The 128149-nt window shown below is 45.6% G+C and overlaps 3 protein-coding genes across 12 annotated transcripts; 2 read left to right on the top strand and 1 right to left on the bottom strand.

The window, feature by feature from the left end:
• Positions 1–14755: 14755 nt before the first annotated feature.
• On the top strand, positions 14756–82544 carry MIDEAS (mitotic deacetylase associated SANT domain protein). Of its 9 annotated transcripts, XM_082383863.1 has the most exons (14): positions 37600–37714; positions 38264–38305; positions 59550–61219; positions 62398–62697; positions 68300–68645; positions 70602–70668; positions 71174–71316; positions 71445–71548; positions 72018–72093; positions 72812–72900; positions 75347–75496; positions 76716–76928; positions 78439–78635; positions 79013–82544. In XM_082383863.1, exons 3-14 carry the CDS (start codon positions 59786–59788, stop codon positions 79188–79190), a joined length of 3297 nt encoding a protein of 1098 aa, XP_082239989.1. In that variant the 5' UTR covers positions 37600–37714; positions 38264–38305; positions 59550–59785; the 3' UTR covers positions 79191–82544. The 9 variants fall into 9 exon arrangements, with proteins under 9 accessions (XP_082239991.1, XP_082239989.1, XP_082239990.1 ...); XM_082383865.1 differs by lacking the exons at positions 37600–37714; positions 38264–38305 and adding an exon at positions 14756–15470; XM_082383864.1 differs by lacking the exon at positions 38264–38305.
• A 546-nt stretch (positions 82545–83090) lies between these two features.
• On the top strand, positions 83091–85853 carry PNMA1 (PNMA family member 1). The gene has a single exon (XM_082383976.1). The coding sequence runs from the start codon at positions 84004–84006 to the stop codon at positions 85063–85065; it is 1062 nt and encodes a 353-aa protein (XP_082240102.1). The 5' UTR covers positions 83091–84003; the 3' UTR covers positions 85066–85853.
• Positions 85854–88813: 2960 nt separating this feature from the next.
• Positions 88814–127933, bottom strand: DNAL1 (dynein axonemal light chain 1). 2 transcript variants are annotated; one of them, XM_082383983.1, is made up of 8 exons: positions 127825–127933; positions 120816–120854; positions 116751–116860; positions 113643–113698; positions 108047–108102; positions 98923–99049; positions 97906–98046; positions 88814–95035 (listed from the first exon to the last, which is right to left on the bottom strand). In XM_082383983.1, exons 1-8 carry the CDS (start codon positions 127825–127827, stop codon positions 94995–94997), a joined length of 573 nt encoding a protein of 190 aa, XP_082240109.1. In that variant the 5' UTR covers positions 127828–127933; the 3' UTR covers positions 88814–94994. The 2 variants fall into 2 exon arrangements, with proteins under 2 accessions (XP_082240109.1, XP_082240110.1); XM_082383984.1 differs by lacking the exon at positions 127825–127933 and adding an exon at positions 127768–127789.
• Between the last annotated feature and the right edge of the window lie 216 nt (positions 127934–128149).

Raw genomic sequence — 128149 nt, forward strand, 5'->3', positions numbered from 1 at the left:
CCTATTTCAGTTGTTCAGGTGATTGATGATGGCAGCTTAGACTAGCAAGGTGCCCGTGGAGATGGGGAGAAAAAGTGGGGAGTAGACTAGGTATATTGTCTTGGAGGTAGAACTGACTGAACATAGTGATGGCTTGGATGTGGGGGATGAGGGAAAAGGAGGAATGAAAGGTGGCTTCTAGAATCTTGGCCTGAGCAAAAGGATGGATAAAGATGCTAAAGAGGTGAGAGGGGAGAGATGAGGGGGAGAGTTCAAGATTGAAGAGAATCAAGGGCTCCATCTGGGAAATATATGATTTGAGGTGTCTATTAGACAGCCAGGTAGAGATGTAAAGGAGGCAGTTGAGTCTGGGTTCAAGGATGGAGGTGTAAGATCAGGAGTCGTCAGTATTCGGGTGGTATTTAGAGCTCTGGGACCTAATGAGATCATCTTGAGAGCTTTAGAAAGAGACTAGAAGCTGTTTTAGGACCAATCCCTGAGATACCCCAACACGGAGCAACCAGAAGGAGGAGGAGCCTGCTAAGGAGACTGAGAAGAGGAAGTTAAAGAAATAGAAGGAAAACCAGGAGAGAGTATCACCATTAAAACCAAGAAAGAAGAGTGCTTCAAGGAGGAGGAAGTGGTCACCTGTGTCAGATGCTCCTGATAGGTCAAGTTTGATGAGGACAGAGTTAGACTCATTGGGTTTTACAACATAGAAGTTGCTGGTGACCTTGACAAGAGAGGTTTCAGTAGTAGAGTAGGAGCGGGTGAGTGAACAGGAAGTGAAGACTTGAACCATGGAGAACAGATGACTAGTTCAGGAAGCTTTGTGGTGAAAGGGAGAAATGGGAGCAGTAGCTAGAGGGAGATGAGGAGGCAAGGAAAGATATATCCAAGATGGGAGATGCTGTATATAATAGTGGAGATGACGCATGTAGCAGGAGATTCTAACGACACAGGACTGCAAAGCAACTGTAGGAGACTGTTCGTGTAAGCCAGTCAAGAAATAAGACAGACCTGAACCCAGACAGGGAAATAGAGCTGACTGAACTTATGAAGCAAGTGAACCTAGAGATCTCCCAATTTCAGACCACAGGCAAATGCCAGGGTGCATAATTTCTCAGGATCCAAACCTACCTGCTAACAGCCTTTGCCCTCTTCACCATCACCCCAAACAAACACACATACCGAAACATCACACCCTTTCCAAAAGCAGAGAAAGCAGGGTGCATATTGGGATCCTGGACAAATGCCCACTGCCCCCAGGATGGCCTGATTTGGGTTCAAAGCCAAGAAAGCACACAGAGTTTCCTTGTCCCCCCACTGGATTTAAGGGAGTTTTTAAAGTGCTCTTCTCTGGCTACCCAAGGATTAGCCATGTGTTTCAACAAGTGATTTAAAATCATTACTCGTCTCTTGGTTGAACCTCAAACGTTTGAAATGTACACAGCTTGGCAGGCTGGCCAGGGCAGCTGAGCTTCAAGAGGACATGTCCCGGCCATCTGTTGCCCCGCTTCATACCAGCCTTCTGCCCTTCCCGCTGCCGAGAAGCACTGGGCTTGTCAGGCAAATTCAGGACAAAGACAACTGCAGCCTTGGCTTCAAACAGTTGCTCACACAGTGTCTTGGGTGGAGCTGGGGGGATGGGAAGTTACTGCGTTGTTTTGAAATGCTTTGCCTGGAGGTATGGAGTTTTCCCTCAATCTCAGAGATCCAGAGGGTTTTAGGGACAGGGACAAAGGACATTACTTGTGATTTCCCCTCCATCAGAGCAAACTGTGCGCAGCTACTCTGAGGAGATTAAGGGATGCAATGTGAAGATGTGAATTTCATTCTAAAAGTATTGAAGTATTTCAAAAACTGCTATTATAAAGTGTTTAGTCTATAATAACGTGAATGCATTAAATAGACAATTTTGGCACACCAAGACTTCAATTGTATAAGCTGCATCATCAGGTAAGCTAACTTTTTTGAGGGGAGGGCAGTCAATTCTATGATTCTTTTAAAACAGTAGACTTTTAAAATAAAAATTTTAGATTTACAAAGAAATTGAGCAGATAGTACAGAATTCTCATCTTACCCTCCCCCTCCCCAGCTCTCACTTTCCCCTGTTAATAACATTTTACATTGGTATGGTATATTTGTCACAATTGATGAATTGATATTGAGACATTATTATTAAGTATAGTCCATTGTTGATTCAGATTTCCTTAGTTTTTACCTAATGGCCATTTTCTGTTTCAGGATCCCATCTAGGAAACCACATTACATTAAGGAGTCATGTCTTAGGCTCCTCTTGGCTGTAACAGTTCCTCAGACTTTCCTTGTTTTTCATGACCTTGTGAATACTAGTTAAGTTTTTTATCCTACTTGCAATCCCTCTATTGGGATTAGTCTGATGTTTTTCTCATGAGTTATGGCTTTTGGGGAGGATGCTCACAGAGGTAAAGTACAATTTTCATCATATCGTATCAAAGGTACAAGCTATCATCATGATTTATGACTGGTGATGTTGACCTTGATCACCTGCCTGAAGTAGTGTTTGTCAGATTTCCCCACTGTAGAGTTTTCTTTTTATTTATTTTTTCTTTTTATTCTTTGGCTGTGCCACGCAGCTTACAGGATCTCAGTTCCCTGACCAGGGATTGAACCAGGCCACGGCAATAAAAGCCCAGAATGCTAACCACTAGGCCATCAGGGAACTCCCTAAAGTTTTGTTTTTAAAAAATTGTATGTACGTACGGACTCATGGATATTTATTTTATATTTTGGATTATAATTTGACGCTACTTAATTTTGTTCCTCAAATTGTTCCAGCTTTGGCCATTGGGAGCTCTTTCGTTTGACTCTTGTGCCCTGTGACATACCTCCATCAATGTGATATTTTTTTAGTAAACTCAGTTTTGTGTGGACTTTGGCACAAGCTCCTCCTGCCGTCTCTGAGCACAGCCTGGCCCTGATAGTGGGTGTGCCTTGCGCCAGCCTGGGCACGTCTGCTTACAAAGTCAGAGCAATGAAGAACTGAGTACTTCCTGCACTGGATCCACGAGGCTCCATAAACCACCAGGCTTGTAACAGTGAATACAGAGTGATAAAACTGCCTTGTTTGTTCAGTACGTGCTGTAAGTTTTAGTTGTTTATTGCCTGACTTTTATGTTTACAATGAGGATGAAGAGCAGTTGTTGGATATTTTGACAGTTACTCATTCAACTTTGAAACAAAACTTTTCACTTCTCTTCCTAGCTAAATTGGTTTAATTGAAGACTTTTCTAATCTCAAAAGACAAACTGAAAAAACACTGTTAGCAGGAGTTAAGCGCACAAACCCTGGTGCAGGACTGCCTTGATTTAAAACCTTGACCTTGGGCCAATTACTCCACTCCTTGGTACCTCAGTTTCTCATCTGTAAAAGGGGAAATTTAATTTTAACAGACCCACCTCGAAGATCTGTTAAGTGAGTTAATATATGTTAAAATGATTAGAATAGGGCCTGGCATATGGTGGGTGCTATGTAATGGTGTTTATTGCTATTATTTATAACCATCTGCTACGGTCTGAATGTTTGTTTGCCCACAAAATTCATATGTTGAAATCTTAATTCCCAAGGTGATGGTATTAGGAGATGGGGCCTTTGGGAGTGATTAGGTCATGAGGGTAAAGCCCTAATGATTGAGATCTGTGCCCTTATAAAAGAGGCCCCACAGATCTCACTAGCTTCTTCTGCCAGCCTGCAGCTCAGAAGAGGGTCCTCACCCAACCATGCTGGCACTCCGATCTTGGACTTCCAGTCTCCAGAGACATTAATTTCTGTTGTTTGTAAGCCACCCAGTCTATGGTATTTTGTTATAGCAGCCTGAATGGACTAAGACATCATCCACCTGTATGATCAGAATTTTCTCAGAACTGTGTGACCGAAGCAAAATACAAAAGTAAGTTGGATGCCTAGACTGACATATGACTGTGAATTGGCCAGGGCTGTGACTTTAAAATGCAACAGGAACTGACTCTGGATGAGTTAAGCAGAAGAGGAATTCATGGGAAGGATGTTGAGTAGCCCACGGAATCTGGGAAGGCGAGAGAGGCAGGCTCACGGCATGAATGAGACCAAGGATGCTGGGAAACAGCCAGGAGCATGGCCAAAATGGTGGCACAGAAGCTATCCAGAGAGTCCTGCCCTGGCCTCAGAACCCTGGTAAGCTTGTGCCACGACCATGGTCAGAGCCTGAGTGATGACCCTGCTGCTGCTGATGCCCTGGGATCTGGACATGGCTGCCACAGCTGCTGCCACCCCACTGCAACAAGGTTATCTGAGGGGCTCGCTCTGTGGTCTCTTATTCAGAGTCCAGGGCACTGCACCTGATTGGCTGAGTCCAGGTCACATGTCTAAGCCCTGCCTATAAAAGAGGCTGGGAAGCAAGTGTCTGGCGTTTTCAGCCTCTGTAGTGAGAGGTGAGCAGTGGGTTCTAACTTCCACTAAGACTTAAGATGGAGTCTTCTACACACCTGGGGAGGGATTCTGAAGCTGGGCAGCCAAAAAGTGACAAATGTCACCCATCACCTGTGCTTTCAATTTTTGTTCCACCATGTTAGCATCATTGATGGACTTTATAATAAGTAAAAGTTTGAAAAACACTTGCCCAGTGCTGTGGTGTCCCTCACATTTTTCAAGTCAGAGGTATAGGTGACTAACTTCTATGAGTCTTAAGGAAGATGAAAGCTCTGCTGGTGGGTTTGGGTAGAAGCTTTTCATGAAAGATGCGACTCTGGGCCTTTAAGGATATTGCACCCCTAATTTTTGTAAATGACAGCAGATGCTCTTGTGATTGATAAAATGCAAATTCCTTTAAAAGATATAAAAGTGATTGTTTTTATTATTTTGCATTTTCTTTTGATCAGCAGATACCAAAATGATCACTGCCATCCCGTGGAGTCTTTGAAATTTTTTGCTTTGAAAAAGAAGTCTTTAGATTTGATGGTTGGAAATCCTTAACATTGTCCCAACCTTCCTTTTCTAAGTGGAGAAATGGAGGCCCAAGAGATAGAGTGACTTATGCAAGGCCACACAGCTGCTTTAGAGCAGGCTCCAGGCCTCATGCCCTAGTCCTCAGTATTCTCACATTGCCATGCTTCCAGCAGCTAGCCCAGGAGCAGGCCCGACCATCCAACCCCACAGCTGCTGCCTTCCTGAGGCACGTCTTGACAGGAGACCCAAAGCTGCTTTTGAATATAGGCCTGTAGCTGCTGCTGCTCCTTTATTCACCCTTACTTTTGGAGTGAGAAATCTTGAGTGGCTTTCTCTTTGTCTTCAGCCTCCTTCCTGGAGAGAAGAAGAAAACAATAGAGAACAAGCAGATAAAAGCCTCCATGCTGGTGCTAGGCTTCACCTGCTGGACTCCGACCTTTGCTGGTCTCAACTCTGCCTCTTCTCAGTGTGGCTAACCTGCTGCCCTAATTTGACTTGCTCCAAATCCTAGGAACCAGATTTCCCGGTCCTGCATTCATGCCCTGGCTCCCAGTCATGCGGCTAGGTTAGATCCTGACGTCTGCTGAGTGCACCCTGCGATAGAACTGCCCATCTCCTTGTCTGGCCAGCTAGATCTGGACCCGGCCACCCCTCAGGAAGCTCCTGAAGGCAGGGCTCATACCCTACCACCTCCCCCCCGCCCCTCCGTATCCTCAGCACCCAATAGGGTGTGGCCCAGCAAACCCTCATTGAAGGCATGAAGGCATGTCCTGCTCTGTTTGGGTGCTGCCCACACCTCATCATGACAAACTAGAGCAAAGGGAGGTGGAGGTGCTGAGAGGACAAACAGTGTGAGAGAGTTTCCTTCTACCCTACCTGGGGGTATTTCTAACTTGATTGACACCACTTATTTAGAGCTGCCATAGGCAGATTCGGGCTGTGGCCTGCCCAGGCCAGAGCAGGGACAACTGGTCTTGGGAATCCAAAGAGAACATCAGGTTCAGGCAAAGTTGACTTAGCTAAACCAGGGAGCAAGACATTCATTCATTCATTCATTCATTTGTTCAGTAAATACGTACTGAGTACCATATGTGTCAGGTTCTATGCTGGGTACCCAAAGATTTAATGGTGAATGAGACACACTCTCACACACTCTCTGCCCTCAAGATGCTTAGAGTGAGGAAGACAAAACAGGGGACTGGTCTTTACAATAGATTATGGAGTGTGCTGAAATAACAATAACTAATATTTATTGAATGTTCACTATGTGCCGGACCCTGCACTAAGCCATTGGCCATGCATTGTTTCATGTAATCCTCACAGGAACCCTACTAGTAGGTACTATTACTATCTCCATCTTACAGATGAGGAAATGGAAACACAGAGAGGTTGAGTGACTTGCCCAAGGTCACACAGCTCAGGTAAGTGGCATACCTAGCATTTCAATCCAGATAGCTTGACTCCAAGGCCTATGCTCCTAGCTCCTCCACTAGAATAGTTCTGCCTCATTACAATAGTAGATGATGCAGGATACTATTGAAGCATGTAAAGGTGCACCAACTGTGTGCCAAGGACATCCAGAAGCATTCAGAGACTGCAACTAGTGTTAACATGACTGGCTCATAGGGAGCGAAGACTGCAGAGAGAATAGGCTGAAGGGTTCAGTAGGTACCAGTTCACAAAGGTCTTTAAAGCCAGGCTAAGGGGTCAAGATTTTATCCAAAGGACAGTGGAGAAATGCTGAAGGATAAGCAGGAGAGTTTCACAATCGGGTGGCACTTCAGAAAGCTCTAACTGTACTTTGGAGAAGGAATGGAGTCAAGCAAGACTGGAGTGTGTTCCAGTTGTTCAGTCAAGAGCCGATGGTGGCCTGAAGCATGGATTGGCAGCGGCCCGAGAGAGAAGCAGCCTAAGTGCTGCCCACACACCTACTCATGACAAACTAGAGCAAAGGGAAGTGGAGGCGCTGAGAGGACAAACTGTGTGAGAGAAATTACTTTGTTGTAGGGAAGTCACCATCGAGCCAGAAGACTGGTGGAGACCAAGACACCTAGGTGAGCCCCAGAGGGTCAAGGGTCAGCACTGGTCCAATGTCAGGCAATTGTCCAAAGTCTAAACAGGCAAGAGGGTGGTAGAAGAAAAAGCCAGCAGAAGGTGGTGGGGACCCAGCAACAGAAATAAGAGGCCAATGAAAGGACTCCAGTCCCTGAATGAAGAAGAGAATTTTCCCCTGGGCAAGTGGGGACAGGGGAGACACTGGGAAAACAGGACCAGGAACCAGGGTCCCTGAGGCTGTCCCAGACTGGCAGTGAGACCGAGGATGCTCACCAGCAAGACAGGGATTCAGGGTTCCTTCTGTGTCCCCCTCTCCCCACCTCCAGCCAGGTGGTTCCTATGTAATCAGGTCTGGCTTCAAAGTTGGTGGGAGGGGCGATGTGGTGAAGGGGAAAGAGAGCTTTGACGTCAGAGAGATCGGGGTTTGAATCTCACCTGGAGCCACTGGTTCTAAGACTCCAGACAAGTTACTTAACCTCTCTGAGCCTCAGCTCACTCATCTGTAACATGAGGAGAACAATATCTACATCGTGGGGTTACTGAGTGGGAATAACAGCGCCTACTGCACAGGGTTATTGTGAGGATGTGGGAGTTAACATGTGAATGGCCAGGGCTGCAGCGGGGTGGGTGCTGAGTCAAGTTGTCAACCTTTCTCCTTTATCAGAAGTCATCTACCAGCTGGGCCCTGGGCCAAGGGTTTCGGGTGCTATGTTACTTCCTTCTTAACAAACCGAAGGAAATATTACTCTTCCCGCTTCGTGGGTCAGGGAAAAGTGCTGTCTGTGAAGTGTCTGAGTTTGAGACCTCTCTCATTGCAAAAAGGGAGACTAGCGCATATTAATGAGCTGTTAAAGACACACTAGCGGTAAACTGAGACCCTCTCTTTGGCATAATCAGAAAAACAAAAAGGGAATTGAGGGCTTCCCTGGTGGCGCAATGGTTAAGAATCTGCCTGCCAGTGCAGGGGTTCAAGCCCTGGTCCAGGAAGATCCCACATGCCACAGGGCAACTAAGCCTGTGCGCCCCAACTACTGAGCCTGTGCTCTAGAGCCCGTGAGCCACAACTACTGAGCCCGCGCGCCTAGAACCCGTGCTACACAACCAGAGAAGCCACTGCAATGAGAAGCCCACGTACCGCAACAAAGAGTAGCCCCCGCTCTCCGCAACTAGAGAAAGCCAGGTACAGCAACAAAGAACCAAAGTAGCCAAAAATAAATAAATAAATTTATTTTAAAAAAGAGAATTGAAAAGAAAATTACTTTTTCACTGTGTGATTTCATGCACATCCTTGACCTAAAATCATCTTGCTTCCTCAAGCTAAGCTAAGTGACTTGTCCAATGTCATATAGCTGGGTAGCTACAGCCTGGGCCTGGAATTCAGGCTTCTTTCTTTCTTTCTTTCTTTTTTTCAACAGCGAATAACTTTATTAGTAGAAAGAAGTGTTTTCACTGAAACCCAAACCTGAGACAATGTAACCCATGTTTTATCTAGATCTTTTATTTAATTTATTTTTTTTGGCTGCATTGGGTCATGAATGTCTAGTGACTTCTTGGCCTGAGAACTCAAATGACACCTCCCACGTCAGTGTTAAGACCGATGTCCCAGGACCAATATTTATTACTGGCAGAGGATTGTGACAAGACTTCCTCCCAATGTGCAGCAAGCTTAACCTTTGAGCTATGCACAGGAAAAAGCAACCTGCACAGAGTGATTAAACCTCAGCATGCTGGCTGACCCAGATCCCATGAATGCTGTGTAGATTGCCTTGACTCTTGGGTTTGTGTTTTTCTCTTCATTGTGAAAAGATTCATTTACAAAGGCTGGGTGGTTATACAACCTTGCTGGGGAAGTGTGGTCATCAAATGCACAGAGAATTTCCACAGCAGCTTTTGACAGCTGACTCTGGTTTACTTTTGTTAAGCATTTCCATGTTTGGCCTCCACATTTTGGCCTGCTAGCACCAACAGTTACCAAGTCTGAGAAGAAGCTCCAAGAAACAGTGTGCGTATTGGAATTCATCCCTAAGCCAGGGGACTGTATACAACTGTGCTTTCAAAGTACTGTCTCAGAGTTTCTAGCGGCCTGTTATTCTGGAAACCTCCCCGTGTGCTGGCATTCTGGGATTGTGCCTGGCCCACCCAGCCAGATTTCCTGCTCAAATTGTAATCTGAAAACCGGGGCTTCTCATACACATGGTAACACATGTAACTAATACATGATGCAAATACTTCCCAGAAAATACTACATTTAGAAAATGCTCCTGCATGAGTTTTCTATGGCTACTGTAACACATTACCACTAAATTGGTAGCTTAAAGCAACACAGATTTTTATCTAATGGGCTAAAATCAGGGTGTTAGTAGGGCTGCATTCCTTTCTGGAGTCTCTATGAGAGAATCCGTTTCCTTGTCTTTTTGAGTTTCCAGAAGCCACCTACATTTCTTGGCTCATGACCCCTTTTCTCTGTCTTCAAAGCCAGCAACCTTGTATCTCTCTGATCATTCTTCCATAGTCACATCTCCCTCTGACTGATTCCTCTTCTACCTCCCTCTTCTACTTTTAAGGATCCTTGTGATTACATTGGCCCACCCTGACAATCCAGAATAATCTTATTTTAAGATTAGCTAATTAGCAACCTTAATTCCCCTTTGTCATGAACCTAATATATTCATAGGTTCTAGGGATTTGGACATGGACATTTTGGGGAGGACTGTTATTCTGTCAACCATAGTCCCAACTGCTCAGGGACTTCCCTGGTGGTCCAGTGGTTAAGAATCCACCTTCAAATGCAGGGGACGCTGGTTCGATCCCTGGTCTGGGAACTAAGATCTCACATGCCTGGGGGCAACTAAGCCCGCGTGCCACAACTAGAGAGAAGCCGGAGCACTGCAACGAAGAGCCCACCACAACAAAAGATCCCGCGTGCCGCAACTAAGACCTAATGCAGCCAATAAATAAATAAATATTGGAAAAAAAAAAAAGAGCTGCTCAATGTCTATCTTCCAAGCCGGAATGTGTAGAGGAGCTAAACATTTTAACTTACACCATATCTTAAATGTACAGTCTATAGCTGATCCAACTTTCCCCATGATCTGATGGTTGGGGAGATTTTTACTAAAAGTCCAATTTGGAGGTCTTGGAGTTGTATGATATCCATATAGAATCCTTTTGGTTGGTGAGTGATTTCCTGATTTAACTGACACTTAAGGAACACATATATAAGAGCTTTACAAACTAGTTTAATTCTTATAACAACCTTATCAAGTATATACAATTATCCTCATTTTACAGACAAGGAAACTGGGGGAAAAAAAGGCTAAGTAACTTGTCCAAGGTCACACAGGTAGTATGTGGTAGAGATGGGACTTGAAGCCAGGCAGTGTGTGGGCAGCCCAGAATCCTTGTTCCTAACCACCATACCAAGCTGCCTCATCCTCTCGTTTTCTGCTGGCTGTGCAGGCCCCTGCTGGTACCGGTTATGGCACATGAACTTGTGGATTCTTCAGCAGAGCCACCCCCTACCTCCCAGCACTGGCTTCCCCCCTTTGCAACTTGGTGCTCATTTCCCCCTGTGTTCTCACTAGTGCAGACCCCTGACTCCCCTGAGCTTGCTGCAGGGTCACCTTGCCCCACCAGGGCAGTGCTACAGCAGGCTGCTGGCTCTAAATGTGATAGTCATGCCATGTGGAAACCATGGGGACTCAGGCGCGCTAAGCCTCAGGGACTCGCTCTGCCTACCCAGCTTGACCACCAGGTTCACTTTGATGCAGTTGCCCTCTTTTTGGTATAAAACCACTTTGGAGGCAGCTTCATCCCAGAATTCCAGTGGGGAACTGGGTGAGAACTGCACCTCCACCTCGTGTTTGCAGTGCACTCATTAGGTAATGCGCCTTTCCTGCTTCCATCCGAGACCTGGAGCGGAGGAAAAAGCATGATGCATTTCTGACCCTCTTCTCTCTCTTCTTTCCCCTCCCACCATCCGGCAGGCCAGAAAGGGGGTGGCTACTCTTTCACTGCCTTAAAGCTGGCCTATCTGGCCTGGGTGGAAGGCCTCTGCTCTGTTCAGAGAGGATTCAAGAAGCCGGTCCTTTAGGCTTGGCCTTGATTTACTAAAGAAGGAGAATTCAGAAGGATCTGGAAACTGTCTTAAGTCATGGCTTGTCTCTTCAACTCTCCAGTGGGACACCTTGAGGCCTGGCCCATCCTAGGCCATCAGTGTATGGTAGTTAGTTATTACTCTCTAAACCCAGAACTTTCACACTTCTTTGCCTGCATGTAGGAAATATGTTTTACACTATGACCCCATACAAATATACACATATATTATACACAACTGAAACAAAAGCTACACAAAACAATACTTTTTATTACTTAATGCAATGCATCTGATAATTTTTAATTTTTTTTTAAAGAAAAACACTGGTGGTGACCCATAACGCCCCTCTCCCGACAGACCTACTTGCTTCCTTCTCTGGAAGCTCATAGTGCCTGAGGCAAAACTCGATTATAATACTTCTCATGTTGCATTGTAATTTATGTGTCTTTCTCTCCACTAGGGACAGACTTTGTCCTTTTCATCTTTGCATCCCTAGCACACCCACTAGTAGACATTCAGTAAGTGTTAATTGAAGGGCTGAATGAAAAATGCCTGCTTGCATGCACCACAGAAGAGGACAGTGGTTTCTCTTACCGTGGCACACATCACCTAGTTCTGGTGTTCCAGAGCTCAGACTTGTCAGTGAGCAGCCTGGGCTCAGCACAGGATTTCTACAGAAGTTAGGACAGACATCTCCTGCAGAAAGGGCCTCAATGTGTAGAGAATGAAGACCAGAGACTTTGACTATTTCCCTTCCCTTAATTTTTTCCCCTGAGCTAATCTCTTTGCACACCCCTGCTAGAATGTCTTATGTCCCCCATAGTAATTTAATAATGTAAAACTGTGCAGACTCAAAATTCAGGGCATTTAGCATTTTTGCAAAGCCAGACTCTAGGAAACGTTCCCATTGCCGAACACACTGGATGTGGTTTAGGTAGCAAAGCAAATGACCTAACAAGGAATATATGTGCTGAGCCCAGTTCCTGTTAAATTAATAGATTCACGTTCTGGCATATCCACAACCTCATAAGTCATAGCAACCAGATGACAGCATGGCAACACAGCAGCTGCAGCCACTGTACATGAGAAAAATCAGAGCCTAGCGTCTCTGGAGGGAAAACAGAAATGGGCTCTACAGTTGCCAGCTTCTATGGGATTGGCTGAGGGGAGGTGGACATGGCGGGCAGCCATAAGTAGATGCCTGCCCTGGTAAGGGATGAAGGAGTATAATATCTTTCCTGCTTCCTAAAACTTTGTTTTGTGTTTTAAAGTAAATAATTAGCTCCAGTCAGAGAGGAAATGATGCTGAGAGAAAGATAACCACCACGTGGACAGAATGTTCTTTGTAGCCCTGCAAGCAGTGTGGAGGTGATTCTTATCAGAGATAGTTCACGGCTTGCTCTTCGATTGTAGGACCACAAGCTTACATTTGGACCCTCACTGAAGTCCCCTATCCCTTCTGGCTGCCAGGGTTGAAGTCCTGTCTTTCAAGCTCCCCTTCCAGGACTAGGGCCTGACTCCACAGTCACTGGTTGTGCCAGAGCCTTGGGGATCAGGGCAGATGTCCTGAGGAGGAGGAAGAGGGTACCTGGACAGATGTCAATCCTTGCGACATAAAGACATCTGCACCTACTATCAGGTTGATGGCATCCAATACCAGGGCTGCCAGGGACCGAGCAGCAACACACACCCTCTGACCTAGTTTAAATTCAAGGATGACACTTATTCTGCGGAAGGGGTAAGGGCTGGGTCTTCTGTTCTTAGGATTTACATGTTACTCTTAGATCTGGTCCAGGACCCTGCCTCTTTCTCCATGTTCTGCTTTCCAGGTGAGGGAGCAGGAAGTCTGTGTGGGGTTGTCATCGGGTCCACATGACTTCCTTCTCTTTTTCCTGTGCATTAGTTATCGATGCCTGTGTAACAAATTACTCCGAAACATAGCAGCTTGAGACAACAAATATTTATCATCTTACATTTTCTTTGGGTCAGGAATCCAGGCAGCTTAGCTGGATGCCTCTGCTACCAGGGCTCTCATGAGGCAGCTGTTGGCTGGGGTTGGCGGTCTCATCTGAAGCCTTGATTGGCATGGGGGAAGGGGGAGGTATGCCTTTCCAAGCTAACTCATGTGGTTGTTGGCAGGTCTCGATTCCGGTCTACAGGGCTGCCTTAGGACATGGCAGGTAGCTTCCCCTACAGTGAGTGATCCAAGAAAGAGAAAGAAAGAAATAGAGCACCCAAGATGGAAGCCACAGTAGGTTTTTTATAACCTAATCTCAGCAGTGACATCACATGACTTCTGCCATATGCTATTTGTTAGAATTGAGTCAATTAGTCCAGCCCACACTCAAGAAGAGGCAATTATATAGGGCATGAATACCAGGAGGAAGGGGATCACTATTAGCTGGGGGCTGTCTTCAAGTGTGCCTACCACAGGTTCTACACTTTGTGGAACTCCAGCAAATGCCACCCTACACAGAGAAAAAGCAATGTGTGTCTGTGCGTACATAAATATCAGGCCTTCAAACATTTACATCGTCTGCTAATTATTCCTGGGCATGCAGAAATACTGAATATTCATGAAATTGTGACTGAGAATTCAGAATCACAATTGTGAACAAAGAAATATTCTGCTCTTGTCCTAGCAAATATGGAGTATCACATGATTGTTTTTAGAAGCATATTCTCTCTACTCCTCTTGATTATGGCATTGCTTGCCTTAAGCTGAATGCATTAAGGAATTACTTCTATCTATTTCAAAATTGAAATGGACAATCCCTCCACCACCAGCCCACAATGTGTGATGTCATAAAAACTGCAGAGAATTATAATTATTGAGAGTATAATAATGCACTTATTTCTCAAAACAATGTTATTTTTCTTACATGATACATTTTGTATTTATAATGTGCCATTAATAATGTCTCAGTAGAAATCATAATTGTGCATAAAGGGCTGCAATGTGGGGGATTTCATGTTGCTAGGAGAGCTTCTATCTTCATACTCCTGGAGAAGTCTGCGTTTGTGGCTTCCCATTAGGTATTAACACAGACCTGGGGATCATTTCTCAGATGTTACTTTCTATCAATTTTACATCCACCTTTCTGGACAAAACCTTCACTCAACCCTGTGGTTTCCTGTGCTTTAGTAAAAAGATGAAGCATTAGAACGGGAGATTCTGTGATCTGGCCAATGTGCTTGTAGAAGCAGTATTTGGGGAAAAAGGGAAAATTGTTGAACCCTAACTGATGCTTTTGAGCCACCTTTGAAAAGGTCCCTGTTTTCACAAGCTACCATGAAGCTAACGTTTCTGTTACGAAAGCCCTCCACTGCAGTTTCAAATGTCTGCTTTTTTTTTTTTTTTTTCCTCAACCACAGCAAAGGCTAACCCGTTTTCTTTCCAGCTTTACCGGATCAGGAATTCTTCCCGAAAGACTGCTGTTTAACTACTTTGTTGCTATTTATCAGAAACCAAAAAGATGGCTTTTTGTTTTTGTAGTTCTGAATACGGTGAGCAAATTTATTTCGGGCAACGATAAATTTCAGAATTACTACTGCCTGAAGCTCCTTTTGTCAGGACTCCACCCTACCCTCCAAGTCACTTTTGGTCCGTGACGAAATACGGAATGCATCAGGCCCCAAAGAGACCTGTGAGTTGCCTGTAAAGGAGGAGGTGGAAATCGCGGGGGAGGATTAGAACAGAAACTATTTTTCAGCCCCAACTTGGGCGCTGAAATAGCCCCCTTAAGTCATAAACGCTGAACGTCCTGTGCCCTTATAATCAGTGGAAATGACGAAGGACAAGTGTGCAGATCTTTTGAGGGAATGTGGGAAGAGGAGACCCGCGTTTTAAGGCCCAGCTTAGGCATTATTTGGTGGGAAAAAAACCAAAAATAAAGCAAAAACAAACACAGAGCACTGTGCTTTCCAAGAGGACCTTCTAGCTGCAACACCAAACTGAAAAACTTTCTCCTTCCCCATCCTTTGTTTTTCCCGGAACCCCAGCTCTGGGTCCCTGAACCCCAACACCATCTTCCAGATCCAGCCTGAGAGCAGCCTCGACCGCACTTCTTCGGCGCGGAAACCACCCTGCTGGAGCGAGCCTCCCCCAGAGGGCTGCAGGCTCGGCGGACTGCAGCCCGCTTCCCCCCGCAGCCGAGGGCGCGCAGAGCCGGGGGCGCGGGCGGCTGCAGGGCCCGGCGCGCCACCGCGCGAGCTGCTGGGTCACGGCCCGGGCCGCGCCACCCGCTCAGCGAGGAAGTGACGACTGCGCCGTCCCGAGAGCAACAAAGTTTGAGTCTGCGGGCCGTGCTCGCCTGCGCCCCGCGCTCGCCTGCGCCCCGCGCCCCTCCGAGCGGCCCCGGGATCCAGCGCGCAGGTGAGCCGCGGAGCTCGGCGGCCCCTCCGCAGCCGGGGCGCCGACGCGGTGCCCGGAAACGTTCGGGGCAGGGGCTTGGCCGCGCGGGCGGGGATGTGGCGGGACGGGTAGGGCAGGCTGCGCTGGGCTTGCGTGCGGGGGGCGCTGCAGGGAGGGAGCTCGGCGGCCGGGATCCGGGCCCTGGGCTGTGCCCCTGTAGTCGCCGGTTTGCCGCGGGACTTAAACCAGCCAGGGCTGCAGCCGGGCCGCTCCGGGCGCCGTTGGCTAGCGGAGGGGTTCAGGGAAGGGGCTTCCCGTGTCCTGCGTCCGAGGCTAGTCCTCCGCTCGGCGCGCCCCATCGCGACAGGCTGGGCGCAGCGGTCCCCCAGTTCCCACCCGGTGCTTCCCAAGGAAGCGTGCTCTTCCTCTTTGTAGCCCTCGCTGAGGTCGCAGGAAGGAAGTTAAAGGAACTTTCCCCCCATTTTTCTTAGCTTGGCCCGACAATGACGAAGAGCAGAGCAACTCGGAAGTTTGGGAAAACAACCCTACGCATTTCCAAAATGCAAAACCAGAATTGCCCCTAAGCGCCCTTTGAACAAATCCCTCTGACTCCCCCACCCTTTCTCCTCCCACAGCACGTCCCGAGCCTGACAGTAATCACTAAGGCCTAACACTTTGCAATTTAGCCATAAAAGCTGTCAGCGCACCCACCTACATATGTGAGTGTTTTCTATATAAAACTCCAAAACCCGCTTCCAGTGGACTCTTTGAGGCATCTCGCTCTTCTCTGTTTTCGAAAACTGCTAGGGCTGCAGGAATGTGCTTGGGAACTTTGATGGTGGTTCCCGCCGCCCTCGGTAGCCTCGTGGAAAAGGCTTTTTTTTTTTTTTTTTTTTTTTAAGAACAGCTGAGAAGTTTATGACATCCCTGCAAAGTAACTTGGGACTGGCGGGCCGGGCGGGTGGCGCTCTAGCTCCCTGGCTTGGAGTCTTCAACTGTAGCAGCAGCGGCGGTGGCGGCGGGGACGCGTTGGTGTGTGCAGGAATGTACGTCCGTGCCGTGGAGACTCCTTTGACATGGGATGTCTAGAAGTTGAATGGTGCAGTTCCTAGCAGCAGCTTCCTGGCGGCCTGTAATTACAGCGTGATTGCACAGTCAGGCATTGTTGGCGTGGATGTTTATACACAGGCTATTGTGCAAGACCTCGGGGCAGAGAACAAAATGCAGATTTGCATTGCAGATGCCCAGAACAGATCTGGGTCTGAGCTGCAGTCACCAAGTTCTTTTTGGCCTTTCACCTTAGCTAGGTGATTTATTTCCTCGTTTCTCCCTAAAACTCGGACAGTTTGCCAAACACCAGAGAAGTGAAGTGGACCCGGGAGTGCAGGATCCTTTCACTTCCACCTCAGGCAGCCTGAAAACTATCCCAGGAACTGTACCCTTATTTGTGCCTGTAGAAAATGTGGGATGATGTCAGCAGGAAAAGGAGATGGGAGATGGCTATCAACATCCCTAAACGGGAAAGCAGTTTGAATTAGCAAAATTGCATGGCAACTGGATTGGGGCCTGGTTGCAAAGAGGACACGTCAGACGTGTGACTGTGCTGGTGAGCTAGACTTTGAGCCTTGAAGTGTCAGCTGCAGAAACTTAGTAGGTGGGTCCTAATTCCTTCTTTGTGTTCTGGGCAAAGGGAAGAGTGCTGGGGCTTTAGGCTGTGTGTCTGTGCCAGTGTCGGGGCGAGGGTCCGACGGGGCCGGTGGCGGTGGGGGGGGGTGGCGGAGGCAGAGGAGTGACTCATGTTCATTTTCTCCAGAGGAACTCCCCCACCCCCTTCCTGAGCAAGGCCTGCTGCACAGACCAGGGTGGGTGTCCTCACACCTCCTGAACTGCTGTGCTGCAGGAACGGAGCGAAGCCTTCAAGTGTGGAAAGAAGGCAAACAGGTTCTCCTTGAGGGCCTCAGAGGTGGCTAACTGTAGTAGAGGGATTTAAAACACAGTCAAAAACATGTACAGGATGCATGCTGGGTCCTTCTTCTCACATGCCAAATCTCAGCCCCCTCTCTCCCTGCCCTAGGTCGAGACTCTGCCAGGGTAGCACTCAGCCCTGCTAAGGGGACTGTGTGACTCGGCAGCAGGTACCGATAGCCTGGCACACCAGACCTTCCCCATGCCTGGCCTTCTCCCCAGCCTAGTAACTGAGTTTCACCTGGTGGGAAAATGCTGTTTTGCAACCTCATGCCAGCTGCGTGTCACGGGCACAGTGACCATTTGTCAAACCAAAACATTAGGGCATAATCCCTGGCAGACACCTATGCGCTTCCAGAGACTCAAGGAAAAGCATGTGAAATCAGGACGTTTCTGGAAAGTCTGGGACTTCAGACACAGTTGCCACAGGGGAATGAGGGTTAGAGCAAAAACACCACAGAAGTAGGAGTTCCCATGAGTTGCACAACCCCTTGTTTTGGGTACATTTGGGTTTTCACTGAACTTGACTGTCAAGGTCCTGGTCAGCTGTATCACCTGACCATGGCTGCTTTAGTAAGAGCCTGCTGGTACCCAGAACTAGTCTGGAGGGGCGGGGAGGGGAGCATTCCCTTCTGACTCCAGCAGAAAGACAGCTTTGAGTTTGCAATGCTTTGTGTTCATGTAGACCGTGCAGAGACTAAAAGTGCCCAAAGGCCCCAGGGAGTGTGGGCAGGAGAGCAGGGGAGAGGGACCCCTAGCAAAGGCCAAGGAAGGAAGGACTCAGACCCCTCCCCCCGCCCCCCGGAATTGTGGAGCCACCTGGAGCAGTTTCCCGTCCATGTCATCAGTTCAGCCTGGCTGATTCTTGTGCATAACTCATGCATGCCCTTCCCCTGGCTTGCTCAGCTTTGCCTCTGTATTCACAGAACTTGCCCTGCAGTTGTACCCAGCCCAGTTTAAGACCGGAAATTTAATCCTGACTTCCTCTTCCACCTTACATAAATGCTGATTTATGGCCTAAAGTTACTGCCCAGTTCATGGCCCCAGAGCAGCCCTGCCTACTGCCTCACTATGCACAAGTAGGAACAATATTGAAAAAGCTCTGAATCAAAACGTGACAGATTATAAAAAATCATTTTATTGTTTTAAGAGGAAAAACTATTTGGGTAGTTAGGAAGCTTCCAGCAACTTTGACAAAAACTCCGAGGCTCCACTGAGAGAGGCAGATGGCAAAGTCCTCTGCAAGAGGATGGTCTTAGTATGGAGGCCTTTTATGTTCTCCGGGCCCAGTATTTATATTTCTGTTCATCTGCCTCCTCCCAGCTGCCTCCCTACACCGCAATTCCATGTTTTGACATCACAACTAACCTCCAAAAAAGGAGGCAGAATACCTCCAGCCAAAAGAGGGCATTCCAGACTCTGAAGAAAGTGCTGCAGTTTTCCAGATGCCCGGCAGTTCTGTCCTGCAAATTTGTTTCCTTCTTTAAAATGAGCCCCCCTTCATTTCTCATTCTCACTGAAGCATCTCTTTGTGAGACCCTTAAACCTTTTTTTTCTTTGTCTACATGACACAGGGCAATGCTTTACGACTTTCTCTCTCAAGTGCCACTTGAAATACACACAGGTTCTTTGAAAAAGCCTGGGATAAAGGGCTCCTCTGTAATCTCACTTAAAACGCCTGTTTGCAAGGGTCAGCCTCCTGCTCAGCAACCTTCAGTGGCTCCCCATTGTCTGCACAGTAAGGATCGAACTTCTAGGATGGCAGTCAGGGCCTCCCACGCAGGGGTCTGGCCTCCACTGCTCTCCTGCCCTAGCCCTTTGCTCTGACCTGGTGACCCACTCTGTGTGTTTGTCCAAACTGCTTGTGGCAAGCATTCCTACCTTTCATGGTTCCCCGGAAGTCTGGAATGCCTCCTCTTTCCTCTCTCCCACTTGGCTCAGTCTTGCTCTCCTTTTTAGCCCTATTCATGTTCCCCTCCTTAAGAATGTCCCCTGTTCCACTCTGTGGGCCTCTCCCTGGAACTCCAGTAACATCCACTGGGGGCCCCTGATGAAGAAACGTTGAAACTTGGTCTAAAGGATTTTCAACTTCTCCTTTGGACCATAGCTCCGATCATACCCTTCACTTACCTTCTTAAATGTGCTTTTGGGTGGATCAGTGTTATCACTTTTCAACTAAACTGGAAGTCCTTGTTTTATATATCTTTGTATTCCCAGCCCTGGGGTTCCTGGTGAATATTGGATGATGAGGATGACGGTGATGATGGTGAGGATGCAGCAGATGCAGTGGCTTTCAGATATTGTTGGCTGTGCATAGGCACATACCCAAGCCAAGCACCAAGGACCATGGTTCCCAGTCTTTTTTTTTTGGCGGGGGCGGGGGGGTTATTTATTTATTTATTTATTAACATCTTTATTGGAGTATAATTGCTTTACAATGGTGTGTCAGTTTCTGCTGTCTCACAAAGTGAGTCAGCTATACCTATACATATATACCAGTTGGTTCCCAGTCTTTATTCTGAACACTTACCCAGCCCTGCCTCCTTCTGTCTGTTGGCCTCTCTCTGGTGCCTCCTAGCTTTGTACCTCTTGTTCAGCTTCTTTTCCAGCACCTCTTCCCCCTGGTTGCTAGACAGTGTCTGCCCAGCTTCAGCACTGGCTCCTCCTTGTCTTGATTTGGGCCTAGTTGATCTGCCCCAGGGTGTCCTAAGCCTGAGCACTGGCTCTGTGGGGAGAGCATCCATTACCTGGGTTGGCCTGGTCCTCCAACGGAACCAGACTGATAGAAGGAGGTAGGGCCAACTCTCAGACACACTTGTGAGGAAGGCAAAGAGATGCTTCCTGGTTGACCATAGCTTTGCTTTGCCCAAATAGGTACTGACTTATAAAACTAGGCTAAACTATAAAACTGAGTCTTGGGGAGATCCTTGCTAAACCCTAACATCAGGTTTAACTAGGAGGATTCTGTTGTCTCCACCCAGTTCTTATGCTGTTAATCTCAACCTTGCCATATAAGCTAGGTTCTTTCTTTTTTAATTGAGATATAATTCACATGCTGTAAAATGCACCCTATACACTAGATTCCTTAAAAAAGTTTTTTTAAAATAAAATCTGGTAGATTCTTTTTTCCCCAGTTTTCTTCTCAAAAAGGTAATATACAACCCAAAGGCCCATCAACAAATGAATGGATAAAGACGTGGTATATACATACAATGGAATATTACTCAGCCATAAAAAAGAATGTAATTCTGCCATTTGCAGCAACATGGATGGACCTAGAGAATATTTTGCCAGTGAAATAACTCTGGCAGAGAAAAACAAATACTGTATGATACCACTTATATATGGAATATGAAAAATAATACAAATGAAGGTATATGCAAAACAAAAACAGACTCACAGATATAGAAAACAAACTAGTGGTTACCAAAGGGGAGAGGAAAGTGAGGGGGACAAGTTAGGGGTATGGGATTAACAGATACAAACCACTATGTATAAAGTAGATAAGCAACAAGGATATATTGTATAGCACAGGGAACTATAGCTGTTATCTTGTAATAACTTAATGGAGTATAATCTGTAAAAATACTGAATCAGTATGCTATACACCTGAAATTAATATAATACTGTAAATCAACTATACTTCAATTTTTAAAAAACAGGTAATACATACCTGTAGTTCAAAATTCAAAAGAGGTAAGTTATACAGTGTAAAGTAAGTCTCAAAAATAATTTCAATATAGACAATAGATTACTATACAGATAAATACATACGTATAAAAATGCAATGGAATTAGAAAAATAAATGTGTATTTTAACCTTGAGGGAAGGAAGACCTTCTTAAGAAAGAGACAAAACAGAACTCATAAGAAAATACTGATAAATTTGATAACATAATCCTTTGAAAAAATAAATTTTCCATCCTCTATTGTTCCCCATTTCTTCATTCTGTCAGTGTCCCTGTCTTAGGCAACTACAATTTGTCATTTTTCAGCTATGCTTCCAGATGTAGCTTTTGCACATAGAAGAAAGTATGAATCTATAAACAAATGCTGGCATACTCTGCACAGCATTCTGCCTTCTGTGTTTTTCATTTTTAATGTGTCTTGGAAGTGATTCTGTATCAGTGCTCATAGAGCCACTCATTTTTTCCATTGGCTAAATTGTATTCCACTGTATGAAAATGCCATCATTTATTTAACTAGTCTACTACTGAAGAACGTTTGGGTTGTTCCCAGTCTTTTGCTGTTACATACAATGTTGCAGTCAATATGTTGAATTCACTTTTAATTGAAAATTCTTGATGAACATAAAAGGGGTGAAACTGGAATTTACCTAGAAAACTATTTCTGAAAAATTATGCATAAACTGCACTTAATAAACCAATATTGTCTAGAATCTGCTGTTTCACAAAATAATCAATTTTTAGAACTGTAGAACATTCTATAACTTTTAGGACCTTAGGGACTGCTATCATCCCGCCTCTCTTTTTGTTTTTTGTTGGATTTTTTTGGCTGCGTTGGGTTTTTGTTGCTGCACGGGTTTTTTCTAGTTGCGGTGAGCGGGGGCTACTCTTCCTTGTGGTGCGCGGGCTTCTCACTGCAGTGACCTCTCTTGTTGAGGAGCACGGGCTCTCGGCACACGGGCTCAGTAGTTGTGGTGCATGGCCTTAGTTGCTTCGCGGCATGTGGGATCTTCCTGGACTAGGGATCGAACTCGTGTTCCCTGCATTGGCAGGCGGATTCTTAACCACTGTGCCACCAGGGAAGTCCCCCGCCTCTGTTTTATAGTAACTGCAGTAACGGCATCTCAGAGAATTTAAATCTGGGAAGGGAACGTACAGTAACTCACTTTTAACTAAGGGTCAGAGACGATAATTGACTTCTCTAAGGTCGCACAGCTGCAGAATGGAAGAGTCAGGCACAAACCCCACATTCCATTTCTTTTCACCATCTTGCATTGATCATCTTAGTCATCATAATCATCAGTTCCAGCCTATTTGTGAACCAAGGATTTTGTTTACAATTCCATCTCTTTAGTTTCCTTAAGGCAGTACACAAAGATTTAAAAAGAAGAAACTTGACAAAAAACGAAACCAAAAACCAGGGTTGGAGTGAGGTCCTTAAAAAGAGGGATGCTAGAAGGCCCAGGAACACAGACTCAGCACCCCTTGGGCAGCCGGTTAACGCAAGGCTGACTGTCCTCACTGGGCATTTACAGAACAGCTGCAGTGCTCTCAACACTGCATGTGGCACAACAAGGGGTGCAAAGCAGGGTCCCACTTGCCCCTTCTCTCCAGGAGGCTGACAGTCAGCTTCTGAGATAGGTTGTAGCCAGAGGGAAAAACAGACTCAGTGTGGATCGGTCACTTAAGAACGGAATTTGGTGGAGTTGCATTTTCTGGAGGTCAGGTTCTAAAGTCAGTGTGTAAAGTGAAAAATAAGAATATAATCAAGATTAACCTTGAAAGTCCCTTAGGAGGGCACCAGGTAGGCGGCAGACGTACTGGCTCTTGATACTTAAATTCATCGTAGGCTGTTCCTCTAGTTCTGGAAGAAGTTGCAGTTTCCAAGGTCAAGCAGCAGATGAAGTGGCTTGAATTTGGGGGCTCTGTAGTATGAAATATGTGTGTGTTCAAATACTGCAGTCTCACTCAGCATGCCGAGATACTTATACTGTGATATCCCGCAGGCAGCAGGCAGCAGGCTCAGGGCTCTTAGCCCATGCTCACCCCTGAATAGACGGCAGGTTTATAAGTTAGGAAATAACCATAGGAGGTTAAGCAAAAAAGGCTCTTCGAACAGGTGAGCAGGGTGTAAAGGAGAGATCCATGGAGTGGGTTTTAACTGCAGGATTGCAGAGGAAGGACTTATGCTTGGGGTGACCTGTCATTGCTGTGGGGCTGGGCGAGGACAGTGCCATGTGGAGCAGACACTTTTCTCTGCTCTAAGGCCCTAGCCCTCCACATCCGCTCTCCTCTCCCCTTCCCCTGCCTCCCTTCCCCAGCCTCCCTATTGCAGGCCATTGTAAGGGGCCTGCAAGGAATCTACCTCATGAGTCTGTGTCTACTTCCTCTGTGGCTTCCCAATAGCATGTGCTTTGGGGCAACTTAGGAGCCAAATCCACTCCCCGATCCCCACTTCCACTTGCACTAGAGGTGGGGAAAGGCTCAAGATTTCCTCCAAGGAGGCTGTGCTGACCTACCCAGCTGGCATTTAGGATCTGAATTCCCAGTTATGGAGAAAAAAAAACCTGGCCACAGCAGTAGCAGTGGAACCCTGCCCATCCTTGTTTATAGAGTGCTTTCCCCCACATTCTTCCTTCTTTTACTCACTCATGCTGTATGCATTTATTGAGTCCCTACTGTGTGCTTAGCTCTGTGCTAGGTACTGGGGATGCCTCCCCCTTCACGGTGTTCACGGTCTGTGAGGGAGACAGACACACATAAAAGCCAAGAGCCATTAGTGCCACGGATGTCAATGTGAAACTATCCAGGGGTCTGCAGGGCTCAGAGGAGGGACAGGTCGCTTCTGCCAGGCCGGAGGAGAGAGAACCGTTAGCAAAAGTCTAGGACGGCCCCAGTGCCTTGCATGGTCCCTGTGCTCAGGGAAGCCTGGGGAATTAATGAATAAGAGGCTTTCTGGAGAAGGTGGTGTTTGAGCCGAGTCCTGAGAAACGAGTAGGCGTCCACCAGGTGGCAAAGGGGGTCAGGGCATTCTAGGCACAGGGAGCAGCTCAGGCAGGGCCTGGAGTGGAGGCGTGACACGACAGGGTCTTCTCCGGCAACTGCAAGCAGCGGTTGTGATGGAGCACTTGTACGAGGGGGGTGCAGAAAGGGACAGGCAGGGGCCACGTCACGGGCCAGCCATTTGTGTCAGCGGAGAGATTTAGAGCTTACTCTGAGGGCAGTGGGGAGCCACTGAGGACTGATTGTGTTTGTGTGTGTGTGTGTGTGTGCGTGTGTGTGTGTGTGTGAGGGAGAGAGAGGATCAGATTTTCTTTTTAAAAGGTCACTCACTGTGATGTGGAGGATTGACTGAAGCTGGGGGAAAATGGGCAGTAAAGAGACCAGTGAGGAGGTCATTGAGGGAGGTCACAGTGGTCCCTGCGGCGAGATGGAGGAGTCTGAGCCAGAGCAGTGGGGGAGGGAGAAGCTGGATTAGGAAGGTGTCGAGGGAGTTGGGTTGACAGGCCTTGAGGACCAACCAAATGAGTAGAGCAAGGGAGAAGTTGAAGTGTTTCCTTAGGTTTCTGCTTGAAACAAAGAAGGAGGAGCAGCTTTTAGGGAAGAGAAAATGAGTCTAATTTTGTACATGTTGAGTTGGAGGTGCCTCCGGGACATCCAAGAAAGCAGTTCTAGTGGGCAGTTGGACATATGGGTCTGGGGCAGGAGATTCCCCCAAGGGATGGCAATGGGCGGCATTGCCCCCTCCACGAACTCTAACCAAGCTACCCCAAATAAACATCATTTAAGTAAAAATGATTACTTACTGTGCAGCTACAGCTTCAAGACAAGTTCCAGACAAACCCAATTACCTCCCAGTAGCCCCCTCTGTCTGTCAGACACTCTGGAACAGACACTTGGGAATCACTAGAACACAGAAGGTGGTTGGAGGTAAGGGAGCTGATGGCATCACCCATGGAGAGCATGCAGTAGGAGGCAAGGGGATCACCGTTTAAGGGGTATGGTATATAAGGCAAGTCAGCAACGGAGACCAGGAAGGAACCAATGGTGAGGAAGGAAGAAAACCAGGAGAGCATGATGTCATAGATGTCAAAGGAGGAGGGAGCTTTGCATTTTATAACAGGGACCATGGTTTTGTGCACCTAGTATAGCACATGGCACATGGAAAGTTTTCCATAAGTCTTTATTAAACTGAGTTGAAATTGATCAACTGTTAATCACTGGGGACGTCAAGAAAGAGAGGACTGAAAAGAATGATTGACTTAGGAATTAGAAGGTTCCTGGGTCTTTGCCATGGGTGGGGACTTCTCATTTGATTTAATCTCCCTGAGAAATAGATGGTGCAGGTATCACCAGGTGCCCCAGGGTTGGAGTGACATGTGCAAGTTCTAGAACGCAGGTTTCTTGACTCCAAGTCCACCTTTCCCTGAACTGATGGGGAAATAGGGAAGAGTCCAAGGGAGTGATAATGCTTTTAACTTCTGATATTAATGCTCCAAATGGGGACATCTGGTTAGAACCAGGGGCAGGATGAATTGTTATATTCAGCATTTACGTCATTTGTTCATATTTGCGATTATTAGGTGGCTGTGATCCTCTCAGGTGTGTGAGTATTTAGATGAGACTCTTTTCCCGGAGGGAAAGATAGAAGCTTGAGCCTAGGTGTTGTCTTGGGGGGGTGGGGGGGGCAGTGCAGAGGAGTCAGTGTAGAGGTAGAAGGACATGCTGGGGTAGTCTAGGTCTTTGGTCTGCAAACAGCAGAAGCTGGCTCTGGCTAAATTAATGAGAAAAGGAATGTACTGGAAGGATATCTGGTGACTCACTGAATGTCCTGGAAATCTGGAGACTGAGGCTCAGAAATCAATCAGGACCTGCGGGAAGTTGGGTAGCTGAAACCAAAGACAAGGTGATGATGCCACTGGCCTGGCATCACTGCTGCCTGCTAACCTGACTGCTGCCACCACCTCCAGTATGAATTTTGAACTCTCCCTGATTCTTTGTGTCACTCAATCCACAGGCAGAGCCCAGGCTGAGCATCTGGTTGACCAGCTTAGGTCACATGCTCATGTTCTCACAGGTTCTGGAGGTTACAGCTTCCCCAGTTGCAGGTGGAACTCTCCCTCCCACAAGGACTCACAATGCCAGGTTCCTCAAACCTGCGGACAGGTATGCATGCCAGGTGGACAAGTGTCCACCATAGAAGCCAGAGCCCGTTCTAGCCCTCAGACTGGGATGACTGGGCAGTGCTGGACATGAGGTGGAGATGGGGCATCCCCCATAGGCCACTGAAAATATCCACGTTTTGATCTTAATCTTTTTGGACATCTTTCTGAATCCTTTAGCCTCCAGCTAAACTTTAGGATTCTTTTTTTTAAAATAAATTTATTTATTTATTTATGGCTGTGTTGGGTCTTCGCTGCTGCGCGTAGGCTTTCTCTCATTGCGGCGAGCGGGGGCTACTCTTCGTTGCGGTGCGCGGGCTTCTCATTGCAGTGGCTTCTCTTGTTGCGGAGCACGGGCTCTAGGCATGTGGGCTTCAGTAGTTGCAGCACGTGGGCTCAGTAGTTGTGGCCCGCGGGCTCTAGAGTGCAGGCTTAGTAGTTGTGGCGCACGGGCTTAGTTGCTCCACGGCATTGGGATCTTCCCGGACCAGGGCTCGAACCCGTGTCCCTTGCATTGGCAGGCGGATTCTTAGCCACTGAGCCACCAGGGAAGTCCTAGGATTCTTATATGCTCTGGAGATCTGAGCATTTCATTAGCAGTTGGATTTTTCCTCTGGAATTTGAAGGATTCCAGTGGAAAAGAGAGCTCATCCCAGCATCTGGATCCTCCCTGCACATTTGATTCCACTTGGAAAACTTCAGCGCTGCCTTGTAAGGCCAGAGGCCAGAGCTTGGCTCTCTCTGGCTAAAAGGCAGCTACAATGCAAATTCTGTTTCTCCTCTGGGGTTGGGCGAGACCCACAGGGCCGTGAGGTGTTTGGGAGGTGCTACCTTGCTTTTGACTGGGGTTTGGCTTCAGGCTTGCTGCCGAAGTTGTCCAAAGTGACAGGAGTAGGCTCTTCTCACCTTCCAAAGATGTCAACCTGCTGGAGATGTCCTATCCAATATCCTGCCTGAGAGAGAGCTAAAGGAGGTAGGGCTTCATCTGCCTGGGGCTGTCAGCATTGCCAGTCGCATCCCTGCCCAGTTTCCTCATCCAAACAAGAGGGTGTTTGTTCGGTGAGCACCAGCTCCCTTCTTGCCCTCAGATCCTCTGGTTATAGCTCTTTGACATCAGGGCACCCTGACTGAAATCTTGGCCGTTCAGTTCCAATAACCTTAGACGAAGGGATTAATTTGCTTTAAAGAGAAAAATGCGGTTTTGAACTTCTGGACTCATGGCTGTGGTGGCTACCAGCATTTCAAGGGTCTTTTCCACTGGTGCCTGTTAGTGGGGAGCTGCTGCCTCCACGAAGCTGGGTGTGTCAAGGGCTGGGTTCTTGCACCCCGGACTGGAGGTGATTCCTGAGGCTGAGGCCTGCTCACCAATGTGGGGTCAGGGTGACCCCCGGGAAGGACGGAGCAGGAGTGTTCCTAGCCAGTATTGGCTCTGGCACAGTTTGCACTGATTTGCCCATTTTTGTCCAGATGACACAGAATCGTGTTGAGAACAACACAGAAGCAGAAAAGAAGTCTTGGAAGGATCTGAGTTATTTTTACTAAAACACAGCTTTGATCACGTCACCCCTCTTAAAAACCTTTGAGGGCTGCCCAAGTCCTGCAGGAGGAACCTCACATTCCTCAGAAAGGCACCCAAGGCCCTGAGAGCCCCAGCCCACCTCTCCACCTCCTCTCCTGCCACTCCCCCTTCCCTAGCGCCGCCCTCTATGTTCTCTCTGCTCCTCCGCACTCCTCCAGGCCTCTGTGCCTTGTGCATTGTTGTTCCCCCTGCCTGGAGCCGTCCTCCCTGCCCTTTTCCTGGCAGAAGCCCACAGAACCGGCCAGAAGTCACCTGCTTCCTTGCTGCCTTCCTGAGCTGCCAGCTTAGCGTTTCTGCAATCGAGCTTCCCCACAGGAGGACGCTGGCATCAGCTGCAGGTGTGCCTGGCTCCTCCCTGGCCTAGCACTGTGCCTGGCACGCAGTAGGTGTCCCGTGATGGGACCGGAAGGGCGGCCTGAGGGGATGTGAGGGCGTAGGGGCAGGCCCAGGACCTGGCCTCGGTCAGGGGGCACGCGTGGTTGGTGAGCTGACAGCCTCCCATTGCACCTGCTAGTGGAGCTGCTGCCTTGGTGGCTTTGCTGTTTCTCTGAACCTGAGGGAGACCCTGGTGAGGGTGGGAAGGGGGTTTAGGGCCACAAAGCCCAGCACCTGGGTCCCCCGCACCCTGAGGATGACTCTGAGGAGGCATCTGTGGTGAGGAGCTGGTTTAAAGGCTGCAGAGACTTTCCACCCCATCAGCCCAACCCCTGAAGAAGGCTAAACACCAGCTGCCCTTGGAGGACCCCTTAGTGTCCATGCCTGGCACTGTCTGCTGGCTTTGCACGGAGAAGGAACTAGGGAGAACGAGTCAGCACACCATGAGAGGACGCACTGAGGCTCTAAAATGGAAAGCGCTGTTCAGCCGAGTGACCGTCAGGACAGGCTGTGGCTCTTTCTGTTGGAGGAAGAGGAGCACCCACCTGACAATGACTGCAGGATGCAGCAGGAGCCCCAGAGCAGGCACTTGGGGTCTCAGTTTGTCTATACAATGAGACACTTACACCACATGTGGTTCTTTCCTGCTCAGAAATTCCCCAAGCCTGTGAACGGAGACTGGCAGACGGTGTCTTTATGGTGCCTCACAGTGGGACCTGTGTTACCTCACAAGAGCCTTCCTGGTGTGGAATAGTTATCCGCGGTCTGCATGCCACCTAGAGAGAGCCGTGGAGGAGCATATTTCCCACCATACCTGATGAGGTGGACTTTCTTTCTTAAGAGATTTTCTTTGTCAAAGTTGAACCCACACATGCACGGGCCTGCTTGACTGCTGGTGAGTGCATGGCCTCTGTTGTTTGCAAAATATGTTTCCATACCTGGAATCACATCGTATTTCTAAGATCTCTTTTAGGAACCCCTTGAAGTGTGTCTTTGTTCTTGGCCCTTGGAAGATCAACTCAGAGGAAACTTGAGTGGTGGGGTGGGTTTGATGTCCTAGGGAGGTGTTGGCCCGTTTTGGGAGGGATCTGCCTTTGTTTCTGCCTCCAGGGGGCCTGCTGCCTCCTCCTGTCCAACTCAGTCCTCCACCTTCCTACTCCCATCTCTGTCCTCCTTCCTCATCCCTCCCCAGCAAATCAATGGAGCTACCTCTGAGCCATCCTACCTTGCTTGGTAGGATTGGGAGGTGTCAGGAAAACTACTTTGGAAAAAGATAGTCCAGGTAACTCACATAGAACAATATATATATATATATTTTTAATAAATTTATTTATTCATTTATTTAATTTTTGGCTGCATTGGGTTTTCGCTGCTGCACGCGGGCTTTCTCTAGTTGCAGTGAGCGGGGGCTACTCTTTGTTGCGGGGCGCAGGCTTCTCATTGTGGTGGCTTCTCTTGTTGCAGAGCACAGGCTCTAGGTGCACGGGCTTCAGTAGTTGTGGCACACGGGCTTCAGTAGTTGTGGCTCGCGGGCTCTGGAGCGCAGGCTCAGTAGTTGTGGCTCACGGGCTTAGTTGCTCCGCGGCATGTGGGATCTTCCCGGACCAGGGCTCGAACCCATGTCCCCTGCAATGGCAGGCGGATTCTTAACCACTGTGCCACCAGGGAAGCCCCAATATTATTATTATTATTATTATTTTTTTAATGGCTGTGTTGGGTCTTCGTTTCTGTGCGAGGGCTTTCTCTAGTTGCGGCAAGTGGGGGCCACTCTTCATCGCGGTGCGCGGGCCTCTCATTATCGCAGCCTCTCTTGTTGCGGAGCACAGGCTCCAGACGCGCAGGCTCAGTAACTGTGGCTCACGGGCCTAGTTGCTCCGCGGCATGTGGGATCTTCCCAGACCAGGGCTCGAACCCGTGTCCCCTGCACTGGCAGGCAGATTCTCAACCACTGCGCCACCAGGGAAGCCCCCCAATATATTTTTTTAAATGTAGAACTTGAAGCTATAAAAAATGTTAATTTCCTTTTACGTACTAGTATTACTCTTGGGAATTTATTCTAAGGAAATAATTCTAGAAAGGAAAAGAGCTATACGCACAAAGATATTTATAGCAACGTTGTTTAAAATAGCAAAAAACTGTAAACAGCCTGAGTGTTCCACATGGCTATATAATTGGTGATACCTAGACTCAGTGGAATATTGTGCCACTGTTAAATTAATATGAAGATGATATTAATTCATGCGAAAGTGCCGAAGAATTTTGGTGAAAAAGTGGCTTCTGTTTTAACAGGCAAATTGCACATACACTTGGTGAGTGCATACAAACTGATTACATTGGCTATGGTATAAATTGGCATAAGGTAAATACAAGATTTAGGTGAAGTGGTTATGAGTGGAGTATTTGTGTGTTTGAAATTGCTTTATATATATACTTTTATATAATACTTTAATATATATTATATATATATTAATATACTTGAATATATTATACCTTTATAACATTTCTATTATATATTAGTATACTTTAATATATACTATACTTATATAATAAATACATGTATATACTTACATATTATATAATTTTAAAAAAAAAGGACCTTAACTTATCAACATCTTTGGATCTGGGTGGGAAGGAGGCCAGGGGGAGGAATTCCAAGCCTCCCATCTGTTACCACCTGAAAGAAGGAACTGCTGTGTCTTATCAGCCCCCTGCACTGCAGGGGCTGGAGAGTTCAGATTGGCTGAGCCTGACTTCATAGGCTGGCTAACTACATAACTTCAGGGCTCCCAGTGGACTCGGCCTGGTGCAGGCGACCCCCAAGTGGCCTCAGAGCCCCAGATGATTGTTTGCACCTGGGTTTCTGGGGAACCAACCCAGTGAGTACATGTGGCCCTGAGGCTCTGGCTCTAAGCCGCCCACTCACCTCGAGGCTGCCCGGTCCTGCTGGCCCAGCCGCAGCGGGAGGCAGATTCTCTCTTCTGCAGTTCACACAGGCAGGGGAGAGGGTGTGCTTTGCAAAATGACCTCCTGCACAGTGTTGCACAGATTCATTATAGTATTGAAACTTAGAGTTGCCCTTTAGCCAGCCTCATGAAGCCCTCCACATTCATCCAGCCTACCTCTGGCTTGGCCTGCAGGGCCCTCTGACCCCTCCCATCTTGCCATGAGCTCTGCTGGGACTTGCAGCTGCAGGTGTGGCCTGTGGCTGAGCAGCTGACTGTCTTCTGACCGCCTTCTGACCACCTTGTATCTCTGGCATCTCAGAACCTTGGGACACCTAGTACACGGCCGTCTCACCCATCACTCCCCCTTTGGGTTGCCTCCCTGTGTGTAGCCTTTTCTTCTTAGTGGGGAACTTTCTTGTCACGTGGAGTGTCTGTTGGAGGGCCCATGATCATTCTTTCCCTGTGACTAGCACAGTCCAAGGCAGGAAATGGAGACTCCTTGTGTTGCTTGGCGTCCTGAAGTGGGTGGAGCTGGAGAGCCCTGGGCAGACCTCTAGCGGGCAGGTTGGAGCCTGCTAACGCAGAAGCCACCGCAACAGAACGTGTGGGGAGATGGGTTATCGCAAGCACATATCCGCTAAAGCCAAATTCCAGAACTGTCAAAGATTTGGAGTTTGCTGTTCCACGATCAGACTGAAATAGGGCCTTGTGGCTGGCGGTTTGCCAGAGTCAGAGAGAAACTGGAGAGCGTGTTGGGCACAGGGCTTGCTTGGATACTCATGAAGGGTACTCAGGCCGGTTTCATGTCTTCCATGACACGCAGGCTTGTGCGTGGGTTTGGAGGCAGGGGTGGGGAATATCCATGTGCTTCCCTAGAATATCGTGTCCATTCCTAGATGCCGTGGTCCCATCCCCACCCTCTACAGTGACCGCCAGCCAGCTCCAACGGGATCATTGCTGGTGGTGTATTAACTGACACAGAGTCTAAGTAACATGCTGTCTTCCCGAGCCCAGGACCCAGCAATAACTGCTCGTCTCAGTTCCCTAATTTATAGACCATGTGCGTGCCCCAGGGTTGTCAGCAGCTCAGTTTCTTGAAGCTTGAAACACATTTCCATAGAAACAATGCTATAAATGGTAGTTGGGTTCCTAGGCTAGCCCACAAAGAGCCCTAGTGTCACCTACGAAGTTGCTGAAATAAGGTATTAGTAAAATTGAGAGCGCAAATGCAGCAGTAAGAGTTAGCACCCAGGACTTTGGAGGTTAAATGGTGTGGGTTTGTGTAATAAATACAAATGGTATTTGTATTTATTACAAATAAATAAATGGTGTGGGTTTATTTGTGTAACTTTGTTTCTTTTGGTGGAGGTGTCTTTCAGAGCCCTTCTGACAAGGGAAGCTCTGGGGCCCTCCCCCTACCTACAGTCATAACCCCTCCTCTCCCAGTTTACATTCCTTCTTCCTTCCTCATCAAGCCAGGGCCCTGGGCCTACCTGCGCCCGGGACCAGGGCTGGGGTGTTTTTATTATGAGGAAATCCTGTTCAAAGGCCTTTACATCGTCTGTATCATCATCATCATCATCATCATCATCATCATTATTTAAACCATCTTGATCAACTTAACATAATAAACATTACACCTTAGCAATTTGCATTGTTCAGAATTCTCTCCTGATTGCTGCTAATGTTCCTATGGAAGTTTTAACATAGCTGATAAGTCCACCTCTACTACTATTTTTTGTACCGATTTTGTCCCTTAACATGAGTTCATCAAATGGTTTCATCAGATTGTTTCCATGTGTCAGTCCTTTCCTATTTCATTCTGTTAACATACCATTCTGTAATCTGAATGGAGTTCCATTTGGGGGGGTGTCTATATATATAGGTGCTATGAGCATCTTTTATAAAAACTCCTTGGTGGTGCTATTTTAAGTTGTTTTCATGGGATCTGGTTCCCTGACCATAATTACCTGATCGAGTCTTAAACTCTTGCAACACAATGCAAATCACATTCTAGAAAGATTTGAGCAGTTTATGTATGTGCAGCTGTTTCCTGATGACCCTGCCGACAGCTTTCTTGTTTAATTTCTTATTTTCATGTTGACTCTGGCCATAATGGGCCCTTAATGGTGTTCTAATCTGCATATCTTAAATTGCTGCTGAGACTGTACCTTTTTCCTCCTGATGATTTACTGCTTGTCCTTCCTTATGTGTCAAACGGTGCTCATCTTCTGTGACTGCGGAGCCTCCCCACGTACATGTATCTCCTTGAACCACTTTCCTGTTGGGAAGTACAAAGTCCTGCCTTCCTCCCACCCTCCCTGGGTGGGGCCCCGCCCCTTGAGCTGGGCTAGCGCTTCTCCACACCGGCCTGGTTCACCACCTCAGCCATTCCCTCCACCGCCTGCAGCCCTGGGAACTGGCTGGGACTGATGCTCTGGGTGGGGCCGGCTGGGGCTGGGAGGGACCAACAGTGGGGGCCCTGTGATGGAGGCAAAGGTGCCAGGCAGGGGCTTGCCTGAGTGGTTCTGAAATAGGTTCATGAAGTGACCTCCTTGGAGGGAGGCCACGCTGGGAGATTCTGGGAGGAGCCACAGGCTGTGAGGGCTGGAGAGGGCACAGGAGTTCATCTGGTCTAAGGGTCACCCACTCAAAGGCCTGTAGGGAACAGGGGGGATCTCAATAACAGAGGCTGGCTGGGTGCAAGAAAACAGCACAAATGAGATGATAAACAATAGTGACCCGTGGCCTAGGAAGGGGTGGAATCTGTGGAAAGTTGGAATGTGTGCGTCCCATCACAGTGCCATTCCCCCCTGACGCCACTCCCCTTGTGCTGCTACTTAGCTCCACCTGTGAGAAGGAGGGCCCAATGTGGCCAGTGTTCCAATTTTTTTCATGACAAACCAGAAATCCCGATTTTTAGCTTAAACCTCCTGATTTAAATAAATGTTGAAAATCAATTTAATTCAATTAAAATAAAATACATGAGATGGGTCAGATACAGTGTATCTGGGAATGAGAATGGCTTGTGAGCCTCCAATCTGTGACGCCTCATTATTTGACGTTTTTTCTGGGAAAATACAGGCCCAGGGAGGTATCCTCATATAGCCGAGAGAAGGACTCAGAGAGCCCAGCGGTCAAATACCATCTGTCTGACCTTGGAAGAGCTGTTTAACCTTTCTGAACCTCAGCTTCCTTATCTATAAAATGAGGATAATGGCTTCCTCTCAGGGCTCTGGGTGGACCCACTGGGCTTGCATCATGTCAAGCATTTAGTAGGTGCTCAGTAAATGTGTTGATAGGTCCCGCGTGGGGTCATCCAGAAAATTAGAGGAAGAACTAGGCTTAGAACGTTGCTTTCCTGACTCCCAGTCCAGAGCTTGTTCCACATCACATTGGCCTGCTTTCATGGGAATTTCCAGAGGTGTTTGGACACAGGGGTCCTTCTAGTCCCTGGGCAAATGCAGGTCACTTTATGAGAGCTTGCCTGACAGCTACTGAGCTCAGGTAATGGGGACTTAGCTCTGTGGACTTTGCCTTGCAGTCCGCAGAATCCAGGAGATCCAGTCTCAGTAGTAGTAGTAGTAGTAGTAGTAGTAGTAGTAGTAGTAGTAGTACCATACAGGGAATTCCCTGGCGGTCCAGTGGTTAGGACCCAGTGCTTTCACTGCCGGGGCCTTGGTTCGATCCCTGGTCGGGGAACTAAGATCCTACAAGCTGTGTGGCATGGCCAAAAATAATAATAATACCATACACCACTGAACCTAAGAAGCCAGTGATTATAAAAGACCATTATTTTATTTACAACTATGAAAAAGAAAATGCTGCTAATTAAACCTTGATGTGCTATCAATTATAAGATGCATCCTTTAATATTCAGAGATATTAAAATGGGGGGTAATGTGCATCTTAGAATGGAAGAAACAGAATAGTAATAAAAGTAGTGATAATAATACTTACATTTTATTGCCTACCTCAGAATTCCACAAATGTTATTTGTGCATTTATCAACAAGCACTTACTAAGCACCCAGCATGTGCAGGCACTGCATAGGCACCAGGGATACAAGGTGACTAAGATCTAGGCTGTGCCCTTCAGAAGCTCTGAACCTAGTAGGGAGATGGTGCAGGAAGCAGCTGTAGAGCAAGGTGTAGGGGATGGAGTCAAGATAAACAGACCGTGCCATGGGAGTTAGGAGAGAGAGTGGCTGGTCTGATCCTTAGGGACAGATACCAAGACAGTTCAGGGTGCCTGGGATTGATTTAAGTTCTCCCAGGAGGCAGGAAGTGAGGGAAGCAGATTTGGGCTGGGGAAGAAGCTAAGCAAGGAGGGACGTGTTGCAGCTGGAGCTAGCTTCAGCCAGATACCACAGGGAGCCCTGCAATAGGAACTGCATCACCACAGATTTGATCCCACCTTTCTTTTGGACCCACTCCTCTCCCCCCCTCCCCCCCTTGTCAATCATTGGCTGCAGTGCTCTCTCCTAGCAAAGGCTCCCTTTGAGAAGGGGGCAGCTGTGAGCCCTTAGCAGTCAACACTCACAGTAGCTGGGAGTCAATACTCGCAGTAGCTGCACTCACAGTGCACCAACCTGATTAAGGGGCTCTGGGAGGACTCCAGCAGTGTACACTGCAGTGGCCGTGCTCTGCTTGGAGGAGTCAAGGAAGGCTTCCTGGAAGAGCTGCCATTAAGCTTAAGTCAGGACCAGGGTATGGCGGGTTTACCTATGGATGAAAGTGGGGGGAGGAGGAGCACGTGTGAGAAAGCAGGCATCTTGGGGAACTTCAGGTTGTTAGGCTATGTGGGCCTGGGGCTGGGAAGTAGGGCAGAGCCAGATCATTCCAGAACTGCAAGTGCCTAACAGTCTGGCTAACAGTCTCAACTTTTTGCAGTAGATGATGGGAGGTCTTGAAAAGGGATGTGATCACTCTGATGGCAGTGTGGGTGATAGGTGTGCAAGACTAGAAGATCAGTTAGGAGATGAGAAAAAATGGGAGTCAATACTTAGGAAGACTTAATGTACGCCAGGCACTGTTTTAAGCTCTTATCATCCCCATCTTGCACATGAGAAAACCAGGTGGTTAAGAAACTTGCTCAAGGTCATCAAGCTAGTGTGAGCCAAGAATTGGACTCAGGTCTCAGCTTGTGCTCTTAACCTGGACATTCCCATGAATATGAATTTTGGCTTCTAGTCCAAGGCGCATCATTTGTATTTGTTTTTGTTTAAAAATAATGCCTTAAAGCATGCCCAGTGCACACCCTGGATCTCGGAGGGCCTGTTCCTCCTGGCCCACAAACACAAGGTAGGGAGCCTGGGCTCCAGGAATCAGATCGTGAAGGAGTCTGTTCTGGGGCTGGTTCTGCAGGGGACGTGGGACGGTGCTGAAACGAGGCCTTTGGGAAGCTGGCAGCTCTGGTTCTGTGAAGAAAGGGTGTTTCTGTCCCCGTGGCCCTGCTGGCCCACCCTCCGTAGTGGCCACACCTGTTTTGTCCTTCTCCCTATCCCCAGCCAGACGTCTCTCCTAGAGTGACAGCAGCAACTGGGGACATCTGCAGAAGTTCCCTCTCAGGCTTGACAAAGGCACTCACTCAGAACCTGGCCCAGGCCTGCGAGAGAGGGAGGTGGAGGCGGGGGTAGGAGGGCCACGGGATGAGGACAGCTGGAGGCTGCTGCGGCAGGCACGCACGGCCCTGCCCCGGAACAGGTGAGGTAACCGTGAACTCAGGCGGAGGGCCCCCTGGGTTTTCACGGGTAAAAGAGAAGACAGTGCAGGGACTTCTCAGCACACGGTGGCTTAACTTCACAGCTGGGGTTTTGAGCTCCCTGCTCCCTCAGAAAGGACGTGGCAAAAAAGGGGTGAAGAGAAGGCACAGGCATCAAAGGAGTGTCCCTATTCGGGCTGGGTGGGCGCACAGTGGAAAAGCTTGGAGGGAAGGACACAAAGAGCAGGGACTGGGCAGAAGCCTTGGAGAGACACCTGGATGGGACATTGAGTCAGTGTTGGAAAGAGTCTCTCTGGGCAGAGCCCAGCATAGGGTCACCCTAAGGCTGATGGGGGTGGACCTGGGGTCATTTCAGAGGAAAAAGAATCTTGACTGGACTAGGTTTTTGAAAGGGAGAAGCTAGTTTTGGGAGAAGGGGATATAGGGTAAAACATTAAAAAAAAAAAATGGTAACCTCTTATAGGTACATAGCATGATAAAGCAGTTTTCTTGTCCTTGTGATTCTCCAAAGTCCCTAGAAAGCAGGCATTCTTTTATTGTTTGTGTAGCAAATACTTACAGTACATCTAGGGATCCAAAATGCAAGACTTGGAGAAGGTAAGTGTCAACTTTCCTAAGATCACACAGTGGGTTGGCTTTAGTTAGGCAGGACCCAAACTCAGTCCTGGTTCCCTGTTCTTTCTACAACCTTGTCTCTCTTCTGTTTTAACTGTAGGTAATGAGGTCCTAGAAGTAGTACCTTTATTCTGAAAAGGGAAATGACAACAGGGACACAAGGAACATAAGGGACATAAGGAACCCAGCATTGTGGACTTGGGATTTCCTCAAAGGTATTTGTACCCCCTATTCCCCACATTCCTGTAAAGGTTGGTTATTCACTTAAACACACCATGTGTGCTGGCCTCGATGGAAAGTCCTGACAGAGAAAGGACAATGGAAAAAGGACAGGAAAGCAGGCATGGGGTTTGGGGTGAAGAAAACTCCTCTTTTAAATCGTGAATGATGGAAGCAGAAAGTTAGAGGCAGGTGGATGGGTGGTGAGAACCTGGCTTCCTTGGAAGCTTTGTTTTTTTTTTTCTTAAGAACAGCTTTATTGGGATATAATTCACATACCACAAAATTCACCCTTGGAAGCTTCTTAATGGTCTCAAGTTGTCCCAGAAGTGGATGCTGATGATGACCACTCAGGGCAGTGAGGGATCACTCTGAGCGGAGTCCAGAGAGCTGATGCCATTCTAGGAAGCGTCTCTAATGCCATATTCTACTGTCACTGGGACCCAGAGTTTGAAATCCTGTCTAGGATGCTTTGCTTCCTGGAGTGTTTCTCAGCAGATGCACTCCCTGGGAACTGGAGCTCTGTACCTCTCTCTTTTCTGCAGTTTGTAAAGAAGCTTGCTGGTGGAGAAAAGTCCGCTGTATGGGTAAGGTCCCTGGAACACCTTTATTTTTTTCTTACCCAAAGGGCACCCTTCTTAGCTGCCTCTGTAGGAAGGGCTGGAGCTTCTAAAACCAAAACTTTCACTTCACATGTCAGTGATTCTGCACTGTCATATCTGCAGCAAAACTGACCTCCAGGGCTTTCCTGGAAGAGCTGCAGCTTTCTTTATACATCCTCAGCTGCCTGCCTTTGGGAGGGAGACTTCTCCTGCCAGGCAGGGGCCATCTGGGACAGTCTTGGGCCCTCCTCCCCTACACACGCACATGCCGTTTCTCCTCCCTCTCTTCCTTTGTGAGCATGAGCTGCTCCAAGATGAGCAGGGCTGTTCCAGGTCACTGACTTCTGTTTCTCATGCATCCTGCCACCTACCTCTGCTCCCTGTGCTGCTTCCTGGGCCTGGCCCAGCATCCCGGCGTAGGACAGAGAGGAAGTCCTGGCGGGACAAGGCTGAGGAGTGCCCTTTGGAGCGGCTCCCACTTGTTCCCTGGAGGCTAGGCTCTGGCTTCATGGTGGCAGGCTCTTCTAGAAATGTGCTCCCCAGCCAGGGTTCTGCTTGGTGGGGAACATCCCTGGGCTTGTCTACACTGGCTATCGGGGGACTTGCTCTGGACTGGCTCGAGGCCAGCTCTGGGGGCCAGGCCCAAGGGGGAGGTCGGGATGGCTGCAGGTTTGCAGAGGAGTGAGCACTGCAGACCAGGCAGCTTTGCTTTTGCTTCCCTCACTTGGATGAGGTGTCAGTGGGGAGGAAAAAAATCAGACAAATGGAAAAAACAAAAAGGTTTTACACAGAACCTCTGCCAGGAGTCCTGAGAGTCCAGCCTCTACTTGGGGGCCAGCATGCCTGAGCGTCCCAGTCCCCCAATTGCTCACTGCCTTCCTCTAGGGGAGATGGGAAGAGGAACAGAGAGATGACAGACTACTGGCTTGCTTTGTGATCTTGTGCAAGTCACTCAACCTTTCTGAACCTCAATGTTTGCATCCATAAAATGAGCGGGATGAAACTCTCTCACACACAGGGTTGTTCAGTAGGCTGTGTGTGGGGACATCCTTTGAGAATTGTCAGGAACAATACTGTCAGAGCAGATGCTAAATCCGAGAGCCTGGGCTTTTCTTTGTTGGAGGTCGTTTCCCTGGCTCCTCCATTCATTTTTTACAATCACAGAATCGTGGATTTTAAACTGGAAGGAATTTTAAAAGGTCATCCGGTCCAGTCCCCTGGCATAATTATCTTTATTTTGCAGATGAGACTAAGTTGTCATGACTGTGACATGTCTGTCATACCATGGTGCAGATAAGCCCTTTTCCTCCTGGGTAAGGTGTGAGCGTCAGATGCACACAGGTGCTCCCGCCAGTGAAGGGATGGAAGAGGACAGGAAGGTCATGCCCCTTAGAAGCAAGTGTGGGGTTCTGAAGGTTTCTAGGCAGAAGGTACCAGTGTCATCTCTGTCATCCACTGGGGGCAGAGGGAGGGGCGTGGTGGGGAAGGTCCTTGCCCTGCAGGTTCAGAGGGACGTGAGAATCTGCTGCCCCTCCCCTTCCCCCTGAGAAAGCAAGGGATGCACCTGCTTCTCACGACTGGCCACAGGGGAAAAGCAGCTGCCAGGACACAGTGTATTCTTCAGTGGTTTTTCCTTCAGAGAAAAATCTCCTTCTGACCCATCTCCTTGGGGAAAAGAAAAAACAAAAACAAATGAAAGGAACTAGGAAAAAAGGGCTCCCTCCCCAGGACTTTCTCCTGGCCCTGGAGCCTCATTGTATGTGGGGGCCAGCAAGAACCTCCTGAGTAGCAGAAAGGTTTCCCATCTTCCCGCCAGTTAAGGAGGCATCAGGGGATGGTAGGGAAGGTAGGTGAAATATAGGCATGCAGTCAAAAGCTGCCTAACTTGGGCCTCAGCTGCTAGAATTAAACCAAGGAGCTTTTCACACCCAAGTAATCAAGACATGGGTCTTTCATAGGGGCTGGGAGCAGTTTCTCAATAACCTTACCACCACTAGGATGCTGATAAGCCAAAAAGTGAAGCTTGGGGAGACTGTTAATGAAGTGCCTTGGAGAGGATTAAGCATGCTTTACCGTATCCAAAACGAGAGTTTTCTTTGTGGAAGAAAGCGACTTGTGTCCTCCCCAACATCACACACATACTTTCCTGGCAGGCCCGCTGGGTTTCCAAACATTTCTTCACCGTCTCGTCCTGACCTTGGTGTGAAAGGAACGAGCCGCGTGGCCTGTTGGTTCCAGCAAAGCCATCGGGGGCGCTGGCCTGGGATGGGGGAGGGTGGCGACTGACTTGGGAGTGGAGGTGAGGTCTGCTGGAAATCCCCAGCCTGGGCAGCCGCCGGAGGTTTAAAGACGCCTTCTCCGGCCTTATTTGGTCGCAGGAAGTGGGCGGCGCCGGGCCTGCTGGCTGAGAGGCAGACCCGAGACAGTTGTGCTGATGAAGTGGTAGAGCTGGTTCCTGCTCGCCGCCGTGCCGCGCGCGCCGGCCCGCCGCTGGGCGCTCCGCGCTCCCAGCCCCGAGTTGTGCAATCCTTTGTAGCACGCCAGAGAGTCCTCCTCCTTCGCTGTTGCCTCTCGCCCTCTCTCTCTCTCTCTTTTTTTTCAAGCTGTGAGCTCAACCGATGAGTCAGAGCAGTGCAATCCTGACACTGCATCGCAGGACTGGGGGGTGACACGAAGGGAGGGAGAGCGACCGCGAGGCGGACACCACGGGCGCGGGTTGCGCCGAGGCTCCTGTGCCGGGAGCGAGGGGTGACAGCCCGCGCGTCCCGCCCGGGCCCTGCCAGCAAACTTCCCGGCCTCGGGAGGCGCGAGCTGGCGGAAATTCTGCGAGCGCCGCGGGGAGGCGGCGGCGCCTGTTTGTTTTTAAAATCGGGAGTGCGTGCAGGCGGCTGGAGCCTGGGAGGCGACCGAAGGCGGCGGCCCGCGGCGGAAAGGGGACAGCCGATGCCGGAGCTCGGGTAGGAGCAGGGTAAGTGGGGCTGTTGGGCCGGCGGCCGAGGCCTGCACGCGGCTCGGCGCAAAGCCCGCCCTGGCTGCGGCGGCCAAGGGACCCCGGGCTGCGCGCAAGCAGTGGCGGCTGGGCGCGCGGGCTGCAGCTCTGCAGGCGCGGCCCAGAGCGGGGGCGCGGAGCAACGGGGGGCGCGGCGCGGCAACTTCTGCTGCCGGAGCGGCCGGGGGTGGGGGCGCGCGCTTGTGTACGTGCGTTTGCCGCCCCGCCGCCCGCCCCCTCGGCGGCCCGCACCCCCCCCCCCGCCCGCAAGTGCCTATGCAGCGCCAACCCGCCGTGTTTGTGCAGCTACGCAGCTCGCGCGCGGCCCCCGCCCACCCGGGCGCGGCCCCGGCAGGAAAACCCTCCCGAGCCTCCGGGCCCGCGGCGGTAGCGGCGGCTCCTCCTCCGCCTGAGCGAAACGTGGTGTCCGCCAGAACCGGCTTGCGTGACCGAGCCTGGGTCTGGGAGGTACGGGAGGATCTCGCGAGCTGCGGGAACTTGGTGCGGGAGCCCTTTCCCCTTCCCGTGTGCACCCGAGAGCGGACGTGGAAACTGCACGCGCGCCCGGAGTTTGGGGGACAGAGGTGCAGGGGTGGCAGGGAACCGGGGCCAGTGCAGCTGAGGCCTAAGCTGGAGCGTTTAGGGCGGGCGGACCGGCCTCACCCCGCGCACCCCGGTGCTGCCGGCTGCTGGCGCACCTCAGACCTGTCATCCTTCGCCCAACCCCTCACGCCCCGTGCAGCTGCGGCCTGCGGAGCTTTCCCGCCGCCTCATCTTGTGCTGCGTTTGGTGGTGCCTGTGCGGAACTCGGGAGCCCGGGTTTTTTTTTCTGGAGCCTGCGTAAGGCCGGCTTGGTGGCGGTAGTCATACCCCCCTTACAACTCACACATCCAGGAGCGTGTCCACCAAGTTGCACCTCTAGGGCCCCCACCAGACTTCTGGATAAGGGCCTGACGCTTTCAAGCCTAAGCCCCAAGGAAGCCTCAGGAAGGCAGACCTAGAGGAGATACCTGCCACTCTAAAGTGGGAGCCCCTGGGTATTGCAGCCCAGCCTCCAGAGTGAGCTGCTGCAAGCATGAAAGGGGAAGTTACTCTCCCCCGTTTAAAACTTTGTTGGTCACAACTTTAGTGTCTACTTCCTGCTTCCACCGTCCCACCTGGGACCTGTGTGCCAGCCTGTGCAGCCTCGCTCAGGGGACGGTGGGATGGGGGAGAGCTGGCAGGCCTTGGGTGACTCTGGAGGCCGCCTAGGCACGTGTGTGCAGGGGATCCCTGTTGGCAGCTGTGGCTGGAGGGAGGGAAGGTCTGGCCTGCTCCAACAGGGGGAGCCTGGCCTGGTGGCAGCCGGGAGGTCTGGCCCCTCCTTGGCCTTGCAGCTTCAGGATTGAGACTGGAGGCCTGATGAAGGTAGAAGAAATGCAGCTCTGAGGAGAAGCCTCTTCTCCCTTGTGGGGCCCCGGCTAAGGGAAGGAAACCACTTGTCTTGCTCCAGAACCTCCTAGGGATGGTGTGCATGTGCCGCTTTAACATCAGAGAAATGCACCCTTTTCACAGGCTGTTAGATGGCTTCAGGATGAAGGGGAAAGGAGAAACCATCCCTGGTTGGGAATTTGTGGATCCTCTTTTTCCTACGGCTCTGGACAGTGAATAATAGGGGTGTAAACGCTCAGTTACTGTGATAAACCATCTCATTGTATGGCTCTGGCCCAGTCTCCACTCTAATTGGATTGGCCTCTGGCAGGTTACTCTGGTCTGAGTAGCTCCCAGAGGCCAGGCGGGGTGAAGAACCTGGAGGGTTCCTCCCCCCCCTCCCCAACCATGCAGCTTGCTCTGGGACAACCTGACCACTGCCAGTGTGGTCTCTCCAAGCATCGGGAAGAACCCACACTCCTCCTGGCTCTGTCAGCCCCTCACCCCACCCTAGGAAAGAGTGCCCTGGAGTGCCCATGGGGATGAGAGTTCAACTTTTAAATGTGGGATTTAAAAATAGCTTGAGTGTTTAGCCCTGTGGGCTGCTGCTTTTAATAAATGGAGAAACAAAAAGGCAATATGCAGTTACAGATTTCAGCTGAAGGCCTCCTGTGGCTGCAGAACTCAGGGAAGGGGTGCCCAGTGGAGCCAAGGCCTCTGGGCCCCTGAGTGGGAGAAGGATTGGCAGGGGGGTGCGCATGGAGCAGAGTATCCTGGAAGGGGAGTGGGTCCAGTCCAGGAATCTTTGGCATTGATAGCCCCTCTCCTGCAGTTGGGTCTCCCAGAAGGAAACCTTGCTCCTGGTGGAATGGGGATGGCCACAAGTAGCTGGCAGATTCCTGCGTATCCTTCTAATCCTGTTTCAAATGTCACTTCTTTGGAGAAGCCTCAGCCTTCTTCTGCATACTCATTTCCACCTTATATAGTCATTTGTGTACGTACTGTAATGTGGTGGTCAAAACATAAACTGGGAGCTAGAGTTCCTATACCTTCAAAGAGTCGAGGTGAAGATTTTGCAAGTTAGTACATATACATCAAATGTTGAAAGCACATTTCAGTATTATCATAGCTCTGCTCTAGCATATGCTCTATATTGTTACCACAGTGTCCGGCATCTAGTAGGTGATTAGTATATGTTAGCTGAACAAATGAATGAAAGATCTCCATCCAGAAAACGTGGACTTAGCATGTGGTGGGCCCAGTGAGTCCTGCTGCGGGATTCATACTGTGCCATTGCTTTCAAAAGGGTTGGTCCATGTGTGAATCTGCTGCTGGTGAACCCAGTCTCCTGGCACTGCCCTATGGCTGGCCTTCTGGAGAGTGTGTCCCAGTAATCCTGACCCCAGTGGGACCTCAGGGTGAAAGAGTGTTGGAGCCTCCTGCCTGGGAATCTGCTAACCTGGGCATTTCCTTTGGCCAGGCCAATTGGCACCCTTCCTGTGTGTGCTCGAATTAGTATAGAAGCAGCCTGGGGGCTCCATTCTTCCCTGACACACCACAGGCTGCAGGAAATGCAGCCAGGGGTCGTGTTCCATCGGAAGAGTTGCTTCTGCACAGGCAGGATCGCTTTGGCTGTGTGGGGCTGAACTAAAGAAACTCCTTGAGCTGGGCTGGAGCTGGGTGGAGTGTGCTGAAATTACCATTTCTTATTTGTGGGATCTGCATTTGCATTCGAAGCAACATTCAGGATATCGTGAGACTGTGAGCTCATTTTATGAATCAGAAGCGTTACAGCATAACTTCGGTGTTGGAAACTGCTCTTTGGAATCCAGATCACCCTCCCTCCACCCCCAACACACGCACACTTACAGGGGCTCTCACAGTCACACACTTGGGGACAATAACAGTTAGTGGGACATCAATTCAGATTCCAGAGCCATCAGGCAAAACTTGTGCACACCTACTTCCGTCCCCGCACTCAGAACACCATTCCTGGATGGTTTGTGGACGATAACCTGGGCAGTGACTCTGAAGGAAGCCTGGCAGGGGCATAGGAATGAGGCCTGGGCAGAGGTTCGTTCTTCAGCTTCCCCACTTGCTGTGTGGTTTTGAGCATTGCTTAACTTCCTGAGCCTCAGTTTCCCTACCTATAAAATGGGGATGATAATAATTACTCAGGGTTGCTGCAAAGGTTAAACAGGATTGTGCATGCAACGTGACTGGCACACAGTAGGTACTCAACAGATGATGGCTAGCATTTCACCAGTTCCTACCAAGCCCAGCTCCTGTTTGCCTTTTGCTCCTTCCAGGGAAAAGGAAATGAAGGGTGTCCTGCTTGTGGTAGGAGGGTACCCTTCCAGGCCACTGGGCTTATGTAAATGAAGCTCATTTTCGAACTCCCTAGGCCCTGGGCAAAACTGTGTGATGCACTCCAGCCTGGACCAGCCCAGACCCTGCTGCCTGTGTACTTTTGCAAGGGATTCTGTCCCTGCAGCGGAGGGTTAAGGGCTCAGCTTCCCAGAGAACAGATTGTGCTCTCGGGAACCTACCCGCCCAGGCCTCAGGCTGAACTGCTCACGTGGGTGGGAGGAAGGCTGCTTTCTAAGCCAAGGAAAAAAATCCCCTTCTCTTCGGTTCACCTGAAGCCTCTCAGTGTGACCTCAATGGAGTTCGGGTGGAGCCTGCGGTGGGAGTTGCTCCTAAAAGCACTTTGGCTGTTTCACCAAGTAGCAAGGGTGGAGTGGGAGGGTGGGGGGAACACCAAGATATTATATAAGAAGAAAGTTAACACATGTCTGAAGAGAGCTGGGGTTTTGCAGGGGTGAGGGTCGGGGGCTCCCTGCGGGACTCAACTTACTGGTTGTGGTTTTCGGGGACTGGTGGGGAGGAGAGGGGCTGGAGGCCTGAGCCGTCCCAGGCAGTGGGTCTTGATCTTGCTCTTCCTGGAACGGATCCTGGTGCTATGGCCACCCGGGGAAGGTGCTCCCTGTTCCCTCTGCCTTTCTCTCCAGCCACAGGGAGCTTGTGGTGAGTGTTATTTTTTCCAGGCAATGCTTCTTCCTCTAGGAGTCTCAGGAAGGGAGGAGGGGAACAGCCAGGGCAGGTTTGTCCTGGCCGAAGCTTGGAGAGAGGCAAGTACAACAGGCTTGCAGCCAGAAGGGGGTTCCCTCTGAGGCCACCCATCTTCTCTGGGGAAATGGGGTCCAGAGAGGAAGGAAAATAGTGAGGGATTTCGATTCCCAGCTTTTTCCCAGCAGCTGGGCAGACAGAGACCCCAAGCCAGCCTGCTGTTGCCAGAATTTGCCAGTTCCTGGGAGGGGAAGGCCCTGGAACTCAGAAGAGATCTCAGAAACGGCTTGAGTGATAACTCAAAATCCTGCAAGTTCAAGTAGTCTGGCCTTTCTCCCCCTTCCTCCTCCTCCTCCCCCCAGCCTGCCGGCAGCTCTTGGGGCGCATCTGGCTGGCCTCAGATCCTCCATCCCACCTGACCTGGCTTTGTCTGACCTCTTCAGCTGGCCCTGGGTCCTAGTTCTGGGCTCTCCAGCTCCCAGGAGTTACCCAGAGCTGGAAGACACTTTGGGACATCTAGTCCTTCACTTTCAAATGGGGAAGCTGAGAGGCAGCGAGTTCCTTGAGGTTCCATAGACTGTCCCCACTTTCGCTTCACAGAGGAAAGGCTCCTCTGTCCTGCCCCTGGTCCCTGCCCCTCCCAGTTTCGAAACGGGGGAAGGGCCGCTTCAGTGCAGGAAGAGCCCAGAGGAATACTGTCTCAGCTCCTGGGTGTGGCCCAGTCTTCAGCTGGCTCCATAGTTATTTGTCTGTTTGTGTGTGTGTGTGAGTGAGTTTTGTGGTTAGGAGACTGGATCTGACTGAAAGCAGAAGTACCCATGCTCTGTGGGCTGTGCAGCGTGCAGATTGGGCTGTACAGGGACAGTCGGGAGAGGAAGACAGGGGGCAGAGGCCCCTCTGCATGGTGGCTGCTGGTGCTCTTTTTGTCCTTGCACAGTGCTTGCACACTTGCGTGTAAACAGCCCTTCCAGGTTGCTAGCAGCTGCCTTTCCTTGCTGGCTTTGGGCAGAAGAGGTACCAAAAATAACCAGGCGGGCACTTCTACTTGTGGGACTTTCACTGTGGTGGCCTCGGGGCGGGCTTACTTGCTCCCTGCAGGCCCCGGTGCCTCTGGCATCCCTGTTCAGACTTTCTGTGACCACCCTCTCCCCAGCCTCCCTCAGGTGATGGCACTTTCCCTTTTATTGCTCTTAGAGGGAGCCCAGGAGGGTGGAGGCTCCACTATGGGCTTGGAAGCTCTGCCAGGTTTTATCTGGGGACTCTTGTCCCGCCATGTCCCTGCAGGCCCTGCTGGCGCAGCTGAGTTCTGGGGAGGCCTGTGCTGAGTGTGCTTCTCGTGGGTCCCTAGGCCAGATGCCTGCAGAGCCCAGCACTGTTGCTGGGATTCCTAGTCCCCTTGTCCTGTTCCTGTCTGGTCAGCCCTGCTCTCAGCCGGCTGTGGAACTGGAAGAGGCCATTTCATTCCCTTCCAGGTGTTGAAGACTAATAATGAATGATTTGCCCCTGGCCAGCAAGGGGGAAATGAAATCACATTTATCGAGCTCTTACTTTGTGCCAGGCACTCCATACATAATATATATATATATATAAAACCCTCATTTAATCCCACAATAACTATGAGATGAAGATATTGTGCCCATTTACTGGTAGGGAAACTGAGGCCCACAGAGAGGCAGGTGATTGGAGAAGCCAGGATACATCCTGTTTGATCCCAAAGCCCTGTCTTTTCCCCAGGCAGCTCCCACACTTCTCCTATTTTCATGTGCACAGGGAACAATACTTTGACCCTCGGAATGAAGTGTTGATGGTAGGAATTCAGGCACCATTAGCTGGCTGATAGGGGAGATATTTTGGGCTGGGAAAGGTGGGGAAGACCCCTCTGAGGCCTCCCTCTCCAAACACTTTACAGGGTAGCGAGAAGCCCAGCCTGAGCCACGGGGCCCTGCTGTGCAGGGCAATGGGCACTTGGGGGTCCACTGTGTTTGTGTGTTGGGGGGGATTGCTGGGGAGTCACTCGTGCATGGGAGGAGTGGAAAGGTTTAGTTTAGCCCTCCCAGAAACCTTGCAAGCGTCTCCATCTCCCCAAATATCCCAGCCTCCGTAGTCTGAGAACAGCTCTAGGACCATAGGCTGGGAGTGGGTGGGATCTTGGGCCTCCCTTCCTGGCTGCTGGGTCTGACCCCGGGGCCCATCAGGCCGGCTGGCTTGGCCCAGGTCCCAGAGAGCCTGGTTGGTGTGTACTCGGGGTTTGGGCTGGATGCTCTGCTGGTGCCCGGTGCCAAAGGCCTCTGGGTGTATTTCAGGAACAATAAAGAATAAATCAACACAGGAGAAGAGGGCCTGCAGCAGCTGCTCAGAGACTGGAGAAACGCAAGGAATGTGTGAGCATTTGGCCGAAGCCCTGGATCTTGACCGGGACCTGAGAAAGGCCGTGACACTGACTGGATGGCTGGACGAGGCGGGCAGGTGGCTGGCTCTCTGTGCCCGCTCTGCAGCCCGTCTAGGAGGCCCCAGGCAGCCATGTTGAGAGCTGCCCCACCTCTGCTGGCAGCAAGGTTTTGTTCTTCTTGGTCACTAGCAAGTATTGGGGAGCCATATTATCCCCATTCTTATCCTCCAAACCAGTAGGATGACCCCCTGAAAAAACTCCCCTCCCACTCTCCCCCCAGGCCATCAGGTAGGTCTTGGCTCCTTCTGGAGCTGGCCAGGCAGATGAGCCAGAGCTGATGAAGATGCCACAACTAGACACCGCTCCCACCCCCCCACCCCCGCTTCCTTTCTCCTGAGAAGAAGAGACAGCAGAGCCAGGTCTGAGGGAGTGCTGAGTGTGAGAACATCCCCTGGGAGGCCCTGACCACAGCTCTACCCAACTAATGAGCTGTGTGTCTTGGGCAAATCATGTTACCTCTCAGGGCTTCAGTCCCATCAGCCATGAAATTGAGATTTGGACCAATGATCTTTGGAGTGGGTGGGCACTATCTGTCTCCCTTATTTAGGATGTGCAATGAACAACCTTTATTTAGTAGTTTCACTTAGTGAGAGGAAACCCTTCTGAGAGCCCCATGCAGAGAGGTGGCTTGTCATGCTGGGGCTGATGCTCAGTGCCCTGGGTGGGGGGCATTGGCACTAGTAGGAACCCAAGCATGGACTGACTTGACCCAGATTTCAGTGTGCCAGGGGAAGGGGCAGGAGCCTGGGCCCCATGGGGATTTGGGGCGAGTCACGGCTTTATTTTTAAAGAGCTGTTGGCCAACTGTGGGTGTGGGGTTGGAGAGTGTGGGAAGGATGTGGCTTCCTCTTGAACTGAAGATGTTGAGCTTCACAGGTTGGCCCAGTGGTGGTAATCACCAGTAGCTTCATTTTCAAAGCCACTCGCCTCCCAGGCCTCTCTCACTCACCTTTCCTGACCAGCCACACTTCCAGGACATGACTGGTTTTCAGGCCAGCTGAAGCCGCTCTCCAGGGAGAAGATGTGAACAGCCCAGAGGCTGCTGCCATCCATCCCAAATAGCCTGATGTGTACCCAAGCAGGAGGCTGAGCCTGAAGCCCTGCAGAAAAGGCTCTGGGTTCCAGTCCTGGCATTGCCTCTATACTCCTGTGACCTCAGATCTTCAGGTGCCTCGTTGAGAAACGGGAGTGTAATAATACCCGCCTTGCCGTGAGGATTAAACGGGATCGTGTGTGTAGAGTGCTCAGCACCGTGCTTGGCACATAGTAGTGCCCTCAAGAAATGTCAGAGGTGGAGATGATGGTGAAGTAGAAGCCTTACATTTGTGATGTTGAGGTTTCACTTTGGCTCCAAGCCCTGCCCAGTGTCTTGCCAAAAGGTGCGGCCTCCTAAATGGAGGCATGAAGCGTTGTTATTGGCGTCCTTGATTCTGGGCCTTGATTCTTGCTCCTGTCTGTGTATTTGCAGGCAAGTTTCTTTCCTTCTCTGGGCTGCTTTGTGGAACAAGGAATTGGACTGAGTGAGCTGCAACATCCCTTGATATTTGGAATCTGTTCAGCTTCCGCAGCTATGCCCTGCTTTGGTGGTTGGCTCTGAAGAGAGGCACAAGCCACCTTTCTCCATGTGGTGTGGAGGCTCTTATTCCAGAGGGTGATCCTGCTGACTGCAGCTCCCAGCTCACGCCTGCAGTCCTCCCACCTCAAAGCCCTATGGGCTCTCCTAGCTTCCAGGGGGTCTTACAGATGTTCACGATCTCGAGGGGAGACTGTTTCTGCAGGCTGGGGCTGGGATTATTTCTTGGGAGGGAGTGTTATATACTATGCTGTACTTGGAAATGGCCCCAGGAAAAGCATCAGTTCTGGGAGGGAGCATGAGAAAGGGGAGGATCCACAGCTGGCTTTGTGGGGTTCTCATGTATAGCATTCCTTCTGAAGCCCACAACAAGTGTAGGTTTGGGATTTTTCTGGAAGGATGATGGAAAGACCAGGGACTTTAAAGGCAGACAACAAGATTTTGAATCTTGCTTCTGCCACCTTAATAACAGAGCCTCAGTTTCCCTCTGTAGAATGGGAACAATGAGATGCCTGGGTGGGAAGTTTGTATGCGTGGATTAGGGTATGTCAGGTGCCTGGCTTGGGGAAAGTGCTCTGTATATGTTAGCTTCCTTCTTTTGGGAAGGATCTGCCTTTTGGACATTCTGTAGACTGGCTGGGGAAGTGAAGATGTTTGCTTGTGGCCATCTTCTCAGGGAGAAGTAGGGCTGAATAACAAGCTGTTACAGCCCTAAAGGGCTCTCCCTCCCCAGCTGTTTTGATTCCGGGATCAAGATTGGGGTCAGGTTCAGTGTGTGTCTGGTGTGGAGCTACCCAGGCATTTGCAAAAATCTGAGGTCTGCAGCTTCCTAGGGCTGTGCAGAAGGTGTGGAGAATATGGTCTGAGTAAGGAAGGAGTGGCCTTTCTGAGCTGAGAACTTGACACGTTACTTCTAACTTTCATTTCCTGTAAATTCCCCAAATTTCCTTCTATTTTTGATTTCTAATTTTATCTTGTTTTGATTGGAGAACATACTTTGTATGATTTCAACCCTTTCAAATTTATTGAGACTTGTTTTATGGCCTAATTTATGATCTATCCTGGAGAATATTCTATGTACCCTTGAGAAGAATGCATATTCTACTGTTGTTGAGTGGAAGGTTCTATGGCTATGTGTTAGGTCTATTTGCTTTATAGTGTTCAAGTCTTCTGTTTCCTTACTGATCTTCTGTTTAGTTGTTCTATCCATTCTTGAAAGTGAAGGCTCCAACTCTTATTGTTGAATTGTCTATTTTCCCCTTCAATTCTGACAGTTTTTGCTTCATGTATTTTGGGGGCTCTGTTGTTAGGTGCAAATACATTTATAATTGTAATATTCTCTTAATGGGTAGACACTTTTGTCATTATAAAGTGTCCTTCTTTGTCTCTAATAAGAGTTTTTGTCTTAAAGTCTATTTTGCTTAATATAAGCATAGCCATTCCCAGCTCTCTTTTGGTTACTGTTAGCATGGTATATCTTTTTCCATCCTTTTACTTTCAACCTATTTGTGTCTTTGAATCTAAAGTGTGTGTCTCTTGTTAACAGTTGGATCATGGTTTTTTTAAACCCATTTTCCCAAACTCTGCCTTTTAATTGGGGTGTTAATCTATTTACATTTAAAGTAATTATTAAAAAGGTTGGATTTATGTCTGCCATTTTTGCTATTTGCTTTCTGTCTAATGTCTTTTTTTGTTCCTCTCTGTTACTGTCTTCTTTTGTGTTAAATAGATACTTTTGAGTATACCATTCCAGAGCTGTAAAATGGGACAAAGAAGAGTGAGGGTTAAATAAGATGTTGCCAGCAATGCACTCAGCGCAGTGTTTGGCAGATAGTAAAAGCTCGGTAAACATGGGCACTCAGTTGGGCCTTAGGCACTCTAAGAGCCATAGTCAGCCCTAGGGCTCATGGGACCCCTCATGCCTCCTGTGCAGGGCACGACACCCTGGCAGGTGGCTCCCAGGGGAGTGAGGAGCAGTGGGTCCTTGGAAACTGCACTGTGCCAGGCCCTGACCCTCTAGCCGTTCCTCTGCTCCAGCATCTGGGCACCACCTGGGCTGCTTATGAAGCATTGTGGATTTCCCACCTTGATTTCCCCCCGTTACCAGACCCATGAACTAATAATCTCTCAGGGTAGGTTTGAGAACCACTGCTCAACACTGACAGGCAACAGAGTGTGATGGAGACCTGGTTTGGACTTGGTAGGCTTGGATTAGAATCCTGGCTCCTCACAAAGGACCTCCGGCTGTGACCTGGAACAAGTTACTTTTCAGAGCCAACCTTTCCTCATTTCTCAGATAGGGATAAGTGGTTATACAAATGAGCGATACTCACACACATTGGACACATGAGCAGTGCTGGTGGCTACTATTTATTGTGGCAGTTGCTCATTACAAAGGTGATTCCTGGACACAGGCCTTCTCCACCCCCGCACCCCAACCCCCGGCTCCCAAATTCCTCAAAGGCAGAAACCATTGAGTGGCGGGTCCTGGACCAGACACCGGGTTACCTGACAACCAGTTCACTGCCCTCTCCATTGGGCCACACTGCCTCCAGGCTCTGCTTCTCCCAGCCTTGCTACGGAAACAGAAGGGAATTGCAGAAGCCTTGTGAGCTAGTGGTTAATAGCGAGTAAGAGCACCAAGATTCAGAAAGGGTGAGAACAGTATGTGCCGGAGGGCTGCCTGGAAGAGGTAGGCTTTGAAGGGAGGCAGGTTGTCAGAGTGGAGGCAGGGCTTCCAGGCAGAGGTGACAGCTCCAGCAAAGGCTCAAAGCCAGGGAACTCTCCCCAGGGTCGCTTATTCCCTGTGTGTATCTCGAGCCCCAGGACAGGCCACCTTGCATTATAATCAATGTGTGTTTCTGTTTTTCTCCCCCAATGGACTGGGAGCTCTGTGTGGGTAGGGACTGTCCCTCGTCTCCTGTGTCTCCCCAGAGCCTGGCTTACAGCCAGTGCTCAGCAAATGCTTGTTGAGTGGATGAAGGGGCAGTGGGCAGACCTGCAGGGCTACAGAGGGTGTGTGTGTGGGGGAGGGCGCAGTAAGCAGGGCAGGGCCATGTTAAGGGAGGTCCCTGTGAATGGCCTTCTCTGTATGTTGGTCTGGGACAGAGTCTGGCACTGGGCCTCAGGCACAGACTCCAGGGAGCCCTGCCCTAGACCTGCCGTTGAGCCAGGCCCTTCCAGAAGGAGAGCCAGGCCCTTCCGGAAGGGGAGGGGGGAGCTGGAGCAGCCTCTGGTGGCGTGAGCCCTGTAGGGCGTAGAGAGGGTTGTGAGGTCCTCATGAAGCCCTCTCCAGAGGCTCAGTCACTGAAGGGCTGGCTGCAGGGACACTTGCTTTGTCTCTCCTGGAGAGAGCCTAATCCTGCCAGCTTCCATTTTACCCCCTGGGAGTCCCGAGTCCTGTAGAAGGGGGTTTCCTGAGTTGCCTGTGATCCTTTGTGGCCCTTGTCTAGGAGGGAGGCAGCCAGTCCCCCCTGAGTATGGGCGGAAGCTGGGCCTGGAGGCTCAGTCCTTTCCTGGCTCTGCCTACGACTCAGTGTTTTCTCTCTGCCTCAGCTTCCCTCCTGTAAAACGGATCTGCTATCCTGACTTTTATGGACATCCTGGGGGTGTTTGTGGGGTAGTGGGGGAGGAGATGATAAAGGTAGATGCCTGAATGAAGCCCTGGGGGGTGCATCATAAGGCAAAGGATTTCCTCTTACCTGTATCCCTTTAAAAGCATCTCAGTGTTGGCATTTTTACAGTCAAAGCTCAAACTGCAGGCAGCTCGAACCCTGGCCAAGCCTCTGAGCCTGTCCAGCTTGATGGCTGAGCCCCTGGGACTCATGATGCCCTGGCCTATAAGGGCTGAAGTTCAGTCTGGAGAAGTGATAATCCAGGGACTCTCTCTGGACTGGGAACGGGCACAACGCGGGGCCTGCTCTCTCGCACCCCCAGGGGAAGTGACACTTGTGGGAGGCAGGTCCTCATCTCTGTGGCTGGCGTCTCCTTCCTTATTGGTTTTACATATCCCTTGAGAACAGGACTTGTATGTCCAGTGGCTTGGAGAAATGGGGCCCTGCAGCCTGGGTGTGAACTCCCAGTTAGAGGGGGTGTACACAGCATTGAGATGATTGCACTGTGCCCAGAGGCAAGGTCTGCCTAGGCCCTGGGCAACTCTAGCTGGCCCAAGATGGCAATTTCAGGCCACTCGCCCAGTCTGGCTGTAGCCAAAGGCCCCCGAGTATTTGAGAGAGAGCTTTTCAGGATGTGAGTCTGGACTGGAGGGCCAGCTGGGCCATGCAGGGCTCCTCTAGGGAGGGGCCCTCATCACTGCCCCGGGCATCCTAGCCAGATACCTTGGTGTCTTCAGGCTCAGCCCAGCCATGTCAGGGCATGAGATAAACAGATCCACAGGCTCATGTCCCTGGCCTTGGTCTAGGCAGGAGGGAAGCCTTGAGGGAAGAAGAATGGGCCGGGGCAACAGTGGGACTGGCACTTTCTCAGTTGTCCTGCATGTAGTGTGGGGCAGTGAGTGACAGTCAAGGGGCAAGTGGCTTATGGGCCTGCAAGTGGAGAAGGATTTGTGTTCAGCTTAGTTGGATAGGGCCTGGGGCCACTGATGGGATGGGATGGGGTGGGGTTAGGAGGCTGGGCCTCTTCACTTCATCTCAGCATGATGTGCTCAGGAGCTCTGATGTGCATCAGGGAGAGAGACCGGAAGTCAGGGCTGGGCAGGAGCCCACGGTGGATACACTGGCTGTGAGCAGTGGCTCTGACTCACCTTGGGTGCAGTCTTGAATGAGCAGCCTAAGAGGCAGGTACAAGCCAAGTGCCAAGGTACAATGATCTGCAGACTCTGCCCCCTGCGGTTTGCTGTCTGCTGGGGACTAAGAAATAGGCACCAGGAATTCAGTGTGCTGAGACCAGTTATGGGGTTTAGGAGGTATGGGCTCAGAGTATAGTACCTGGCTCAGACTTGGGATGAGGGCAGACTTCCCAGAGGAAGCAGTGTCTGAAACCTGAAAGGTGAGTAGGACTTGGTCAGATGAAAAGGTTGGGAATGTGTGCTAGGCAGAGGAACTGCCTGGTCACAGACCTGGAGGCAAAGCAGGAACAGCGTATTGGAGCAGGAACAGCACTGAGTGATGGCTCCAGCGTGGAGTGTTGAGAGAAGTGGCAGGAGCCCAAGTCTGCAGGGACCTGTGGGCTGCATAGGGAGTTTAGACTTTGTCCTAAGACAGCCTCTTTGGTGCTCAGTGAGCTGGCTGGCCTAGAGATTCGGGGCTTTGTTGGGTGCCATATTTAAGTCTGTTTGCCTCGGGTTGGAGATGCATGAGCTGTGACTCCCCCTCTTCCTAGTGCTGAGTCTGCGGGGCCAGGCGTGGCCCAGGTAAGAGCAGGAGCTTGGAGCATTAGCCTCCCAGGGTCGGGGGGTCGTTCAGTCGGCTCTCAGCCCCAGGTCAGAGCTGAGCCCCCGTGGCCACCAGGACCAAGCTGGGCACCCCTTTCCTGGCCTGTGTAACCTTGACTCACAACAGTCTTGTCTCTTGGATGGCTGCACTGAGTGCCCCAAGCTTGTGAGTGGCCCTGGTCCCCTCAGTGGTCATGCATGGCCTGGCCCCATTGCCCTGTGGTGAGGGCTCACTGGACTCCCCCAGCCAATGTCACGCATGCGGCTGGGCTGCTGATGGCACGTGGGGAGCAGTATGTGTTCTGGTTGCTGTCCTTGGAGGGCGTGGTGTCACCACGAGCATAGAACACCCAACAGCCTTTTCAGTACCGTCCCTCATGTGTCTGCAGAATACATGTGGTTTCAGCACTGTTTTCTTTACTTAGTGCACATTGCTTCTTCGGTAGAGAGAAAGTGTTTCTCACCATAGATGCTCCTGAAAGCCCCAGCGGTCCCTGGCTGTTGAGATCAGATGCTGGCTGTGTCTTCTGCCCAGGGCTGTCTGTGGTGTGGTCAGGGACTGGTTGCAGCAGCGAGGCTCCCGGAGGAAGGGAAGAGTGAATAGAGCCTTGACAGTCAAACAGACTGATAGAGTGGGTGTGAGTGTCTGGGGCCCCATGATGTCTGTGGGTTTCCTTTTGCAGTGTTTCTGCATCCGTTGTCAGAGGCCCTGCAGCTGGTCCCAAGGGTGAGCTGCCTGCAGGAGTTCCTCATTACACCCTCTTCCCTGCAACTTCAGGGAGTTGGCCCATCGGTTGGGAGCCTTCAGAAAGGATGGCTTGCTTCCTCTTCCTCATTGTGAGGAAGACCAGGCAGACTTCCACCTGAGGGACAGAGGAGGATGGCTGGGGCAGAAGAAATGGGAGGAAGTGGCTCAGTCCTGGCCAGACTCGCAGGCTGTGAGGTATGAGTGGCGTATGAGAGCTGGCAGCCCCACCTGCAGCCACCAGAACTGAGGCAGGGGTGGGCTTGCAGGGGCTGGAGGGTCCAGATCTGGAGAATGAGGCGGAAGTGACCAGTGCAGTCTCAGGCCTCCCTGCCAGTGGACCTCCCACACCTGCTGGCGCCTCTGTGAGGCGGCCCCCCTTCCCTTCCCTCCCTTCCTGTAGGTCTGAGGGTCTCAGCTGTACCAGCGCAGAATAGGAGAGGTTTACCTGCCAACAGTGCAGGTGCGGGGAAGGGGCTTCCTAGCGCCAGTGAGTACGGATATCTGTGTTGGGAAAATCCTTGCTCTGAGACTGTCAGGAGCATGCTGTGGGAGGGAGGTGTGCAGAAAGGGCCTGGTGTCTTAGCGGCATGGCTTAGGGACAGGGAATAAGAGCTTGGTCTTGGAGTCAGACGGACCTAAATTCAAGCCCTGGCTCTGCAACGTAGTTACCGTGTGACCACTGGCAATTTTTTCAGCCCTTTAGAGCTTGTCTAGCTCACCTGTAAAATGGAGGTTAAAATAACACTGCTTCATGCTTTGACTTCATGCTGCTTTATAAAGCTGTTGTGGGAATTAAACATGCACAGAGTACTTAGGCTCTGCCTGGCACAGGTGCATTGTTGTTGTTGTTGTTGTTGTTATTATTACAACTACTAGCTGTTACTACTACTGCTACATACCCTACTACATACCCTGCTGCCTTGGTGTGTCCCCTCCCCTCCTACCTCCCAGGCCTCTTCCACTCTCCCCCCGCCACCCCCCCCCCCAACAGCCGAGATAATGACCTTTCTTCTTCGAGGGTCCCAGGTCCGGGTGTCTGTGCTCTTAGCATCGTTAGCAGCCTTCCAATGGGGATGACAGGGAGGCCTCTGCAGAAGCTTCAGCCTCCCCAGAACTGGCCCCCTTGATTTCTTCTAAACAAGTCCCTGGTCCAGCTTTGGAAACCTACTGTGGTGTCAGGAGTGAAGGCCCCCCTCGATGTGTAGGGTGGGGGGTGGGAGGCAGAGCAGGCCTGACCAAGCAGCTGCAGGCGAGCCAGCGTGGACTGGGGCAGGAGCAGCCCTGCCTTGGATCCCCTTTCACAGACTCCGCCCCCATCTCCCCAGCCCCAAGTGTGCAGTCGCCCTCCCCTAGGCGCTGAGCGGCCATCCCCGCGCCTGGTACCCTCCATCAGGCAGCACGCGCACGTGCACTCAGGCCCATCTGCCACGTGTGCCTTCCCTTCCTCCAAGCCCCGAGCCTGTGCTGTGGCTCACCAGGCAACAAGGCTGCGATGGGGGGGTGCCTGTACTGCCGGGGTAGGGGAGGCTCCCAGTTCCCTGGAGGCACGTGGACCTGCCAACTCCCCCCCCCCGCCCCCCCCACAGCACGTTCTTCCTTCCTCTGTCTTGCTTCTGCAGGCACACACGTACTTATAGTTGGTTCATTCTGATTGGAGAGGCAGAGCCGGACTCCTATAGCCGGGACGGCCCCACCCTGCAGCTTCACGATGGCGCCCAGGGTTGTTTTCAGTCTGGGGGCTGGCTTTTGGGCCTCTGCTCTGTATTGGGTTGGCTGTCAGGGAATGAGAGTTTAAAAGCAAGAGAAAGGGGTTTGTTCAGAAGGCGGTTTCTGTGGCCTCAGCACTCGCTGCTTGTCCGAATCCTCCCCCCGGTGGCGGGGCCTGGGTGACTTGGACGCCCTCCTAGTCTCCCCCCTCCCCCAGCTTCCATATGCGAGACAAAGCGGGTGCGAGCACGGAGAGTCGCTCTCACTCACAGCAGGGCCGGGAGCTGAGGAAGGAAATGGAGGAGGAAGTTCCTCCCCTTCTGGGTGCTGGGTGAAAGTGAAAGGCAGCAGGGGGTTGGAGTGAGTCACGGCCGCCGCGGGAGGGGAAGGGCTGGGGAGGTGCGGAAGCGTGCGGAGGAGCGATAGCACGGCTGCCTCCCTGGGGCCAGGGGCATCGCCGGGTGTAGCCAGGGCTTCATACCAGAGCCAGCCCAGCCAGCCCTCCTCCGCGCCTCTCGGCTGGTTTCCTGGGAACTCGAGGGGCTGCTAACGATGACCTGGGGCGTCTAGGTTCTGACGTCTGGGGTCAGCCTGGACCTTCAGATTTATTCGCAGGGGCTTCCTGAGCTCCCCTCCTCTGCTAGACGGACTGGCTCAGGAGCAGAATCTTAGCATGGGGAAGAGGTGGGCCATGTAGCTTCCACCCTCACCAACTTCCCAGAGAGGCAAACAAAACAAAAGACAAAACCAACCCTCTCTGAAGAAAGAAAAAGTCTTTGAAAATACACGCAAGGTATAGGTGTAAGTTGTAACTTGCATGTAAATAATAAAAACACATGTAAATTATAAAATACTGGTCTCAATTCCTCTGTAGCAGGATAAATAGAGCAACCTTTTTTTTTTTTTTTTTTTAATCAAGTTAGAAAACAAACACAGGAACACTGTGAGCACTTTAGTCACACCATGTCATGGAGAAACCTTCTGGACTTAAGTTCTAGAAATCTGCACCCCCCTCAATATCGTAGCTATACTCTTCCTTTGCTCAAGATGCCAGGAGTTCTTTGGCAGTGGAGGAGGGTGGGTGGGGACTGTTGACCAGCTACCAGGCCAGATCCTGTCTCCAGTCAGCCCAGGCTGCAAAACAGGTTTCCATGCTTGGTTGGCGAACACTGGCAGCCACAGTTCCACCCAGCAGCTCCTCCCAGGGGTGGGGTTAGGACTGCACACACCCTTCTGAGGCCTCACCTACGTGCCTCAGTGTAAAGGACGTGGACCCAGGACTCTGCAAGGGCCTGTTGGAGCTCCCGGCCCATGGGCTGCACAGTTGGGAACGGCTAATGTTTTCTCCATTTCCTGTCTGAGAGGTGCATGGAGTGTCAGGAGGCATTGGCTGAAAACACTCCTGCGGGGTCTCCTGGGGAGGCCACTGCCTGGACAGATGTGAGAGGACCTGCTTGGCTGCCCAATAGGCTGAGGCCTGGCCTCAGAGGAGCAGGGAACCCAGCATGGCCTTTGTTACCCCTTATCCCAGCTTGACTGCAGGGGTTCAGGCTGGATCTCAGCCCCACTTGCCCCCTCGGCAGGTGCTTTTGTGCAGTGTGCAAGTTACACAACCAAACGCAGCAGTCCTGGACACTAACCAGGAGGGTGAGGTGGTGGGACAAGGGAGAGTCCCAGAGCACCCTGGGGGATGTTGCTGCCTTCTGGTAGCTTCTGGTAGCTCCGCCAAGGTCCTGGCTCCTGCCTCACCAGTGCTGCTCTGTGACCTTGGGCTTGTCCCCAGGAGGCAGTGGAACTGTAGGACCCTTGAGACCCTCCCCTCACACTTGTGCTGCTCTCTGGGGCATCCTGGGAGGCTATGGCTGACACTATTACTGTTCTTCTGTCTGCAGGCTCCAGGGCCCTGTGGAGCATCATGAACTGGGAAGAGTAGAGGAGCCTGAGAGCCTCTCTGCAAAAAGGAAGGAAGCACCAGCAGTTCTTTCTCCCCGTGCCTGACCGCATCATCCAGCGTTTCCTCTGCCCCCTCTGGCTGCTGGACTAGGGCCAAGCTTCCAGCAGGACCATCCCCCAGGGGATGGGCAACTGGTAAAGTAGGTCTCACTGCCGGGGCCCAGTTGGCCACACCATGAACCTCCAGGCCCAGCCCAAGGCTCAGAACAAGCGGAAGCGTTGCCTCTTTGGGGACCAGGAACCAGCTCCCAAGGAGCAGCTCCAACCCCTGCAAGCACCACAGCAGCCCCCGGCCCCTCCACCGTCCAGAGTGAAGGAGGAGCCTTACTTTGCGCACGAGGGTCCGGCAGGGGCTGCCCCCGCCTCCCAGCCTGTGGAACTGCCCCCTTCCAACAGCCTGGCCCTGCTGAACTCCGTGGTATACGGGTCTGAGCGAACCATGTTGTCTCAGCAGGTGGGCTCGGTCAAGTGGCCCAACTCTGTGATGGCTCCAGGGCGAGGCCCGGAGCGTGGAGGGGTTGGGGGTGTCAGTGACAGCGGCTGGCAGCAGCAGCCCGGCCAGCCTCCGCCCCACTCGACGTGGAATCGCCACAGCCTGCCCCTTTACAGTGGACCCAAGGGAAGCCCTCATCCTGGCATGGGGGTCTCCACCTACTATAACCACCCTGAGCCGCTGAAGCGGGAGAAAGCAGGGGGGCCACAGCTGGACCGCTTTGGGAACGCTGTGCGGCCAATGGTGCCACAGAAGGTGCAGCTGGAGGTTGGGCGGCCCCAGGCACCCCTGAACTCTTTCCATGTGGCCAAGAAGCCCCCGAACCAGACGCTGCCCCTGCAGCCCTTCCAGCTGGCGTTCGGCCACCAGGTGAACCGGCAGGTCTTCCGGCAGGGCCCATCGCCGCCCAACCCCGTCGCCGCCTTCCCACCGCAGAAGCAGCAGCAGCAGCAAGCGGCCCTGCCCCAGATGCAGCTCTTTGAGAACTTCTACCCCATGCAGCAGCCACCCTCTCAGCAGCCCCAGGACTTTGGCCTGCAGCCAGCCGGGCCGCTGAGTCAGTCCCACCTGGCTCACCACAGCCTGGCACCCTACCCCTTCCCCCCAAACCCTGACATGAACCCAGAACTGCGCAAGGCCCTCCTGCAGGAGTCAGCCCCGCAGCCTGTGCTACCTCAGGCGCAGATCGCCTTTCCCCGCCGTTCCCGCCGCCTCTCTAAGGAGGGCGTCCTGCCTTCCACCACCCTGGATGGGGCTGGCACCCAACCTGGGCAGGATCCCGCCAGCAACCTGTTCCTGCACCACTGGCCCCTGCAGCAGCCGCCACCCGGCCCCATGGGGCAGCCCCATCCTGAAGCTCTGGGATTCCCGCTGGAGCTGAGGGAGTCGCAGTTGCTGTCGGACGGGGAGAGACTGGCACCCAATGGCCGGGAGCGGGAGGCTCCCGCCATGGGCAGCGAGGAGGGCACGCGGGCTGTGGGCACAGGGGACTGTGGGCAGGTGCTACGGGGTGGGGTGATCCAGAGCACTCGACGGAGGCGCCGGGCGTCCCAGGAGGCCAATTTGCTGACCCTGGCCCAGAAGGCAGTGGAGCTGGCCTCACTGCAGAGCACAAAGGTGAGAGTGGCATGGGCTGGGGGCAGACCTGGCAGAGGGCAGGGCGAGCTGTGTCTGGGGCCAGGGGAGAGCAAGTGACTCCAGGGTCACAAGGGCAGTTTTCTTCCTTCATTGAGGGAAATGAAAGAACCCATCCATTTCAGGGAGTTCTGAACTCTATGCATGCAAAGAATCTCTAAGTAGGTGTATCCATACCTGAAGGGAAGATGGGTTTTATACACATGCAGGGTTGCAGGCAGGAAAATGCAGTACACCATCGTGGGTTGCCTTCTTCATTTGGGACTTGCAGGGTTGGGAGTGGAGGGAGGTGAAACCATTTCCAGATCCAGTATGCTAAAAGACAAGAATGTGGTAGTGGTTACACAGGTGGTTATAGTTGTCAAAATGCATCAAACTATAATTAAAAATAGGTGCATTTTGTTGCGTGTAAATTATACGGCAATAAAATTGATTGGAAAGAAAAGACAATCTAAATGGGGAAGAAGAATGAGTAGAATTTGAGCACCTATGTTGTACTTGGAGTTTCTTATCTTTGATCACAAGTAATTTCTCATCAAATCCTATGAGAGGGATGCTGGCATTTATCCCATTTTATTGCTAAAGAAGCTAAGGCCCAAGTGGGATTTCCCAAGGTCACAAAGGTAGGACAGAAGCTAGTATCTGACTCCAAAGCCAGTGTTTGCCCCTTCCCTCACTAGAGGTCTCAACCCTCGAAGCCTATAGGGCCAGACCTATGTGTAGGAGGCTGCAGAACTTGACTTCACTCCAGCCAGTTGCCAGTGGGGAAATAGATCCAAAGACCACCCTTACCTTGCCACAGGTTCCTTGCTTGCTTTCTTTTGCAGAGATATGTTTTGAATATGTAGATACTATTTCACATGCCATGCACCGTGTAGACCAAACAAAACACATCTATTAGCCACTTTTGGCCTGAGTTGGCCATCTGGGGATTCCTGCTCCAGGCCAGGATGGGAGAACCTGGCAGAAGGGAGGTTATGGAGAGTATTTGGGAATATGGTGGGGGAAAAGGTGGTCAGGGAAAGGCCAGGTTGCCAAAGACCATTGGGAACCATCATGGGTGTTTGAGTCCCTGAATCAGATGGGACTAGGGGTCCCGGACCAGCAGATCAGGACTTACCTTCTAACCGTCTCCATTTCCTCTCTCTCTCCTTCTCCAGGATGCCAGTGGCTCTGAGGAGAAGCGGAAAAGTGTATTGGCTTCAACTACCAAGTGTGGGGTGGAGTTTTCTGAGCCTTCCTTAGCTGCCAAGCGAGCACGAGAGGACAGCGGGATGGTACCCCTCATCATCCCAGTGTCTGTGCCTGTGCGGGCTGTGGACCCAACTGAGGCAGCCCAAGCTGGAGGTGTTGACGAGGATGGAAAGGGTCCTGAACAGAACCCCACTGAACACAAGCCGTCGGTCATCGTTACCCGCAGGCGGTCCACCCGTATCCCTGGAACTGATGCCCCAGCTCAGGTATGAGAGGCGCCCCATGCAAACAGCTCAGTACCTGAGTGCTCCTGGGGACCTAATATTATATGGGAAAAAGGAGAACACGGCATTATAGGAGGGATTCAAGTCACCCATGGGGATATTATTTGTATTTTCCAAACAAAACTTTTGGACAAATGAACTTATGAGGGACAAAGAGACAATTTTATACTTGAAATTTGGACTATTTAGGAAAATCCAGAATGTGTGAATCTCTTTTATTTCAGGTCAGCAAATTTTGATTTGGCCTCTAATACGGGTCAGGCCTTGTGCTAGGTACCGGGATGTAGAAATGTTTGCTTATTCTGTCAGTACAAACATGTATGTTGTACTCTCCTACTAAGATTGAGGTTTTGTCTATTTCTTCTTAGTTCTGTCAGTATTAGTTTTATACATTTTGATGCAATGTTAATTGCATACTTATTTAGAACTGGATTAGACACTTTATCATGAAATGTTTCTTTTTTTATTTTTAGTAATCTTTTTGCCTTTTAAAGTCTACTTTGTCAGATATTTCTCTTTCTTTCCATTAGTGTGGGTGGGAGGAGGATGGGATGTGTATCTTTTCCATCTTTTTATTTTCAGCCTTTCTGTATCATACCTTCTACTTAAGATATATCTTTCAACTGGATTTATAATTGGGGTTTGTTATCATCTGTTCTAACAACCTTTGTCTTTTCGTTAGAGCATTGATACGGTTTACATTTAATGTAATTACTGATAAACTTTGGTTTAAATCTGCCATCCACTTATCCCATCCTGCCTTTTCTTTCTTCCTTTTTTTTTTTTTCTCTTCTTTTGTTTTCCTTTGGATTGATTGGGTTTGTTATTCCATTTCCCCTCTTTATTAATTTATTAGTTATATACTTATGTATTACTCCTTTAGTGATTACCATAGTAGCCTTTATTACCTGGATTTCTGTTAGAGAACTAAGCCCTGCAGAAGGGGATTTGAGTGACCATTTTCTCAATTATCTGGAGGATGGTACATAGCTAGTACCATTCTAGATGTGTAGGAGAGAAGTCAACTTATTACATAGTGAATGCCTTATGACATTAGAGCTTAATCCTCTGGTTGAGAAGGGTTCCTAGAGATTAAAATGCATTCTTAGCATATTGAAATCTAATATAAGTTAGTGCTTTACCTCTTCTTGGACAATGCAGAGTTCTTATAACCCTTTAACTCCATTTTCCCCTAACCCCTAACTTGTAGAATTATTGACATGAATTTTCATTCTCTCTATATTTTAACATTGATAGGACATTATAACATTATGGTTTTGTTCAGTTGTTCATTTTAGATTTATTCAAATACTCAAGAGTGTTTTGTTGCTTTTTATTTCTTCTCATGTCTCCAAGCTTCCATCTCAGTTCATTTATATGCTGTTTGAAGAACATCCCTTAGTATTTCCTTTAGTGTGAGTCTATTAGTGATAAATTTTATTAGTCTTTGATTGTCTGGAAATGTTTTTATTTCATCTTCATTTTTGAAGGATAACTTTGCTGGGTAGAGAATTCTGTGTTGGTTTTTTTTTTTTTCTTGGCACTTTAAAGATGTCATTCCATTGTTTTCAGGCTTCTATTGTAGTTACAGTATTGAGAAATCACTATAACCCATATTGTTGCTCCTTTGAATGTAAGGTATCTTTTTATCTTGTTGTTTTTAAGATTTTTTTTTTTTTTGTCATTGGTTTTCAGCAGTTTTGCTGTGAAACCTAAGTATTGATCTCTTTGTATTTATCCTGTTTAGAGTGCTTCTGCTCCATTTTCTCTCTCCTCTCCTTCTGGGACTCCAGTTACACGTTTTGTTAGCGCTTTTCACTGTATCCCCTATTTTGTCTGTCATGCACTTTTCTATGTTTTCCATTTCTTTTTTTTTAAGTCTGACCTATCTTTCAGTTCACCAGTTCTCTCTTTAGCTGTGTCTAATATGTTGTTAAGCCCATTCATTGAACTCTTGTCTTCAGTTATTTTATTTTTCAGTCACCTGAATTTTCATTTGGTTCATTTTTAGAGTTTCTAGTTCTTTGATGAGATTCTCAACCTTACCTTTTATTTTATTGCATAACTTAAGCATAGTTTTCTTTTCTTTTCTTTTCTTTTTTCCCTTTTTTGGCCACACCGCATGACTTGTGGGATCTTAGTTCCCCAACCAGGGATTGAACCTGGGCCCCAGCAATGAAAGTGCCAAGTTCCAACCACTGGACCACCATGGAATTCCCAAGCATAGTGTTCTTAAAGTTTATGTCTCATAGCTCCATTAATGGTATCCCTGTGGGTTTGTGTTTATTATCTGCTATTTCTTGTTTTTAAATCACGTCTTACTCTTTTGTATATCTGGTTATTTTTTATTGAATGTCAGACATTATATATGAAAAATTGTTGAGGTAATTAAAGACTCTGGATGCTGTTCTCCTCTACTGGAGAGGATTTGTCTTTGCATCTGACAGGTAGCAAAGAGCACAAGCAATCCTGGATTACTTTAACTTAATCAGATGATTTGAAGCTGGGCATTATTCCATTTGAGAACTAATCTATATCTGATTCACCTTTATTCTGAGGATATAGCCCTTTGGAGTCCCAATCCAAAGCCTAGAGGTTTACCAGGCTCTCCTTCCTTGGCAAGCTCTAAACTCCAGTTTTTATTCTGCTGGTTCCTTGAATTTATTAAAAGCTTTACTCAGTTTCTCAGCCTCTCCGTTGTCTCTTCCATAACAGCGTCTATCTCTAGGGAAAACACAGTTCTAAATGCTGGGCTCACCTTTTTGGCTTTCCTTTTTTTTTTTCCTGGATCTTGGCTCTTTAATTCTTTGCCAACTGATTTGTTCTCTGGTACCTGCAGAAATGTGGTTTTGTGTAGCATCTAGATTTTATTAGTCATTTGCAGCTGGAGAGTTGGCCTGCATGCCTGTTGTCCATAACAGAAAGGAGAGCTCCAAGATCATCATGAGTAGCACAGTCTCTGCTCTCTGGAATCTTGTTCTCTGGTTGGGGGAGAGTTTGTGGTGGAGGCTGGAGGCTTGGGCAGCTTGTCCTGAGGATGGCAGGAAGGAGCCTGAGCAACTACACAGCTCAACATGCCCATTTCATAGGTGAGGAAATAGGCCCAGAAAAGGCCAGAGGCTTACCTAAGATCATACAGCCAAGTAGTGGCAGAGCTAGCCCTGGAATTTGGATCTCTTGAATCCTGCCTGAGGACACTCACTATACTAGGCTTTTGGGGAGGTCTGTCTCTTTCTTTCTCTCTCTCTCTTGGTGTTACAGATATTTGCAATCATGCACAGAAGTAGAGAAAATGGTATAATGAGTCCTAATATTTAGCCATCACCCTCTTTTATAGTTTTCAAAATACAACCAATCTTCTTTCATTTGTACCTCTACTTCTCCCTGCTACTGGATTTTTTTTGAAGCAAATCCCAAACATCACATCATTCCATCCATAAATACTTTGGTTTTTTTTTTTTTTTTTTTTTAATTTTATTTATTTATTTATTTATTTATTTATTTATGGCTGTGTTGGGTCTTCGTTTCTGTGTGAGGGCTTTCTCTAGTTGCGGCAAGTGGGGACCACTCTTCATCGCGGTGCGCGGGCCTCTCACTATCGTGGCCTCTCCCGTTGCGGAGCACAGGCTCCAGACGCGCAGGCTCAGCAATTGTGGCTCACGGGCTTAGTCGCTCCGCGGCACGTGGGATCTTCCCAGACCAGGGCTCGAACCCGTGTCCACTGCATTGGCAGGCAGATTCTCAACCACTGCGCCACCAGGGAAGCCCAATACTTTGGTTTTGTACCTGAAGTACCCCATACATAAGGATTCTTTCCCTCCCTTCCTTCCTCCCTTCTTCCCTTCCTTCCTTCCTCCCTCCTTCCCTTCCTTCCTTCTTTCCTCCCTCCCTTCCTTCCTTCCTTCCCACAATATCGTCACACCTAAAAAATCAATATGAGGGCTTCCCTGGTGGCACAGTGGTTAAGAATCCGCCTGCCAGTGCAGGGGACACGCGTTCGAGCCCTGGTCCAGGAAGATCCCACATGCCGCGGAGCAGCTAAGCCCATGCGCCACAACTACTGAGCCTGCGCTCTAGAGCCCGCAAGCCACAACTACTGAAGCCCACACTCGTAGAGCCCGTGCTCCACAACAAGAGAAGCCACCACAATGAGAAGCCCGTGCACTGCAACAAAGAGTAGCCCCCGCTCACCACAACTAGAGAAAGCCTGTGCGCAGAAACAAAGACCCAACGCAGCCAAAATAAATAAATAAATAAATAAACAAACAAAAAATCAATATGAAAAATATTGTCAAATATTTAGAATAGTTTAAATCCATTTTCCCTATAAAATCACAAATCATTACAGCTAGCTTGAGTTCATGTTGGATTTCTTGTCTAGAAGTTTGGGGGCCTTTGACTCCACTGCATTTTTTTCTGCGCAATCATATTGTTCCCCTAAGGGGGAGAGAATGAACAATGTCATTTCTTCCTAGTCTGCAGAAGAGCAGAGAGGGCACAGATGGCTAAAAGACATGGTCAAGGCCTCATGGGGACTCAGGGCCCTCTGCTGGAAGGTCTTGTGGGAGCTGGAACCTGGGAGGGGGAGAAAGCCTGTTGTTCCTGGGCCCAGTCAGTGTGGCCAGTCTCACCTGTGCCCCCAGGGAGATGATCAATGCCACTCACTCGTGTAGGGCTCCATTCTGTCTTGAGAGGATAGGGATGCAGCAAGGAAAGGCCTCTATTCCTGTACAGCCCTGCCCTCTATTCTGTATGGAGGCCCACAAGGCATACCAAGCAGGGAGAAGTGTAAGCCAGGAGGGCTAACCTTTGACAGCAAAAGTAGAACTAATACTATGAGAACAAAAGTTCTTCAAGGACAGGGCTGTCCTGTTCACTCTGTGGTCCCATGCCTAGCTTGGGTCTTGGCACATGATATGGGCCTCCATCTAATGCAGAGCTTGGAGTTTAAGTAGTGATAGCAGTCAGTATTGATTGAGTAATTACTGTGTACCAGGTACTGTTCTCAGTGATTTCCATGTATTAATTTATTTAGTCCTCATAGCTACCCCATTAGGTAGGCATTTGTTATTCCCATGTTAAAAATGATAATGCACACAGAGTTAAGTATTTTAAGTGATAATTAAAGGAAGTAGATCCCAGTCCAAGCAATCCAGTTCCAGGGCCTGGCCCTTAACTACAATAGTTCCCTGCCCTGTAGCATACTTTATAGCAGGGGTTGGCAACTATGGCCTGTGAACCAAATCCAGCCCTAAGACAGTTTTTTACACTTTTCAAAGGATTATTTTAAAAGGGCAGGGGGTGGGGTCAGGAGAAGAAGAAGAATATGCACCGAAGAATATGTGTGTGGCTTACAAAGCCTAAAGTATATACTATCTGGCCCTTGACAGAGACAGTGTGCTGACCCCTGCCCTAGAGGAGACAGTAAGAAGAGCTTTTGGATCTGCTTCCTGTCTCAGGCTTGCCTTAGTGGGTGTGGTGGGCAGACTAAGTTCCAAAGGTGAAACTGTCAAGCAGTGGTCAAGACTTCAGTTTTTCCCAGGATGTAGGTGGCTGAGCCATCTTGGTCTGTTTCCTTCTCCAGGCTGAGGACATGAACGTCAAGTTGGAGGGGGAACCTTCAGTGCGGAAACCAAAGCAGCGGCCGAGGCCTGAGCCTCTGATCATCCCCACCAAGGCGGGCACTTTCATCGCCCCTCCCGTCTACTCCAACATCACCCCTTACCAGAGCCACCTGCGCTCCCCTGTCCGCCTAGCTGACCACCCCTCCGAGCGGAGCTTTGAGCTGCCCCCCTATACACCACCCCCCATCCTCAGCCCTGTGCGGGAAGGCTCCGGACTCTATTTCAATGCCATCATATCGACCAGCAGCATCCCAGCCCCTCCTCCCATCACGCCAAAGAGTGCCCATCGCACCCTGCTCCGGTCTAGTGAGTGACCCCCCCCTCGGCAGCCGTGAGGGCAGGCATTGTGGGAGGGTGGTGGGTAGGGAAGACTCAGCTTCTGGCACTGCTGGGGTTGGGCTGGAACGCTGTGGGAAAAGGGGCTCTACTGTCTCCTTTGAGAGAGAGAAGGAGGTTGTCCTGATTCAAGTACACGCTGGGGTTGGGGAGAGGAGGTGTCAGCCCAACTGCTTGGACTTAAATCCCAATTCCACCATTTACTGTTCCATCCCCTGTGGAAGTGATTTAAACTCCCTGGGTCTCAGTTTCTTCAGCATGTAAATGAGGATGTTAGTAGTGTTTGGTTAATGATGAAATTGCCAATATGTATTCAGCTATGTTTAGAACCACAAACAGCAGTTTCCTATGGTTCAACCTAATAGCTACCTCAGAGGGTTGTGGTGAGGTCCAGATGCATTAACACACGTAAAGCACTTTACATTGTGCCTGGCGTGTCACATTTGTTCTTAATATTAGGTGGCAGATCCTGTTTCCTGGGTCTCTTGAACAGTCATTTTGGCCCAGAGCAGACATTTTGGCTGGCCTGGGTGGTGAATTGCTGAAAAATGTTGCCCACTCCACACAAGAATTCATTTCCCCTGAAAAATGGGATAATCCTATCTCAGTGTGATAGAGAAGATTGAGAGTAATCCCGACCAGAGGTAGCACAGGGGTGAGGCAGTGCGGTCACAGGATTAACCTCTGACCCTGACCGCATCGTGGCATGCCTCTCTGGTGCCCTCTGGTGTCTGGGTGAGAAATGGCTCACCCTGGGCTGGCTGGCCTTTGGCTCTTCCACTTCTACTGGAAGCTTGGAAGCTTCTCTCCCTGCCTGGGTTGTGCAGGAAGAAGTCGCTGTAGAGACCAGCTTGAAGGCAAAGAAGAGGTCTGTCCATCCATGAGGATTTTTCTTGCACTCAGGTGTAAAGCCTGAACTGGGTCCTGTGAGGGCACCAGTAATGTGTGGGAAACCGTGGTCTGTTCTAAAGAGAGTGCTGGGTCATTAGGGAGTTGACTTGAAAGCCTGGGAGACAGGAAAGCAGAGGTTTCAGGCAGAGTGGAATCAGCAGTCAGTGCGTGAAGCCTGCAGAGGCTGCTAGCCCTAGTGGTGAGGAAAGCATTTATTGAAGAGAGGGTGGGGTTAAAGCTGAGCTTGAACTAGGAAGCAGGTGGGGAGGGCACACTAGGCAGAAGAAAGGAGAGGTGCAAAGGCCCAGAGGTGGGACTGTGCAGGGAGCGCGAGGGGCCATGAGGGGGCGGCCTGCGAAGATGGACGGTCCAGGCAAGGCGGTGGTGGGATGCATAGCTGGCCGGGGAACTGCCTTGAGCACTGAGCTGAGGAGTTGAAGTTTTCTCTCAGGTTGCAGAGGAGTCAGCAGATTTTGCTTTTGGAGCAAGAGAGTGTCTTGATCACACAGGGCGTTAAGATTAGCTCGGGAGAAACCAAGGCAGAGAACCCAGCAAGGAAGTGAGAAGAGAATTGTGAAACAGCGTTCTCCTTCACCACCTCGTTTGTGTGGCGGAAGTTTCAGCCTCTTTACGAGAGCAACCATGGTTGAATGCTGGACTTAATGCTGTACTGTGGGCGCTCCCAGGGCAGAACATGGCTCTAGTAGTGGAACTGGTAGCAGTAGTAATAAGAGTAGCTAATATTTATCGAGGGCTCAGCTTTGTGCATGATTTCATTCAATCCTCACATCAACCTAGGGAGATAGGTAGCAACAGCAGGCGTGAAAACGGAGGCACCCACATATTTGGTAAAGTCACAGCTAGTTGTCACAATTACAGGCTGCAGAGCCAGGACTCAGGGTGCCTGATTTCCCAGCGTGAACCTGAGTCACTGCTGTGGCTCTTGTGCATAAAGAGCAGCCACCTAGGGTTGGAGAGAGTGGCTTTGCTGAAGGGCAGAGGGTGCCATTTACTAACCTACCTTTTGTCCCATAGATAGCGCTGAAGTCACCCCGCCTGTCCTCTCTGTGATGGGGGAGGCCACCCCAGTGAGCATCGAGCCGTAAGTTCAGCCCAGCCTCTCACTCAGGGGGGAGGGTGGCCAACTGGAGTCCAGTGCATGCAGGTGGGCCCTACGAGGAAGAGGAGGCTTCTGTGGGCTGGGGGCTGAGCAGACCTCTCTGGGCTTCTGCACTTAGCCCTGGGCTTCACTGATCTCCCCCCCACCCCCAGCTTCTCTGTGGAAGTCACAGGGAAGGAAAGGACCAGCTCAGTTTGAATTTGCCTCTGAGGAAAAGTAGAAGAGCAGTCCAAGAGACTCTTTCCCTGTCTGTAAACCTGGAGCTGCTTCTCCCCTTTCCAGCCTCTGGGCCTTGCCTTTCTGGCAGCACAAGGTGCCACTTGCCAGGCTGTCCTCATAGAAGCCAGGTTCCCTTACACCCAGCTGAAGCCTTGCCACGCTCAGCCTCTGCCAGCTACCCCCGCATCTTCTCCATCCTCAGGGAGGAAGTTGGGTTCCCCATCCCCACATGGTGAAGCCTCCCTCCCTTCCCTTTCCGCCCCTGCAGACGGATCAATGTGGGCTCCCGGTTCCAAGCAGAAATCCCCTCGATGAGGGACCGCGCCCTGGCAGCCGCAGACTCCCACAAGGCCGACTTGGTGTGGCAGCCATGGGAGGACCTAGAGAGCAGCCGGGAGAAGCAGAGGCAAGGTGAGAGGGCACGAGCCAGCAGGCAAAGCAGGCAAAGGCTGGCTATTGGGTAGTGGGTGGGCTAGGCTCCGCCCCACCCAGTCAGCCCAGCCCAGCCCTAAAAGTGCTTTTCTCTCCTCCCTCCCCAGTGGAAGACCTGCTGACAGCTGCCTGCTCCAGCATTTTCCCTGGAGCTGGCACCAACCAGGAGCTGGCCCTGCACTGTCTGCACGAGTCCAGGGGAGACATCCTGGTGAGACACTGCCCCCGGTGGAGGGAGGGCCCCTTGGGGAGGCTGGCAGGGATCCGTGTGTGCTGTCCAGGAGCCAGGCCTGTCGGCGAGCTGATTTGAGGCAGGCAGGAGGGTCTGACCAGGTTAGGGATGGTAGGGGGTCGGCCAGAGGGAGCCCTGGTTCCAAACTACAGACTTTGCTGTGCAAGGTCCACCCCAGTCTCTGATTCTGGGTAGTGGGTCCCCACCCTCGGACAGGGCTGTCACTGAGGGCCTTCTCTATCTGTGGCTGCCTGCCTTGGGGACCATGTGTTTCCTCTTTTAAGAGGCCCTGAGCAGCCCAACCCCCATGCCCTTGCCATCCTGCCAGACCTCTTGCCCCTCCGCAGTTAAGAGGGCCAAGAGTAAGTGCCCACCCTACTCAGAGGCCCGAATTTTGCCCACCAAGACCCCGGCCAAGGCCTTGACCTTTTCTTCACTTCCCTTTCAGGAAACGCTGAGTAAGCTGCTACTGAAGAAGCCCCTGCGGCTGCACAACCACCCATTGGCAACTTATCACTACACAGGTGGGCTGGCAGGGTGGGCCTGGGGCCTGGGGCCTCGAGGGGTCTCCAGCATCAGTGGGGCTCAGTTCAGTGCTGAGTCACAGCCCAGGGTGGGGCAGGGGTGGAGAGGTGGGGGGCAGATAAGCCAAGATCCAGTGTGAGGGAACTGACACCAAAGCTGGGGTGGCTCTCAAGGGGTTTCCTGTGCCCTGCAAGGGAAGGGAGAAGGGCATAAGCAGGTGGGAGCCCATCCGAGTAGAAAAGCCCAGGGTGTGGGTATAAGGGTCAGGAACCCAGGGAGTGCCATCCAAATTGGCATCAGGTGCTGGAACTTAGAGGACCCCTGGAGTGCCATGTCCCATTCTGGGGACTGTGCTTTAAGAGGGACATTGACCAAGCAGCATAATCATAGCCTCACTGGTATCGACCCCCGTCGAGTGGTACATCCCGTCTGTGCCAGGTAGATCACCAAGGGCTCCACATGCATTGTCTCACTTAGTCTGTACCACAGCTGGTGAGGTGGCTTCTATTATTAGTTCCCGTTTCACAAGTGGGGAAAGTGAGGCTCAGAGGCTAAGCGACATGGCTAGTAAGTGGCAGAAGCAGGATGTGGAGCCAGCTCTGAATGCCTACAGAGACAGCGGCTAGATGACCTCACACTTTTCTGCTGGTCAGAATTGCCCCTGCAGTGCTCACAGTCCCACCCCCTCACTACCCTGGCTTCCTCTTTGCCCTGCAGGCTCTGACCAGTGGAAGATGGCTGAGAGGAAGCTGTTCAACAAGGGCATTGCCATCTACAAGAAGGATTTCTTCTTGGTGCAGAAGCTGGTGAGCTGGGGCTCTGTTTTGGGGGCAAGAGAGGGGCAGGAGCTGCCTGCATGATTTGGGGGCTCCCTCTGCCAGTGGGGGACCCTGCAGTTGCTTACCAAGGCCTCTTACAAAGCAGTTAGGTCAATGCCGCTAAGTAGCTTCAGAGACATTTTTTCTTTAATAAATTTATTTATTTATTTATTTATTTTTGGCTGCATTGGGTCTCCGTTGCTGCACGCAGGCTTTTTTTAGTTGCGGCGTGCGGGCTTCTCATTGCGGTGGCTTCTCTTGTTGCGGAGCTCGAGCTCTATGCGCGCGGGGTTCAGTAGTTGTGGCACGTGGGCTCAGTAGTTGTGGCACGCGGGCTCTAGAGCGCAGGCTCAGTAGTTGTGGCGCATGGGCTGAGCTGTTCCGTGGCATGTGGGATCTTCCCGGACCAGGGCTTGAACCCATGTCCCCTGCATTGGCAGGCGGATTCTTAACCACTGCGCCACCAGGGAAGTCCCCAGAGACATTTTTTTCTAAACAAAACAAGAATGGAAATGATCAGCCCTTTTCCCCCTTGGTTCTAAGCCCCTTCCCTCACCTTAGGGTAGCGTGGCCATACTCTGAAGTCTCAGTCCAGAGGGGGGCCTGAGTGGGCACCAGACCCAGTGGCACCAAATAAATAGTGACTTGCCTAAGGGAGAATAGGAAGAGAAGGAGGGCTGCAAGCAGAGGTGAGCCATCCTAAGGGGCTGGAGTACTTCAAAGGCCACAATTAGTGGGAGGAGAAATCACCCCGAGATGAGGGGACCGAGAGCTAGCAAGTGACTATAACTGACCTAGAGGGCTTCTGCCCACTTCCTGTCAGGCCCGGGGCTTCCTTCCAGTAACTCAGCTGACAGAGTAGAGGAAGCCTGGGCCTAGTTTTCCTAGATTCTCTTGTCCTCCCCCTGTGTTCTTCCCGGGAGAGTGATCTGCTAATCCAAGGGCTTGCATCTTCCCACCAGCCCTGTCTCACAAAGCCTGGGCTATGGGGAGAGTGAGCTGTGTGGACAGCTGAGGGAAGAGCACTTCTCAGAATGTGCTCTTTCCTCCTGGGATTGTAGGTTGTACCAGGAACGCCCTGGGGCCTGGACCAAGTGCTGACAAATTCTCCTACAAGGGCCCTGTTGTGAGGACAGTCGTTTGCTGGGCTCCCTGATTGGGCAATATTGCCGGGAAGTACATGCCTTGTGAAGCTCACTGAGGCGCCCCTAATGCCTTAATGAAAAGAGCAGACCATTAGTCAGGCAAACAGATGATCAGAGGGAATTGATAGTAAAAGTGTAAACAGGATCTAGTTAATAAATTTGTGACTTGGCCATTCCTGGGAGATGAGTCATGTCTGCTTCCTGCTCATGCACAGAGGGCCCTCACTGACCCCTTGGGCTCTGTGGACAGGGCACCCCAGTTCCCAGTGCAGCCCAGCAGTTGGCTGAGCAGTCTGGGAGTCTGGGGAGATGGGGGAGAGTCAGAGAAAACAGCTTGGGGTTGGGGGGAGGTAGTCCAGAAACCAAACCCAGTGGCCAAATGGATTTGTGAAACAGGAGGGCTAGGGTTTCAGAGCTTGGGAGGCCCTTGGGGATCATGTGGTCTCATCCCACTCACTACTTTCACACCAAGAGCCTTGCCTAAGGCCACACAGCCATTTAGTGGCAGAGTTAGAACAAGACTTAGCCTCCTGCTTCCTCTTCAGGTTTTCCAGGGCTTTCGTGTTAAGTCTCCCCTGAGTTCCTCCCCAACATAGGGCAGTTTGACAATTCTCTGTCCTCACTGCTCCCTGAAGAGGAATGAAATTGTTTGCTCTGATTGATGTAGAGAGGCTGTGTTGCCAGGTCTAGTCTGGCTTTGAATGTGGATGGTGCCCAGACTTTTTCCCCTTTAACTTTTCATTTTGAAAAATCTCAAGCTTACAGAAAAATGGAAAGAATAGTATAATGAACACCCATATACCTCTCAGATATACCAGTTGTTAACATTTACCACATTTGCTGTCTCTCTGTGTCCGTAAATAAACTCACACACACAGGAATTCTCTCTCTGTTTTAACTAATCATTAAAAGTTACAGACATCATGACATTTGACCTAAATACTTCCTAAAACAAAGATATTCTCCTACAAAACCATAGTACCATTATCACACCCAAGAAATTTAAACTGACACAGTAATACTCTCTAATACATGATCCGTATTCAAATTTCCCCAATGGCTCCATGTTGTCCTTTTTAGCTTTTTTTAAAAAAATAGTGCTGAAGTGTTGAATTGGTCAGTGGTTTGTGCAGAGCAGGTGTTGGAGACATGCTTGTATTTCCTGGGTTTATTGGGTTTAGTGTTTGCTAAGGTTAACGGAGGGGCATGCAGGGATAAGAAAGGCTGGAGTGCCCCCAGGCAGGTGAGCTGAACCAGGAACTCTGACCTCAGTTTTGGCTTCAAACCAGATCCAAACCAAGACCGTGGCCCAGTGTGTGGAGTTCTACTACACCTACAAGAAGCAGGTGAAGATTGGCCGCAATGGGACACTAACCTTCGGGGATGTGGATACAAGTGATGAAAAGTCGGCCCAGGAAGAGGTTGAAGTGGATATTAAGGTGACTCCCTTCCCTGCCTCTGCTGCTTAGGCTGAGATGGGAGCCTGAGGCCAAGCTCTCCAGGACTCCCTGGAGGGCAGAGAGAGGAAGGCAGTGTCCCTGACAGCCCCAGGGAGCTGATGTCCCGGACACTGGCCCTGGACCTTTGGGTTCCCTTCTCTATCTGCCAGTGTCATCGTAATAATACATTGTGTTGATGCAGAACATTGGGGGAAATTTCCCACAGTATTTGCACCAGCATTGACTTCTTGTCCCCTCGTAGCAGACCTCTAACACTGTTTCCTAAACTTTAGTCATTCTTGTATCACCTTTATGAATTCTGCTGTATCTGCATCCTACCACGTCACCATTACTATTTTTGTCATGTCCATACACCACTTGTGCTTTTAATATTTTTCTTTAAATCAACCCATTTTTTACTCAAAAGGGAAGCTTTATATCACAATCATAAATAGAAAACCGGTGTTGCTTGCCATAGAAGGTACTGGTAAAAATAAATATATCTGAAAACCAGACAATGTTATAAAATTCTAGCCAGATACTATAACCTGCCGAGGCTCTGAGATGAGGCCTGACCTCTCCTTGTTAAGTCTAGAGCAGTATAAAAGACACATTAACACCAACTCGAGACTTTGTCCTTGACATAATCAGGATTGAAAGAGAATTGAAAAGAGAATGTTATTCAATTCTGTGAAAATTAAATGTTATTTAATTCTGTGTCCGTGTATCCACCTAATATCATCTTGGGGTCACAAGTCCACACTTGGTGACATGCTGCTCTAAGACAGGGAGTGATTTAGTTCCCATTTTGCAGATGGGAAGAGGGTAGAGATACAGAAAACGTTACAAAGATAGCTTAGAATGGAGCTCAAGGCTGCTGCCTGGTTCCACCAGACCACCCTGCCCTAGAATGTGTCTCTTGGACACACCCAAGAGGACAGGTGGCCTGTGGGGAGGGACGGGCATGCTCCCTCCCTGCCCCAGCTCCATCTCAAGTGCTTGGTCTCATCCTGAGGGCTTCCAGGCCTCAAGGCTCTCTCTCATTTTACAGGCGGATTAGCGGTGGGAGAGTATAGAGTCTAGCACAGGGGGCCGCACTGGTCCAGGCCAGGCTAGCAGGACTAGCAGGGCCTAGTGAGCCCCTGGCTGGGTCAGAATTGGTGCATATGGCTGCATGACTGAGCTGTAGGCTCACTGCCCTGTTCTTGTTCCCCCATAGACTTCCCAGAAGTTCCCAAGGGTGCCTCCTCCCAGAAGAGAGTCCCCAAGTGAAGAGAGCCTAGAGCCTAAGAAGGAAGTAAAGGAGACCAGAAAGGAGGAGGAGGAAGAGATGCCAGAGACCCAGGAGAAGGGGGAGCAGGAAGAGGGGCGAGAGCGAAGCCGGCGGGCAGCGGCTGTCAAAGCCACGCAGACACTACAGGCCAATGAGTCGGTAAGTGTGACCTCCACTGGGGGAGCCCAGGGCCAGGAGGACGGCTGGAGCTGGGCCCAGGGGTGTGGGAGGGAGGGCAGAGCAGGAACATGATGATGATGATGATCATCATCATGGCAGGAAAGCACTAGATAGTTTATGCTGTTAACTCATTTTATCCTCATAACTCCATGTAGTAGGTACTGTCAGTATTCCCATTTTACAGAGAAGGAAATTGAGGTCCAAGATAAGACAGCTAGTAGGCAGCCTGACTCCAGAATCCGCTATTAATTTTACACTATACTGCTTCTGTATCTGAGTCACAGAGGAAAAAGGCTTTGTGAAAACCCAGAAGGTGTGTGGGACACTGGGGAAGCATTCCTGACTTTCAGTTCAGACAGGGCTCCCCCTAAGAGAGCTGTGTCCCTGCCAAGAATTCTGAAACTGAGCTGAGACAATGGGAATAACAGCAACAGCCCCTCACGCATGTTGTCTGCGAAGTGCTTTCCTGTTCATTATCTCATTCATCCCTCGTGATAACCCCATAAAGTGTTAGCCCCCAGCTTGCCAATGGAGGAAGCTGGGTTCAGAGATGCTAAGTGACTTGCCTGAGGTCCCACCCCAGGTCCTTCTAGTGCAGTGTTCTGTCCACCACATCACAGGCCAAGAAGCAAGACATACCAGCCAGAGCTGTTCCGTGTCAGGAGGTCCCCCAAGAGAGAGGGCTGGGTAGGGTCTGCTGCGGAACTACTATGAGAGTCTTTGTTTGTTTGTTTAATTTGTGTTGTACGCTTAAACTTGCAGGAAAACCCTCACAAACTGTAGACACACAGCTGTTTGCTCCCTTCTGAGCCTAGTCTGTGCTCCTTCTCCAAGAGCTGTGCTCTGTGTACACACTCCACTGAGTTCTGCTGAACTTTTATGAATGCTTTCCTGTGGGGTTTGATCAGTGCACACGTGTGTGACTCCTAATGGCCATCTGGGGCTCCCCTAACCCGAGGTCCATGGTTCGCATACCCTGAGCAGCACCTCTCCAGGTCTGCACCAGGCATCCTGTGCTCTCTGGCACCTGCTTGGCGTTTCCCATGGTGGCTCATGTTGTCATGAGCTAACTGCCTGCATGTCTGTCCCTTCAGACTGTGAGTTCTCTGATGGCAGGGGCTCCTGTCACCTCTGTATCCGCTGTGTAACCTGGCATGTTACACAGATTTGAAGGCCATTTATGGAATGAAGTCATGAATAGACTAAATGACTGAAAACATGAACCCATGTCATTAACAGAGACACCAAGACCCCTGTCAGATGCATCAGGAAGTCCTGTAGCAGCTAGGGCTGTCCCACGTAATTACGGTACCAGCAGTTTGTGAAAACAGAGCTGTGGGTGCCTTGTCACTGGAAAGATTCAAGAGGGTGCTAGGGGACCATTTGGAAGGAGTGTATGATCTTTAAAAGCCCTCTGTTCACTGATATTCCATAATTCGGGATCCTCTCTTCCCCAGTCTCTCAGCTCTCCTTGTTTGACCCTCTCCAGGCCAATGACATCCTCATCCTCCGAAGCCACGAATCCAATGCCCCTGGATCTGCGGGTGGCCAGGCCTCAGAGAAGCCAAGGGAGGGGCCAGGGAAGTCACGTAGGGCACTTCCTTTTTCGGAGAAGAAGAAAAAACCAGAGCCATTTAATAAGAGCCAGAATCAGGAGAACACTTTTCCGTGTAAAAAATGTGGCAGGTAAGAAGGCAGACCCAGCCTCCACGGGGACCTGGTAGGTTGGCTGCGGTTGGAGGAGGGGCAGACGCCGATTCCTGGGGAGAAGTAGGAGGAGTCACAGCTTTCGCCCTGTCTCCTGATTGGCTCAGAGGGTTTCCCCGGGCAGTGACGTCCCTTGGCAGCTTTTAGAAGAGGGATGATGGCACTGAATCAGGAGCCCATCGGTCCCCTTGTTGGAGGGTGGGGCTGGACCACGTGGCGCGGAGCAAGCCAGAAGGGCCGGGGAGCCCCCAGAACAGACACGCACGCACGCACGCGCGCGAGCGCAGGTGCTCTAGCCTGGAGGTCCCAGGGTTGGAGACAGACCTCTTACTGGAGCCCCTCCTGTCCGACTACAGGGTGTTTTACAAGGTGAAGAGCCGCAGCGCTCACATGAAGAGCCACGCCGAGCAGGAGAAGAAAGCGGCTGCTCTGAGGCAGAAGGAGAAAGAGGCCGCGGCCGCTGCGGCCACTGCGGCCGCCTCCCCCCACCAGCCGGCCCTGAGGGAGGAGAGCAGTGCGGGCGAGAGGGGCTGACGCCCGGGGCTCCGGGCCCTGCTCCAGCCTGAGACGCCCTGCCAGCACTGGAACCTCCGGAGGGAGAGATCACGTGGACTGTCTCTGCAAAACGGATACAATTAAATAAACGGCTCTTTTACTTATACAGGGCCCAGGAGCAGTGTTAAGGGCTGCAGGATCCAGTTCTCTTGCATTTGGTTTGTCGGAAGTTTCCCTCGTGCTTTCCTGGGACTGGGAGAGTCCCTGCTCGCTGGGGCTGCCCCTGGGGAGGGGCTCCAGCGCTGCCACCGCTGCCTCTCACATGGACCTCTGCCGCCACGCCACGAGGTCGCTTCTCTCCCTCTTTGTTTCCCTTTCTCCCTTAGGTCACCATGGAGAGACGAGCACAAGCGCGCCCCCTAGGCAGCATTAATCCCCCGCCCCAGGGGACCTGTACAGGCCCTGCCCTAAGCCCCGGAAAGAGGGACTCCGTAGGAAGGAGTGTGGTGGCCATCTCCGAGAGGGAGCTCAGCCTGGCATCTGTGCTGTCTCCCGCACGGCAGTGTCCAGGCCATGCTGCTCCAGTGACTATGTCCTCAGAGAGGCCACGTCCTCCGTGGGAGGGAGGCTGCCAGAACGGGTGCAGGGAGAGAGACCAGGACTGGTACCTATCCCTTTGCTGCTCGCTAGCAGCCTGCTGGGGCTGGAAAGTTTTCTCAGATGTTTGGGGAAGGAGCCAATGTTCTTTGCAAGCTCTCAGCCTGCTGGAGGGAAGGAAACTGTGCAGAGGAAGGAAGCTGCAGGGCTGCTACAGGGCTAGGCCTGAGGGAGCTTTTGATAAGCCTTGGCTTTTCCTGCTTCCCACCTTTTTGCCAAATACCTTTGGGCCCTGGAGGCTGCTAAGGGAGCTTAGCCTAGGCCCAGCCTGCTCCTCCTTGGTGCAAGTTTCCTGCCTGCCTCTGTCCTGCCCTTGGCAGCTGCCACCTAACCCCACCCCACCTGGTCTAGTGCTGATATCCACAGCTCAGCCCTCAGTCCTGCATGCTGGAGATTTCTGGATCCTTCCCTGGGAGGGGGAGGTCTCCTAGCCAGATGGGACAGGAGCCTTCATTCCTTGACTTGTGTCATTTGGGAGCTATTTATTTATTCTTAATATTTAATTTTTAACATCCTCTCAGGGACCAGGGGCTTCCTCCTTTCCAGAGGCCCAAGTGCATTTATCCCAAAACAAGGCACCTTCTTGGCACCACCCTCCCTCCCACATTTCCAAGACCCTAAAGTCCCTCGTTTTGCCAATAGGAATGATAGTAGCACTGAAAGAGGGTGGAAAGGTGGAAGATGTCGCAAAGCCACACGGAGACTAGCAGGATCAAGGGAGATCAAAGGCAGTTGTTGTTGCTACCTCTTCTTTGGCTGTACTTTCAAGTAGCTTGAGGGGATTGGCTGGAAGCCAGATTCTGGTTTTGTTTCTGGCTTGAAGAAGCCATATTTGGTGTGGAGTCACTTAAGTGGAAGGGCTGGAAGATTCTGGAGGTCCCTTCACTTGCCAGTCCCATAGGAGAGCTGAGTTATTTTTCTGATCTTGCTATTCAACTTTAGTTGTGTAAAAGAAGTTCTAAGTGAATCCATGTTAGGAAGGAGCCAAAAAGTATTCATTCTGCTACCCTTCTGAGATAGCCTAAAGGCGTCGTATTGGTAGCTGGGAGTGGGGAGGGAGTTTTATTTCTAAACTATGCACTATCAGGTATGTGTTAGCATTCATTTATGCATTAATATGGTTATACATGAGCCCAGCTATGGGAGTTAACAAAATTCTCCCCCCTCCCCAACTCCTGATGGCTACCTAGACCTCTAACTTCCCAGTTAGTTTCTTCCACAGGCTTTTACAAGCTCAACGGCCCAAGACTGCAAAAATCTGGTATACCCTCCAAAAACAGGAGGGTAGCAAATTTAGGCTCTCTTCTAAATCACATATGTAATATGAGTGCCTTCGCAGCTTTGCCCCAAAGTGCTACTTATGTTTCCCAAGGTTTTTTCTATTTAAACCGTATTTAGTTTCAGGCTTCTTTTTTGGACATGTGGTAACAGAAACCTCCTTCGTCTAGAGTGATTCTCCTAAGCTCACGGAGACCAGACCAGGTGAATATAGGTGGAGAAAATCAAGATGGTACCTCTCTGTATTAACCCCACCCAACACCGTATTTTAGAAGGGTTTATGCTCCAGAATGGATTTATAGCTAGAATGCAGTGTAAAAGGTAAAATGTTTAGAGGGCAGATGCAATTGTGGCAAGTGACCTGCCAATAAAGTAGGTGCAGCCATAGAAGCTGGCATAGGTATATCCTTTATGGTGCTTTCTCCCTGTGAACCATTAGGCTACTTTGTTTTTTCTTTTTTCTTATATTCAGAGCTCTTTGCTTTAAGAAGTTAAATGACAAACACCTTCAGCTTTATAATGTCCTCCCCACACCATCTCACATATCCATCTCTCAGCCTCCATCTACACTCAGCTAAGGGCATGAAACTAACCTAGTGCCTGTGTTCTAGACCGTTTCTGAGGTCTCTTACCCACCCACGGAGACAGTGCTTCAGCACTGTCCTCCATGCCTTCAGCAGCCCCCCTCACAACTAAGGTACACACCCATCCCTTTTGCTATCCCACTTCCACCCCTGGCACAGAGGTCGTGTGCTGCTTACGTCTAAAGGGATCCCCTATATTTAACTGCCTCAGTGACCTAACCTCTTTCTTCTCATGTGCCAGATGTTAAGATGAAGGAGGAATACAACACATACTCAAGCCTCAGCTATTTAAGTATGTTTTTACTGGGGCTCACGTTTCTGGGACGGTATTTATTACCAGACTGGCAAGCCTAACTCCTTAGGTTTATAGGAAGTATGCATATTTTTATAAAACAATTGTATGTCCTCCCCATATTTTTGCTGTGTTAAGATTTGCCTCTAACAATTTGCAGCTGTTTCAATTTTTCATTCGTCTCTCAGTCGAAGGCCTTGTTGGAGGGGACAGAGCACAGGAATAGCCTTGACAGTCTGTAATTATTGTACAAATATTTTAATAGCATATAAATAAGTATATTCCTTTTATTTTGAAAAATATCAGACACTGCCTTTTGTGTGTTTGCTGCCTGTGTCACCCTTTTTTAAAAAGACTGTTACATATTAAAATAGTGTACATATATATAAATATTACCTCTTTTGCTGTACAGTTGTGATAGACCAGACTGAAGATTTTATTTTTTGTGTGCTTTTTATAAAAAAAAATTAACACACTAAAGAAAATCTTGCTGATGTGATTGTAATGTACCTATGTAACTTATTTACTTTTGAACGTTCTTCTGTATCTTTAAACCTTTTATTAAATAAGGTTTTAAAAATTCAGAGTTGAATGCTGTGTCCTTCTGGGGAGATTTTCACCATCTGGGATTGACGTAAATAGGCCATGGTTTGCTTGCAAGGGATTACTTGACGTTTTTGAACCGTAAGGATTCTGTTTTATCAGCTAACTGTCAATGATGCCAGGACAGGGGAAATAACACAGTAGCGTTTGCCTGGCTACAAGGGTTACTAAATAGATCTAGATCTTCTTACAAAATTTTAGACAAGAAAAAGCCTCAACTCAGTGTCTCACACAAACACACGGCACATTTCCAACGTTTTAGTTTCATTGGGATGAAATTCGCGGAGGTTGCTGAGTGCGATCAGATGGTATAGGGTATTTTCTTATATAGCATTGACTTGAACGAGCGACGTGAATAGACAATCTTCCTTGACGGACGCATATCATCTTAAATTCACTGCAGAATTATATTATCATCTTTTAAACGCAGTGCTTTGTGAAAAAAAAAATCTGGAAAACGTGAAAAAGGAAACGCGCTGTCAGAGAAATTAATGCCCGCTCGCCTCTGCGGGCCTCCGGAGCACTCCGTTCGTCAGTCTTCTGGGCCGCCGTTTCCGTGGCTACGCTCGCGCAGGCTCGGCCGCGGGGGCGGGGCGGGGCGAAAGCCACTTGCCGGCCGGCCCCGCCCGCCACTGCGGCCGTTACGCCTCGGCTGGTTGCGGGTCTGACCAGTCGGAAGCCGCGCTACGCCATCGCGCCTCAACCTGCCGCAACCCGGGCGCGCTGTCGCCGCGGCCTGCCTTCGCCTGCGCCGCCTCTAGCCTTGCTTCCGCATCCTACCCGCGCCTCCGCTGCCTGTGTTTTGGATCCCCGGCCGGCCGTCCTCGCAGCCCAGACGGGCACCTGCTCCAGCGAAGGAGCCTCTCTCGGGCTGGCCCCGCTGCCACCGCTGCGACCTCGGGGTAGTCTCTTCCTCCGGGGGCGGCGCAGTTCTCGTCTGCAGGGAAGCGGCTTCTCGCGCGCCTGAAGGCCGGGCTCCGACCGCGAAAGCCCGGTTGACGCCGTGAGCAGTCGCGAGTGCCTGGCGCCGGGGCTGAGAACAGAAGGCCACGCCCCGCGATTACACCCCGGCGGCCTCTACAGCCCGGCGGCTGCTGCCTTCGCCGCCCGCCCTCACTCCTCGCCTCTGAGCTGCGACGCGACACCCTGCCTACAGGTGGAGGACCCGGCCCGCGGACCCCGACCAGAGACGCAAGATGGCGGAGGCCGCGTAACTGAGCATCCCGCAGGCTTCGCTCCGAGAACGCGGAGGACTGACATTGGGGGGCAGCGAAAGGACGAGAGCAGGACTCTGGTGTCGTTTGTTAATCGTGGTTGCGTGAAGCTTGACTCCTCGGGCATATTGCGGGGGAGTGTTTGCTGTCGTCCCAAGTCCTAGAGCACAGGGAACCACAGTAACCCGGATTTTGTAGAATTGGGGCCCTTGATAGTTGGCAAAATGGCGATGGCACTGTTGGAAGACTGGTGTAGGGGGATGGATGTGAACTCCCAGAGAGCCCTGCTGGTCTGGGGGATCCCCGTGAACTGTGATGAGGCTGAAATCGAAGAGACCCTCCAGGCTGCGATGCCCCAGGTGCCCTATCGAGTGCTTGGGAGAATGTTCTGGAGGGAAGAGAATGCCAAAGCAGCCTTGTTAGAGCTCACTGGCGCTGTCGATTACGCCGCGATCCCCAGGGAGATGCCAGGTAAAGGAGGGGTCTGGAAAGTGGTCTTTAAGCCCCCGACTTCCGATGCTGAATTTCTAGAAAGGTTGCACCTCTTCCTAGCAAGAGAGGGGTGGACCGTGCAAGATGTTGCCCGTGTCCTTGGGTTTCAGAACCCCACTCCGGCCCCAGGCCCAGATATGACAGCAGAGATGCTAAACTATATTTTGGATAATGTTATTCAGCCTCTTGTTGAGTCCGTATGGTACAAGAAGCTGACACTCTTCTCCGGGAGGGACATCCTGGGGCCTGGGGAGGAGACATTTGGTCCCTGGCTGGAGCACACTAATGAGGTCATAGAGGAGTGGCAGGTGTCAGATGTGGAAAAGAGGCGGCGGTTGATGCAGAGTCTTAGAGGCCCTGCTGCTGAGTTCATACGCATTCTCAAGATCAGCAACCCTGCGATTACCACCGCCGAATGCCTGAAGGCGCTTGAGCAGGTGTTTGGGAGCGTGGAGAGCTCTAGGGATGCGCAGGTCAGATTTCTGAACACTTACCAGAACCCGGGAGAAAAGTTATCCGCTTATGTCATTCGTCTGGAGCCTCTGCTGCAGAAGGTGGTGGAGAAGGGGGCCATAGATAAAGATAACGTGAATCAAGCCCGCCTGGAGCAGGTCATTGCCGGGGCCAACCACAGCTGGGCCATCCGAAGGCAGCTGTGGCTGACCGGGGCTGCGGAAGGGCCAGCGCCAAACCTCTTCCAGTTGCTGGTGCAGATCCGCGAGGAGGAGGCCAAGGAAGAGGAGGAGGAGGCTGAGGCTGCCCTCCTGCAGTTAGGCCTGGAGGGGCACTTCTGAGTCCCCAGAAAAGGGGCTTTAGTGCAGACCTAGATCACAGCTGCTTTTGATCGTTGTCTTTGTGCTGTCTTACAGGTGTGTCTCCTAGTAGTAAAGACTTAGCCATGTTTTTTGGGCGGGGGGAAGTCAGGCCTGCGTATTCATGTAACATTAGTAAAATCGTGCAAGCAAGCACCAGAGCTGCTGCGGTACAAGTGAGTCATGCTAGCTACGATGCCAGGGAAAGGTTTGGACATGAGTGCTCAGTGCAAACTGTCATCAGCTTGCATCATCATCAGTTGTGGAAAACGTGAACTCGTGACACTTCCCGTCGAGGCAATTAAATGTGAAATTGCACGTTCAGATGTTTAGTGCAGGGCCTGGCTAACACAAGAAGTGTTCAGTAAAAATGTGAACTGTTATTACTACTATCGTGAATAGTTTTTGTGTTTACTGTAAATTCTTCCTGATTTACATTAACGGAAAGAAATGTGAATTAGATATTCAACTTTAGAGTGCAAGTTTATTTTCATCTTTAAACATCTAAATCAGTTTAACTGAAAAGTGTTCCGAGACTACAAAATGGGTTGTTAGAAAAATACTGCACTTGTAGAGCTGTGTAAATCAAGTTTTCACTGGACAAGATACAGATTGCAAGCGGAGGTTAATATGAACCAGTTGCAGTATCTATTCCCCCGTTTCAAATCTTTGTCATTGAAGTGTAGTTTACCTTGTTCATGCTGAGTCTAAGTGTTCTAAATTCGAAGTTATCAAATACATGTATATTAATAAAAATATTTTTAAAATTCTGTTGTCTTGTTTTTCTGACATGTATAAAAAACTTTCAGTGTAATTAAGCTCCATTATATTTTCATTTCTTAGGAAGACTTCCCCATGTCACTGAAAAAAAAAAAAACCCAAACCTCAATTGTTTTACTTTAAGCTTTATATCATAGTATGTAACTTTATTTTATTTTATTTTATTTATTTATTTATTTATTTATGGCTGTGTTGGGTCTTCGTTTCTGTGCGAGGGCTTTCTCTAGTTGTGGCAAGCGGGGACCACTCTTCATCGCGGTGCGCGGGCCTCTCACTGTCGCGGCCTCTCTTGTTGCGGAGCACAGGCTCCAGACGCGCAGGCTCAGTAGTTGTGGCTCACGGGCCCAGTTGCTCCGCGGCATGTGGGACCTTCCCAGACCAGGGCTCGAACCCGTGTCCCCTACATTGGCAGGCAGATTCTCAACCACTGCGCCACCAGGGAAGCCCCATAGTATGTAACTTTAAATTGCAATACTTTTTTTTTTTAATTTATTTTTGGCTGCGTTGGGTCTTCGTTGCTGCACGTGGGCTTTCTCTTGTTGTGGCGAGCGGGGGCTACTCTTCGTTGCAGTGCACAGGCTTCTCATTGCGGCGGCTTCTCTTGTTGTGGAGCTCGGGCTCTAGGTGCACCGCTTCAGTAGTTGTGGCTCGCGGGCTCTAGAGCGCAGGCTCAGTAGTTGTGGCGCACGGGCTTAGTTGCTCCACGGCACGTGGGATCTTACCAGACCAGGGCTCGAACCCCTGTCCCCTGCATTGGCAGGCGGATTCCTAACCACTGTGCCACCAGGGAAGCCCCAGCAATACTTTTTAATATATTCAATTTTTGCATGTTTTCTACAAGACAAATGTTTGAAGGCAAAATAGACACAAGTAAATGTTAACTTACTATTAGATGTTAGAAAATCCTGAAATGGCTTAGGAGGTTATCTAGTAATGCTTTTTTTCCCCTTTTAAATCTTTTTTCAGCTAAAAATGTTTCACTGCAGGAATAACTCATCATACCTGTATAAAATTAATGCTTCAGTATTGCAGCAGCCATTTATATCAAGAGGATATAAAAAGGGAAATACGGCTTAAAGACATGTTTGTTTGGTTGCAGAGATTCAGTGACTGACGATGTCCATCTTTTGAAATTCTAGTAAATCCAGAAGTGATTAAATGAACATAAGAATTCAGTGGGGTTTTCCCCTAGTAACAAGGCTTTAAATTTATAGCCGGCCTGCATAACAATCACAAGGTAAAAAATTTTATTTATGAAGGCTGATATTGGTATACGTTCTAAGATCTTTCTGTACAATTATTCATGTCCTCACTTATCATATGTCTGTTCCTCCCTGTCACACTCTTTTCTCAACACATCTCCACATCTTGGACCCCACAACAGACACGCAAATCTTCACTTCCCCCGACAAACGTCCCCGTTGCCCCTCCTCCCGACTCATAACTTCCTCCTCCATTCCCACAGGCATGGCGCTCTGTACACTCTCCATACCTCTCACAGTCCTGTCTTCACACTCACTCCTACCTTCTCCCCAACTCCATCATAAACATACTCCCTCCTCCCACCACACACACACACACACACACACACACATATTACATTTACAACAAAAAGAAATAATAGGTTCTTCACTTTTTTCACCCAGTATGTTATGGGCATACTTTACCTGTACATAGGGATATGCCATCTTTTTATGGCTGGAGAGTTGATTCCATTTTAGAAGGGAAGGTCATCACTTAGGATTCTTTTATTATATATAATAATTGTATATATCTACATATACATACATATATTTAATGTAATATATATGGCAGAAAAAATGTCAGAATTCTAGATGTTCACCCTTTGTTCTAGGAAACAATGAACTAAAAATAACGTGCTATTTATGATCTGAATTAAGGTTTTCTCTTTTATTTAATTATTTATTTTTATTTTTGGCTGCATTGGGTCTTCGTTGCTGCGCGCTGGCTTTTTCTCTAGTTGTGGCGAGCGGGGGCTACTCTTCGTTGTGGTGCGCAGGCTTCTCATTGCAGTGGCTTCTCTTGTTGCAAAGCACGGGCTCTAGGTGAGCAGGCTTCAGTAGTTGTGGCTCGCGGGCTCTAGAGTGCGGGCTCAGTAGTTGTGGCTCACGGGCTCTAGAGCGCAATCTCAGTAGTTGTGGTGCACGGGCTTAGTTGCTCCGTGGCATGTGGGATCTTCCCGGACCAGGGCTCGAACCCGTGTCCTCTGCACTGGCAGGCGGATTCTCAACCACTGCGCCACCAGGGAAGCCTAAGGTTTTCTCTTAATAGGCACAAATTAAAATCTTTCTGCTTTTTAAAGGAGGAGAGCAGCAAGAAACATATCCTCACAACCAAAGAATTGTGGAATAAAGAAGTAGAAACTGTACTATATTCCCATTCTGTGACCAAAATTACATTTGACTGATAGCACAGAATATATGCTGGGAAAATGTGTAATATTACTGCTATTTATTGCTGGGTTCTTCCTGTTTCTTGTGTATCAAAAAAGAGCTAGCCAACGTCAGGTCATTCCAGACCACAAGTCAAGGGCCTGTCAGCCAACCTTAACCTTGTACACTTCTGGAAGTCAGGAGAGGACTAGAAATAACCAAGTGCAGTAGTAACTTGCTGTCTCTGGAAGTGCTCCTTCCAGGATCCTAGTCATTTGAAATTGTGCCCAGAGAACTTCTGGGGAAGACTTACAAACTTGAGAGAGGAGGTTATCATTGGTAGTAAACTACTGAAAAAAAATTTTTTTGGCATAAAGAAATGAGTCAATCCCTAATTCTCTCTTTCTGTCCCTCTCCCTCTCTCACACACACAAGCTGTGTGGACTATGTTATCCAAACACTGAGTTTCTTCGGAACTGAATATCATTGGAAGTTCACATAGTTGTTCTATATTAGGTAAAACTAATGGACATGTAACCAAAAAAGATACACATTAATTTTTTTATAAAATAACACAATTTATTACTATTTTAAAACGTCTCACAAAATAACGTTCAGAAACTCAACATTTCTAAATAATTTAACACAGTAAGTTTAGTCATAAAGACATGCTACAAAATTCCTGCATATAAAAGATTCTTACCGACGTATTAATAGATGTTAAAACGTTCTTCAGAATGGAGTTGGTTCTAGAAGCCAAAGATTCTGGAGTGATGCTCGTGATCATGACTGACACCCTGGGAGAAGCTAGCCATATGTATATTCTCTACAGCTACCAACTCACCAGTCTTTTGATGGGATTGATCGCTCTAGGCAATAGCACCTCAGAGGCAGGTACCCTGCTGATCAAACAAGCAAAGAACTCCCCACCCTTGTAACATTAGCCACAACTTAATCTAGCCAACATCTAAATTAATTTTTAAAATCTAGATGTAGGAAAGATAACTCACAAAGTTTCTATTCTGAGTAGGAGATTCTACTTGATACATCCCCCAGAGGGATGACTGTTAATGTAGCAGACATAGAAGATGACACCAAGTAAGGAAATAGGGAAATCCTGGCTCTGATTATGCTGACACACAACTACTGCTCAGGTGGGCTTAGAATGAGCAAGGATGAGGTTTGATTCTCTAATATCCACATGCAGGCTAGGTATTTACCCATCTGCCCTTTGAGAGTACTTTCCACCAACATCCAGTTCATTTTAAAGTGCAAATCTACTGAAAAATAGCTTACTCTCCCCCACCCCCTTGTTAAATTTGCTAGATCATAATTGGTTGGCTGGTTCCCTTCTAACCTGCCCAATATGGGAAATTAAGTAGAATCCAGTAATGACTTCTCCAAGTGTCAAGTGAAAATTTATCTTAGGTTAGAAAAAGGTAAGACTCAGTCTAGTTTTTCAGTTTTCTTTCTTTGTAGTCAGTGGTTGATAAAAAGGCAAGAATAGAGATATAGATGAGGGATTTCTAAAAGTTCAGTGATTTAAAAAAAAACACCTTTAATTTTTTTATTGCACTTACTTTATAGTTAAAAACACTCATGCTAAAATGAAGATTAAGGAATATGGTCAAGTTAGCTATGTCAGAAGCACCAACTCTGCTACACTGAATCTTGTTTTATATTTAATTATTTACAGGCACGTTAAGCAGCCCAAATAACGAAAATGTGTGCCAAAGAAATTAATTTCTGGTAAAGTATAACTTTCAGTTTAGCAGTTATTTTTTCCTCCTTTACCAATACTTAACAATGTAAGGTCTTTGTGAACAGACAATCAGACTGCAGTTAAAGAGACAATCAGACTACTCATGATTGATGCTTTGACACTTTCCCCCCAATTTTTTAAAGTTAATGATTTAATCCAACCTCTCTAGGCCCTATACTTTTTTCCATTTAGTCCTAAGAAAAATCCAGCTGGAAGATTCTGGGTCACATAGATAACCACCTTCGACTCTACTTACACATCACCAACTCTGAGAATAAGTTAACAGTTAAGATTCATTTCGTACTCCTCTTTATGCTACTTCAGACCACTGGTAAGAGGTATCAGAAGAAGCATCTATTCAAATCAAAATTTCTTTCTATACAGGAACCACATTTACGTGTCTTATACCACCACTATTTGTGGAATAGATCCAGTAACCATATCAAGTTATCATGACCAGACAGTCTTCGGTCCACATGCAAAATCAGTGCCTATACCAGCTACTTTCATATATGATTACCAAATTTTATACAATATTTTTCTGTATTTAATGACTGCTACAGTCTACAAAATTTGTGCATTATTGGACAATGAATGCTTAAAGAATGAACACCTAAGAAGGATGATCCATTTTCTAAAGTACACTTGAAATGTTAAACTTTAGAGACAAAGCAAAATCTATCATAAAGTTGGATTCTGTTGATAGTAGGAGAGAGGTAGGTTAATAATTACTGTCCTAAGATAAGAATGCTAAACAATAAAAGCTGAGGCCCTGCTAAAAAACAATTTGAACCTTCCAGCCCTGAGTTTCTAATGTTATGTGAAAATTATTAAAATGAGCATGAAAAGGAAAACACCAGTGACCATTTCCTTCCATCCACGATTATTAAATACATCACCTTCTCTCAAATAACAACTCAGGTAGCATATGGCTACAGAGTGAAAATAAATGGACCTTGGAAAAAGGAATGTTGCTACAAAGCACTGGTTCTTAACCCGGGGGCGAATTTGTTCCCACCCTTCTGCCCCAGAGGATAGATGGCAATGTCTGAAGACACTTCTGATTGTCACAACTTGGGAGAGGGTTCTACTGGCATCTAGTGTGTAAAGCCAGAGATGCTGCTAAACATCCTATACTACAAAGGACAGCCCCCCTCCCCACAACATTATCCAGCCTAAAATATTAATAGTGCCAAGGTTGAGAAACTCTGATTTAAAGGAACAAACGCCTATTTACAGAGAACACAAAAACCTTTCAAGACCTGACAAGGTAATACAGCCATAAGCTTAGAGTTAGGGAACATAGGAAAGCTGAATTCCTTGGTAGACGAAAATAAAATTTCCTGTGAAAAATTAAAATACTGTACTGATTCCATCATTATAAGAAGAGAAGAAATTGAATGATCCACTAAAATGGCATAATGCTTTAAACAAGGAGCACAGAGAGAATCTCTTCCAAGGAGGTCAAATATCTAATCCAAGAAGCATAAACCAAAAGCATTTAATATCAGCTAAATTTGCAGCAGTAAAGAATGATTTAAGGAATGATTTGAGAGAATATTCTGAACTTCTTCATATACCTTATCTTCCATTTTCTAATAACATGGATTCTGGCTTTAATTCCAAGAAAAGGAGGCACAGAAGTCATTCAATATTTGTTGAGTGGAACTGAATTATGAATTTTGTGTGAAATGGACACAGAAAAGCACCTTACACTTCTCTGAGAACTACCAGTGATTAAAAGACACTAAGAAACAAGGAAACAGAGAAAATTAGTTTCTATATTAAGAATTCAGAAAAACCAAACACCAACACTGTAAGCCATTTTATAAGTAAATTCAGTATGAAGTCATTCATTCATTCCCTACTATATTCACTTCCAGCGTAACTTTTAGAAAATACAGCCATACCTAGCAATAGGGCTTTAAGCTTACCTACTAGATGAAGTGCAGAGTACAAGAAAAGATCGTCTTCTTAGTTTAAACATCACCAAGGAAAATTCTCATTGCCTATGGTTCACAAAAGAAATAGTCAAAGGCTTTGAATGTATAAGCCAGTCAGAGTAAAGATTTCTTCCTATCAGACTGTAAGGAAGAGCAAAAGGAAGCTAAAAAAATTATTGGACCTTTATTTAGAATTGATTGTCAAAGCAGTGGTCCCTTTTGATCAGAGTGACTCAGAGAAATCATGTAATTCCTACTTAAATGACAGCTGAAAACTTCGGAAAGCCGGGACTACTTATGCAATCACTTTTTAAAGATGACTCTTCCCTCTTTGACTAGTTTTACACAAGTAAATGGGGAAATAGGAGCCAATAGTCTCTGGTTGAGGGACTTTAGGCACAATATGGCAGAGGGCCTCTGACTTCTTTTTTGCAATCTATCAGTGACTCAGTCACAGCCTACCATGGACTTCATCTGGTTACTGACTACTGTATCTTGCATTTTCCAAAAACAATTTTTTCTTATATGATAAATTCCAAGCTCTGCATCCAACTATTGCTTTGCAATTCTGAGGTTAAATCACCTGCTACGCTTCACAGACGAGACAATCCTCAAAAATAATGCCGTTTGCCTGGGATTCCATAATGAAACATCTCTTTTCCATCCACAACCATATACATAATTCACTTTAAGAGCTGTTTAACTTAAACTTTTTGAAAAAATATATTTTGAAATACTAAATTTCACTTATTGAAAGGTACCAAATCCAGTCTTTCAAGTTCTACACCCTTACAACAATCACTTCTCTCAACATGAGGGTCAACAGACAAAAGTTACTAGGGCAAATTTTAAAAAATATGAATGGCCAACATTTAGGCTAGGAATTCAGATATAACTACTGCTTATATATATTTACTTATCTAACATATTGGGTTGGCCAAAAAGTTCCTTTGGTTTTTAAGTAAAAATAAAAGACACATTTTTCACTTTAATCAAGAACTTTATTGAACAGCATATTCACCCTTTTGTTCCACTACCTTCTGCCATTTTTCAGGCAACTTCATAATTCCATCTTCCTAAAACTTTTAATTTTTTTGAGCAAAGAACTGTTCCAGGTGCCTTTTACAGTCTTCCAGGGAATTGAAATTTTTTCCATTAAGAGAATTTTGTAAAGACTGAAATAAATGGAAATCTGAAGGTGCAATGTCTGGTGAATACAGTGGATGAATCAGAACTTCCCAGCCAAGCTATAACAGTTTTTGCCTGGTCATCAAAGAAACGTGCAGTCTTGCGTTATCCTGATGGAAGATTATGTGTTTTCTGTTGACTAATTCCAGACGCTTTTCGACGAGTGCTGCTTTCAGTTGGTCTAATTGGGAGCAGTACTTGTTGGAATTAATCGTTTGGTTTTCCAGAAGGAGCTCATAATAGAGGACTCCCTTCCAATCCCACCATGTACACAACGTCACCTTCTTTGGACGAAGACCGGCCTTTGGTGTGGTTGGTGGTGGTTCATTTCACTTGCCCCACGATCTCTTCCTTTCCATATTATTGTACAGTGTCCACTTTCATCGGCCGTCACAATTTGTTTTAAAAACGGAATGTTTTTGTTACGTTTAAGTAGAGAATTGCATGCAGAAATACAGTCTAGAAGGTTTTTTTCGCTTAATTTATGTGGAACCCAAACATCAAAGCGATTCACATAACCAAGCTGGAGCAAATGATTTTCAACTCTTGATTTGGATATTTTGAGTATGTTGGCTATCTCCAACATGATATAACGTTGATTGTTCTCAATTAATATCTCGATTTGATTGCTATCAACTTCAACTGATCTACCCGACCGTGGAGCATCGTCCAGCGAGAAATCTCCAGCACGAAACTTCGCAAACCACTTTTGACACATTCGATCAGCCACAGCACCATCTCCATTCGCTGCACAAATCTTCTTTTGCGTTTCAGTTGCGTTTTTACCTTTCTTGAAATAATAAAGCATAATATGCAGAAACTGTTGCTTTTTTTCTTCCATCTTCAATATTAAAATGGCTACACAAAAATTCACCAATTTTGATAATTTTTTTTAAATGCATGCTGATACGACAGCTGTCACAATACAATCTAACAAAATTGTTTCAAATGAAGTTAAAGACAACTAAGTGCTACTAGAGCCATCTTATAGAAAAAAACCGAAGAAGCCTTTTGGCCAACCCAATATAAGGAACTATAACCAAAAAGTATGCCTAAGATCAGGTCCGTATGTGTAATAAGGCCAAAGTATTGGTCAAAGGAGTGATCATAACAGTCATTTTAACCACTGACCTGGATCATGGAATGACTGGCTGGCTGTTTGCAGGACTAGAGTGGACATGCAGGTAAACACAACATAAATTCCAGTTGACAATGCACACACTTTTGGAACAACAAATAAGTAAATATAACATGGGCTATAAGGCCTCCAAGGTACTAATTTTTCCTTTTTTCACCATAGTTTTTCCAGCTGGACTTTGGAGTCTTGATTCTAGGACTGCTGCTATATTTCTAAGAGGAGCTCTTCCCAAACCAAAGGCATGACACATTTGTGCTTCTGAGTCATAAAGAGATGGACCTTCAAGAAAGATGGCCTACAGATTCAAAAGTTAAGTGTATATATTTAAATGCCTGGCCTAAAAAAAAACAAAAACAAAAATGAAAAAACTAAACAAACTGAATAAAGAATCACATTTGTTCCTTTGTTGTTAAAAATGACTGGTCTATAAAGGTTTCAGTAGATGGGGCCACGCAGTGCATAACTGGGACTGAAGACAAAAATTGAAAATTTATAGCTTCTAAAAAGAGAACTAGAATATATAAAGTTGGCGTTATCATTTTGGGGGAGAAACACTGAATAGGTTACGAGAAAAAAAGGAATGAAAGATTTGTTTTATCTTAAGAACCATTTGCCCCACACAGAATCTTTAAAATAGACAACTATACCAAACTTATCTATTGTTCTTATGACATTTAAATAAGTTACACGAAGTGGAAAATGTGGTGTTAGTTATCTTCTTCCTCATCCTCTTTAATTACTGGGGTACCTAAAATGAAAAAGAAAATTATTACTGGTCATTCGCAAGAGATTGTTAAATTCTAAATGAAAATATTTTTCTGTTAACCTGAGGAGTTCTGAGATGCTGAGAAGTGTGCCATAATAAAAATAATATCATAAAATAATCTTTTAAATTTCTAATTAACCAAAAAGCCTCTCAGGAGAATTCCCAAATGGATTAATATAAGTAATTATAAATATTCAGGTCCCCAAATGCAGAGTTACAAATAAAAACACCTACAGGTACCAGGCAGAAAAATAAGGCCCTATACACACTAAAAACTTTGTATGTTAAACACAAAGAAATATTCATTTTTCGCAATAAAATACGCAATCCCAGTATTGCCAGAATCTGAATTTTTATGTTACTCCCCCAAATACTAAACATTGGGGATAAATTGGAAAAAAATAAAAAGAACCAAGGCACAGAAAATAAAATACATCTGCAGGCTCTCACTGGCCCAAGAGCCAGCCAGTTCTGAGCTCTGGCGTTTGAAGCATGCCCACAATCTGACCCTAGTCAACTGTTCAGTCTTCACTCTTCAGCCAGTCACCCTCTACTCCAGATGAAGTGATCAACTCATTATCTCCCAAACTCATCTTGCAGACTACTACCTCTGGACTCCTGGCTAACAAAGTTCCTCCATTTTGGAATGCCCCCGTAACACCCCTTCCATCTAGGCCCTACCCTTAATTAAGAGCCATCTCCAGTGCCTCTTCCTGTGTGATTCTTCTTTATGGCAACGAGCAGAGTCTTACCCCTCTGTACTCCCCACAGCATCTGTTTGTGGGGGGTAGTGAATGTTTTATTGAAATATACATACAAAGTACACAAATTATAAGTGTACAGATTGATAAATGTATACAAAGTGAACACATCTGGTAACCAGCACCCAGCTTAGGAAGAGAACATTACCAGAACCCCCAAAACTTCCTCAGGTCCCCTTCCAGTCACTGTCCCCCCACAAAAGGTATATTCTATCCTAATGTCTAACACCATGGATTATTTTGCCTGATTTTGAAACTGATATGAATAGAATGATGTAGCGTGTGCTCTGTGTCTGGCTTCTTTTGCTCAACATTATGTTTATATGATTTATGTATATTGTGTGAAGCTATAGTTCATTCATTCTCATTGCTGTTTAATATTCCATTGTACGAATATGTCATAATTTACTTATCTATTCTTTTGTTGTTGGGCGTTTGGGTTGTTTCCAATTTATAGCTATTAAAATAGTGGTGCAATGAGCATTGTCATACAGGTCTTTTGGTAAACATCCATGTTCTTTTCTTCTGGGTATACAGCTAGGAGAAAAGTTGCTGGGTCATGTGGGATATGTATGTAGAGCTTCTGTAGATAATGCCAGTTTTCCAAAGTTATACCAAGTTACATTACTATCCAGCAGGGTATGAGAGTTCTAGTTGCTCCATGTTCCACTAACATTTGGTATTGTCTGTCTTTTTCATTTTAGCTCTTTAACACCCCTCAGTTTTTCTTACAAGCAACTGAAGAGGAGCAAAAAGAGGCAAGCTAGCAGCTGTGGCCACCTGTGTTCTGGTCCATCTCACTGGTTTAGGATAGACCAGCTGGTTTTTCTAGGGGCTGTTCAGATTGGTCTGAAGTCAATATTTGGTCCAAAAGGCTGTATATAATGTGGCTTGGTCTATTCAGGGTCTACATAAGGGATTCTTTTCCATTCTTAATGGAAGGGGTTCACTTCCTGTGCACAATGAGAAAGGAAGACAAATGATTTCAACTGGTTTCTAGAGGTCAAAGTTGAACATAAAAAGGCTGAAGTCCAAGGCTCTAATGTACCCTCTCTTTTGTTCTATTTTATTTTAAATTATGAAATATTCATTCATATAGATACAATATAAATAAAGAGTAACAAAACCAATTATTGTATACCCACCACCCAGTTTAGGAAACAGAACATCACCAGTATCTAAGAAACCTGTTTGCATCTTCCTGTTTATTCCTGTACCTCCCACAAGAGGCAATCTACTGTCTTTGTTATTTTACCGCTAGGTATGTAACCAGAGGGGAAAAAGGGAACATTCTGCATGATTCCATTTATATAAAACTCTATAAAATACAAATTAATCTATAGGGACAGAAAGCAGATCAGTGACTGCCTTGGGAAGGATGGTGGTGAGCAGCAGGAGGGAGGGATTACAAAGAGGCAAAAGGAAATTTTTGGGGGTGATATATATGTTCATTATCTTTTCCCCCCAACTTTATTGAGATATGATTGATATATAACATTGTGTAGGTTTAAGGTAAAAATGGCCTGGCTTCCTCATAGGACCACTGGAAGGAGGAAAGACCCAGGGAGGTCTGTGACTCTTTTATCATTTCTGGTTTTCAGATGACAAAAGAACAAAGTTTGGTGAGATGAATTAACCAGCCCAATGACAAAAAAGCTAGAACTGGGACTTGAACCCAGTCAGTCAGGGATCTCTCCTGACATTTTCACCTATCTTAGGTATTGAGAAACTAAAATTAGGGGGGAGAGGGAGAGAGAACATTACAATTTTGATCCAATTGTGAAAAAGCAACTCCTTACTATTTATGTCTAATTATTTTGCAAAATAATACGTTTGGGACTTGAGAATAAACCCAGCTTTCTTATAAGCTTTTGGTTTAGGGATGATCTTATACCAGTCTAAATATTCTAGAAGTCTTTCATCTCACTCTGGCCCAAACTGGGACCACAAAATTTCCTATGGACAGAAATGGCCTTGGAGACCAGAGATAACCTATCATTTTCTTTAGTTTCGCTCCTTTTCATGATTCCGCACTACAAATTCAATTCTTACACCCAGAAAACGTTTCCAAGCTGGCCCAGAGTCACTCACCATCTAGCTTTTTCAGTTTGGGTACTCTCTTGGTTGCCTCGTCAATCCAGTTCCCTTCAGCAGAATGTTTCTCTTCCAAGGGATTGCCTACAAACACCAGGTCTTCTAGGCATGGCAGTTCTGCCAGCTTCACAAATTCACCTACAAGTACAAAGAATACATTCCATATTAAAATGGCAAGTTTTACTCTTATGATTTTGAAGGGTGAATCCCAGTATCACTAGCCCTCAGTTTGTGACTATTCAGAACAATTCGCTGTTGAAGATTTTGAAGGAAGTAGGGGAAATGATACCATATGAAGTCATTCTCTGAAGACACTATGGAAAGGGAGGGAAAGCGAGATGTACCTCTTCTACCTTTATGCTAATCTAAGGATGGGATAAGAAGAGGAAATGAGGTTCAGAATCAACAAATCAATCTCCAGTGACAGGTCTTCTCTATACTGTACTACATCAGTATCAGCTGAGCTAAACTGCCTTTGTCTCTACCCATTCTCTCATCTCTAAATTCTTAAAGCAACTCATTCAAGCCTCTGTTGTAGAACTTATCACACAGTTTTCTAATTATTAACTCATAAACTAATCTTTCCCACTAAGCTGTGAACTCCTTGAGGGCAGGGATAATGTCCTATTCAACTATGTATCTCAACAGCCTGGCATAGTTCATGGCACACAATAGGGCTTTAAAATGCTAAATGGATAATGTACAATAAAAAAGAAAAGCAATATATACATTAAATAAGTCTTCCACTCAAGAATTATTAAACCGATTCCTTTTGGCCTTTGGACAATAGTTTAATTTTTTTCATGATTAATAGGACCAGGACCTATTCAATTATAATCATTCTAAGTAAATATTTAAATGTAAATTTCAAGTGTTTAGATGAAATATAGGAACTCCTATAGCTATTTCCCTCTGTGCTTAGAAAGAAATGTCCCCATTTCGTATCTTGTTCCCTATAGGGCTATTTTCTATAAACATGAGGTAGAAGGTTAGCAAAGAGCCAGCCTCACTTACCCCAGTCTTTCACCAGGTTATTAGACATGTAAAGAATCTTCAATTTCTTCATTACATGGATCCCTTTCAACTTCTCAATAAAATTGTAGGAGATCCACAGTTCTTCTAACGTGTCCCCTACTGCTTCCTGAAAAAGAAAGCAATTTGATTTACATACTTATTTTTAAGCTTTTCCTTCTGTCCCCTTCCTCATAAACATAAAGACAATGGCCTTCAGAGAGAACTGAGACCAACCTGTCCACGGCAGGAGAGCTGAAGGCTGTGTGGGAGTTTTTTCTCATTAAGAAAGCCAAGTAGAACATTTTCTTCCTCTCTTCAAACTGATCTGAACTAAGAATAGCTACTGAAATCACCAAGAGGGGAAATAAGAGCACTATTTTATCATTTTTATTGAATAATATACTTTTCAAATTACTTCCCTATACATTGTATTATTTGATCCTTATTTAATTAAGATAGGCAAAGCAGGTTATTTGATTTCTATTCTAGATAGATTAAGGGATTTTTCTAAGCTCACAATGCTATTTTTTTTTTTTTTTTTGGCTGCACCACGCAGCTTGCAGGATCTTAGTTCCCCTACCAGGGATAGAGCCCAAGCCCACAGCAGTGAAAGCGTGCAGTCCTAACCACTGGACCACCAAGGAATTCCCAACAATGTTATTAAATAGTAGACCTATGTCTAAATTTCAGGGTTTTTAAAAAATATTTATTATGAAAACTTTCAAACGTAAAAAAGTTGAAAGAATATTATAGTAAATACCCATATATCTACTATCCAGCTTCTACCATTAACATTCTACTATCCTTTTCCTATAACATATCTGGTCCATCTATCCATCCTGCTATCTATGCATCAATTCACCTTATTTTTTCTGATGTATAAAACTCAACTTAAAACCCATAGTCTTTTCATTATAATGATTATGTCACACTGACCCTTAAATGCTAGATACAATCAATAGTGGCACAAAAACTTTTTCTTCTTCCATACACAAAAGACAAAATGTAGTGATTATTTGTTCCTTAAAAAACAAAAAAATGACTAGGCAGAATCAATTCAATGCTCAATCCCCTCTTAACCCTAAAGAATTTACCTACATCCACATGGTAATGCTAGAATGTAGGACCCAGGTCTATGTCCTGGTAACTGTCCCTTTGCAGACTATAAAGAGAAAAAATGTACTCTGGATAAAGATCATTAATGCATTTTCCATACAGATGGAACCAAGGGGAAAAGCTGAGAATGGAGTGGTCTGAGTTAGTTCTGTGTGTCATCCCAAGGCCCACAATTCATCTTAGTTTCAACTTTCTCAGTAGAAGAAACAACAATTTCGAAGTAAAAGAAACTTTTAAATCAGTCCATCCTGGCACTGAAAGTGTGAGGCAGCAGAAAAAATAGTGACTAAATAATACTAATTAGAAAGTTTAGGCTCAATTCTGGGTTCTGCCACTTACTTAGTGTCGTTTTACACGTGCAGATGAGGACTCTTGGTCAGTTTTCACCTAGCCAATTTGATCAATTCTCCAAACAGCCAATTTGCTGAATTTACTCTTTTACTGATTTACTGAAAAACTGGTTAACTACTTACAAATTATAGCAATTTGTTTTAGATAGGATAGGATAGAAATTACTTTAGACAGGATAACTTCTGAAGATGTCTGTTGTGCTTTGTTCATTCCTTACAAGCATTAATTGAGTTTCAGTTTAGTTTTCAGCCATTTGGATGCAGCTGTTCTGCCACGACCAAAGTTCTGTGCATTTGGGGACTTTACTTGGGAATATAAATTCTCATTGCAGAATGAGAATTTCTTATGTATATTGACTAACAAATGTTGTATAGATTTTGGGTGTCCAGGGCATAGTTTTGTCTTTCAGTACATTTTCAATCTATTCCACTGTTTTTCCTACTTCCCTAAATATAACAATTCACTACCCAACTCAATTAGATTACTATTTTTATGTGTTTTAATCATTTGAGAAGTGATCAGTGTCTAAAATATGAAACTGACATTCTACAAAGATGGACTGACAAATCTAACAGCTGGGATAAAACAGCTGCACTAAAATTAACACTAAATAAAATCTTAAAGAAAAGTTTAAAAGGTGTTGAAACCATTCCAAGCAACACAATTTTCTATATATTTTAAGTAGGTAATAAAGACAAACTTTGGTGAAGCAATCTGGTGAATGTTAATCACTAAAAACTGGCTAAGTCTGTGTGACTCAATTCAGTGAAATCTGTCATTCAATAAACTAGCCCTTTGGAGAACTGTACATTGAATGAACAGGCATTTAGCAAACTGGTCTGCTTCTGCATGTGAATAAATCACTTCTCTTCTTAGTTTCTAACTCTGTAAAATAAGGAGGCTGGCACAATGAGCTAGCACCTCATACCTGTTAGGATGACTACTGTCAAACAAACAGAAAATAACAAGTATTGGCAAGGATATGGAGAAATTGGAACACTTGTGCACTGTTGGTGTGAATGTAGAATGGTGTAGATGCTGTGGAAAACATTTTGGCAGTTCATCCAAAAATTAAAAACATTATGAACCAGCAATCCCACTCCTGGGCATATATCCAAAATAATTTAAAGTAGGGTTTCAAAGAGATATTTGGATACCCATGTTCATAGCAGCATAATTTACAACAGCCAAAAGGAAGAAACAACCCAAGTGTTCGTTGATGGATGAATGGATAAACAAAATATGGTCTATTCATACAACAGAATATTATTCATCCTTAAAAAGGAAAGAAATTCTGATATATACTACAACATGGATGAAACTTGAGGACATTATGCTAAGTGAACTAAGCCAGTCACAAAAAGACAAATACTGTATGATTCTACTTATATGAGATATCTAGAGTAGTCGAATTCATAGAGACGGAAAGTAGAATGGTGGTTGCCAGAGCTGGTGGGGAGGAGACAATGGGAAGTTACTGTTTAATAGGTATAGAGGTTTGGTTTTCTAAAATGAAAAGAAATCAATTCTCTCCAAGTCAATCTATAGATTCAATGCAACTCTACTAAGACTTCCAATGGGATTTTATTTTTTATGAACTTGATAGGCTGATTTTCAAGTTTCTCTTGAAGAGTAAATGTCCAAGAAAAGCCACAAACATTTTGAACAAAGAGAGAGGACTTGTCTCAGTAGATATCAAAACATATTATAAAGCGAAAGAAATGTAAAGCAACATGATATTGGAGCTGAAATATATAGGTAACACAACAAACAGAAAGACACTTGAGGGACTTCCCTGGTGGTCCAGTGGGTAAGACTCCACGCTCCCGATGCAGGGGGCCCAGGTTCGATCCCTGGTCAGGGAACTAGATCCCACATGCCGCAACTAAGATCCGTATGCTGCAACTAAGAAGTCTGCATGTCACAACTAAAGATCCTGCACAGCCTAAATAAATAAGTAAATATTTTAAATAAATAAATAAAATAAATAAAAAGCACTTGCCAAAAGGATTAGCCTTAAAAAAAAAAGAAAGAAAGAAACTTGACCATCCAGTAACCTACCCATGCATATACAAGAGTTTATTTAGTATGTGGCATTTCCAAACAGTAGGAAAAGGAGACTTTTCAATATATGGCTAACCATTTGGAGGAAAAAAAATAAGGTCTGATATCTGTCACATGCAATTTGCAAAAATAAACTCCAGATGGATTAAAGGTATAAACTTTTTAAATTTATACTTAAAAAACAATAGAAGTACTAAAAGAAAATATAAGATGATTTTTTTATAATCTAGAAGTGAAGACCTATATAAGATACAAAACACAGATGTTATAAAGATTTGACAAATAAAAATTTTAAAACTCCATATGGCAACTATGAATAAAGTAAAAAGATAAGTGACAAACTAAGAGAAAATATATTAAATAATTCTGAAAACTTTGCATTAAATTGCAGTGTGGAAATTGCAATCAGATTGCCTAGATTTGACTAAGTCCTCCACCTTTTCCTCTTCCCTCCTGCCCTTTTTCTCTCCTTCATCATCTTTTCTTTTGTCTGTTTAGCTATTCATTTGTAGATGGACACTTGGGTTGCTTCCATCTTTTGACTATTGTGCATAATGCTGCTATGAATATGAGTGCACAAATATTTTGTTTGTATTTTGAGGGGGGATCATTAGTTGTTTTTTTTGATTTAAAGAGTAACATACATAATCATCACCTAAATAAAAATATAAAATATTTTTTAAAAAAGAGTAACACACAAGATAACAACATAACAAAAATCAAATAGTGTAAACAAGTATAATGAAAAGTCTCTTTCTCACCCACGCCCGTTCCCTTCCCCAGAGGTAACAGCTATCATCAGAAATATTCTATGCATATATGTACAGAGAAATATCCACTTTGCTTCTTTTCATTTAATAATATACTTTGCAAATTATTCTATTTCAGCACATATAGGTAAGTCCTACCTCATTTTCCCCCTTGATATATTTTGTTTAGCTAGTCTACTACTGATAGGCACTTAGATTGTTGCAGTCTTTTATACAAGCTATATTTCAATGAATGTACTTGGTCCACCATCTTTGTTCATGTATGTGAGTATGAAAAACTCCTTGATATAGAATAGTTGGGACAAACTAAATACACATTGAAGACACTGATAGCTATTGACAGACTGTTCATCTCAGCAATAGGGTTTAACAGTGCCTGTTCACTATACCTGGGCATTTTACATAACTATCTGAGCCTCAGTTTCTTTATCTTAAAATGAGGACTGAGGATTTTTTATCTTAAAATGAGGATATTATCTACTTGTTGTGAGTTTCAAATGAGATAATGCATGTAAAGGGTCTGCTACACAGTTCATAAATGTAACAACAATAATAGGAATAACATTATCAATACTGGATAAATATTAGGAATATTGAGGAGTGCCTAGAATTTAATAAGAAAAAGATAAAAGTAGAAAATGGGTAAAAAATGTTAGGTCAATTTCCAAAAGAGGAAACATGCATAACCAATAAGTATATAAAAAGATGTTCAAAGTCACAACTAACTAAAGAATACAGATTAAAACAATGTAATACTCCCTTTTTGCCTATCATATTGGCAAATATTAAAAATATGGATAATACTCAGGGATGTTGAGGGTGGAGGGAGTAATCCTCACCCTTATACCATTGATGGAAGTGGAAACTGGCATAAGCGTTGTGGGAGCAATCTGAGGTACTTGTCAAAAATTTAAATGCACAAAAATAACCTCAGCTTTTCTACTTTTAGGAATCTAGCCCATGTAAAGATTCAAATAACTGCTAAAGGATATATGTAAAAAGATGTTCACTACAGCATGATTTGTAAAAGCAAAAAAAAGAGAGACAGACGCCCCTTCCTCAATAAAATATCTGGAAATACTCTAAATATTCAGCAGTATATGAATAGTTAAATACATTGCCATATACTGATAATGTAGAAGACAACAGCTATTGAAAAGAATGCATTAGATTTGCCGTTTTTACATGGAAGGATATTCCTGATATATTATTGAATGAAAAATCAGGAAAAATATGCCCAGTATATTATCAGTATAAATATATATTACACACACACTCACATGCATACACACACACACACACACACACACACACACACACACAGATATCTGTTTATTTGTGCACAGAAAAAAATTTAAAGTATACCAATATTATTTCAGTTACCTCATAGATTTGAAGAGGTAGGGAGAGGAAAGACTTTCACAGTGTATTTCATACATTTATGAATTGCTTGATTTGTTTTTTAAATACAATTACATCTATTACTCTTAGAATTAAAATTTTAACCTAATAGTTTTTCTAATTAGTAATATTACAAAGCATTATTAAGTCACAATAAATATTTATAGAGTGCCTACTACATGTATCAAGCACCAATGTAGATGGTGATGAACAGAACTGACTTGCTTATCAGGATTTGTGTGTGTGTGACACAGAGAGAAAGAGACAGAGACAGAGGGAGAGACAGAGAGAGGGAAAGAGAATAAACAAATAAGAAAAATGGAAAAAAATTATAGGTGATAAGAGTTATTGTCTAGAGGACTGCTTTATATATAGGATAGTTGGGTCTCTTTTGAGGAAGTGACATCTGAACTGAAGTGTGAAAGTTAAGGAGCCAGTAATGTGGAAATCCAGGGTAACAGAGTTTTTTAAGGAAGAGGAAACATCAAGTACAAATGTCCTCAGGTGGGAATGAACCTGGCATGTTCAAGGAAGAGAAAGAAGGCCAGTGGCTGGAGATTACCAACTTGGAAGAAAAGTAATATGAAATGAGATCCGAAAGGAAAGCAGAGGCCAGCCAATCACATATAAGAACAGGCTTATAATGTACCTTAATAGTCAGTTTTCCTAAGTAGTTTTAAATAGACTCCGTTTCTTCAATTTAACATTCCATGTTTCACATATTAGAGTAGTTATTTGTAACTTACTGAGGCAGCTATTCAAATCATGCTATGAGGCTGATGTGTCTAGATGAATAACTCAGTTAGCATGTGAACCTATTTGAAGTCCACCATCTGTATCCCTATGGAGACGTATTTTTCTTTAGTCTTTGCATAAGTAGTAAACCTTTTGGACTGGTTAAATGTTTTTGGTGTATGTATACACACACACACACACACACACACACACACACACACACACATACATATATCCTGGGGAAAAAACCAACTGTTGGGGGTTATTGATGGCAGTCTATAGAAAGTAAAGAGATCTAAGTAAATGATGGTTCAGCTAGATAATATCGCCATACATGCCTTTAATCCTATATTTACAATTTCTTTGTGGTTTCTAGGTATATATTACATTTATTGGGAGAAATTATACACCATATCAATAGTTGAGAATCTGGTGTTCTGTAAATACCTGGGGGAACATCAAGCATTTATCATATTGGCCCTAAAAATTTAGGGGTATATTTATTTGCAAGCTCTTCCTTTTCAGATAATTCAAAGTAATGTTTAGGCTGAAGTATAATAAATTCTGAATTTTTGTACTATAATTTAATATTTTATACATTATGAATAATGTCCCTATATATGACATTTTTACCATCTAAGGCTCACAGAATGAAGAGAAGGCAAAATGTCGTTACATTTACCAATCATTTAGAACATCAAAAAAAAATTTTTTTATAGATCATTAGGATTTTATTCATCATATCTAGCTAGAAAGCAAATAATTCATCTACTGGTTATTGTTTTGGGGGAGAAAACTCCCTTTATTTAACTACAGAATGTAATCTCTAAGAATTTCCAAGCATTTTATAAATTTATGTCAGTAAGTAGACATGTAGATGTGGGAATATTATCAGATAATTCAAGATAATTCCAAAATTGCACCTCTGAACACTGACTCCTATTCACGTGTTTTGGCTGTTTCTGTAATGGGTGGGGGAGGGGAATGGTCATTTTAGCCTGTCTGGTCTTGGGAGGTTATTGTTGGGAAGCACTGCAGTTTCAGCCTCATTGACTCTTATGAAGAACAAGCTAGAGTTATCGGGCTTGGAGGGGGACAGGAAACCCAAGTGACAAAATATTTCAGGGTTTTTATGAAGTATTTAACAATCAGCACTTTAAAAAAAAATTATTATATTTTGGGGAACATACACAAGAAAAAGAAATTAGTTTCATCTTTTCTGAAATTGCCTAGTTTTACAATATTGTTTCATCTCAACTTTGCAAGGAAATTCAAATGGCCAATAAATATACAAATAAAATACACTGTCAAAAACTTTTAAAAATTTAAAAATGCCCAAGGTTGGTAAAGGGAAATGAAAACGCTCATACATTATTGATGGTAGTATAAATTGTTACAAGCTTTCCAAAGGGTAACTTGATAATATGTCACAAAAGCCTTAAAAGAAATTCATACTTTTGACCCAGCAATTCCATTTCAAGGAATTTATCCAAGGAATTATTCATAGATGTGTGCAATAATATAGCTAAAAGGAGATTTATAACAGCATTGATTATAATAACTCCAAACTGGAAATAAATAATGAATAATAACTTATTTAAATAAATTATGGTACATCAATAAAACAGAATATTATGCTGTCATTAAAAAAGTATGGTTGAAAATTATTTTAAAAACTTAAATAACATCCTCTGATCAAAAACCTCCAATGGCTTTGCAAGCCACTTGGAAAAAAATCTAAAATCTTACCAAGTCCTATAAGGATTGGTTCTTGGCTCCCTCTCACCACTGAGGACAATTCTCCCTCATTCAACTCTTGCTCTTACTCAAGCATACCAAGGAGCTTCAGTTTCAAGACATCTGCACTTGCTGTCCCTCTTCAGTCTGGAGCACTGGTCCCTTGGTCAGCTCTAGAGCCTACATTCTCACTTTTAGAGAGGACTTCCCATCAATCTACGTTCTCTTATATGCCTCATTTTTGTTTTTGTTTTTTTTAAATCAATAATTATATTTTATTCCATGATCACCATAAAATCCATATAAATGCTACAAAGACAGAGATGGCATGTTAACCACATAGGAAGATAACATAAATTTGGAAAAATACATAAATTAGGAAAATATAAAATTAGAATTTAAAATTTTCTGGCCAGGCAGAAACTTGAGATAATTTTTAACAGTAAAATTTAATGGAAATAATTATCTATTTGGAATATATATGTCTCGTTTATCTTCATTGCATTCATCACCACCTGATGTATTATTATACAATTATTTTCTAGTCTGTCTCCCTCCACTATAATTTAAATTCAATGAGAGCAAGGACTTTATTTTATATCCTGCTGTATCTCTAGTGCCTAGAACAGTGCCTGGCTAAAAGCAGGCATTCAGTAAATATATTGAATGAATTTGCTGAATGAATGAATGACATGGAAAAAATGATCTTTATATACTAAGTAAAAAAAAGAGATGCAAGACAATATATATGGTATGATTTCATTCTCTACATACCCACCAAAGAATAGGAAAAAAAGGCAAGAAAGATGTCAATCAAAATGTTAGCAGTGGTTTATAGGTAATTTTTATATTTGCTTTTCTATTTTGTAAAGTTTCTGCAACAGACAAGTATTATTTGAATACTCAAGAAAAAGAGTGTATGCTTTTTTAAGTAATAAATAACAACCTACCAGTCCATTTAAGTTCTTTATGTTGTTTCTTCCTAAAGACAATATTCTCAAGTTTTCTGTAGAGGAAAGAAAACAATTTTGGTTTATTAGAATCATATTACACAATTGTTATAAATCTAATATAATAAAGCTTTAATACATTTATATAGGGACTTCTCTGGTGGCGCAGTGGTTAAGAATCCGCCAGCCAATGCAGGGGACACGGGTTTGAGCCCTGGTCCAGGAAGATCCCACATGCACAGAGCAACTAAGCCCATGTGCCACAACTACTGAGCCTGCACTCTGGAGCCCTTGAGTCACAACTACTGAGCTCGCGTGCCACAACTACTGAAGTCATGCGCCTAGAGTTCGTGCTCCACAGCAAGAGAAGCCGCCGCAATGAGAAGCCCATGCATCGCAACGAAAACCAGTCCCCGCTCGCTGCAACTAGAGAAAGCCCATGTGCAGAAACGAAGACCCAATGCAGCCAAAAATTTAAAAAATAATAATAATAATTTTTTTAATTAAAAAAATACACTTATATAATATCCTTATATAATAAAAAAGGCTGTATTAATAAAACGTGGTAATCAAGTAAGAAATAACATAGACATATCACTAAGGTAAACACTACAACTACAATTGCACATCATGCCAATGTTAAATTTTAAATGGTTAGCTATTTGAAATGCATGGTTTTAATATTATAAGGATAAAATAAGAGTAAAGAAGATTTGAACTTTAAATTTGGGAGCATATATATTTCAAATCTCTTATAATATGAGGACTTACACTAGAAAATAGAAAACATATTCATGTTTGGTCCACCTTGCTCCACAAAGGATTAGAAGTGAAATCAAATGAATCAGTATTTTAAAAATCTTTTGCTTTCATTTTTTAAAATAATTAAATTGTGATTGGTTAAAAAATGTCTATTTGTATTTTTTAAAAGAATGTTTCTATTTTTATATCTATAGGCTATTTCTGGAAGAGAAAAGTAGAAACAGTGGTTGGTTTGGGGGAGGAACTGAGAGTCAGTCTATGGTCGGAGGAAGATATTTTTATTTTTATTTATTTATTTATTTATTTATTTAATTTTGGCTGCAACGGGTCTTAGTTGCGGCATGCGGGATCTTCATTGTGGCATGAGGGATCTTTAGTTGAGGCATGTGGGCTTCTTAGTTGTGGCATGCGGACTCTTAGTTGCTGCATGCAAACTCTTAATTGCAGCATGCATGCGGGATCTAGTTCTCTGACCAGGGATCGAACCCAGGCCCCCTGTATTGGAAGCGTGGAGTCTTACCCACTGGACCACCAGGGAAGCCCCTGGAGGAAGACATTTTTAACTGTACCATCTTCTGAACTATTTGCATAAAACCATGTACATACATTATTTTTCAAAATTAAAATAAAAGATTTCTAGTAAAACACAGGAAACCTCACTTCTGTCCTAAAAAACTACTGTGATTACTTATGCATAAGTTATACATTTAATTTTCACAACTTAAACTTCTATAACTATGCTGTCCAGTATGGTAGTTACTAACCACATGTGGATATTTAATTTAATTAAAATTAAATACGATAAAAAATTCAGTTTCTCCATCACATTAATCACATTTCAAGAGCCTAATAGCTACATATGGCTAGTGGCAACTGAATTGGGACAGTGCAGATAATTCTGTTGGATGGCACTGTTCTATAACATCCATAATTCAATGGTTAAGAGCACAAATCCATAACTGAGTTCCAATCCTAACTCTCTAGGGAAGTAACCAAACCTCTTAAGAATCTCAGTTTTGTCATATGTAAAATGAGGAAGTATAGGATCTACCTTATAAGAGTATAAGGATTAAATGAGATAATTGTCTAAAATATTCAGCACAAGGCTTAATCCATGGTAAGTACAAATAAATGATGTACGTGTGTGTGTATCAGGCATATATAGTGAGAGAGGAGTCAAGAAATTACCAAGGAGTTTGGCCTGAGCAACTAGAAGAATGCAGTTGTCACTATCTGAGACAGACACACAAGAAGTTGGGTTAGCTAGGGCTGGGGAAGGACATCAGGACTCAGTATTGGACATGTTAAGTATGAGATGTCCAGTAGACATCCAATGGAAATGTCGGGCAACTGAATGTGTGAATCTGGAGTTCAGAGGAGATGTATGGACTAGAGATATAAATTTGGGAGCCATCAGCATATAGATGGTAAAACCATGATCTGGATGAGATAATCTAGGGAGTAGGTGAAGATAGAAAAGAGAAGAGATCCAAGAACTGAGTCCCCAGATACTCCAACATTTAAAATTTGAGGACATGAGACTGGGAAGAAGTAGCCAAAAAGGCAGGAGAAAATCAGAAGGGTACAGTGTTCTAGAAATCCAATACTGAAATTGCTTCAAACAGAAAAGAAATCATCCATGTCAAAATACACTTAGGTCAACTAAGATAAGAACTGATCTCAGAAATTAGAGATAACAGATATATACAAATCTTTTAAAGATAGTATCTAACTTAAATACACACAACTCCTTTTTTTAAAAATGCACATGAAAATGGCAATGAAAGGCTAAAGAGATCTTACTTATTGCTGTACGGGGAAGTAAATAATGATATCAAACTTAATAGATTAACTCTTCTAACATTACAGAATTACGCATTTTCCATATTTTATATGCTGCATAAGTAGAGAGCACCACTAGAAGGAAAACACTGTTTTTTTCTTCTTAGGTCCTGATGAAAATCAAAACAATATCTTAAAGTTTTATGTTTACTTATTTAGTAAACTGAAGGAGTATACTTTTTTACCAAGAAACTTTACTTTCTAGTCTTTAATATGAGAGTATTAATATTCACATTGTACAGCTTTTTAGTCACAGTTTTGAACATAGTCATGTCATACAGTTTTCTAGTCACAGTTTTGAAACAATATATACTGCTGTTAGGGTTATTCTGCCTTATAACCCCACTGTTAAATAGGAATACCTACTTATTTCAGATCCTCTTATCACAGCGTAGTAGGTAAGACTATAGTGCTCATGAAAGGAAAGGGGTGGGAGGCAAGCTAGCGTCATATATTCAATCTCTTGCATGAATCAGTTGGCTTCATTTTGCTTCATAGTCACAGACAAAGTGTATTCTCTCCATAGACTGCAGAAATACCATTTGTTATAAGCAGAACTAAAATGAGATGCATCAAATATAGCAAATACATGGTACAAATGCCTATTCTCTCTCATTCCATGCCTACATCAGACATCAATAATTGATCAAGGTACTCTTTTCCACTGAATTTTTGGAACTCTTCTTCATACGACTTTCCTGAGAGTCACTACCAATTGACCAAAGAGAATATGAGTTCAAACCCATTACCAGCCTTATATAGAAGATTTTTCATATTTTCATTTTCATATTGTCATAGTCATGTTTTTATGAAAGAAAAGCATGTTATCCATACTGATAAATAATATGTTATCAATTTAGTCTCCTTTAAGCAAGTTATTTCAAATACAGACAAAGAATAGGGAATAAAATGAAATATAAATTGTTTAATGAGTCAGTGAAAAATGGAATAGACGGAATCATCTAATACACAACTCTAATAGTGAACACTTCCTCTCCAGCACTATGTAAATACTAAGTGCACCTTTGAGTACGGTACTGGGGGGGGATGGAGATTTGGAATAGAAGATAGAAATATTAATAAGATGTGATGTTTGCCCTCAAGGAGCTCATTATCTGAAGAGACAGAACATATTCCTCACTAACTATAATAACAGCTAATATTTCTTGAGCACTTATATGCAGTAGGCACTATTCTAAGAACTTTATACACACTACTCATTTAATCTTCACAATAACTATATGAAGTAAGTAATTATTATTATAATCTAAGGTAGACTGTTATAAATGTTCCCAAGAAAGAGTAATTATTATGATGATGGAGATTAAAGAAGTCTTTAGGGGTCTCCCTCTAAATGACATTTAAACTTGGCATTCTTAATCTTAATTTTGTTTCTTGTAGGGTTTTCCTGCTAGAGGAAGGGGCTGTTCTCAATGAAAAGCACTGCATTAACAAGTGCACAAAGTCATAAAAAAAGAATTATATGTTTGGGTGTGAAGAGGATGTCACAAGCTTTTAGATGACCCTGAATGCAACCTTAAGGCATCTGGTCTTTATTAGGCAAAGGGGAGGCATTAAAGGTCTCTGATCTGGAGGAATGATAATGAGAACAATATTTTTAAAAAGAAAACTCTGGTGTCAGTGCTGAAGGTCAATGGAAGAACAGAAAGATAGGAGACAAGGAGATCAACTGGGAGGCTATAACAGAAGTTGTAAGGCAGTGTTTTTTCAAACTGTGGGTCATGTGAAATCAACTTAGTGGGTTGTGACAAGCATTTAAAAAACAATGAAATCACGCTAAAAAAATTTATACTGGAACCTATGCTATAAGGGTAAATATTGTTTTACAAATTTTAATCCAGTTCATATGTATATGCTATATTTGATATGTGTATTCATATGAATATATATACACTGAGTCGTTAATTCAAATGTATTTCTTACTGTGGGAAGTGATAAAAAACATCTAAAAAATATGACCTAAGGGGGAGATGATGAGGGTCTAAATTAAAGCTGTAGCTCCTGGAAATGGAAAAGCAACAAATTATTTGAGAGCTCTTTCAAAGAATAGAGTTAACAGGACTTACGGATGAACTTGCATGTAGAGCTTGAGGGAAGTAAAGGGAAATATGATAGGCTAAATAATGGCTCACCAAAAGATACCTATATCCTAATCCCTGGAACCTGTGAATGTTACTATACCTGGGGAAAAATTACTTTGCAGATGTGATTAAGTTAGGGATCTTAAGATGGGGAGAGTATCCTTGATTACCCAGGTGTTCCCTAAATGTAATCACATGTATCCTCATAAGAGGGTGACAGAGAAAGATATGACAGAGACAAAAGAGGAGAAGGCAATATGACGACAGAGGCAGATATTGGAGTGACACAGTCACAAGCCAAGGAATCTGGCAGCCATCAGAATCTAGAAAAGGCAAGGAAAAGATTCTCCCCTGAAGCCTCTAGAGAAGGTGTGGCCCTCTTGATTTTGGCCCAGTGAAACTGATTTCAGACTTCTGGCCTCTAGAACAGTGAGGGAATACATTTCTGCAGTTTTAAGCCACCAAGTTTCTGCAGCCACAGGCAACTAGCACAAGGAGCCTTGGCAACTGCGAAGGTGTCGATGTCATTAACAAAGACAAGGAGCACAGGAAAAACAGGGATGGTCAAGAATAAAATTTTAAATATAATAAGTATGAAACATAAGATAAATCTGAACAAAAAAATATAAAAAACCTGATTTTCTATTTAAGATATTTCAATTCTAACACTACAAAAACTTTATAATGTCTTTAAACTGCTCAGGTTTCATGTTATCTCTACTTTTCTTTGGATAATTAAATAAGACACATGGTTTATATATTCTTTCTGACATCTGACAATTACTGTGGTTAAAACAGGTGCCAGCTTCTAGGATTATGTAGTGCCTCTGGAATGTTTATTCCAAATAACTACAAAATCCAAGAACCATCTGTTACTGTGGATCACTTACTTAAGCCATTCAGGTTTGCAATTTTTTCAATGCAGTTTGTAGACAGTGAAAGCTTCCTAAAAAAAAAAAAAAAGGAACACTTGAATTAATAAGAAAAAAATGTTAATGGTATATCAGAAATTATTCCTCAAGTACCCACAGAAGATGATATTTAAGTCACATTTCCTTTTACACTGAATCCTTTTTTCCCTCTCAGACATGACATGTATTCCTTCATTTTGAAATCTTCATACTTTTTCCCTGATTACAAAAGTTAATATACACTATTGTATAAAATCAAAAAAACCTTTTTGAGGGTAATTTGGTGTTATCTATTAAATTTTTAAATGCATGTATTTTTGACCCAGTAATTCATTTCTAGGAATATGTCCTATTGAAATACTAATACAAATGCCAAAAAATATATGAATTAGATTATTTACTGTATTATTGTAATAGCAAAAAAGTGGGAAAAATTTATAAATACCCATCAGCTGAGGAATACAGATAATGAAATACTATCTGCCACTAAAGCAAACAAGATTGGGCTATACATACCAACTTGGGAAAATGTCCATGATATGTGTATAATAAAAAGTTATGTAATCCTAACCACCCCACACATTCCTCCAGAGATAATGACTTTTAATAGTTCGTATATATTTTTCTAGATTTTTTTCCTATACATACTTTAATTGTATAAAAACAAATTTTTAAAGGGAGCATAATTACACGTTATTAATCTTCCTTTCTTGACAAAAACGTTTAATATCTTAGTAAATTTCATGCAAAGAATATAATAAAAGCTAATTTTATTGAACACTTAATGTGTGCCTAGTATTCTTCTAAGTACTTTACATGTATTAACTATTTTAACCATCAGAACAATCCTATGAAATAAGTATTATTATCCAAATTTTACAAATGAGGAAACTGAGGCACAAAGATGTTAAGCAATTTGCCTGATATTATACAACCAGAATGTAGCACAGGCAAATTTAAGACGCCAAAAAACTGACTCTAGAACATATGATCTTATCCTTCTGATTTGACCTGAAGAGGAATTCTTCTTCTTCTTTTTTTTTTTTTTTTTGCTTGAAACACTAAAAGCAATTACTGTACACTGTAAATTACTGGTCAAATCTGTGTATTTTCTAGTCATTCCCCATTCTCAAGAACAACCAGTTAAAGTGAAAAATGGACTGGAAAATCTGGGACTACGGTTGGGGAATGATTCTTTAATTGTTGTTTAGGCAACCTGCTCAAAGAGTGTCAGCAAAAATATGAACAGGGTGACTCTTTCTAAGCAGTTTCCAAGGTACTTTGGTATGGGGTACAGAACCTTCTCAAATGCTTGCCTTTGAAATGGCTTTATGATAAAAAGATATTTGACCACTTTGAAATAATGCTCTTTGAAATCATGATTTTTGAAGCCAAAAACACATCTAAGGTGGGTTTTTATGTAATACATTGTGTTCTCATCACAAAGGACAAGTTGCATACAATAACTAAATACATTTGCTTTTCCCTTTAATTCCAAAGACAGGTATTAGTCTAATGCATGAGTTCACAAATATGCATCTAAGAGTCATTCAGATTGCTTATTATAAATACAGATACCTAGTTTCATCAGTAGATTCTGTTTCTATAAATTTGGAGTGGGGCTTATCTACTGCACAAGGAGATTCTTATATAGGTAGCCAGGGGACCACAGTTAGAAAAACACAGGATGAAGAGATCAGAAAGAACCCCAATTGATTCTGTAACATTCTACACCCCTGACAAGACACTGCAGCCTGAGAGCACGGTTACAAGGTGTCATGGTATAATTGCCTCAAATTAGCCACAGAACCCTGCTAAAAAGTGTGTATTTAGAAAATAAGTTAAAAGGAATAAATATAGATCTGATACTTAAAGTCTTGGATAAATAGGATTACAAATAAATGTAACTTGATCCCAATTCGGAAAAAAAAATTAGAAGGTGCTATATCAAAATGCTGAGACTTCCCTGGCGGTCCAATGGTTAAGACTCTGTGCTTCCATTGCAGGGGGCAGGGGTGAGATCCCTGATCCCTGGTCGGGGAACTAAGATCCCACATGCCCTGCAGTGCGGCCAAAAAATTTAAAAAATAATAAAATAAAAAACAAAATGCTAACACTGGTTCTCAAAAGGTGTGCAATTTTGGTTGATATTACTTCCCTTTGTGCTTTTAATATTTTCTAGGTTTTTTTTTTTTTTTAATTATTTTGTGTCCCTCATGACTTTTAAAGAGGGCTCTTTTTTTTTTTTTTTTTTTTTTTATTTATTTATTTTTGGCTGCTTTGGGTCTTCGTTGCTGTGCGCGGGCTTTCTCTAGTTGTGGTGAGCAGGGGCTACTCTTCGTTGCGGTGAGCCGGCTTCTCAGTGCAGTGGCTTCTCTTGTTGTGGAGCACAGGCTCTAGGCACGCGGGCTTCAGTAGTTGTGGCACGTGGGCTCAGTAGTTGTGGCTCGTGGGCTCTAGAGCGCAGGCTCAGTAGTTGTGGCGCACAGGCTTAGTTGCTCCGCGGCATGTGGGATCTTCCCAGACTAGGCATCAAATCCGTGTCCCCTGCATTGGCAGGCAGATTCTTAACCACTGCGCCACCAGGGAAGCCCTTCTAGGTGCTTTACAATGTATTTTCATAGTTTGAAAAGTATTTTTTAAAGCAGTATCTCTTATGTCTCTGAGTAAGTATAGTATTGACTTTGGTGGATAATCTTACAAGGGAAAGTACTAGATTTTATGACAGAGAAATAGTTTAATTGTGTTATTTAGCTTCTCCTAAGAGACAAGGAAATTTCTATTCTCCAGGCATATTGTAAAAATTGTACTGTAAAAAAATACAGTACAGGATTATTCAGGATTAATCTATTAATAATCCTAGAAACCAATAATCTTTTATGTTTGGCTTTGCCAAAGCGAGAATCAGAAAAAGAAAGAAAGAAGGGAGGGAGGGAGGGAGGAAAGAAGGAAGGAAGGAAGGAAGGAAGGAAGGAAGGGAAATGAAGATCAAGAAAATAAATATATTTTTCTAGTTTGTGTATTTAGAAAAGGAAGTGAAACTTAATAGCAATACTAGAAAGGACGAAGAAAGACAAGAGAACTTACTCGCAATTAAAGAGTGTGGACAAGGACGCATCCATCTTCTCTATAGGGGGAATCTGGGCATACAGCTTTATCTCTCTGGCTTCGGATGGCTTCTGACTGGTTTTCTCTTCCTATGATAAAAATTAATTTGGAAGAAAATAATCCAAATGTGGAACTAGAAAAGGCCAAAATTTCTCAAGGCTTTTCAACGTTTATTTCAAAACAATTATTAAAACTCAATAATTCTGTACATTCTTGACAGTTCACTTATTGACAACATTTACTTACTGAACCTGATAACTAGCCTTATACATGGCTGATTCAGATAATTCACTCTTAGGTCTCAACCAAATGGAAAAGAGGAGGAAAGAATCTAACTTTTATTTCTGTAATTTTAAAAATCCTTTTAGAGCCTATCAATTAATAAACAAAAGTAAAACACAACAACAAAAACATTTTCCTGGGAAGAATTCCTTTTCCCTAAACAAACTTTTCCTAAGTATCAGATTCAGACCTATAAGATCAACTCTTTCTGTCATCTCATCCTTCTGTTCCTATATACAATTTAGTCTGAGCTAGAACCACCAAATACCAAGAATTTGGGAAGATTTTCTCTTTATGACAAAGCTGAGGTCAAATTTATTTGCTCTACAATAATTTACTACTAAATTCTACCTTAGAGTTTAATTTCAGTACTAAGTACACAGTTTAAATTTTAATTACCAGGATATGCTGCCTAATAATAGTTTCTAAGTACCTCAGTACTTAGAGTTAGCTCTATCTCTCCAACAAAACAAGAAGATCCTACAGCTCAGGGACCATTTTCTTACTTTCCTATATTTTCTATAACCTGATATTAGACACAAAAGAGGCTTGTTTTTAAAAAATCAAATCATAACACATCAATAATAGAAAATATATAATCAGTTGAAAGAGATCTAATACACATTCACTCAGTATTTTTTTTGTGCCATACATTTATAGGTTAGGAGATGGGAGACTGACACCAAGTAGATCCTTAATAAATGTTGGGTTAATGAGTGCAAGAATGAGCATGATGTCTTCAAATAATCTTAAAGTCAAAGATTTATGGCCATAATGTAATCTAGAAATAGAACCTACAAACCAAACCAAAAAACCAACCACTTGTTACTATAAATAAATAAAATAAAATCCTAAAATCTGATTGAAGGAAATCAAACCTAATACTAAGCCTACTCCACACTTTTTTATTAAACAAAACAGATCTTTCACTAACTAAGCAGAAAAATATTTTTTTAATGTAATTAGAGTACAAAGAAGTTTATAAGCACTAAAACAAAAATTCAAATATTTCATTATCCTACCCATTTTGTCTATTTTCCCTAGACACCAAGTTTCTTGAAAGACTTTTTATTTAAAGCCCAGCTACAAAAGCAAAAGATACATTATTATACAAAAAAACAACTGATAACATAGTCAAATATGTTATCACTGGGCATAGAAATTGAGGAGCCATCTCTATACTCTATGGAAATTCTATCTATAATGCTGAAATACAACTGTTCAAACTTTATAGAATGTTATATTCAAAATATTTGTTTATATTTAATGCATTTTTTACAATGCAGTTTCCTCTCTAATATTACTATATGCTTTTTAAAAATGTATTTTGTGTATGTATTGTGTACTTTTTCCAGATATAATGACATATAGCACTGAATAAGTTTAATATATACAGCATAACAATTTGACTTATAAAATCACAAAACGATTACCACAATAAGTTTAGTGAACATCCATCATCTCATAAGATACAAAATAAAAGAAAAAGAAAAAAATTTTTCCTTGTGATGAGAACTCTTAGGATTTACTCTTTTAACTTTCATATATAACATAGCAGTGTTAATTATATTAATCATGTTGTACATTACACCCCTAGTACTTATTTACCTTGTAACTGGGAGCTTGTACCTATTGACCATCTTCATCCAATTCCCCCTACCCCTACTCCTTGGCTCTGGTTACCACAAATCTGATGCCTTTTTCTATGAATTTGTTTGTTTGTTTGTTGAAATATAATTGACCTACAATACTATGTTAGTTCCCAGTGTACAACATAGTGATTCAACATTTCTATACATTATAAAATGATCACTATTTTTTACAGATTTATTGAGATATAACTGACATATAACATTGTTTATGTTTAAGGTATACCACGTGATGCTTTGATACATGTATACATTGCAAAATGATTACCAGAAAAAGGTTAGTTAACACATCCAGCACCTCATATCATTATTTTTTTGTGTGCTGAGAACATTTACGATCTACTCTCCAGACTTCCCTGGTGGCACAGTGGTTAAGAATCTGCCTGTCAATGCAGGGGACATGGGTCCGAGCCCTGGTCCGGGAAGATTCCACATGCCACGGAGCAACTAAGCCTGTGCGCCACAACTACTGAGCCTGTGCTCTAGAGCCCACAAGCCACAACTACTGAGCCCACATGCCACAACTACTGAAGCCCACGTGGCAAGAGCCCATGCTCCACAGCAAGAGAAGCCACTGCAATGAGAAACCCGTGCACTGCAATGAAGAGTAGCCCCCGCTGGCTGCAACTAGAGAAAGCTGGCGTGCAGCAACAAAGACCCAACTCAGCCAAAAATAAATAAATAAATAAATTTATTAAAAAAAAAAATCTACTCTCTTAGCAACCTTCAAGTACATAATACAGTATTATTAAATATGCTGTACATTAGATCCCCAGAACTTATTCATCTTATAACTGGAAGTTTATAACCTTTGACCAACTTCTTCCCATTTCCTCCACTCAGCTCTGGCCACCACCATTCTAATCTGTTTCTATGAGTTCAGCTTTTTTAGATTCCACATGTAAGTGAGATCATACAATATTTGTCTTTAGCTACCTGACTTATGTCATTTAGCATAATGCACTCAAGGTCCTTCCATGTTGTTGCAAATGGCAGGATTTCCTTCTTTTTATGGCTGAATAATATTCCATTGTATACAAATATACATTTTCTTCATCCATTCATCCATTGATGAGCATTTAGGCTGTTTTCATGTCTTGGCTATTGTGAATAATGCTGCAATGAACATGGGGATACAGGTATCTCTTTTGAGATAGTGGTTTCATTTCCTTCAGATATATATGCAGAAGTGGGACGGCTGGATCACATGGTAGATCTACTTTTAATTTTTGAGGAACCTTCATAGTATTTACCATAACACTGTACCAATTTACATTTACATCCCCACCAAAGTGCAAAAGAGTTTCTTTTCTCCGCATCCTCACCAACACTTTTCTCTCGTATTTTCGATGATAGCCATTTTAACAGGCGTGAGGTGATATCTCACTGCAGTTTTGATTTGCATTTCCCTGATGATCAGCGATGTTAAGCATCATTTTAGTATTTTTATTCAATGTTTTTTCAGTTGTCTATGCATGATTTTCGTTTGTCCACATTGACTGACCCTGTTCTAACTTCCAAGAGGCTAAAACCATCACTTGTCTAAAACCTAGAAAATCCACAACACATATCAATCTATCACCTGAAAATGACATGTAGTTTAATGATGATAAAGTTGAAAAAGAAAATGTACTGTAACAGAGATTACAGCCATTACAGTAACAGATGAATCAGCCTTTCCATATTTAAATTCTCCAATGGTCAGATTTTTTTAATTGAAATTTTTATTGAGACACTTGAAAATTCACGTGCAGTTATAAAAAATAATACAGAGAGATCCCTTATACACTTTGCCCAGTTTCCCCCAATGGTAACATTTTTCCAAGCTATAGTATAATATCACAACCAGGATATTGATATTGATGCAATCCACTGATTTTAATCAGATTTTCCCAATTTTATTTGTACATACAAGTGTAAATGTGTTTGCATATGCATTAAGTTCTATACAATTTTATCACCTGTGTAGGCTCATGTATCCACTAACACCATCCAGATAGCTAAACAGTTCCAATACCACAAAGATCCCTTGTATTGAATGGTCATATTTAAATAACTATCCAAAAATTCTCCTTATGTGGTTTCAAGAAGAAGTAAAAACTCATAAACTCACCCATCTGGCTAGGGCTTCTTTGATTGTTGTTGCTTTTGCCTTAAAAAGAGAAGAAAAAACAAAGCTGTCTTTATTGGTGTGATTTGTTGACCCAATTTTCATGCAACAATTATTAGCCCTGGCATCTACCGCTAAAAAGATTAACTTCTTTTTTTGAGACTTTATATGCAAAGAGAGTGTTTTAATTTCCTGAAATCAGAAATACTCATTTAAATACTTCTCAGAGAAATTAAGGAAATCGTGATGTAATGTCAGATACTTCACTCCCACTCGGTTTACAAAAAAACATATAGCTTTCAACACTGATATTAAAATATATCTCATTTCATTGATTCTAAGATTTATATCTTCTTCTATATTTTAATATCTTTGAAATTTGGATACATCTTACAACCAGGAACAATTTATAATTGCTGCAGCCAGGTAGCACTGATGAAGTTTTAGAAAAATATTAACCATCTTGGGCTTCCCTAGTGGTGCAGAGGTTAAGAATCGCCTGCCAATGCAAGGGACACGGGTTTGAGCCCTGGTCTGGGAAGATCCCACATGCTGCGAAGCAACTAAGCCCGTGTGCCACAATTACTGCGCCTGCGCTCTAAAACCTGCGAGCCACAACTACTGAAGCCCATGAGCCACAACTACTGAAGCCCACGCACCTAGAGCCCGTGCTCCACAACAAGAGAAGCCACTGCAATGAGAAGCCCGCGTACTGCAATGAAGAGTAGCCCCTGCTCGCCGCAACTAGAGAAAGCCCGCACGCAGCAATGAAGACCCAACACAGCCATAAATAAATAAGTAAATAAATAAAAATAAGAACAGGGAACTATATTCAATATCCTGTGATAAACCATAATGGAAAAGAATATGAAAAAGAATGTATATATATATGTATATATATACACACACACATATATATATAACTGAATCACTTTGCTGTATGGCAGAAGTTAACACAACATTGTAAATAAACTATACTTGAATAAAATAAATTTTAAAAATATAAGAGAGAACAAGAGATAGAAAACAAATAAGTTAAGCATTCAAGATGTTTGAAAAAGTACATCATGAAGGCAGAAGGAGACACAAAGGAAGAAATCAATGAAAAGCAGAATGAGAGGAAAAAAGATTAACAAAACTAAAAGTGGGTTCTGAAGTCTCTGGCAAGCTCAACTGAGCTAAAAAGAGAGATATACAAATTTAAAATATAGAATAAATAAGGGGAAATAACACAGATATCACAGAGATTTTATTTATTTATTTTTGACTGCATTGGGTCTTCATTGCTGCACGCAGGCTTTCTCTAGTTGTGGCAAGCAGGGGCTACTCATCATTGCAGTGCGCGGACTTCTCATCGCGGTGGCTTCTCTTGTTGTGGAGCACGGGATCTAGGCACGCGGGCTTCAGTAGTTGTGGCATGTGGGCTCAGTAGTTGTGGCTCACGGGCTCTAGAGCATAGGCTCAGTAGTTGTGGCGCACAGGCTTAGTTGCTTCGCAGCATGTGGGATCTTCCCAGACCAGGGCTTGAACCTGGGTCCCCCGCATTGGCAGGCGGATTCTTAACCACTGGGCCACCAAGGAAGTCCCATCACAGAGATTTTAAAAATAAAATATTATAAGCAAATATATGGTAATAAGTTTGAAAACCTAGACAAAGTATGCATTTCTAGAAAAAACAAAAGTGCCAAAACTCACAAGAAGAATCAGAAAATTTGAACAGACTAATTACTATTTAAAACAGTAAAAAGATAATCAGAGATTTACCCTCACCCTCCTCCCCTAAAGCCCCAAGCCTAGATAAATTACAAGTTTTACCAAGCTTTCAGGGAACAGATATTCCTTGTTATACAAGTGGTTTCAGAAATCAGAAAAAAGAGGGAAAGTTTCCAACTTATTTTATGACGCCAGAATAACCTTGATGCCATAACCAGATAAGGAGCCCTCTTTACTTTTCAAAACAGATTTGAAAATCCTAGATACAACATTAGATCTCCAAAGCCAATGGTGTATAATGATCATGATCAAAAATGGCTTATGCCAGGATCATAAGGATTGTTTAACAACAGAAAAGTCTATAAATATAAATCATTTATTAATGGATTAAAGGGGAAAATCACATCTATTTCAGTAAGTGCAGAAAGAGCAGTTGATAAAGTTCTACAGCTGATATTAAAAGCTCTCAACTAAGGGTTAAAGTGAAATTTCTTACTTGATAAAAGCTACACATCAAAAAGCTTCAACAAACACCACACTTAAGGGAGCAATTCATTCATTTCAGCAAATATTTATTGATTACCTCCTATGTACCAAACATTCTTTCACTTGCTGAGGATATATTAGTGAACAAAACAAAGATCCCTGCCTTCATGGAATTTACATCTACTGGCGGGAGACAGTGGTAAATAATATAATAAATAAATAGATATAAATCATATAGTATATTAGAAGGTGACAATTACTAAGGAAAAAGAAAAAGCTGAGCTTGGTAAAGAGTATCAGGATGTGTGTATATGTGTATGGAGGATTTATTTTAAAAAACGTGGTCAACGTGGGCCAAACTGGGAATGTAACATGAAAAGCATTCTCAAACTCCTAGAAGAGAACATAGGCAAAACATTCTCTGACATGAATTGTAGCAATGTTTTCTTAGGTCAGTCTCCCAAGGCAATAGAAATGAAAGCAAAAATAAACAAAAGGGACCTAATCAAACTTAAAAGCTTTGCACAGCAAAGGAAACCATAAACAAAATGAAAAGACAACCTATGGACTGGGAGAAAATATTTGTAAATGATGTGACTGACAAGGGCTAATTTCCAAAATATACAAATAGCTCATACAACTCAGTAACAAACAAAACAAAACAAGACAAACAAAAAAACCCAAACAACACAATCAAAAAATGGGCAGAAGACCTAAATAGACATTTCTCCAAAGAAGACATGCAGATGGCCTATAGACACATGAAAGATGCTCAACATCACTAATTATTAGAAAAATGCAAATCAAAACTACAATGAGGTATCACCTCACACTGGTCAGAACGGCCATCACTAAAAAGTCTACATTGGGACTTCCCTGGCGGTCCAGTGGTTAAGACTCCACACTCCCAGTGCAAGAGGCACAGGTTCGATCCCTGGTCGGGGAAGATCCCGCATGCCATGTGTGGCGACCAAAAAGAAAAAAAAGTCTACACTGATTCACTTTGCTGTACACCTGAAACTAATACAACATTGTAAGTCAGCTATACTCCAATAAAAAAATTGTTTTCAAGTCTACTAATAATAAATCCTGGAGAGGGTGTGGAGAGAAGAGAACCCTCCTACACTGTTGGTGAGAATGTAAATTGGTGCAGCCAGTATGGAAAACAGCATGGAAGTTCCTTAAAAAACTAAAAATAGAGTTACCATATGATGCAGGAATCCCACTCCTGGGCATATATCTGGAAAAAACCATAATTTGAAAAGATACATGCACCCCAATGTTCATTGCAGCACTATTTACAATAGCCAAGACATGGAAGCAACTTAAATGCCCACTGACAGATGAATGGATAAAGAAGATGTGGTACATATATACAATGGAATACTACTCAGCCATAAACAAGAAATACTGCCATTTGCAGCAACATGGATGGACCTAGAGATTATCATACTAAGTGAAGTAAGCCAGAGAGAGAAAGACAAATATCATATGATATCACTTATATGTGGAATCTAAAAAAATGATACAAATGAACTTATTTACAAAACAGAGGCAGACTCACAGACATAGAAAACAAACTTATAGTTACCAAAGGGGAAAGGTGGAAGGAGGAATAAATTAGGAATTTGGGAGCAACATATATATACTACTACATATAAAACAGATAAACAACAAGGACCTACTGTATAGCACAGGGAACTATATTCAATATTTTGTAATAAGCTATAATGGAAAAGAATATGAACAAGAATATAAATATATATATATGACTGAATCACTTTGCTGTACACCTGAAACTAACCCAACATTGTGAATCAATGATACTTCAATAAAAAAATAAATTTAAAAAAATGGATAATTCAAATAGCAAAAAAAATAGATAAACAGCAAGGTCCTACTGTATAGCACAGGGAACTATATATTATTTTGTAATAAGCTATAACGGAAAAGAATATGAAAAGGATATATATATTTAAATATGTATAACTGAATCACTTTGCTATACACCAGAAAACACAACATTGTAAATCAACTATACTTCAATAAAAAAGAAAAAAGTATTCTCTCTAAGATCCCAAACACATCAAGGATGCCTATCTACTATCACTGCTACTGTTTAACATGGTACAAGAGATCTTTATCAATATTACAATAAAAAGAAATACAAATTGGAATGATTAAAGGAGGAAATAAAACTCACTATGTGAAGATGATCATCTGTGTAGAAAACACAATAGAATAAACTAACAAATACTAGAACAGATAGAGTATAGCAAATGAAGAACTCTGTTGACAAGTTAGAAAAATTAAGATGATATTTTCAATGTAAAAGCAACAAAGGACTACTATCTAGAATATACAAGGAACTCCTAAAATTCAAAACCAAACAACCAAAAAAGGGAAAAGTTGGTAAAAAATGTAAACAGAAAATTCACAGAAACTGAAAGCCAGATGACTAATAGTGAGGTATTTGAACTCAATGAAAATCAGAGAAATGCTGAGTAAAACAATGGGATATTAAAATACATCCTCAAATTGGCAAAAGTTAGAAAGTTAGTGAGAATGTAGAGAAATAGGAACTCTCATGCATTACTGAAGTAAGTAAGAACTAGTATAGTCATTCTGGAAAGCAATCTGACAATGCCTAGGGAAATTAAGTATGCATGGACTCTAGGACCCCGCAGTGTCACTCCTGGGTATACTTCCTAGAGAAATCCTTGCATGGGTCCAAAAAAAGACACCTATAAGAACACTTTCAAGTTGGAAGCAATCTAGTTATCTACAAATTGGTTTATCAGGTCACTAGTTCCCCTACAGATAGCGGGAGTCAAAACCTGAAATGCCTAAAGGACCAACAGACATCATTAATGTGTAAAGCTGGCCATGTAAAGAGGATAACCTCTATTTGGTTCTAGAAAACTGTTGGCAGGTGGACTTGGGACAAGAGTTACCCTAATATCACATTTCTCCAAATATGAAAACTCTGTTAATTGAAAGTAACACCCTTATTTTATGTACCATTAAGAAAGAAAAGATGCTGCCAATTATATCACACCAACATATTTCAGTAGTACAAAAATATGAAAAAAGATGTGTCTGATAGTGAAATATGGTATTTCTGATTTTTCAGAGAAGCCAGAAATCTGCGTTTTGATGTAAAATATGATCATTTTTAAGACACTGGAAGCTAATTTTTTTTAATTAAAAAACTATGTGGGACTGTATTTCTAGAGGGCCCCAGAACTACGAGTTTGCAGCCTCAGCTAGCTTCATCTAATTACTAGTTCTGATTCTCTATTTGAAGATTTTCAATAATTCTCATGGTTCATACTTTCAGAATTATTTAGGGCTAGTATTTCTTCACCTAAATATAAATTTAGGTTCAATAATTTTTTACTTTCCTTGGTTTTCAGCTAAATGCCTGTGGAATAAAGTAAGGAAGGCAGAGGGGAAAACTACTTTTAAAAGAGTAGGATTTAGGGACTTCCCTGCTGGCACAGTGGTTAAGAATCCGTGCCAATGCAGGGGACACGGGTTCGAGCCCTGGTCCGGGAAGATCCCACATGCCACGGAGCAACTAAGCCCATGCGCCACAACTACTGAGCCTGCGCTCTAGAGCCGGCAAGCCACAACTACTGAAGCCCGCGCGCCTAGAGCCCGTGTTCCACAACAAGAGAAGCCACCGCAATGAGAAGCCTGCACACCGCAAGGAAGAGAAAGCTCCCGCTCCCCACAACTAGAGAAAAGCCATAAAACAAATAAATTTATTTAAAAAAAAAAAAAAAGAGTAGCATTTAATCTCTTGGTTGAGGTCAGGCATGATTTCCTCATCACTTCAATTTCCTGGGCTCAATTTCTGCCCACTTATATAGCAATGGAATCACAAAAAGAAGAAAACTAGTTAAACTTATTCTTTATAAATATTTCCATCAGGCAGGACAATCACATACTTTGCTAAATAGCTTTGGCTGGGTCTGTAACTAACCAACAACATCCCTTTTTCAACTACTAGTTGGATCTACCAAGTATATAAGCAAGAGAGTGCTCACTTTACGTAGGAGTTCAGGAGCATCACTAGGTAAAACCATTACTTCATAAAGAGCTTTGATTAGATAGCCCGCCGACAGATTTCAAGTCTAAGATAGCAGTATTTCTCAAAGTGTTGTGGGAGCCCTCCAATTTTAGAATCACTTGAAATGCACATTCCTGAATCCCCCCCCAATTAATTAAACATTCATAATCTGCACTCCAACTTAGGCCAAAATCATACTCATGCGTACTGAAATTTGAGAAACACTACCCTAATATGTTGTGTTAGAGAGGGTTTTATAATGTTACAGTGTTACTAATAACTGAACTGACAGTCATTCAGAGGGCAACCTGGGCGTATCACAGGTTACAAATACTGCGGCAATCAGTGTTACACACATTCCTCTCGTAACCAACACCACCCTCTATCTCGCCGGGGCGGGGGGCGGATTACTTCCATGTAAAAAGATATCCTTATTCACACTCCCCCTTCCATCACCTTTCCCACTCTACTCCGCTCTTTGCTTTTTGCCCTCTGCTCTTTGCCCTCCCTTTTCTCTGCCAGAGTCTCTGGCAGAGATTAACCCAACCTCCAACCAGCCCCAGACCACCCGGTGCCAGGGCTTCTCTTTCGCCTCAGGCCTTAGAATCTACCGAGCCAGCATCCGCTACCGGCTTCCTTCCGCTGTTCGAGGACCTCCGCCATCCTCAACTCTCCAGTTACCCTTTTCCACTTCCAATCTTCTCTCAGCTTTGGCTACGAGGCCTGGAGGGTACTCACCATTCCGGCGGTTGCTACTGTCACTGCTCTGGTTGCTAGGGCCCGCCGGGGTCAGTGCGCATGCGCATCTCTTGGAGCTCTCCTTGGATCTCTACCCCGGCAGTGGTCTTTTCTCTCCGCCCTCAGTGTGGCGCAAGCAGGGCATTGTGGGACCGCGCGGCGTACGCCGGGGTCATCCCGCTCCGCGGTCGCTAGTTACCCAGGGACTGCGAGCGCAGCAACGCGTGGCGCGGAGGGGTCGAGAGTATAACCTCGCTGAGTGGTTGGGAGATGTCTTTTTCCCTGGTGAAAGTAATTTCAGCTAATCTGGAGTGACGTACCGGCT

The sequence above is a fragment of the Balaenoptera borealis genome (genome assembly GCF_965194805.1).
Source record: "Balaenoptera borealis genome assembly, chromosome: 3".
In the NCBI taxonomy this organism is placed as follows: domain Eukaryota; kingdom Metazoa; phylum Chordata; class Mammalia; order Artiodactyla; family Balaenopteridae; genus Balaenoptera; species Balaenoptera borealis.

Excerpts from the sequence above, each read along its gene's own strand:
- PNMA1 (XM_082383976.1), top strand. The coding sequence starts at position 84,004 with ATGGCGATGGCACTGTTGGAAGACTGGTGTAGGGGGATGGATGTGAAC.
- MIDEAS (XM_082383865.1), top strand. The coding sequence starts at position 59,786 with ATGAACCTCCAGGCCCAGCCCAAGGCTCAGAACAAGCGGAAGCGTTGC. Across the intron at positions 76,929-78,438 it reads CACTACAGGCCAATGAGTCG|GCCAATGACATCCTCATCCT; the intron begins GTAAGTGTGACC and ends GACCCTCTCCAG. Across the intron at positions 78,636-79,012 it reads CCGTGTAAAAAATGTGGCAG|GGTGTTTTACAAGGTGAAGA; the intron begins GTAAGAAGGCAG and ends GTCCGACTACAG.
- DNAL1 (XM_082383983.1), bottom strand. Across the intron at positions 113,699-116,750 it reads TCCACACTCTTTAATTGCGA|GAAGCTTTCACTGTCTACAA; the intron begins GTAAGTTCTCTT and ends TTTTTTTTTTAG. Across the intron at positions 95,036-97,905 it reads CAAACTGAAAAAGCTAGATG|GTACCCCAGTAATTAAAGAG; the intron begins GTGAGTGACTCT and ends TTTTCATTTTAG.